The sequence below is a fragment of the Choristoneura fumiferana genome, chromosome 10 (assembly GCF_025370935.1).
Source record: "Choristoneura fumiferana chromosome 10, NRCan_CFum_1, whole genome shotgun sequence".
NCBI classification, from domain to species: domain Eukaryota; kingdom Metazoa; phylum Arthropoda; class Insecta; order Lepidoptera; family Tortricidae; genus Choristoneura; species Choristoneura fumiferana.
In genome coordinates, this window is record NC_133481.1 from 14,760,755 (window position 1) to 14,888,656 (window position 127,902).

Sequence of the window (127,902 nt, forward strand, 5' to 3'; positions counted from 1 at the left end):
ATAAAAAAGTTCGTAGAGGAATCCAACTTGATCCCTGTTGCCTTTATGGTAATGCCCGGATGCGTGTATTCGACTATTCAATTTATATTTTTTCCCTTTCGCCTTATTTCTTTCTCCGAAATTATCTATCCTTCGAATTTCGTTTCGCACTGTATTGTATACGGGATTCGATGTTTGCGAATAAGGTACGAGTTTGGTTGAAAATATCGGGGATAACCGAGGTGGATTGGCTTTGTTCCCGACTTCAAAGAAGTTTTGTTCACGGAAATATGTGTATGAAATCGTGGCTGAGGCGGGACCCACAAGACGCAGTTCAACTCGCAAACTTTGTTTTACTTACATTCTAAAAAAAACTTTTAAAACGGTTAAGTAGTTGTTGTCTTAACAGACCAAACAAATTAAACCACACACAGAACTACACATTACTTTTTTCGCAATGGTCACATTTTTATATCAATCTAAAAATCCAACTAATTATTATCCACTTTACTCCTACTTGTCGAACTAGGTATTTAAGTACAATAATCTACTGTACTTACCCTATTTTTAAGAAGTATATTTCTAAAGCTCTTAAGCTTTAGCAATTTTAAAGATTTTAAGCGCAAATTAACCGATAGAATCACTTGACGTTTAATAACAAAACGCGTTCAAATTTTACGTTGCCGCCTCATGAATAAATCATAAGAAGTAAGCGGGGTTCTGCGCCTTTATAATTCTACATAATACATTAAAACAACGTACAGATTGCTTCCTACTCGTTATATGAACTTAATGGGTATTAGCGAGAATACCGTCATGCCTTATTTATTACTATGCCTTTGTAGTACACACGTCACCTTCTTGGTAGATTTCATATATCTCGCGGTGACAGGTGAACGACGTGATTGTATAGGAAAAAAAACCCCGACACAAAAAAACGCCGCCAAAAAAGACAACTAAAAAGTAAAAAATAATTATGCACTACCTAGTTGTTGCCCGCGACTTCATCTGCGAAGAATTCGTTTATCCCTATCCCGCGGGGACTATGCTAATTTCCCGCAAAATTAGAAGTTAATTTAGTATAAGTACCTAGTAATATTTTTTTATCTAAGCGTCGTCGGTGTCGGGGGACCGCTAAGGTTAACAGGAAACTAAAGACATATGTTGTATTTTTTAAAGTATTTTTAGTTGTCTTTTTTGGCGGCGTTTTTTTGTGTCGGGGGTTTTTTAAATTTTTAATTTAAGTTTTTTTATATCATGATTTAAACTTTGGTATATTTTTTTTTAAAGTGTATTAGTGTGTTGGATATCCTGGCTGCAGCATCAGCTCATCGTGTTGCCACCATTGCATTGTATGTAGAATCAAATACTGATCAAAAGGAATCAAACACGACATAATATCTGCTCTTATTTCTTCAAGAGTATACTGGTGTGATGGATATCCTGGCTACAGCATCGTCGTGTTGCCACCACTGCATTGTATGTAGAATCAATTACTGATCAAAATGATTCCAAACACGATATATGTGCTATTATTTTTATAGAGTGTACTAGTGTGCAGGATATCCTGGCTGCAGCATCAGCTCATCCTGTTGCCAACATTGCATTGTATTTAGAATCAAATACTGATCGAAACGAATCCAAACACGATATATCTGCTATGGTTTTATCAAGAGTGTACCTACTAGTGTTCTGATTATCCTGGCTGCTGCATCAGGCCGAGAATTCCATAATCTTGCATAGTTATATAGCATACATGGGTGTATAAAATTTTAGGTCCCAAATATGTTTGAAAGTAAAGTAAATACCCATTATGCGTCTAAGATTCCTACCGCAGCGAACAAAAGAGCTGATGATCTTGAAACGGCTGAACCGATTTTGATAAACATGTCTAAGAACCATTGCTGGAAAACCTGCTTTCAAATAAAAAAAACCGCATCCAAATCGGTCCACCCGTTTAAGAGTTACGGTGCCACAGACAGACATACAGACACACATAGAGGTCAAACTTATAACACCCCTCTTTTTGCGTCGGGGGTTAAAAAAAACGTGTGCTCGAAGCAGAGTCTCAATACTCTCAATCAAATAAAGCGAGGTAATTGTTTTCACAGTGGTTCTCCATCTAAAAATTAATAGAAGTAGCAATAAAAACCAGGGCAGTTTTTTCCAAGAGATTACACTTACTTATTGTTGTTGTTAAGCCATATACATTATATAAAAAAAAATGAATTAAATCATTTATAATGTTTAAATCATAGATAATATATAATATAGAAAAAAAAGTAAACTGATTAGAACCTGAACAGACTCTTAAAACTTTCCTTCTTTTATAGGTTTAAATTTGACTATCACGGTAGTTCAACCATGTCATCGACATATACAGCAAATCCTTTATAAGTCCACGTATGGTAATGATTAAATTCACGGCAGCTGAAGGTGTAGTAATCCTAAGTAATGGCGACCATCCGTCTTCGCCTGCGAAGTCACCACTCGCCTATCGCTCACCGTCGGTGAAAACTTGCTCCTGCAGCCTTTGAAATTTTAGGAATAGAAGATTGGATTGTTTTTGATGGCTGACTTGTAGAAAACAAATGACGCAAAAAAGTCGTTTAAAATGTTTTTGCTGATAATTGCATTTTTAATACAAGCTTTTGACTGTACGAGTACTTGCTTTATCATCCAAACAGAAATGGGTGAACTCTGACTTGCATGAAGACAACTTAGATGCAAACACTGCGAATTAAACAAAAGCTAATAATAAAAACATAATAATATATATTTGCCGTAGGTTCGATGAAAGATGAGGCAAAAAGTTCTTGGTGTGGAGACCACGAAAGGGGTTCAGGAATGTGGGGAGGCAGTTAGCAAGATGGACAGACAATTTGGTGCGTGCGGCTGGGAAGGACTGGATGTGGAAAACTTAGGACCGCACAGAATGGTCTAAATTGGAAGAGACTTTTACTCAGCGTTGGGTAGATCAAGGTTGAAGAAGTACAAACCGAGGCTCGTACAAATTTGTAGCCAGTTATCTATGAATTATGAATATAATATATAGTAGCTCACTCCTAAGTAAGTAAAATGTACGCAGTGCGTGGTCATTTTACTTTATTAACTATTTACATACACAAACATAAAAAATATGCCTTTTCAGTCTTCCCTTATTAGATGTGCTGTAAGTGCCAGCTTGATATCAAATTCCAATTTTCTGGGACCACTGAAAGTGTCATAATGTATGTTTTGATTCCCCGGCACTTTCTATGGAAACGCTTGATAGCACGCGTTCCTGCGGTAAAAGGTCTTGATAGAAGGACGGAACTACAAAGTGGTCCTGTAAGGATTCTGTCTTTGTCAACAGAGGTACGAAAGTTTAAACCTAAGAACAGCCAGCGTAAAAAAAAAACCTGGCGTTCAAATCACGCAGCAGTTATTGTTTAATTTAACGCAAAGATACGGTGATGGCACACTTAATCGGTACTCCAAAGAAGTTATCATCAGCATCATTATATCAGCCGTATGACGTTCACTATCGGACATCAGGCCTCCCATATCTCCAGAGAACTAGGTACAATCAAAAATTATTTTAAGTTGCCAGTCTAAAAAACAGATTCAGAAATAATAGCATAGAGATAGAGTGAATTTTACACGGAGAGAATGCTCGTCTAGTGGTCTCGATCATTTCGCATGCAGGATTTAATAAAATATGTAGTTTCAGACTTGGTTCTTTAGTTAACTAAAAAGGCAAATGCAATCAAATGCAAATAAAAGCCAGCCAAGTCGACTGAAGACAGTCGCTGAGCTGCCATTAGTTGATGGTGCCGGTTTACTATCTAAACCTATTTATTTTAACTGTTAAATACTGTCACATAAAGCTCTGTTTTAAAAGATGAGCAGAATTTGAAGTAAATACTTACATAGTATTAAAAGTTTGAGTTCTTTATGTTGTCTAGTGTATAGACTACGGGGAGTTACGAATTATTCCGGAATATTTCAGCAAGATATTGAGTTAACATTTATGAACTTCACTGTAAATATTTTTTATTTGAATTTTTTGATGATATTTAACATTTGTAAAGACTATATTAACGAGAATGTAAGTGCTTTTATGATATTCCAAATTAACTTTAAGTATTTTGATACGCGTGTTTTGTGTTGTAGTACACCCCTACTTCTTAACATCTACTTTTTAAGTTGTTTTTTTTTTACTAACACGATATGGATTCTTGGAGTCTGAAATAAATGATTTTTATTATTTTTTAATTTTATTAAGTATTATAAGTACAAATTGATGTAACACAAGAAAATAAATTCATTTTTTACCCAACTGCCCTCAAGGTTATGTTTTACCCGACTGCCCGAAGGAGGGTTATGTTTTTCGAGAGTAGGAACTAAAAAAGAAAAAAGTCTAAAAATACTTAGTTTAGAAATTTGTTAAGTAGCTGAAGTTCAATAGTCGAAACATGTGCTTCAGTACTTAATGTTAAGTACTGAGAATTTCTGAGCCGATTATGATTATGAATGGGTCCAACTGTTGCACTTTGAGTTACCTTAACAAAGTTCTAACCGACTGTACTTATTTTTTACCCGACTGCCCGAAGGAGGGTTATTTTCCTTTTTAGTTTTTATTTAAAGTTTTTTTTCCGTTGGATTATTTAAACTAATTGCAACGATTCATTTTATTTTTAATTTTTCAAATATTTCATCCATAATATATAGCTTCGAATTTTCCAGTCTTTATTATTTTAAATCTCACACGTTTAAAGCCAAACATTCTGAATGGCTATAAATCGCCAATTCCATCTGCGAGACGGGCCTTTTAAATAAGTATATCGAGTGTTTCAGTGCAGCGATACAGCGGGTTGTTTACAGTGGGGGAGCCGCCCCCCACTGGGGAGAAGGGGTCAAGATGGCGGCGTAGTCAAGGCAACGCTGCAGCTCGCTTCCTTAATCGACCGGGAGGCTGCGTCCGACCGAAAAGCTTATGTACTGTATTGCACTTGTGAAACGACTTTTGTGTTTTATTATGCTCATGTTTAATACATGGTATAAACTGCGGGTTTGCTTACTTTGTACCGCCAGACAATGTTTTGTTTGTATAGTTATGAAATGCTGATTGGACTGAAAATTATACAACTTTTGTAAATAAGTAGTACACTTAAAACTTATCTTATAGACAAAATACCTATCCATACTCTCTGCAAGAGTTCGTGGAATAGTGAATAGGTAGGTACTCAACGATCCACATTAATATTGAATGGTAAATACTTAATATAATAAATACAAGATGTGTGAATGGTTTATTTATTTTAATTATAATGAACTATATTTATTGATTATTTATAAATTTATTTATAAATGTTCCAAAAAAAAATATGTGATACGCCTGTAAGTAAGTTAATACCTCGGGTATCATACATGTAGACGCTAGAACACTGGCAGATCTGCTACCATGGTTGCAATAAAACCAATTAATAAAACAATTCATTAATTAATTTATTCATTGCAACCAAAGCATTTTCAAGATTCTAGCCAGTACACATAATAAACTAATGGGTGCAATAGATATTGACATTTTTATATACATACTTGTTTGCCACAGCTATTAAATAAATATGAAAAATGCTAGTTACTCTGCTTGTTGTGAGTCTGCTGAGAGAGATGTCTAATTTTACTACGTAGGTAGGTATTGTCTTACATCTTATATAGGTGGGTGTACATAATTTTCAAATAAAATAGGACCTTTAAAAACGCTTTCACGGCTAATTAGGTGCATTCGACATATTTTCTACGGGATGTAGACCGTACTTACCTTTTATGAGCTTACGATACTTAAACGCAGCTTTCGCTTTCCGCCTTCCAAATTCATTGCAGCGTAATCAATCAAAAACATCAAACTAAATCGATTTTATGCACAAATCAATGAAACTAAAACCCTGAGCGCAGTCAACAAAAGAGCAACGCTCAAGTGTTTAGTCTCGCGATCAGTTAGGCCAGCCGTAATCCACTGGTCTGCAGCGGGCAATAAAAAAGAGTTATAGTTGGGAAGAAAAGGAAAGTCTTGCCGTTAGTTGAGGATCAAGGGCTCAGAGCTTGGTGGGCGATAATCATAATTTTTACTTACAACCGGAGTACGGCATTAGCCGGCCGCTCGCGACAAATCTTCCCTAACTGCGACCAACTTTGCGACTCGAACCAATGCCGCCGTATATTTTGCGGACAGCTTTCCACGGGCAACGGATATTGTGGTAGATTTTAAACGTACTGCACTTAATTGAAGTGGCTTTGGCGTACCTTGCGGTATTGTCGGGGGTTTCATTGGTTTAGTTACAGTTAGAAGTAAAGCTACGAATTAAAGAGTTTCCAGCAGTGACTGCCATATATCAGTACTTTGCAATAAACTGAATTCAATGTAAAAGTCACAATATCTTTATTCAATTTAGGCTAACAAGCACAAAAAACTCAACCAGATATATTTAAATACCAATTTTTTAAACAAATTTACAATATTATTAAATGATATCTATACATCACAAATATTTAACACAACTTCATTTTTAACACAGTAGATTCGCTATTTGAAGTAAGGGATCGCAAATTTTTGGAACATCATCGTAGTTTAAAATAAGTTTTGTAGTCTTTTATAAATATTAATGTTAAAAGATACTAGCGGTTCGGAATACTTATCTATACTATTACGGTTATTAATCTTTCATAATTAACTATTGGGTTGTATAAGTCACTAAAAAATATCACACTCGAATTACTTAGTACTTACCAGTGGCGGGGAATAAAAAAATTCGTTAGGCAACTTGGAGAGTGAGAGAAGCGTGAGTTAGGTTCGGATGTCTTCGGATACTCCTCGCTGTTACTTAGAACACAAAACCTATACACACTCACATCATGTAAAATTAGGCAACCCGGTAGGAATCGTGTTATTACGACGCCATGCGACATGCACTGGCAAATCGCAAAATGGATTGAAATATATCTCTATCTAAATTGATTTGAATGATATTCAGTCTAACGACCAGTAAGCTTGGTCAACATCCATATAAATTGGTTCATAATCATTTTACGTTCCCGGATTGCAGTAGTTTCCCGGACTACATATTTTACAAATAATTCCTATTAAGGAACTAAAACCTTGGTTTTAATTATCTCAGATCTGAATTAATAGAAGTGCATCCGTAATAGTAACTATTAAGTAGTTATGAAACCAAAATAATGTCATTATATCCAGGAGCAAATAATTAAAATATAGACTGAACGACATGATTTCAGCAACTTTTAAAAATAATTTCGTCTTTAAGATTTTCTGTTTTTCATACAATTATCAATGTACAGTCGAACCATTTGATTACTGACGACCAGATTTCCTAGTGGTTAGAGAACCTGACTACGAAGCTTGAGGTCCCGGGTTCGATTCACGTGTCGGGGCAGATATTTGTATGAAAAATACGAATGTTTGGTCTTGGGTGTTTAATATGTATTTAAGTATGTATCTATCTATATAATTATATTTATCCGTTGCTTAGTACCCATAACTCAAGCTTTGCTAAGCTTACTTTGGGACTAGGTCAATTGGTGTGAATTGTCCCGTGTTATTTATTTATATTTATTTATTTATTTACTGACCCACCGCCAACTCACCGCAGAACGTTCTCACAGTAAGTGTCATAATGAATTCCCTTGTCAAGCAATCAGATGTCATCCCAGCCTATATGCGTCCCACTGCTGGGCACAGGCCTCCTCTCAGAACAAGAGGGCTTGGGCCATAGTTCCCACGCGGGCCCAGTGCGGATTGGGAACTTCACACGCACCATTGAATCACTTCGCAGGGTTGTGCAGGTTTCCTCACGATGTTTTCCTTCACCGCAAAGCTCGTGGTAAATTTCAAATGCAATTCCGCACATGAATTTCGAAAACCTCAGAGGTGCGAGCCGGGGTGTGAACCCACGACCCTCTTCTTGAGAGGCGACAGGTCAAACCACCAGGCCACCACGGCTTATCAGATGGCACTATGACTTTTTCTAAGAAAAGGTTCCATGGTCTCTAAGAAGAGACCAATTAACGTCGCCTGTCGCGTTACAAACATTAAAACTGTTGCTTTACATTGCTTCTAAATAAACTTTACTGCGTAATGGAAAATAATATTAAAATAAAGCCGTGGTCGTGGTCGCCTAGTGGTTTGACCTAGATGGCCTCTCAAGCAAAGGATCGCGGTTTCAAACCCCGGCTCGCACCTCTGAGTTTTTGGAAATTCATGTGCGAAATTACATTTGAAATTTAACACGAGCTTTACGGTGAAGGAAAACATCTTGAGGAATCCTGCACAAACCCGCGAAGCAATTCAATGGTGTGTGTGAAGTTTCCAATCCGCACTGGGCCCGCGTGGGAACTACGGCCCAAGCCCGCTCATTGGAGGCCTGTGCCCAGCTGTGGGACGTATATAGGCTAGGATGACATCTGATTGCTTGACAAGGGAATTCATAATGACACTTACTGTGAGAACGTTCTGCGGTGAGTTGGCGGTGGGTCAGTAAATAAATAAATAAATATAAATAAATAACACGGGGCAATGATGATGATGAGGATGAATTAATTTTTAAAAGATGCTGAACTACTTAGGTATAATGTCTTATTCAGTCTATGTTTTAATTATTTGCTGCTGTTGAAGGGACCACCCGATACTTATGTATATTATCTTACTTATTTTTTTTATATAAGAGGGGGAAAACGAGCAGACGGGTCAACTGATGGCGAGCGATCACCGTCGACCATGGACACCCGCAACACGAGGGGAATCACAGGTGCGTTGCCGACCCTTTTAGGAATTGGTAGGCTCGTAGTATTGGTAGGTTATTAACCTAAGAGTGTTTTTTTAAATAAACACACACACACACACACACACAATGACAGAGAGAGAGAGAGAGAGAGAGAGAGAGAGAGAGAGAGAGAGAGAGACATGTCAAGATCCGTACGTTACGTACCTAATGCTAAAATAATGAAGTATACGAAAAAGAAAATAATAATACATACAGAAAATGGTCAGTCTACGTCACATTTCTAGCACCATATTAAGCCTCAGACAGGTCGCATTACTCGCAATGCTGGTAACACACATAAAGGTCGTTGCAGACCGTCCGCAGTCGCGTCACGCGTGTAAAGGAACGGCCACACGAGTGGACAGTGTGTTTAGGGTAGTTGTTATTCTCACGTTTCTCGAATAGAGAGGAATTTCGGGTAAGAACTAACCCTTGTAAAAAGTTAGCATTTATTTTTATACTTATTCGCTACGTATTAGGCCCAGGTTTGTCCTAATAAAAGACTTACTTTACTTTTAGATTAAGATTGCTTTGGAATGTTTTAAGGTTTTCGATCTCAGAAAAAGGGCATCCTTATTATACCGTTCCGATGTCTGTTTGTGCGTGCGTCTGTCAAAACTACTTTCTAAGCAAAATCAGGAAAAAAATAAGTTTCTAATTATACTTTTATCCGAATGCTGTATGGGTATCCAGTTTCTTTAATAGCATCATTTGTAAGGCGTTCATTTTAAGGCGATCTGTTGGAGCCATGAAATCAATTTTTATTTTACAGAGCAATTAGAGCAATTTATAACTTGAAGACGCCTTGCCGAATTCTTCTCAACATCCAGAGCTTTTTGCGAAGCGTTGATAGATTTTTTAAGTGCTAGAATTTAATTAAGATATTTGACTTTGACTTCAGGGTAGGTACTTTTTGTCGACACAATTTGGAATTTGACAGCCTTACAACACAACCCAAGTACCAGGTACCTAAAATTTTCGCTGACGGGGAAAATAACTTTGTTTACCGAAGTAGTAGTACTTTGTAGTTAACTATATTATAACTCAAAGCAGACGTAGAGCTACATAGAGTTAGCCTCACGATTGGTATAGTAGAGTTATCTCATCTTACGAATTGTTAAAAAATATTTGTACCTACTCTTCTCTTTCAAGGTAAGACGGCTGCATTTTGGGTCGCACAATCAGCTGCATTATTATCTGCCACAGCGGAGCATGTTAAAATATCTGACACATATCGGCTGTACAAATAGAGTCCTTTCAGATATTAATGCACGATTTATTGTGACAAATGTTAGTGCTGGTGACTGTATTATCTAAATAGTTGGCCTCGCGGTTGGTAAGTACCTAAAGTAGAGTTGTCTCATCTGACGGTTTTTTTACAAAATATATGTACTTACTTACCTTTCACTTAACATGTAAACTAAAATTTATTTCACAAATCTTCCAATTCAGCGGGCAGTTTGAGTCGTACAATCACCTGCATTAATATCGCGCCACAGCGGAACGTGCAAAAATATCTAAGACGTCCTACCGGTCCTAGAAATAGAGTCGTATCAGATATTTATGCACGCTTGTTGTGTCAGATGTTGGTGCTAGTGACTGTACCAACATATTTCACCGTTACACAAGCGCAAGGATCTTCCTTTTCTCAATTCCATTCCTTATTCTAAGACGGAACACCGTTACGAAACAAATTGATATCTCCACGTTTCCCAAGACACAATTAGGTTTACCACGGGCGTAATAAAATTAAGGAGAGTCGAGCGCGTAAGTCGATGTCTTCGGACGGCGCTCCGTAAAACAAATCCCGGCTGGCGCGGAGAAACCCAGGCCAAGTTGCTAGATGAATAAGTTTTTTGTTAAAAATAATAATTTATATTTGAATACACCTTTTTTACTCGTCCTATTATTATCATCATCATCGTATGAGCTGTAGGAGGTCTACTGTTAAACAAACGCCTCCTCTATAGACCCCCAGTTGCTTCGGTTGAACGCGGCCTGCATGCGCCGTGAACCCGCGGCTTTAACCAGAGGCAGAGACCTTTCTGACACTCGCGATCATAATCAAATGACAGTTTTCGCATACAAAAACTATTTCGCATAATAGAAATAAGTACTCAAACATGATCTGAGTTTTTCAAATTACTATTTTTTCGGTTTAATTAAATATTTGCTGCAGGTCCTGCTAGCAAAACACAATGGAATAGGGTAAATATTGAGCGTTTTTGCTGCGTTTTTTGTCATTAATATTTCGACAAGCATTATTAAAAGAGATGATGCTCAGGGTTAAATTTTATAAAAAATAATAAGTACTCAATTTAGCGTGATTACAATTCTTGCAACTCGTCCTTCCGGTGTGCTAATAAACGTGGTATGGTGACGTACGTTATATTTATACGTTTATAAATTTCATACGAAATTTCACGTGAGACGTTTTATTTCGTTTTTATTTTATTTATTTTTTCCCATGACGTCACGACCAAATATTTTCTTTCTTTCTTTAACTGACTGGTTAAAACGCTGGAATCGTACCAGTAAATTTACGGAACTTGACTGCTGCACTGCCGTGCTCGCCCGACCCGGGGTCTGCCCTCCACTCTCTAAATCTATTTTATTTGAGCTAGCGATTGGGTGCGGGTCTGCTCTGGTGATCCCCGAACAAACGTAAAGGTAAGAGGTAATATCATACGTGAAAGTAAATTTCTAAAAACTATATTCTTCTGGTAAACTTATTGACCGACTTATCTATGTAAAAATGTTTTCCATGCTACCACAAAAAACTTAGGCAATTGTTGAACATTTAGTCAACACACGTTTAAGTTTTTGTGGTGGACAACCGTTAGAGTGAAGTACTGAACACAAGTTACCTACAGGTCTGGGTGAATTGCAATTTTTTTTTACATAAGTAGTTAACCCTCATTTGGCAGTGTATGCATCAATAATATCTAGACTATCTTTTTTTTTTAATGTAGAATTTTTCGTTCTCTAAGGTAACGACGAGGTTTGAATCATGAACTTTTTTTAATTTTGTCAAATTTAAGCTAAAAAAACTTAACTGATTCCTTTGTGTTACGAAAGTTACCCATAACTTTCGTACCATAAAGGAATCAGTTAAATTGTTCTACTATGTACAAATTTTTTGCAATTCACCCATTTAGTGAAGAATGTTTTTCCATCGTATTTTGTCGGATAACTTCGTATTTATGTTGCTGTCTCAACTAGCTTTAGTAAACTTCAGTAAGCTAGTTGAGAAAGCAAGAAAAATACGAAGTTTTCCCACAAAATACGATGACAAAACATTATTCAATACATCTGTACCTATACTTACCAAACCAGCTATGTCGAACTCAACGTGATGACCATGTGATGACCGCAAAGCATAGTCTCAAAGAAGACAAAAGACTGAAAATACCAATACTAATAAATAAATACAATACTAATACTAATAATACTAATAAATAATATAATATATATATGAGCCCGTTTCGCGATTTCGCAAATACTGTCGTTAATATTTATTTTATAGTTGTTTTATTTTGTGTACTTACTTATAATATGTAATTTGCGAATTAGCGAATAAACGTTTCTATTTCTATTTCTATTTTTTTTTTCTAAAATATACGTCCCACTGCTGGGAACAGGCCACCTCTCAGAATGAGAGGGCTTGGGCCGTAGTTAGATAACGAACTACACACACCATTACAGGTTTAAGCTGGTTTCCTACTGATGTGTCACCATAAAGCAACTTTAACCCACAATCCTTTGCTTGAGAGGCCATAGATCAGTCCATTCCAGTCCATCTAGGGACCCTTTGAGGACAGTTTTAAATAAAAAAAAATACCGGCTAAGCGCGCGTCGGGTCAAGCGAAGGATATGGTTCCGTATTAGATAAATAATAAATAGGTATGTGGCAAATAGTTCTGATCGGCTTTTAGGTACCTAGGTAGGTACTAGACATGGGTAATCTCAACTCCGCGAAGTGTTCTGACTCACTAGATCCAGCTCCGGTGTCGGTACCGAATCCGCTTATTGAATCCGACTCCTTTATTGACTCCGGTTCTTTCGAGCGATTATTAATTTATCTATGGCCGATCCGCTCCGGCTCGGTTCGGTCGGTCGGTGTCGGTACGGTACTGCGGTGCCCCACCCGCTGACTGAACTGAAGTACAGATTCGTGAGAGAGAAAGATTTGTTCGTTAGTCCAAGTCCGAGTACCGAACCGAACCGACCAACCAAACATAGATAATAAGATCCAAGTCCAAGATCCGATCCGCAGGGCTACTACGACCGAACCGACCAACCAAACATAGATAATAAGATCCAAGTCCAAGATCCGATCCGCAGGGCTACTACGAAACTCCAAAATCGAAGTTTGTGTCGTGCGGTCCCTCTGACACTTATACTATTTAATACGAGAGCGAGAGGGACGGTACGATACGAACTTCGAGTTTCGTAGTAGCCCTGCCGATCCGATCCGAGCCGAGCGAGAGCGAAAGCAGGCGGACGGAGCGAGTCAGTGTGAGTGAGCGTGACGGCGATCACGAGCGAGGCGAGCCGCTCGATCCAGTCGGAGTTAGTAACTCCGGAGTCAATAAGATTTGAAAGGAGTCATTAAGGGATTCGGATCCGCTTGAGGATCTGACTCTTTTGAATCTTCAGATCCGGATTTACCCACCTCTAGTAGGTACTCGTTAACAAGTAAAGGTTATGAGCAGTGATCATTTTCCTTTTAAATTAATAACATAATATACCTACTACTATCGCGATTATTTTCAGATTCTTCAAGTCAACGGTTCACGGGTTACGGTCAGGCGCCGTCCGAAGGGGGGGGGAGGCACAGGGGACTGCCCCCCCCCCCAAATCGTACACGTCAAATTGAAAAAAAAATCAAAATAAAAAAAGTTTTTTGCCCCTAACCGCGATGTATTATTATAGTGACCCACTCCAAACTTTCAGGCTGCGACCACGCCTGGTTACGGTTTAGCTTATAAATGGGGATAATAGCTTCTAATAAAAAAATTGCACTTTAAAGTCTAATAGGTAGTTTGCAAATGGATCCCTAAATTGAAAAATAATTTAAGCAAATCTATAACGTTTTTGTTAAAAGAATTGTCCGACGGTATCCCAACCTATGCCTACACGAGATACATCGCGGGCGGACAGACATGGCGAAACTATAAGGGTTCTTTGTAGGATTATGGTTTCTAAAAATAAGTATCAGACCGCGAAACCGTCCTTAGGGGGCGGCCCACGTCTCCCACGCCTTACGCCACCTCTTTTCTTTAGCTTTCCATTAACTTTTCAAATTGGTAACATTGCAAAACGTCAAATGAGATTCTAGAATATGTATACCTACCTACTCTAGAGACTCGAGAAAAGGATTTCATTGGAAATTAGTAAGTTCCTAATTTAATTGAAATTCTATGTCCCTAAGTATTCTAGGTAATAAGAATTAGAAGGAATATTACTACCTGAAATTTCGAGAAGGTTTAATAAACGAATTTCAGCTTTAGATACACTTAACTACTGTGCAAGTGGAATATAAAGGTATTTACTGATCTAAAAGATCTTAATGGTAAAGAAATAAATTGTTATTTTATTAACTACCGTTAATTTGCACACTAATGTAATGAGAATAATTTAATCAAAACAAGTGGCTAATTTATAAAAATAAGCCTATAACTGCCACCTAGCGACGAGTAGCGAAACTAATTGGTGACAGTTTGTAGTTATACTGAAAATTTTGGAACAGATAGCGCTGGCAACGCCTCATTCGGGTGACACTATTTCCCGGTTCGTACAATACCGACATGGTAATACCGGCCTGATATTTCGTGTACACGCCTATAGAATCTCTTGTAAGTTTGACACCAAGCCCTGCCACTACGAAACTCGAAACTCGAAGTTCGTATCGTACCGTCCCTCTCGCTCTCGTATTAATTAGTATAAGTGTCAGAGAGACTGCACGACACGAACTTCGTTCGAGTTTCGTAGTAGCCCTGCAGCTTGTATGAGCGTGTACACGAAATATCAGGTCGGTATTTCCATGTCGGTATTATCTGTGCCGGTAAATAGTGTCACCCCCTCATTCTTATATTCCATGAAATATCGCCAATGATACCTGTAATGAGGGCTATCACGTATGAATTCGCCGCTAGAGGCGCTAGTGTAGCGTGAGGACTCCGAAATGTAAAATCTCATAGTTTTGGGTGAGCTACGTGGGTTTATTCATAATTAGAATTATTTTGTGAATATTTTGCATGCTGAAATTAATTATGGCAATTATGCGTTACGGGGCAATGAATGTCTGTGTTTTGAGACAGTTTTGTCTTACGGAAACTTTTGTCCTCCCTTTTTTTCCGAACAAAACGGCAGGGCTACTACGAAACCCGAAACTCGATTTTCGTGTCGTGCGGTCCCTCTGACACTTAAAACTATTTAATACGAGAGCGCGAGGGACGGTACGATACGAACTTCGAGTTTCGAGTTTCGGAGTAGGCCACTGTGGTTGCTCGATATTTTATGGTACCGTTTTAAGGTGTATTGAATATGATTTTAATATAAACTTTGTTTTCACGCCTGTAATAACAGACTTTGAAAGCCACACTTAAAAACCTCACGCAACAGTGGCGCCGTCTGGAAAGACAAAAAACGATAGCCCTCATTATAATAATCCTGCTCTTATTTGATTTCTTTTAATGAGGGGTATCGTTTTTTGTCTTTCTAGATGGCGCCACTGTTGCGTGAGGTTTTTAAGTGTGACTTTCAAAGTCTGTTATTACAGGAGTGAAAACAAAGTTGATTAAAATCATTATTTAATACACCTTAAAACCGTACCATAAAAATATCGAGCAACCACAGTGTTGCGTAGTCCCGTTTTGTTCGGAAAAAAAGTGAGGACAAAGGTTTCCGAAACATAAAACTGTCTCAAAACACAGACATTCATTGCCCCGTAACGCATAATTGCCATTATAAATTTCAGGTAATGCAAAATATTCCCAAAATTATTCTAATTATAAATAAACCCGCGTAGCTCACCCAAAAACTATGAGATTTAACATTTCAGAGACCTCACGCTACACTAGCGCCTCTAGTGGCGAATTCATACGCGATAGCCCTCATTAACGAATTACGTAATTATCAAGAATCTTTACCAAATGAGAGTCATATGAACGTAAAACGGGACGTTTTTTAATAAATGTTGCCTTATTAAAATAATTTCCCTTGTATTTATTTACCTATATTTTAACAAGTTTTAATAAATAGAAAATTTATTTATCACATAATATTTTTGACAAAAAGACTTCATTATACTTTATGTCGATTCATGCAGTGATTTAATTTAATCTTATTTATGTTTCCCCAATGTATTGTTAATTCTGTGGCAACACTTTCATTTGGTAAACAAAGTAAACAAACGTTTCGTTTTACTTCACTTACGTATGAACATATCGACGTTTCCTCGGCTTCTCGACTGATAGCGCCTCTGTAGTCTGTAGGCGCTATGAGATGTCAAATCAAGAATGACGACTGAATGAACAGTGACTTGCTTCGCTCGCCTGACATTTGTTTATCAATCAATACCGATACGCAATAACTTCCAAACAAAGTGAAATTGTTGGGTGTTTGTTAGTCTTTTCGCCGCGGACGAAGATTACGGACAAAACGTGATAAATTTCGTGAAGTAAAAATGACAAACGCGCTAGCGGTTTGTCTTCTCGTCACGCTCTTTAGTTGTTCAAGTAAGTTGAAGTTTTGCTTGTAATGTTTACCGTCCTTGTAATTTAATTATTTCTAGCCCATGATCCGATTGCTTATTAACCGTTTAATGCAATCAAATCGTTTTGCGATTTCGTTGCGAATATTGTGGGTAGGAGGTGTCAAACGATGTTAAAATAATTGTATACTGGAGGAAATCAGTTATTGTTCTTGAATTTTATATTTATTGTAAGAAATGGAGTATCAATTGTTAAAAATGACGAAATATTCAAATAATGTAATATACAAAGATTTATTAAGTGATGTGCAAAAACAATACTTACCTTCATTACTTATATTATTATCCGCATTTCGAGTGTGTTAATTTGGTTTGAATACTTTTCGTTGTTGCTAGAACAGTATGAGTAATCATTCATAGTTGTCATTGCTTTCAAAAACAATATGAGTAGAACAATACTCACAGCAGGCGCAGTGCTCTTTGTTATTTACCTGCATTCAAAACTTATTTGAATTTATTAAAGCATGTTTTATTTAACACTCTCCCTGCTTATAATACCTACATAAGGCTTTCTGAATTGAAGAGCAAAGAGGTTGCAGATGTATCCATAAATTATAAGTTTATTTCAAAATTAGGGCTGCTAGCAAACCCTGAAACTAGTGTGCATCCGAAACAAGTACTTGCAATGGAAAGATTTGTAATGAGAGAGTATGAAGACACATTTAGCAGGTTACAAAATATTGAGGGTTGCCATTGGATCCTGTAGCAGGGAGAAACATTTGATTATGTCATAGTATTTATTGCCTGAGCCTGCCTAATTCAATAAAAGTTCACATATTTTGAAATTGGTCTTTCAAAGCATGTGCTGAACATAAAAAAAACCAGTACTTATCAATTACACCATAGGTTATCAGCTGCGAAAGTAAACAAAGGATAAAAACTTCCTAACAACTAGATATCAATGGCACAGTTACTATTATTTGAATAATGAGGCCTAATTATGTATGCTTTTGCTTACTTATACAATTCTATAAGTATAATGAACTTTATTGTGGTCCAGGCATATCTAAAACAATACCTATGTAGATTTTTTTGTTACTTTTGCCAATTCATACCGTACTCTTGTCAACAGGATATCATAAAGAGTAATTTAAACCAGACACAATAATTCAGTAAGCATTTTCATATCAGTCTGCCGCAAAGCAGTGGCAGTAATGAGTGAATCATTTGCTATTGAATTACTCATGTGTTTGCTATTGCCTGGTTAGATCATATTGTGTGTAGGTAGGAGTTGTAAACCTAGGAATATAATTGCTGCTTCATTATTAGATTTTTTTTTGGGTTGAAAAGATCAATTCATTTTAAATGGCTGAATAATTGAAGTTAGCGGCTATCCCACTCATATTGTAAATCCAAAAATTTGTGAACTTTTGTGGTTTGACTTTTTTGTTAAGTAGAAAGAACTGAACATATTTTGATAAAGTTTGACACACTGATAGTTTATAATATATAATTCCTTAACACATTCAGTGCCAAGAACCGGCTAATCGAGTTCTCTTTTTGTAGGCAGTTTTAGCTACAAAGCGGAAAAATACGGCTACTGGTTACAAGCGTAGCGCGTAGTAATATGTGGTTGGGAATGTGTTAATATAATTAAGATGCTTTTTCTTTTTATCATGTTTCAAAAATTAACTAATTATTATATCCATTAACCAAAAAACTTAGTCATTACCATCATCTGTGATGTGGTGTGTGGTCACAGAATTGCAATTGCATTGACTAATTAATACTAATATTTAGTTTTAGTGGAATTGTATTATATTTTATTAACAAATGGGAAACGGGCGGTAGAGAAGTTTCAGAGTTCACCCATTTTATGTTGATGACTTTACACTTTTATTTAGTTACCAACTGTGACTTCATATAATATGAGTCATTTTTACAATTCCAATAATAATAATATATATCAATATAACTTCTATCTTATCACTATAATGTGACCTAATAAATACATTAATTTTCCTTTAAACAATTGAACAAAGGTACCAACAAAATAACTTTATTGTATGTAATAGAATTAATAAAAAAAATATAACTGTTGCAGGTATTATTTTGAAGAAACAATGTAGGTTCTTATCAAATTATTTGCCAGCCCTAGTTTACTCATCTCAAAATTCTGAGTGAACACAAATAATCACAAAAAAACTGAATATGTATAAAATTTTGTCAAACATTTCACATCCTTTTTTTCATTTCAATCTGTTGTTCATGAGTTCATGACCAAATGTAAGATTTAAGTAGATTGTTGCTACTGAAAATAGTTAAGGTTAAATGTTTTCTGAAACTTCACGGCTGTAATTAAATGTTTGTTTTCAGATTTGTCATCAGCAAGACAAATACCTAAAGAATGCGCTAAAGGACCGGGCTTGTGGTGTCAAAGTTTAAGGTAATTTTTTCAAAGTCAAGTAAATGAATCGCATACCAGGGTGAAACCCCTACATGATTAATCTCACAATGATTTCTTTAGCAGTTGTATGTGTATGTGCAGCAAAAAGTATCCTCTCCGGTGTGCAATTCAGTTCCTTCAACTGTACATGGTAATTCTTTAATTACTGTACAAATCTTGATTTATCTCTACAATGTATCATTCTCAATTTGGTTTTGGTCTTTAAAACTCGACAAATCTATGGGGTAAAATACAAAGTTCAAAGAGTAGGATAACATTAGTGTGAATGTAGTAGTAATTTACAACAACTGGGGTACACTGTATGTAGGTACTCAGTATGCTGCTACTTATTTACGTTTGTAGGTAAGTATGAGATTTATTTAAATTCAGTGCATGAACATTATCAATTCGCGACAGGAAGCTGTCCCCTCCCTTCGCGTTATTTATCCTTCAATCAAAGACAGTTGGCCATTCTTTGTCACCATTTTGTTTGTTACTCTTACAATTTGATAAGGATGATTTGACTAAATTTCCGGGTGGATACAATCTCGGGGTCTTCAAAGCTAGAGCGAGGCTGTTACTGAAGCCAGTGTGCACCTTTGGCCTCATCTGCATTTTTCATTAGATGAGATGGGGGTCAAACACAAGTCGAATTTATGTAAAAAAAAACTCTTCTAGATTGAACTGGCGATTTTTATATATAGGTACATATATTTCCTATTTTATCTGTAGATAGTTAAATGCGTGGATCTAATAAATATGTAAAAGGGTCTCTAGACTGTCAAAATTGCAAAAAAGGCGTAATGGAACACCAAGCATGCTTATTTATAAAGTATCTGCGCTCATTTTTAGAGTTCCGTACCTGGTGGCAGACGGCACTCTAATGTCGCTTCGCTGTCCGTTGGTCTGTCTGTCACAGGGCTGTATCTCGGTAACCATAATAGATAGCTGAATTTTACACTTAGAATTTTTTGAGATATTTTGAAATTAAAATGTCGGGGATTTTTTTACTTTTCTAGTTAGGTTATCTACCTACATACATATCAACGTTAATACTCTTGTCTGCGTGCGTTGTTATAGTTCTAAAGAGCATGGAGAATTTCCATAGAGCAGCAAAATAATATGTATTTATATCTACAGAACTTATAATAAAAATGTTATTGTTTACTAGTACCTTCTATGACCGATGCTGCTTTTTTGTACCCTCTTTAGACCGGAGAATAATGAGCTGGGAACTCGTATCAACTTTTATTTTTCTTTTACTTTTATTCTAAAATACTATCTCGAAAAGTGTCATAAAATGTCGTGTCCATATAAAATCTTTGAGTAAAATTTTGTAAAGGAACCGAGATATCGTTTTTCTTGACCAATTTTTTACCCTAAAAATCTTCGACACGAGATGTTTAGTACAGTTTTTAAACACCCGTTTAAATCAGTTTGCAGCTTGTTATCTTACATTCAGAGGTAGGTCGTTTCATGTTGTTTAAGCGACTGGATTAATTCTTTACACACTGAACCGGGAAATTGAATATACCTATGTAGTTTATAGCCTGGGCGGCTGGGGCTTTAAGCTCGGGTCATATTTGTAGTCTTCTTATTATTAGTTCCTTACAATAGTAGATTATTGTCGTGGTCTGGAAGTAGGCAATTGCTGGCTGAGTAGGTATGAGAATAAACTAATAATTAATACGAATTAACTAATACGAAGCCAGTAATTTCTATTCCAGCCGAGACTAATTATAAAGCTTTTCTCAAAAAATGGTGAAGGAAAAAACTAAATTAGAATAAACCTTTTCGCAACAAAATATATTATGACATTTAATTTTATTCCAATAAAATTTTTCATGCTTTCCCGCCTTTTTTTCATTAAAAAAAACAGCAGGTGTATTTTTCCACCGAAAACACCACAAGCTGTTTCAGATCCAATAAAAAAAGTCTGGAGTTCCAACAAAATAACTGATAGCAGCCATTTAAGTTGGCTGTATACGACTTAAGCCAACATTTCCATGGCCGTTTTCACTTTTTAAAAAGTTTGAGACTCGACAATAATAAATTATTGTCGAGCTAGCGCGCCTGCAATCTTTTTAACTTTTTAATTTCTCGCTGACCATAAACTATGCACTTAGTCTTCTGATATGTAAGAAATAATGTAGACTTATACGGACATTTTTGAGAAAACATATATTATCACACATATTGATTCAAATGTGCGACATCTGTTCATCTTTTAAGCGTCATTTGCGCTTAAAAACCTTTTGTCGCTGTAAATCTAGAACGCAGTGATAGCGGCAAAATATTTAAAATAAAAATGTAATATGGTTTTGTGAAACAGGCAAGCGGCAGAATGCGGCGCTGTGGGTCACTGCATCGCTACCGTGTGGGTCAACCAAGACCAGACGATCCGGAAAAATGACGTGTCCAATAAGTTCGTCACGCTCTTCAGCGAACTGAAGGACATCAATGATCTTATCAATGAGGTGAGACGACTCCAGTTTTACCGAGTCCTCTATTTAATAAAACCCACTAATATTATTAACGCGATAGTTTGTATGGATGTGTGTATGTATAGATGCTTGTTACTCTTTCACGCAAAAACTACGGAATTCATTTTAATGAAACTACAATGATATAGCTCATACGTCAGAATAACACAGGCTGTAATTTATAAAGAAGATGTTGTGTAAATTTGTCGTATAAAATCTCCCATCTCCGAGTCATTCTGGCGTGCACTGCAAAAACTGTAAGAGTTACAGGAATATAATGTATAATGGAAATGTATATCTTAAATAGGTTTAGAAAAAGTCTGCGACAGCATAATGGGCTAGTAGCTAATAATAAAAGGCAACAAGAAGGTGAATTATCCGTGACGTAGCCGTGGTCCAACTGCTTTTCGACGGAGCTCCGCCCTTTGTGGGTATTTTGCCCTTCGGGCAACTGAAGTTACCTAACTAACCTAACCTACCTATTTTTGTATTAAAATATAATATTTATATAAATAAATACTCGTATATCCGGAAATATTATATTTATATTTCCGGATTGGACAAATTACGTACTAAGTACGTCACTGAATTATCTAGTACTCTAGTAGTCATTGGTTGGGTTGCAAGTTGGTTGGGGTGGCAGGGAAAAAAACCGTTTATAGTTTCTATGCTTATTGAGGTAGTGAATATGAGTTGTTATGCATATATTTCCTGTTTGTTAAGCTATACATATAAATGAGGAATGATTCGTTACAACCACAAGCGAGGTTATAAAAATTACTTAGCTGTCTGGCTTCTGTTGATAATACTAAAACAATCTGTTTTTAGACAAATACAGGGTGGAACGTTACCTCACTGACCGATAGCAAATGCAGAGCCTGTTTAATGTCCATATTATATTACTTAATACGAGAGTGAGAGGGACGGTACGATACGAACTTCGATTTTCGAATTTTGTAGTAGCCCCCAGGGCCTTACCTCTACTCCTCAGTTTCCAACTGACTTTTCATAAACCTCGCAGGAGTACCTCGGTCTCCGAGTGAAGTCAGCTTGCCGCAGCACGCCCCAGGCTGCATACAAACTGTGCAAGCAGAACACTGCCGGCTTTGAGAAGTATCTGAGCCATGTGCTCGCTTCCAAGACTTCTGCTGAGACCATCTGCCGCATCGTCGGCATGTGTAACAATGAGAAGTTGGAGCAGGCTTTGGAGGTAAGACATTTCATGTTCCTTTGTAAATCATAGTTTTGACGACCGGCTAGAGAACATGATTGTAAAGCTTGAGATCCCGGATTTAAGCCCCCGTTTCTTTCTTTTTCGGCTTTCCCTGTTTATTCGGACAAAACAAACGCAGACATCACAGATACCTGTCACATAAAATTAAAGATGAGTGGTGAAACAGGTCCTTTCCTTAACGTCTTAATAATTTCCTTGTCGGACTTCGCGATGTCCGTACGATGTTTTCTGTGTAAAGGTTCCACAGTGAATCACGATCTAGTGGGTTCGATAGTACCTACCATAGTATTCATTCAAATCATGATAAAGAAATTTAAAAGTATAGCTATTACAGCCTTTAAAAGTTAGCGAGTAATGGTAGATCAAAACTTAGTGCTGGATATTTTCGCATATTAGTACGGAACCCAGCACGCACTTAGTTGGTTTTTATCATAAGTGCTCGTTGACGGATAATTCTTTAAAAAAAATGAGTTTTATAAATGTTGGCTCGCCGCCACCATTTTATTAATAACTAAGCTTGTAAAAGTATTACAACAACAAAACAGCAATTGGCACTATTCGTGTAAACATATTTGCAATACGTAATAACCAAGTTAATAGCTCGCAGTTTTACACAACTTCATCTGTACAGAATTATACATCGATCTTCAGTTTGAAGTATTTATTTACGGTATGAAAAATGTCCTATGAAGGCTACCTATCTGCCTAATTTGATGCAAATTCGTCCAACCCTTAATGCGCGATTGAATGACTAAGATCTTCACATGTTTTCACTTTTGGCCTATTTAGATCGGTCAGTATGGGAAAGTCTGAAACTATAAGACATATGAAGACCTGTTCTTAGGAACCCTGTCATCGATATTAATAACAAGAAAAACTGCATTCATACATTTAAAAAAAAATGTACTCCGCTCGGAAATCGAACCGTACTGAGATAATTTTTTTTTTATATATGAATGCAGTTTTTCTTGTTATTAAAATCGATGTTATGATTTCTAAGAACAGATCATCGTATGTCTTATAGTTTCAGACTTTCCCATACTGACCGATCTAAATGGGCCACCCTGTATAATTGCATATCGCCTCACTCCGCTTCGCACGGGCAGGCGAGTATTCTTAAATCAAATGTGTATGTTTTTACATATTTCCGCACAACTATTTGTATTTTTAAGAGCCACCACTCACCACTCATTGAAAAATTAATACGTGATAATGTAATGCCGTCTTTATTTATTCCGACAACACAAACAGAGACGGTATCACAATTAATCGCAAACATCTGGCTTATAAAATGTATCAATGAGTAGTGAAACAGGCCCTCGATCTTCTATTTAGCACCTAAAAGCGAAAAAAAATCCTGTGTGCCGCAGTTGCCGGATAAGTCAAAAAACTTTTTTACTTTTATAAATCGAACAATATGGTTCAACAAAATTGTTTTGCTTTTAAAACAGGAAAAAATAAAGGGATAAGTTCGCCTTTGTACATATATCCCAATGTTTATCAATTGTGTTTGTTTACTTATTTTGTACAATACCTAAAGAGTTTACATACATACATACGGAAATATAATTCATTAAATAAATAAAATAAATAAATATCACGGGACATTAGTTATCATTTTATTATTGTGTCGGAAATCTTTAAATTAATTTCAATAATAATCATTCTTCTTCTTTGTCGGTATCACTCTTGACAGAGTGGTCAATAATAATTATAATCATCATAATATAAGTATTTTTTTTTTCTTTACAGAAGAAGACAGAGCCAAAGAAGCACAAGGGTAAGTTTGCGTGCGCGATTGTTATTGTTTGAACAACTGATAAATTCCTTATGATTCGCATCGATAACATTTGCGATTACGTCACTCACTGCCGAAATCGACCGAGCCATACAATACAGCAAGAAATTATAACGGCACTAAATGTATTATTTAGTTATGCGTCGGATGAGGTCAGTCTTTGAAAAGAATTTCAATAGTTTTCGTATATTTCACGTGAATATAAATTTGGGTAGTTCTACAAGCGTTTCAATCGCAAGACCTAATTATTGCACAACTGAGCTCATCCTCTACACACTCATCAACTAGATAATAATAAATAATATCTATCTACGAGTTTCCTGTCGCATATATCGTAGAAATGAGAGAACGTAAGCAAGAAATTTTAATGAATTGTTATTGTACCGCATGCTCACCATATCCTTTATAAAATTCCACTTGACTCATTTCTTCAGTATAAGCGGCAGGAAACTGATAGCGGTTGAAACGCTTGTAGAACCACGCCAGTTAAGACATTATTGTTAGTAGTTCATGTAAATTTCGAGATATACCTGCTCTGCCTGGGAGTGGTGGATGACTATTTTTACAATGTTTTGGGTATATTCGAGGGATTTGACAGCTCGGTTAAACTTCATTACTATCCCACTTTATTACCAAGAGAACCCGCTATAATTTTGATCACGCTAGATTTAACACCGGTATTGTCTTCAGTTTTCATGAAAACAACCCTGAGCGTCATCTATTTTAATAATACTGCCCGAAACGGTAAAGAAGAAAAAAAAACTGCAAAAACGCTGAATATTTACCCATTTAACTACAAGGCGCGTTTGAAATATAGCGCAAATTTAGAACTTGGATATAAAACCGCTGTTTGTTTCTGCGTATTGTTATATTATTAGAGGTTCATTATTTGAATGGATGATTTCCGGTGAACTTACCCTATCTAGTTCACTATATCAATATGTAACATGACAGACAGTAATTCTATTTTGTTTTGAGTACGATATTGCCGTCATAACCCGTGCTGATGTTTACAATTCCCATTCCGTTGCATTATCGTTTTGCGCTCCATTTTGTTACTATTTATGTAATTTTGCGCGAATTTGACATTGGTTTTAGTTTATTTATTCAATCAATTTATGTCATTCAAAATACACATAAAATCTCCCCCTTACGCATTAATACAGACGACAAAGTAGTTCATTATTACACAGTGTTTCAACCGCTTGATAAATATCATAATAGATAAAAATAAATAAGAAAATAAAAAAAAGAAGCTAGAAGTGAGAAGGAAAAGTTAGCCAAAAATTTTAATCAAAATCTTTAACAGATCTAAATTGCTTGATATTTTCTTTCTTTCCGCTTCTTTTTGTGTTTTTATTTTTGGTACATAAAATATTTTTTTTTTATGACAGAACAACTGTTGGGCACGGAACAATGCACATGGGGACCGTCTTATTGGTGCAGCAATTTCAGGTAAGCGTTTTTTTTGTAATTCGTCATTGAACTGTTTTTTTTAGCAAAATTGTGCTGCTGTACTAAGGGTTTTAAAAGAAATAATAATTGACACTAGCTAATAGCGCTAGGGGTCTATCGGGCTAAAAGGCCACAACATGAAATGAGGAAATGATGGTTGCCATGTACCAATTAATTTTCGCGGCTATTTTAGTAACGAACCGCCGCTCGAGTAAGTTGTTCAAAAATGAGATAGCGCAGCGATTGTACCCTAATTTCTTAACCGCTATGAAAACTCATTTTTTGCAAATGAATTAGATTCACCGCTATTGGCGTATGTTAGAGATTAAGATTTTCGGTTGGTAAATCCGACGCCTCGGTGGTCTAGTTAATAAGACACTTCTGGTGCGTAAAGCCACAGGAAGTGCGAATTCAAATCCCAATCTTCTATGCAAATATCTTCGTTTTAAAAAAAACTATGGGCGGTGGTGATCTCTTACAATCAGGAGACCCACTTGCTCGTTTGCCATCCAATCTAATAAAAAAAAACTAGGATAAAATCTCTATTCTTTTTATTATTAGTTTTACTTAAATGAAATGAGTTTATGAGCTATTACAGTAAAATGTCGCGTATAACTCCGCCAGTTGATCTGTGACTAATCTATACATACGCTAGCATGACAAAGAGTTCAAAGTTAAGAGGTCATATTCAACAGTTTTTATGCAAAACTTGCTAATAATTAGCCTCTTACGCACGACAATGCTCGAGTCTACAGCGGTCTCGGTAGTGTTGTGTCAGACACAAATTTCAACAACTATGTTATATAAACGCTCTTTCCGCCAAATCGCTGGAACACAATTGATTTGTTGCGCAAGTTCTAGATCATTGTTACACTGTTTAGCCTAAATTGAGTAGAATCCATACTAATATTATAAATGCGAAAGTTTGTGTGTTTGTATGTTTGTCCGTCTTTCACGTCGAAACGGAGCGACGGATCGACGTGATTTTTGGCATAGAGATAGTTTATGGGCCAGAGAGTAACATAGGCTACTTTTTAACCCCGAAAAACGCACATTTCCCGAGGGAACAGCGCGCGGTAGCCGAATTCCATGCGACCGAAGCCTCGGGCAAAAGCTAGTTTATTCATAACTTGTTATACCTAAAGAATACTTTTCGCAGTGATCATTTAGTGATTGATAAAAGCTCGTCATCGTTCATCCACCATTACCTCTCATATTTCGTTTTCTAATATATTTTTTTACAGAGCCATATAAAAAAAAACAACAACAACATGTAGTGATAAATTGCGTGCTAATTCATTTTATAGGAAAAAAGACGTGTTTGAAAAATAAGCGTTTTCCCAGAGATAAGATCAAGCTGGATCGACTTTTCATCCCCGAAAACCCCTACATTCCAAATTTCATCGAAATCGTTGGAGCCGTTTTCGAGATCCCCGAAATATATATACAAGAATTGCTCGTGGTTACATATATCAAAAATACACGCAGTACGTATATTTTGTTAAGTCTTTTAGAAGTCACCTTAATCGAAGTGTAACATGCACAGCACCGGCCGGCAATGCCGAGCCACGCACCACTGCGTCGAGCGCGTGTGGTCCCAGATGTCCTTCCCAGAGGACAAGGATGATATCTGCAAGATCTGTACCGACATGGTCACGCAAGCCAGAGACCAACTGCAAAGCAACGAGACACAGGTACATTAGATTTATCCTCGTGAGTCTTAGCGTATTTTATAAGGGACAAATATGCCGAATGTACTATATAAAGTACAAATTATTTACTTAATGAAGAAAGAACTTTAGATTTTTATTTTTTTTTTGTTTTTAAAGTTTTAACTAACCCTGTTAGGTTAATCTTAACTTTATTATTTATTACCTATAGTTCGATATTGTGTTTCTTGTCTGTATCTGTTTAAATTTGTGTTATGGTGAAAATAAAGTTTTAATCGATCAATCAACTTTAAATACGCTTCAATAATTACTCTTCAAAGAGTAATCGTGGTCGTCGGTAGAGGATCTTGAGAAAATAGTGTGGTGATTTCCAGTTGCCTTCCCGCTGCAGTGCTTCGCAGTTGCTGTCGCAGTGCTGGAGTCTTGATTCCTATTTGGCAATAAATAGCGCGCTACTCACTCACACTTCAGGTCCCTTAAGGTGATTTTCCACCGGCGAGGTGAGACGAGGCGGGGCGAGACGAGAATTGAAATTTGTATGGCGCCCGCGGCGGATTCTAAAACCGGGCTCGGCACAGGCAAATCCATCATGCTCTAAATGTACCAAGTCTTATATGCATTCAAGATACTGGCTAAAAGTTAGCAAAACCCTTGTATATCCTCTTGAGTCCTAACTTTTTTTTAAAAGACGTAGTACTTAAGACCTAGAAGACGTGGTTAACCAGCTTTGTTATTTTGAATATTATTTCAAAATTCTTAAAAATCTTTATTCAATGTACAATTTGTACTTTATTGAGTACAATCGGCTGTTATTCGTAGTGTTAATTGGTCCTTTATAAAGTACGCGAGGGCTTACGAGGATATGAAGGCACTGAATGAGTTAAAAAAGTGTTTTTAATAATGGGGTCGTTCGTTAATGCTAATACAGGTACACAAAGATACTTGGAGAGAGTGACTGCTAATTCAACGCGTACTGGGTACTAAAATAATGTGTCATTGTTTCCATTCCAACAAATGAAACCATTATATGTACCTAGTATCGTCCGATTAAGCCAATTACGTGCTTAATTAGTCACACAATGGTCCGAGCACGTATCTCTTATCGCAGCTTTGTACTCACGTAGCTCGATTTTAAGATATATTGGGAACACTTGATATTTACATACACTACTCAATCATCTATTATCTTATGTTTATATACTTATACCTATAAATGAGTAACGTGACTGTTTGACGGGCAATGCACAGCCTAAACTTAAACTAGAAACTTGACGGATGAAATATTGTATGAATACTCACATGATCTCAAAGAAGCGCATTGACCTTGTAAGGCCTAAGCACAACGCCCTAAATTTAGTACATATGTCAAAGGATTTTTCATCACACTTGCTCGTCAATGATGTTATTCCATGCCTGTATACTAAAGGGCAATGGCCTCAATTGTTCCCGCGGGAACTATGGATTTACGTATAGTTTTTCTCCCCAAGGGAATTTTACATTTTAAATTTATATCAAATTGTTTTGCAATAGTTTTAGTAAATATTTTTTTAGCATGGAACAATACGGTAGACTCGAAAAAAGTGACAATCGGGGGACTACTACGAAATTCGAAAATCGAAGTTCATATCGTTTTCCTGACGCTAATATTTTTTAATACGAGAGTGAGAGGTACGGTACGATACGAACTTCGATTTTCGAACTTTGTAGTAGTCCCCTGTATTGGCGGGCAGCCATTATTTTATTCAGTTGTTTTCTTAGCGCCTTTCTTTTACCGAGCTGTGAAGTAATAATAATAATAATTTTCACGGTGTAAGGAGCAAGCTTATTTTTATTCTTGTATGAGGGAAAGTTGACCCATCATAGAACCTTCTTGAAGTAGGTAAATGTCAATGATTTACCACCAACAAGGCAACCCTTGACGTCTTATGTTAGTCTTTTCGGAAATCATTCTGTAAATAATCTGAGCTAAGGCAGTGATTTATGTATCAACGAGACGCCCCATGGCCGCCTGATGTCGTACTTATTGCAAAATGGTTTGGACAACAATTAGAAGTAGAGCAGCGATGTTTAAGGTTAATGAAAGTGCTCGAAACAGACAGGACATTGTTCGGCGACAGAGTATATCAGATCTATTAGTTTGAACGAACCATTTTTGGCTGGTTTGTCAATGTAATTTTCATTGTAGTTATAGTATTTTCTCTGTATTAAGTATTGGGTCCACTATTCAGTTAGTTCGTAAAGCCACCAGCACCAATATCTGACACAATAAAGCGTAATATCACAATAAAGCATGAATATCTGATACGACTAGAGTCGTATCAGTCTCTGGGGCTGGTAGGTGTCAGATATTTTTGCACGCTCCGCTGTAGCAGATATTAAATCAGGTGACCGTACTCTTAAGCTGCGTGTCCACTGCATCGGAATCGGAGCGTACGCGTCGTACGAAGCGGACAGATTTGTTGCTTTTTATAGATTTGTATGGCGCAGAAATGCCGATCCAGTGCACGCAGTACCATAGAAATCTATACAAAGCAACAAATCCGCCCGCTCCGTACTCTCCGATTCCGATGCAGTGGACGCGCAGCTTTATAGGTACTTTATTGAGCATTTTTTGTTTCATAGCTAAAAAGATGTTGCCAACATCGCTAGTTACAGAATTGTGAGCAAATAGATATCCAATCATCCGCCCCCCATAGATAAACATTTAATAAACACTGAACCCTAAGTCGACGACACGTTAATTTCTTATTTCACCATATTATCACCAGGCAAACAAAGAGGTGAACTCTGCGTGCCTTAGCCCTGGGTCAATGGCCGATAGCGACTAATTATCACGGGACGGATAGCTTTGTTGGCTTACCCTAATTGTACACATTTATTTAGAAATCTCTACTAGACAGTAACTCTACTAAACATCTATAACAGGTGATCTCGAAATAACCCGACGATCATTATTGTACATTCGTTCGCGTGTTAAATCAATGTTATATTTTGCTTATTGAAATGAAGAAAAAACAAAGAATACATTTAATATTTTATAATATGTATGTATATCTCAATTTAGACATGTTTTACCGGTTTCAACATGGTAAACCAAGGCCAATATCCGCGTGATATTTTTGTTTGTATGACTATGTAGCTTGAGGTCCCCGGTCTAGGGTAAATATTTATATGAAAAATACGAATGTTTGCTCTCGAATCCTGAATGTAACAAACATACCGTCACTACTTTAAAAAAAACTCGTACCTCAAAACAGATAATTTTCTGAGTGAACTTTATAATAATAATTCATTTATTTATTCATACAACAAAGAGCTATACATTATTAGATATTTGCTTATAACTATGTTAGTATACATATTGGACGAGTGATAGTGTGGTATTAATTAAATTTTGCATTATAGAGCAATCATCTCTTACAGCTATCATCTTCAGGAGGCTGTTAGTGCTGCCACGTATTCTTGTCAGAAGCGATGCCTTTTTTTCCGTAGTATAGCATTAAAGCTATCTACTCGCGCTCCGGCAAACTTAGTGGACGCACTGCAGAACCGTGGCAGCCCTAACAGCGCTCTGAAGAATTTATGAACATTGTATCAAGGTTACAATTTGGTGACATATTGATTTTCGATAAGAGATTTTTTTAAAGTAGTGACGATACATTACCCATTGCCCGGTACCTAGTACAAGTTTTGTTTTTTTAGGACTAGGTTAATTGATGCCAATTGTCCCATGATATTTATTTACATTATCCTTGGTTAACTAGACTTAGTTAACGTAGACTTAACTTTTTACCTCAGGAAGTGTAAAGTTACCATTGGACACTGAAAAAGTTACAAGCAGCAACTAGTCTGAGATAATTGAAATATTAATCTCTTATCTTCACTTCAGGAGGAGCTCAAAGAAGTGTTCGAGGGCTCATGCGACCTCATCCCAATCAAGCTGGTCCGTAAAGAGTGCAAGAAAATGGCAGACGACTTCGTGCCCGAGCTGGTGGAGACTCTCGCTTCCCAGATGAACCCTCAGGCCGTGTGCTCCGTCGCTGGGTTGTGCAACAACGCCAAGATCGATCTGATGCTTGAGGATTATGTGAGTGCTTAGCCGGAATCAAATTTGTTTTTGTTAAAAAAACATTTTGAATATAAGCTTTTTTATAATTTACTGAATCAGCGTGTTGCAGATGTTAAGGGTGAATCAACTATTTCTTGTTGTTATTCTGTCTCCCGTCAGCTAGGGGACAACAATAGTACAGTTTAATAGAAGAAATGTTGTGTCACATTATACTAACATGATTATTAGATGACCAAGAAGGGGCTTAAAATTACCACAAAATTGCATGTTTGGCAAATTTTAATCCTATAAACTTACGGTTTAAAGAGTGACACAGGACACCGTAACTATAGCAACGAGTGACAAGAAAAAGTTGATCTACCCTAAACTGACATCTGGTAGCGTGGTGAACGGGTGTGTTGCTCTGAAGATGAGCTCTATATATATCTCTCCTGGCCAAATTTGAATAGTCAATTTTGTTAGAAAACTTGCGCAAACAGTGGCAGCACGCAAGGACACCGTCAACGTAGTGGTAAAAGATGGCTGTGGGTGGCTTAGCCAACTCGAATTCAGTCACTTTATCCCTCACAACGCGCCTCCATTCAGATTGGCGCCTTGCCTGCTCTTCCCAGCGAGAGGGATTAAGACCACACCTTTTCATGTGCCTTTTCTGAACGTCCTTATATCGTAGGAACTGGCCGCCTTGTTTCCGCTTGCCATTCTGGAGTTCAGGAAAGAAGATGAGCTCTAGTTGAGTTCGAAACGCGTCAGTGTAGTGTGGTGGTGGTGATAGATGGGTTTGTGTGATATGTGTGTGTTCTTACAGTGTGGAGGTGGAGGAACTGCATTAACACACATTTGTTGCATAAAAGTAGCTATCATAAGGTCGGGTGAGCAAAGTAATATTTTCAGTTCACTGAAAAGTTTTTTGCTGACTGTACCTACATTGTTATCTAAACTACTTTTCCGTACCTCAAGTCGATTGAGAACTTCCTCCCTGCGGAGACGATCCTGGCTGGAAGAACAGATAACCGTTGGGGCGAAAAGTTCTCGAGTGGCGACCGCGAACCGAAAATCGAAGCGTTGGCAGGACTAGATGACTGACGACATCGTGAGAATTGCGGGCAACCGGGGATGCAAGTGGCGAGTTGTCCTTCATTGTAGCGTTCTAAAGGAGAGGCCTTTGTTCAGCAGTAGACGTCTTCCGGCTGATGATGATGATGATGATGATGTTACGATATTGTTTATTCTTACAGAACAGCCAGCTGGCCCAAAGGATGAGCTGCACCAGCTGCCAGCAAACGGTGACCGTTGTTAGGAACAAGTTTGACGCCACCAGCTACGACGACTTCCTTGTTGGATTGCTGCGGGTAAGACTCAATAAGAAATAGAATTTAGTAAAAAAATAATTTTAAATACAGTCAACAGCAAAAGTAGATGAGCGGTTGTGGTGCTCTAAATAATCTACACACTCTTATTGCCTTGGCAGTAGAGTTGTGGGTAGATCATTTTGAGAACCGTAGCTGCTCATCCACTTCTGCTTTTTTTTCGACGCTTTTTAGATGGATACATGTCAGGTAATTATAAGAAATGCACAAAAGGATCGTCTACTACAAAAAAAAATAGAATTTAAAATGTCAAATTAGAGTAAAATTAAAGAATAATAATAATAATAATTAAAGGTAAAAACAAGAATATAAATCTATCTCAAATTTATGAAATACGTATATGTATATACAAACAATCAAACAAACAATAAAATAATTAAAATGTCATTTGTGTCTGGTAATTTCAATCAACCATACCGACTCAACGATAGCCATACACCATCCATACTTATTAGACGACCGGATGGCCAAGTGGTTAGAGAACCTGACTACGAAGCTTGGTCCCGGGTTCGATTCCCGATATTTGTATAAATAGTACGAATGTTTGTTCTCGGGTCTTGGATGTTTAATATAAATTTAAGTATGCATTTATCTATATAAGTATGTTTATCCGTTGCCTAGTATCCATAGTACAAGCTTTGCTTAGTTTGGGACTAGGTCAATCAGTGTCAAGTGTCCCATGATATTTATTTTATTTATTTATTATTATACTCATACCCGTACATTTTAATTAAGATATCAGAAAAATACTAAAACTTTTTCGCAGGTATGCCGGGACATGGGCTCCCTCTCAGACTCCTGTTCGATGCTGGTCTTTAAATACTACGAGAACATTCTCGCAGCCGTCAAAAAGGACCTGACGCCGGACAGTATGTGCCACCTCAGCGGGCAGTGCGACTTCCGGTTCCATACTCACGACCAATACACCTTCCCCGTCGCCAAGGAACTGAGTAATGTCGAGTGAGTATTTGTCGAGTTAGTCTATTTAAAAAAAACCGGGCAAGTGCGAGTCGGACTCGCGCACCAAGGGTTCCGTACACATTTATAGGTAGTAAGTAAACGGGAGTCGTGTCTTGAAGATATTTATAGCTTTTTCCGAGTGATTTAAAACATCCAGTGTATGCATCTTAAGCAAAATGTACCTACCCAGTGTGGGGTGAGGTTATATTGGTCATTGATATTTACAGACAGACATAAAAAATAAAGATTTTCAGTCTTTTCTAGTTGGTTGTGTTATAATAGCTACCTTCATACCAAATTTTAAGATTCTAAGTTCACGGAAAGTACCCTGTAGGTTATGATTCCCTTCCGAGTTTCGAAAATTTGCGGAAATTTGCAGCATAAACGGGTGCATCTTTTGATTGTGTTTTCACAGCTCCAAGGAACAGTAGACTTCAGTATTTGATATAAATTTCAGCTTGATACCTCCACGCGTTCCCGAGAAGAAGGGTCTTGACAGACAGACAGACAGACAGACGGACAAACGGACAACAAGTGATCCTATAAGGGTTCTGTTTTTCCTTTTGAGGTACGGAACCCTAAAAACGCCTAACTAGTGACTAGTATTGGCGGCGCGACAGCCGTTTTGTAATACATTGCGTGTATTACCAAGTGAAAACTGTGCGCTAAGTGACTCGAGCCTGCACTGCCGAACAGGGAATTCGCCGCGGTTTCGCTATCGGTTTTATACTCCAGTGGAAGCTGGTGTGCTACCTTTGTTAGAGCTTAACTATGTAGTAGTATACTCACGTCATTTAATGTGCGTTTTATTTTATTCCTCTAGGGACGTGCCTTGCGAATTCTGCGAGAAACTGGTCATCCATTTGCGTGACGTGCTGATTGCCAACACCACAGAAATTGAATTCAACAAGATCCTTACTGGTATGTCGTTTTATTTCACATTGTTATAATAACAATTGCATCTATCTAGCTCTATACCTTGACAAGCTTGTGCGTGACATTCGGTAAAATTCTGTCGTAGTCAGCGTTTGCCGTACTTATCAAAAAATCTTGATGTGCAGAGGCTCCCTGCGATGGGGGTCCACCGGGTGCCACATACGAACTTGTCAAGGTATAACTTGTCCGATCAAAAAATATTCAAATTTTAGGATAGACTATTACTTGTTCTTTAGGGTTGTTCCAAATGATAGATGTCTCGCAACTTGGCTCCATTTATTACTGATGGATACAGCTTAGGTCAGTATGCAGTCGCGGGCGAGAGACTAGAGAGAGAGAGAGAGAGATATTTATTTACACATATTCGGTACACAGAAAAAACACGTTAGGAAGAAATAATAATTTAAAAAAAACATCGAAAAAATTGGGGCCCACTCAGTATAATGTTGCGGCAAGCTATTTTTCAGTGGGACCCATTAAAAGAAAACACAAAATAAAAACATAATATACACACTAAAGCTACAAACTGTATAGCGAGCGCGTGTTAACCATATCGCAAGCTAAGCTATCCTGTGTCGCTACAAACCTAACACTAACCAGATATAAGGTAAAAAACTTAAGAAGATGACCTGTTGTGTGTAGTAGTAACGTGTCCGTATAGATAAGTCGACGTTCCATATTCGACAAATGGCATAAGTCCCATATCAATTCTGTGCACTACTACATACTCGTACAACAAGTCATCTTGTTAAGTTTTTTAATACTTCCCTTCTCCCACAGGCCTCTGCAAGCAAACCGGCGAATTCAAAGCCGAATGTCTTTCCCTGGTCGACCAGTACGCGGACCAAGTCTACAACTTCCTGGTGTCCGGGCTGAAAGCTTACGAGATCTGTTCCCTGATCGGCATCTGCGGGAAGAATGTTGACGTGCCTATTGCGCCGCTGCTGCCTAAAGAGCTGGCTGTCAAGGCTGTGACGCTGTCTTCGTCCAGGCTGATTGGAACTGATGAAGCTAACAGCTATGCTACTGAGAAGGTATTTAGGAGTATATTGTAAAATAGGAGATAAACAAGAGAGTATGCTCTATTCAAAGTTAGTAAGAGGTAGCTTTACTTATGTCGCGCCCAGCCCTTGAAAACAGCCGCACCGCAGTCCAAACATGTCAAATAAACCATTTACAACATCGGCGCCATCTCTCATCTCTGTTAAGCACCTCATCTTATGAGATACAGCCGTGTAGTGTGAAGACGGCACTTGGCTGAAAAGTGCTCGCATAATATTGGAAAATTAGTATGTATGCCAAAGCTAGGCCTTGTCTAAAATTTAAATAGTGAAGCAAACATTACGAAATGATGAGGGGCCGGGTTTGATTCTCGGACCCAGCTTATTTTTCTGGTTTGTTCTGTGTCCTAGTTCCGTAATTTGCATAGAATATGGTTACATAATATGAATATTGCACAATTTGATGTCCAGATTTATTTATCTCTATACTAGATGTTGCCCGAGACATCGTCTTCGAAAAATTTATAATATTACTAAGATTATTTCTCAAGCACCACGGTAGAATCCACAAAATCCATTCTCTGATCAGGAGTTGCTAGTTATGTGCATGCAAATGATGCCACCAAACTACCTTCTCTAAACTTCTATCCGACACCTTCCCCAGACACACCACGTCCCGATCGGCGACAAGCAAACCAACATCCGCACGCTGCCCGAGGCTGCGCCCGCGCTGCCTATCGAACGCATGTTCGTGCAGGTCCCGCAAGGCAAGGCCGCTTGCTCCTTCTGCCAATACTTCCTGCACTACCTGCAGGTCGAGCTCAGCGATACTAACAATGAGGTAACACTGTTCATATTTTTTCATAAGAAGTGCATAAAAGCATAAGCTCTTAAAACGTGTTGTTAGCGTCCCATATGCGCTGCGTGATTGTGTTGTTTATTTGATCATCACTATACCATTATGATTTTGTTTACATTAATATTTTTTATTGCTGGGTGAGATGGAAATGGATGGTTCGGAACTTCTTTTTCTCTTGTAAATTTACACGAACTTTGAAGTTTGAATCCATGCCACGTCCACGGACAGAGTACTTTTTCACACTTTTTTTGCTTTACTTATAATGCCACGTCAACAATTAATAATTGACAAAGGCAATTTTGATTTTGATTCTGATTTATGATCTATACAGACGTTGTGCATTTTTTTTTCTTTTTTGTGTCGTTAAGGTATATTTTTATGTTGTAAATTACTATGTTTGTGTATTGTGATAAATTTTTTTAGTTATAGAGTTCATTGTTGGCGTTTACTTTGAACTGATCAAAATGGTTACAAGGGAAGAACAGCGTCGGCCGCAGGGTTGACATCATGCTGAGTTGGGACCATTTCATGACAAAATTTGTCTCGATTTCCTTGTTTCTTTTTCTCTGCTTTGTAAATGTTTTTCTTTCTTACGGATAGGTTTTTTATTTCGGATATCCGATAGTTTCTATTACGGATACCTACGGAGCTCCATAAAATCCCTGCCTTTTTGTGTCCGTCGACCACGGCCGCATCGTTACAAAAGCGTAGGCGTTGAAAAAGTCTAAAGTCACAATTGTTTCCAGGACGCGATCAAGTCAGCGGTGGAGAAGGCGTGCGACAAGCTGCCGCAGTCGATCAACGGCGAGTGCCGGCAGTTCGTCACCGAGTACGGGCCCGCCGTCATCGCTCTGCTCGTGCAGGAAATAGACCCCGCCAGCGTGAGTACTGCCGCCGCCCTAAAGCTGGGGGGCTACTATGAAATTCGAAAATCGAAGTTCTTATTGTACCGTCCCTCTCACTCTCTTATTAAAGCGGGACGGCAAGATACGAAGTTCGAATTTTGCACTTCGTAGTATAGGGCATGTCCTTCCATATCCTTCGCTTCCCTTCGTTTGGGGTATCGATGATAGATATATAGATTTATTCATCTATCTTGGCGTTTACTTTTTTTATTAGAGTTCCGTTGGAATGATTATTTAATGATGTCAACCTTGCTACTCATCAGGTGTGCCCAGCGCTGGGCCTGTGCCCGCAGACAGCGGAAGTGAAGCGCGGCCCGATCAGCGTGGGCGCATCCAACTGCCCACTCTGCTTGTTCGCCATCGAACAACTTGAAACCGTCATTAAGAACAATCGTAGCGAGGTAACCACCATTTACTCTCTTTAAAATAAGATATTCGTAGGGTCATTATTATTTATTTATTATAGTGTTTTTAGGGTTCTGTAGAGGATGTTTCGCGTGTCTGACTGTCCGTCTATAACAGCCAATTTTCTCGGAAACGACTAAACTGATTGAGTTGTAAATTGGTACACGTGGCAGTGACCTAAAGACGAATACAATTAATTCGTCGTATATATATATATATATTTAAAAATAATTAATGAGGGTAAATAAGAAAATTTAAAAAATGCTAACTGTATCTATCAGGTGGGTCTGATTGGGATAGATAATAATAATAAATGGTGTTAAAAAATACTTGAAGTTTGTATCGTATTCGAAAACTTATCATCTTTTGCTATTCTTTTTCTCCGAAATTACTAGGCCTAATTTATAAAAAAATAGCTCTATTCTAGGAAAGTATGGATCCCCGTCTGGTGTTTTTTAAACAACTCAAAGGACAGAAATCGCGATAAAATCCTGTATAGAAAGTGGAAACCTCAGCTATGCCGTTCATTATTTTTAATTCAACCCTAAAATAATTAAACGTAAGCCAATAAAAACTCCGAACTTGCCCTCAGACCGCCATCCAAGCCGCTCTCGACGGCCTCTGCAACCACCTATCAGCCAAACTCCGCACGCAATGCGTCGATTTCGTCGACAAGTACAGCAAGCAACTAGTCGAAATGCTCGTCGCTAACTTGGACGCTCAAGAGATCTGCGTTTACCTCAAACTGTGCACGAACGATGTTCAAGACCCATTGAAGCTTGCCTCGCCGGCGATCGACAAATGGTTCGAAAAACCCCAACTTATGGCCGATAGGAACAATGTAAAGAAAGCTAAGAAGCCGCCGATGGACATCGCTGATATTGGTAAGATACGTAAGTGGAATTGACAGTTCATTATGTCTTCTGTTCTTCCTAATATCGACTGCCGCAACGTACATTCGTAAGCTAATTAAATGTATAAAACTTTAAATTGGCCTTATTGGTTTACGTTACCACAGTCAACATTTTTTTTTAGGGTAAGTATAGTCGCGGGGCCAATGACACTGTCCTTGCTTTTGTTTACTAGTTATTAGTTTTTAACCGACTTCAAAAAAGGAGGAGGTTCTATGTTCCAATGTTTGTATTTTTTTTATGTACACCGATTACTCAGTCAATTGTGGACCGATTTTCAAAATTATTTTTTTATTCGAAAGAGTACTCTTCTGAGGTGGTCCCTTTATCACCAAGTCAAGATCTGATGATGGGATCAAAATATTTTTCTAGGTACCTACTAGCTCGAAGTCGGTGACTCAGCAGTAGTCAGCACGACCCAGCAGGAGGGATTGAATAGTATGTAGGTGAGGTAGACGACTATTGTTCCACTCCTGCTGGCTAGTAGGTACCTAGAAAAATATTTCAAGGATTTTGTAGTCGGTTCCATTTTTTGTTTTTTTTTGGTCGGTATTACTTTTTTTTGTTTTTTTTTTTTGCTTTAAAGTTGGGGGCGTGCAGTGATGATGTTTAAATATGTTCTTTAACAGAGACTAACGAGATCCCAGATAACACGGTGAACGGTCGCCGCGTCAAGCAGCCGCAGCGAGCCAACACCGTTTGCGTCATGTGCGAATTCGTCATGAAAGAGATAGACGACGAAATCAAGGACAAACACAACGAGGTGCGTGCGATATAGAGTACATATGTAGTGAATAACTTTTTGGTATCGTATTTTGTCGGAAAAGTTCGTATTTATCTTGCTTTCTTAACACGCTTACTGAAGTTTACTGAAGCGGCCTAGGACGCTAAATAAATGAATAAATAAAGCCATTATATTACGGTCCATCAATTACGTCACACCAATTTTGAATTCAATTCAAAAGTGTTTGTGAAGTTCCCAACGGGCCTTTCTCTTAAAAGTTGTACCCCTAACTTTTTTCTGGGATTTTGAAATTTTTATGTTACATCTACTCAGAATCACGAGTAGGTACTATCGATTTTAATAGGTGAAAAAGTGTCCCAAAATTTTGTATTCCATTCCGTTACTTTTCCCATATACACTTATAATGAGAGTAACGGAACGGAAGTACAAAAAATATATGCAAATTTTGGGACACTTTTTTTCACCTATTAAAATCGATAGCACTAGTGATTCTGAGTAGATGTAACATAAAAATTTTAAAATCCCAGAAAAAAGTTAGGGGTACAACAAGTTCCCACGCGGGCCCAGTGCGGATTGGGATATATGTGCGATATATATCAAATGATTTTTTATGATATATATCAATACAAAAATGGTTTAAAAAATTGATATTATTAAGTATTTTTTGGCTAGTTTTTGGCCTTTGTTACTGCATTTCTAAATGTGGATGACGTTGTAGTAGTTAAAAGATTAATAGTAAGTTCTACAACACTTCTGCCGGCGTTAATGTCGTCAGTCGTGACAGAAAAAATTCGTTACGAAAGAGTAAGTTTTTGTTGTGTTTATTCTATTATTTTTTACAAAGAAAGTAATTGACAAAGTGCAGAAACGATTTTACTTAATTTATTTTACAAATAATAAAATGGATATATATCCTACTTTTGATATATCGGATATATATCATAAATATCGGATATTTTCGAACCCTGAATAATAGTCTTTAGAGTTCATGTTCCGATATTTTTGATCACCTTGGTCGCTCCGAAATATCGGCGACTATAACGGCGAATACAATATATGATGGCGACAGTACACTCAGAGAAACGCCTACTAGGGTGGAACCTTTGTGCTACTGATGTTATATTGACATTCCATACATCTGCCAGAGAAATCATAGCCAAATTAATTATGATAAGGTCCTACCCTGGTACGTGATCCAGTTTGCTCCACTGGACGCGTTTGTATTCAAGCCGTCCATATTTTTACTCACAAACGCACTATTCCCAGGACGAGATCAAGAAAGTAGTCCACGGCGTGTGCAAGCGCATGCCCAAGTCAGTGCGCGCCGATTGCGACCAATTCGTGGAGAAGTACGCTGACCTCGTGATCAGCCTGCTCGCCCAGGAGTTGGAGCCGGAAGAAGTCTGCAAGGAGCTCAAACTGTGCCCACAGGCCAAGCTTACCGCCTTCAGAGGTGAGTTTCATACACGTCTCACTGCTAGACGCAGGACTCTCAAAATTTAAGGACGTGTAGTTCCCTACGCGGAATCAGTGCGGATTGGAAACTCACAGCCTGGGATCCCGGGATAACCTTCCGGGATCTAACTCACGACTCTCTGCTTGAGACGTATGGGCATAGGCCAAGCCAATGGTCTACCGCAGCTCTTAAAGGTACTTAAGTTTAGTTCTCTCATTAGTATGCTCGCCCAAGAGTTGGAGCCGGAAGAAGTCTGCAAGGAGCGCAAACTGTGCCAACAGGCCAAGCTTGCTGCCTTCAGAGGTGAGTCATACACGACACACTGCTGGGCACAAGACTCTCAAAATGATAGGACGTTAGCTGTAGTTCCGCCCATTGCAGATTGGAAACTCATAGCCCGGGCTTGCGGGCTCGTACTCACGATCCGACCCTTCCCTCATTTCCTCATAATCGCCCTTCATACAGGATTTTTAAATCACTCATAATTTTTATCAGAATGTTTCAGCACATGGGTTATGTTCGTTTGATTGAACATCCATGTGAAGGTTATAATCAATGTTTTATTCATCGCGTGATGCGGTACTTTGAACATCAATTTATGTGTTATCCCTTCGACAGAGGACATCCTGAACTGCGCCGTGTGCGAAACCGTGGTGATGGCCGTGAAGAAAGTGCTCAGCAACGATAAGGTCGACCACGACATCGTGCACGTCATCGAGAAGTCGTGCGGACTGCTGCCTGCCAAGTACTCGCAGAGGGTAAGTGGCTCCCATCTTCATCAAATTTTACGACAATGTAATCTAATATAGCGATATTACGGCGGTAGTCAATAAGCGATGTCACTATGACAGGTCAAAAGTGCCACGAAAATTCCGTTCTCTTAATCATCATCATATCAGCCGCTTTTATTTACAATCCGTTCATGATGTTTAGTGTGCTATAGCCAAAATTCTTATTTAAAACCAACTTCAATTTATTAAAAATGCTTTTTCCTTTTACGCTCAAGTTTAATTTGGAAATATCTCGATAAATTTTATGAACGATTTTTAAACTACCGCTGATGGACAGGCTTGAACCCTGTAGGTTTTTAATAGAATTAATTATACATTAGGTAGAAACCAGCTAGAGTGCACTCTGTTTTTGAACTCGATACCTACTCTTTTGCTAATGTCAATCATCCGTGCCCGAAAGTCCCGGGGTATGTACATTAATCTGGTAGTGACATTCTGGTGGTCTAGCCAGGATCGTCTCCGTAGGACGGAATGCTTCAGCGGTTCATGGCATTGAGTTGAAATTTGGTACGAAAGTGTAATTTAGATGACAATGCAAGTACAGTCAACAAAATTTACAGTTAGCATAAAAAATTTGTATTAAATTTTTGCTGACATTAACATTGACATTGTGTGACATTGCAGTGTCACACTTTGATGGAGATCTACGGCGACAGCGTGATCCACCTGGTAGAAGAATATGGGACTAAGGCCGTCTGCCAGAAGATCGGCCTGTGCTCCTACGCAAACGCCGCGTTAGTGCACATGCACACACGTAAGCATTGAGGTATGTAATGATAAATTTTAAAAAGAACACTATGCTTTAAGTATGTTCGCAGACAGTTTATACAATCGGGGACTCTTAACTCATTCATTATTCTCATTGCAAATGCGGTCCTGTAATTATACTTACCGATGATAATAAAACGATAATGGAAATAACTAATATTATTTTGAGATTTCACTTAGATCCCGTGGGAATATGAATAAGAAAAAGTAACCTATGTGTTATTTCAGACGTCTAGCTATCTACATACAAAATTGCATACAGTTTCTAGACGATTTAGCGTGAATAAACACGCATGATAACGCGTGGTATGGATTTTTTTGTCTATCCATTACACTTATTTATTTATTTATTCATTTATTCATAATAAAGACTTACCGTGCTTTATTGCCATTAATAGTATCTGAATACCGCATCTAATAAGAGTATTTTTTATTCATTGCAGTAACGGCAGTAGCTACGAGGCGTGCACTACAGCAATCTCTTTATAATTAAGCCATGATTTTTTTTACCAAAATGTTTTTATATTAGTGTAATTTAAAACACAAGCTACTGAGACCTTTACGAGGGAGGAATAGGCCAAAGTAAAAGCTTTCCTATTTAATTTAGCGCTTGTTATATTTTTCTATAAAAGGTGTACTTATGAGTGATGCAATGGTCACAGTAGCTTTGTTTTAACCCAATGAGAAAAGTTATGCACTATCATGCTAACCTTTTATTAAGAAATGTTAACGCTTTAAAATAACAGTGTATGTCGTGTTTATTTCATTAGTAAGGGTATTTAGTTATTTTTTTAACGTACATCGAGACTTAATCGTGTAGAATCTAAAGGGTGTTTATGTTCACATCATATTTTTCGCAAACAGTAATTAGGTTCACTTTAGCCTGTGATAAGTGATTTATAACATGTTTCTACGAATAAAGTTGGGAAAATAATTAAATTGTTTTATTTTTCGACTATATTATTCGGCTCCGGCATCGTTCCGTTAAGCCCTTAAATCGCTCGACGCTCGTTTCCAGTGTCCAATCTAGTCACGTGACATATAGCGATAAAGCTGAAAATGTTGAGCTTTATCGTTGGATAAAAACACCTCTTCAATTTCGTCAAAAACACTTATTTTTTTTTATTCACTCCAATTTCTTTTATTTGCTCCACTGCCACGACTGCTACTAAATGAGATTAAGAAATCGGCTTCCAAGGCCAAGATCAATCCTGCAAGAAGCCATCTTGTCGCTGCTGTTCGACGCGGCGACTTGACGCTACTTTTGAGTCGCGGGAAATTCAAAATCTCCTTCAAATGGGGTCACGTGACGTGACCAGATTTATCGCTGCAATCGAGCGACGAGCAACTGCATGTGGGGCACATTTACGCTCAATTATCGCAGTCGCCTCTTTTACTGTTAGGAGTACGAAATCTGTTGACACCCATGCTTGTCACCGGCAAGATTTTGCATTGAACGTGTTCAGTTCATTTTTAGGAATAATTTGGTCGGATTTCGCGAATAACTGCTAAAGTTTAAAACAACACATTTATATTGGAAACCGAAATGTACAGGGAGTCTCGGATCATGTGGCTTTAAATCCAAGATACGATTCTACTTGCATAACTGAGGTACTTTTGTTTTGCAACTTTTTAAAAACATGATCACTGTTAATTTTTTTATACACATAAAATGTAATTTCAATGTATACCTACGATACAATATAAAATTGACAGCACATTGCTAACTGTTTACCTAAGAGATGTCAAATAAATGTCAAAAATTATTTAAAGGCCCCCGTACCAAGAGACAGCGATAATACCGCCATGCCCAATACACTGATTTAACGATTAAACTATGAGGATCAATAAATTATCTAAAATTCAAGTAATTTGACTATGTCGGTGACCCTTGTTCTTCTACGTATCTCCTCATTTCTGATTCGATCCCGTAGAGAAATCCCAAAGCCACTTCCAACCGAGGCAACTGGAGGTCGGTCTATGGGGGAGGCCTATGTCCAACAAGTGGACATCTGATGATGATGAATTAGAAAATTGTACAAAACAAAAGTATGTATGTAGCTTAGTTATGCGAGTAGAATCGACCCTTGAATTTACAGCTCATTAGAGCCACCCTCGATTCCGAGTAGGGGGGATGAAGGGGGGTGGCGGCGCGGTGGAGAGCGTCGCATCACAAGCATGCGAACAGCGAGTGGTCCGCGCGTGGCAACCTCGCGAATGAGGCGATCCGGTGACGCTACGATGTAGTGAGTGCATGCCCATACAAATCCATAATTATGAAGAATACTAACCGCTCGAGGCGAGGCGGTGCTGATCGGGTGCCGGGTGGCTGTAATGAGCTGTAACCTTAAAGCCTCATGGTCAAAGGCACACTGTATATGACACGTTATTTGAGATTCTCCTCGCTGGGGCGTGGCGTGCGGCAGCGCGCGTCCTCCGCGCGCGCGGTGGGCTGCGGCGCGACGGCGGGCTCGTTCGGGTTGTGGCGGCGCAGGCGCTCCGCCAGCCACAGCGCGGGCTCCGCCGGCCGCTCGTGCGCGAGCGCCGTCAGCGCCGGCGCCAGCGACGCCGCCAGGTGCTTCTGGATGTAGTCCTTCACTTGGCAGCGGCGGAGGAGCGGACCCACTACCACTGGAGAATAAGAAAGAAAGATAGATTAGATAGGTAAAGGTAGATAGATAGAAAAATAAAACTTTATTCACAAACATGCCATGAGGTAAGTCGGGGCAAGCGCGCCAGCGGGGGTAAGCGCTCCTACCATTAAAATATAGAAAAATATTGATATTGTACTACTAACGACATTTTACAGGTCTTAGGAGCGTGGTTGTAAGATGTCGTTATTAAGTGCTTATGATCTTCTTCTTCTTTGTCGTGTCGCTCTTGGCAGAGCGGTCGTGGTCACATTGAGGCGTCCGCGTCGGTGATAGAGGCGGACACAGCTCTCCATACGATCTCCCTTCAATGGAAAAACGAGTCTGATTTTGCGAGTTCGCTTCGTCACCTCACTGACGTGTTTCAGGGATTTTACTAAATCGCGGGCGCAGTCTCTCGTGCGCGAGCGCCACGACGCTAGGTGCTTCTGGATGTAGTCAAGTCACTCTTGGCAGTGACGGAGGAGCGGACTCGCTATCACTAGGGAAATAAAACTTCGGATTTCGGAATGCGATAGTTGACATCATTAAGATAAATTTGAGGGCCTCCGCTAACTCGCGTGGGAGCACGGTATGACGCTGGCACGGCGTCCAGCCAGTTTTATGTTATATATTAGAGCAGCTCGTCAACTGCTGAACAAAGGCCTCACCACGAGAACGCCATAACCATGAGCCTAGGAGGCCCGCAATTGCTTCGTCTTCCAGTTCGTGGTCGCTACTCGAGGACTTCTCTCCCCAGACGGTTATGTTCTTCGAGTGCCCGCCGGCCCGCCCATAGACACTTCAATTTACATATTTTTTGAGCTTATGTCGCTGCAAGTAGGTACTAACTGTTAGGAAAGAAGAAGTGTATCTCCCTGAGCGCTTCGGCGAGGTTCTCGCTGCCGTGCAGCGCGTTGAAATAGTCCCCGTACTTGGTGCGGCGGCCGTAGCACGCCCGCAGGCTGTCCGGCCAGTACGCCTGCGCCTCCGCTACCCTACGCATAGTATTTTATGTATCGTGCTATAACAGGGGTCAAAAATGACGAGTGGCGTGAGATACGATGTGAGCGTAGCGACTTTTTTTACTTAATTATGCAATGTCGCATTTAACTGTACTTTTTCTACGACTTGGTACTTATTAGATAAAAATGCAAATAGAAGGTAAACAACAATAAATGAGCGGGAAATATGAAAATGACAAAATTCGTCTATCGCAAACTTTTTTAATATACATACCTATTATTGTTCTATAAGTATAAGAACCATAACATGACTACCTACTTTGAAACAATATCTTATCTAAACGTATGTATTGAATTAATGTTCACAAAGTTCACTCAGAAAAATCATCGATTTTAAGGTGGGTACAGGCTTTTTTCAAAGAAGTAACCATATGAATTAAGTACCTACTTACCTAAGTGGCTGCACCTTAGCCTGTCCGAACGGATTAGTGTTCGTGATTAAGTAAACTAAATCACAGATAACAGTACCTATAGGAGTAGAAAAACAATACTAAACTATACGTTAAGTATTCAAATTTACCTTGCGGGTCCCATAAGGGTGCGCCACTTCTGTATGCAGTTGCGTGCAGCCAGCACCATCGCCACGATGGGGCCGCGGGACATGTGCGCCACGAGGTGCGGGAAGTGATGTCGGCCGTAGTGCCCCTTATACAGCTCGGCCGCTTGCTCCGGCGTCAGGTGAACAATGCGCTTCTGTTTCACAAAAATTACCAGTACCCTTAGTGTAAGTTTTCGGTTACAAAATACGTCTCGATCGCGTTCGCGTTAAAATCTCAATTGGTATGGAAACACGAAAATCGCAAACGTTCCGCTAGAGGCACTGTTCGACGCGAACGCGATGGAGGCGTATTTTGTAACCGAAAACTTACACTAAGGGTACAGGCCTTATGGTGAGTTTCCACCGGCGAGGCGAGACGAGACGAGGCGAGATGAGAATTGAAATTTGTAGGCGGGCGCCGCCATACAAATTTCAATTCTCGTCTCACCTCGTCTACGAAATGATTGTATTTTATCAATTAGTTCTCTAAACGGCCCAAAGAGGGCGCTGTTAAACTAGTATAATAGGATTGTCTCATAGAAATAAAAGCCCTTTTTTTCGCCATCACCGACTGCAACGGTCGGCACGAAACCTATTAATCTGTCTTTTTATTCTTCCCAGAATTCCCTAAATTAACGCCTCGTCTCGTCTCGCCTCGCCGGTGGAAAATCACCTTTATACTACGAAGTGCAAAATTCGAACTTCGTAGGTATCTTGCCATCCCGCTGACGCTTATGTTATTTAATACGAGAGTGAGAGGGACGGTACGATGCGACTTCGATTTAAGAAATTTCGTAGTAGCCCCCTACTTAAGCTTAGTTATTCCTACCTCGACAAGTTCGTTCGTGGCACCCGGTGGAACCCAGTCGCAGGGAGCCTCTGCTGTCCCTATCAAGATTTTTGTTGACAAGTACGGCAAATGCTGACTGCAACAAGGTTCTACCGGTTGGAACGCACAAGCAATACAATAACATTGTGTCTGAAATAACACGAGCTGCCATGCGCACTAACCCTCCAAACGTCAACAAGAATTTATAATTAGTTTTTTATGGTTTCTATAGATAAAAGAGCTAAGAGCAGGGGGTGCTCAATGATAGCAAGTAGTTGATTAAGGGTTGTCAAAAACAAATTTTAGAGCTTGCAGTTAATGAAATAGGTATAGTCACATCAAGGGAATTTTAAGTTACTTGCTATTGTTGAGAACTAAGTTGAATACTTAATAGGTAGGTACTTGTAGTGCAGACGTGACAAATATTGACGCTAATAAATCCTACTAGCATTTAACCCTTAATAAGGTAGAGGTGATTTAGCAACCACTTGCATTGAGTTGGAAACTGATCCTTATTAATGTCATGATACGTCACAATTTCCAATGTAATTATTGAAAAAAACGACTAGCTTAAAAAAAATTTATTGTCAGGTATGTATCCGATAGCTGCTTTTGATTCTGTGGTAGTATGCTCCAGTAAACGGGGCCTTATTAAGGGTTAAATTACGATTGGAACAATTTTTAGATCCATTAAATTTATAACCCGCTTGCTCGTTGGCTTCACTCTCCATCAATCCATGCATCCCAGATTATTTACGTTCCACTGCTGACCACAGGCCTCCTCTCAGAATGAGAGGGTTTGGGCCATATTTCCCACGGGGGCCCAGTGTGGATCGGGAACTTCACATGTGAATTACTTCACAGGTGTGTGCAGGTTTCCTTAAGACACTTAAGATGTTTTCCTTCACCGTAAAGCTCATGGTAAATTTCAAATATAATTTCAAAAAATAATTTCGAAAAAGTCATTACAAAAAAATATATGATGATTGTTTTGAATATCATTATTCACTTCTAAACAGTGCGGCAAGTAGGTACCTACAAATACAAGGCACATGCATGATGAAGTTTTATCTATTTTAAAAACATAAAAAAAATAGTTACATATATAAGTTAGGCAAGTATATTAATTAATTGAGTTTTTTTTTTGTATACGACAGGAAGGAAAACGAGCAAGTGGGTCTCCTGATGGTAAGAGATCACCACCGCCCATAAACATCTGCCACATCAGGGGTATTGCAGGGGTATCGTGGTCCAAATACTGTTAACAAGAAAAGAAACAATGGCATGCAATTTAAAAACTTCAATCAAAAGTCGTAGCTAGCAACCCTAAGGCTAAGGCTGCCAGTGACGTGGAATAATGAGCACGTCCCTCCCGGCCAATGCCCGCAACTTAGCATATCGCGACAGCCCCCAGAGACTGGCTGCACGCGCTATCTAGGGCTGTGCCTAATATATACTAAAACAACTAAGTATAGCCGGCCACACACGCTAGGTTATAGCCGATTATAATGCAGGAATAACCAAAAAATATTAATTTGCATATTTCAAATTTTGCTTGCTCAGGCAAGAAGTCATGTCATATACACTTTCAGTTATACCTGCACAAATGAACTGTGCAGGCATAACCATCGGTTATATTATAACCAGAGCCCGGAATTTTCACGGCATTTTTAATCTGTAATAGTGATTACTTGATTAGTGACTTCTCGCTTATCGACTTCCGATATTCAAATTCGATATATCGATACAAAAATTTGACCTTGGCGTAATTGTGTTATTATTATGATCCTTGGTATGGTTAGGTAGCAGTGACGTCCACAAGCGACACGACGACTTTTTATTATTTGATAGAGAGTACCAACCCTAGCTCTCGGACATTCGGACAGCGCCACCCTTCGGGATATTTTGGAAGGGGATACAATTTTCGAATGCAAATTTTATATTTTAAAAAGATATGGTACCTAATGCAACGATTAGCACGACGATATTTAGGGTTCCGTAGCCAAAATGGCAAAAACGAAACCCCGGAAAAAAACCCATAGAAGTAAATTGAGGCTGTTTTTTTTTCTCGTCTTGATAAAGTCTTCAGTGAAACAATTCGCATGCGAAGTATTCAACTTTAAAGTGAAAATTTTTGCCGTAGGCCTCATCGAGAAACTTTTTACGGCACTCCATCGGAACTAACCGCTCACCCGGACAAGAGATATCGTTATTAAGCAATCAAATTAAGATTGTTTTTATGGAATCTTTTTGTATTTTTTATTTCAATTCCAAATTTTTTTTGTTACTTTTACGGTCATCCTTTATAGGTTTTACGGGATGACCGTAATGTAACAAAAAAAATTGGAATTGAAATAAAAAATACAAAAAGATTCCAAAAAACAAACCTTCTACAAACATCAAGGGGTACGAACATATTTATTGAAATTCACAATCCGCGTCACGAGCGACAACATTTGTTCTTTATGGCTCAATATTACACGCTTAAGAATTACCATGAAACTTTGTATCCCTCCCTTATTGTTTTTTGTATAGAGTTGACATGAAATTTGTTGTCCATCGAGCATATCCCCAAATGACCGGATGACCAAGTGGTTAGAGAACCTGACTACGAAGCTTGAGGTCCCGGTTTCGATTCCCGGCCGGGGCAGCTATTTGTGTGAATACTTAATAAGAATAATTGTTCTCGGGTCTTGGATGTTTAATATGTATATAAGTATGTTTATCCGTTGCCTAGTGTCCATAGTAGGTAGTTTGGGACTAGGTCAATTGGTGCCAAGTGTCCCATGATATTTATTTATTGAAATGGTTCATCTCTTTTCGGATTATATACATACGTCCCACTACATGGCACAGGCCGAATTGGGAACTTCCCTCACATTATTAGATTTCTTCGCAAGTGAGTGCAAGGTCCTCGCAATTTTTTCCTTCACCATAAAGTTCGTGGTAAATTTCGAATGTGATTTCGCCGTATCCTTAGGGCCGAGGCTAGCTGACCCGGTTTGCACAGAACTGGTGGACGCCTATTGCAAAATAGTACTTACGAGCAGCGCTAACTGCGCGCGTCGCGTGCGACGGATTTTACCTGTACCCGCGCCCGCAGGCGTGCGCCCGCGCAGTGCACCCGCGCCAGCTAGGTACAGATAGTGCCACAAGTAGTTACATAAAGAACTGATTGCTTAAAAAATGAATGAATGAAATTAATTAGTAATACGGTATTTGACTATTTTGTATTAGTTTTATAAATTAAAACTACACAATGCCTGTTATCGAATAGAAAAACAATTTTTAAGCTATACCTTTACAAATAACAAAGTTATAAAGGTTTGAAATTCAAGATAAGACAGAGAAAGACATACTGGCATGTGACGTCACACGCCAGTACCGCCATACTTGCTGCATAGAGAAAAGCGTTTGAGAGAGAAACAGGTATATAGATTTTTCAAAAAATCAGTACAAATCCAATTTTCAACCGATTTAAATTTTCTCTTCGCTAAACACTATCTGTATATCTATATTTTCATAATAGTATTAAGATATGGCAAAATCAGGAGTTGTCAAATACCGTATTGTCAAAATTCCGCTGTCATTACATAACATGTTCTTGTGTCCGTGACCTCAACTACAGAGGCACTACCTTTAGTTGCAAAACACAGTAGGTAGGTATATCTACACGAACAAATCCATTGGCGTACCATCACTCGGCGAACCGTCTGCCAATCAATAATCTGCGTAAAAATTGACACCGAATCATTAGTACTTAACCATTTTATTGTACTAACAGCAAGAATCATGAACCCGTTGTTTCTGATATGGTTTTTGATGGCCTCGGCATCTTCGTACGCTTCTGGCTTGATCACGGCCAGTGTACGCTCGGAAAACGCGTGGAACTCGCCGCTTGTGTCCGAAGAGGCTATCGACATCGTATAAGTTTTAATTATAAATTAAATTTATTACTATAAATAAAGACAATGTTAGTTTCGTGACGTCTTAATTGTGACGCAGTCAAATTGATTGGGATTTGATTGGGATTGGCATTGACCTATAGTGACAAAAGAGCATTTATCACTACGTTTGGTTTCGACACCAAATATAAAAAAATTATCAAAAAATGGAACCGACTTCAAAAACCTTGAAAATAATTTTCTACTAACTAGTTTGAAGTCGGTGCCTCAGCACGAGCCAGCAGGAGTGGAACTATAGTCGTCTACCTCACCTACATATATATTGGGCTTCAATCACTCCTGCTGGCTCGTGCTGAGGCACCGACTTCAAACTAGTAGAAAATATTTTCAAGGTTTTTGAAGTCGGTTCCGTTTTTAGTGAGTTGTAGCCAAAGTGCATCTCACAACGATTCCATTAAGCTCAAACACAGCATTGTTATATAATTTTATAACAGAGTACCGGTACCTACGGTCTTCTTTATTAGGGTCCAGTTCTAATCGCTATAGGTGTGCTTTAAAAATTCGAGGGTTGCCCTCGATTTCTCTCAGATTCATCAGACTTGGTGTCAATGGGACCACCTCAAAATATGTCCTTTAGAATTAAAAAAGAATTTTGAAATTCGGCCCACAATTGGCGGAGTTATCGCGTAACAAACATACAAAAAAAACATACACTCGAACTGAGAACCTCCTCCTTTTTTGAAGTCGGTTAAAAATAATAACAATACATTTTGAACTACCAAGCATAATCACACTAATATTATAAATAGAAAGTTTGTTTGAGAGTTTTTATCCCGGAAAATTGCATAGTTCCCACGGGATAGCGATAAACGAATTGTACGCGGACGGAGTCGTGGGCAACAGCAAGTATATCCATATTTATGTTTTGGGTTAGGACTGTCCAGATGAGAATCTGTTTAGCTTATAATCTGTCCAAATGAGAATCTGTCCAGCTGCTCTGGAGGCCTGACTCTTTCACAAAAATCATTTGTAGGAATACCATTGTTGTATATAATAATATAGTTTATGATAACACATGGAAGCAAGCGTGTGTGCCGTAAATGCAGGGGTGAATCCATTGGCAGTGCTTGCCAAATATTTGTATTATATTTATTAATTTACGAGAATAAAGACACAAGCTTGTAATGGCAAATGGCAAGCCCTCTGCGCGTGGCTCGACGCGCGCTTGGCAAGCTTGTTATTTTTGTAAACTCACTGTATTTGTGGTGTTTAATAAAGAACACTTGTATTCTAGAACGTCGGAACAAGAGCGTCGCCAGCCGATGGCCCGGGGGGGGGGGGAGCAAGTTGATATGGAAAATGAGAAAAGTATGAATTGTAGGTATTTATTGGTTTTGGTTTCGACGTACAGGAATGATCGAAAAGCAAGTCAAGTCAAAGAAAAAGGCCAATTAACTTTTTTACCCACACTAATCTGTCCGCGCGCGCGCAATTGCAGATTTTTGTAAGTAAACATGTTTTTTCTGTAATTTAATAGATGGTGACATGAATCTATTAAACCGTGAAATATCTTGTTGGAAGTAGGATTTTTTGGTAACGCCAGAGACAATAATTTTGGTAACGCAGGAGACGCCCAAAGTGTCGGTAAAATAGTTGATTGGCCCAGAACTGGTATGGTTGCTTTAAATTTGGCAACTTTCTTAGAATATATAGGAGGGGGGGGGGGTAGGTGTCCCTCCTTGCTCCCCCCTGGCGATGCCCTTGCGTCGGAATGTTCATTTTTACATGCTTGTGAATACGCAGGTTGTAATTCCGACCCCCGTTCATTGTTTGCAAGGGTCTAGGTCAGCACCTGCCTACCTAGGTAGAGGTAGACGATGGGTAGCGTGGTGAGAGATACAAATATTCTTTATTGCACACCATAAAGCAGTAAAAAAACTTATAATATAAACACTTAGATTCACGGTAGACAATAGGCGGTCTTATCGCTTAAAAGCGATCTCTTCCAGACAACCATTTGGGATGTTACAAAAATAGGTGAAACAGAAACAGTAAAATAAATACAAATGAAACAACATACACAACACACGTTAACATACGTGGTACGTTATGATGATAACGTTTGTAATTTAAGTAAAGTAAATGTCTAAGTACAAATATTATTGAATCAAGAGATACTTTGCATCTGGTAGCATGGTGAACGGTTGTGTTGCTCTGAGGAAGAACTGTGGTTGCGTTCGAAACACGCATGATTTGTGTGTGTTCTTACAGTGTGGCACATTTGTTGCATGTAGCTGGTAGTTTTTAGATATCGTATCGTAAGGTCGCGCGGGTATCGTATACTTAGTTCAGTTTAATGAACAGACAGCGGAAGGGAATTTCCATGGCATTTTTTGACCTGTCATAGTGAATTCTCACTTAAATCGACTCTACCTGAATGATGTTGATATATTAGACCTTAAATTATATGTATTATTGTGTATTTGACTGTAAAAGAAGTAGTTTAAAACCGGAAAATATGAAAAAAAAAACCTATTTCTTTAAAGAGACATATTTGTTAACAATACAACAGAGAAGAGAAGAATTTCAACATTAAAATTGAAGAATAAAACTAAACTGATATTTCATTATTTCGCGTTCTAGAATTTTATTTACTGAAAACAACAGCAAAATACCCACGACATTGGCAAAATTCTCCACATCAAAAGCGTACAACTATCAATTTTTTTTATCCATTCATTGCTTAAGCATGTCTATTTCACATTTTCAACTGCTCGAATGTTAATTGGAAGAGATGGCGCGCACTTTAACTTATTGTCGCTTATTGTTTACCTCTACTTTTAATCTTCTTTAGTGCCTATGTTGTGTAGGTATCGATAATATGGTATATCGGAAGTCGATAAGTGCGACGTCACTATGACGGGTCAAAAATGCCTTGAAAATTCCACTCTCTGTTAATGAAGTACAGTCAGAAGTAGAAGTCTATGGGGGGTTTGTGGTGCTCAAACTGATCCATACCATAAACGACTCTACTGCGATGGTAATAAGAGGATGTGTTTATAATAAACATTATTATTTTAAGCTCCGCGATCGCGCATCCCCTCTTACTAATCACTGTAGACGCATACTTCCACATTTTTAAGTTTACTAGCTTTTGCCCGCGGCTTCGCCCGCGTGGAATTCGGTTATCGCGCGCTGTTCCCTCGGGAACTGTGCATTTTTGTGGCATAGGTAAATAGTAAGCTATGTCACTCTCTGGCCCATAAACTATTTCCATGCCAAAAATCACGTTGATCCGTCGCTCTGTTTCGACGTGAAGGATGTACAAACACACACTTCCGCATTTATAGTGTTAGTTTGGGTAACTTACACATTTTCTAAATAAAAAGCAAAATACCAATTTTTTTCGTAGATAAAGTGAAATTATCTTTACTTACTAATATTATAAATGCGAAAATGTGTTTATTTGTTATTTTGTTCCGCTTAACGCCTTGTTGCCATGAAATTTTGCATACATCATACGAGTATTGGAAAATAATATTAGATTAATAGGATAGGTATAAGAACCTTTTAAGAACATGTTATGTTTCCGCGAGCGCCCGATATTCGAATTCTTCGCAGATCGCAGACTATGAGCGATTAGGCCGCCTATTGCTCACCTTGTAATTTTTTCTCAGTGTACCTGTTTTCTGTATCGCTTACTATGTCTGGTGTACAATAAAGAGTCTTTGTATTGTATTGTATTGTATGAGCGTCTTCAGATTATCCGATCCGATATCGGTATCGGCCGCCAATACGATATCGGGGCAAGTAAAATAATCTGAAAACGCTCTAATTCGCAACAGCTAAATACTTCAAAATAATTGCTAATCAAAACACTAGACACACCAACATAACGTGTGTGAGTGTGTGTGTGTAATAACCACTATATGTAAATAAATAGAAATAAATATAAACTCTCCTTGCCTGTGATATAAAACTTTGACCAAAAGGTATATAAGGGTACCTAAGGTAGTGTTTGTTTACTATTGTATACAATGAAGAGTTTCCATACATACATATGTGTATACGATTTCATTTATTTTACAATACAATACAATACAATACAATACAAAGACTCTTTATTGTACACCAGACATAGTAAGCGATACAGAAAACAAATACACATATTTATAAACTATCTTCAATTGTCGAACTAAAACAATTACTTTGTTCACCCGCGACCTTTAATCGATTGTAATAGCATCATGACTCTACGCTATTACGTCTCATAACCCAAGCTATACAAATCAAGTACTATTTGTTTTATAACTTCATAGTAAATAATCATAATAAAAGTACAGACAAAGATAATATACGTCTCATCAGTCTGTATAACGGACAAGACGCTATCCCACCTCAAAATATTAACAACCAAACAATTAAACAATCAATCGATTGCTACAATCGTCAATTGCATTCGCAATAGGAAAACTGGCACGCATTTTCCTGCCACCCTCGCGGGGGCTGCGTGCGACGGCGTGGGGGCGGGGGGCGGCCCGGGCCCGGGGGGCAGGGGCCGCGCCGAGCCAGTGCCCCCCCGGAGCACACGGTGGCCTGACGCCTCCCTGCGACATGATCTGATCTCCCGCCACCCGTAACTCACCGCCGTATACATGGACAACTCCTGCCTCCTAGACCTGCTCATCAGGTGCTTCGCTATGACGGAACCTGAGGACCTCAACTTCACGGCGTTCACGGACCTCTGCCGGCTGTGCTCGCTCAAGAGTGGACCGCGGCTCCATATCTTCGACAAGGAATCTGAGCAGAGGCAGATCCTATTCAAATTGCGGACGTGTCTACCCACTATGGTGAGTTGAGTACATATTCGTTATCCCAACCACCCTATATGCGTCTCACTTACTTCTCTACACACCTAAGCAATTATTATCTATATTATTGTTGGAAAGAAGTTCTAATTTTACAAATAAAGTGTAAACATTGTGGGTAAAATGCAGCGACGTCGATGCTACGCGGCCTCCGTCGTAGCTGCGTAGCGCATGCGTGCTACGCGCTACGACCACAACAATGGTACACTGCTCACGATACCTGTTGAACCTTGAGATTTATTTTAAGAGGCTGTATTGACGTTTCCTTTATTGTCTTATTCAATTGATACCGCGAAACAATGTTTAAATAACGCTTTAACACCAAAAAAAGGAATCCACATTAGATTTACTAACATGAAATGACGATGATGTTGTAATGATAAAAAGCTATATTTTTTTTTTGATGTCAGTATCGCTCCTTCTCCCTCGAGAATTTTGTTACTCATTGAACAGGAAAGTTACGAAAGATACACTTGAAGGGGTTCACTTGTACTCCAAACATAAATTTAAAACTTATTCAGAAAATATTTTTTTAATTTCTTTATACTTTGTTTTGTGTGGATTTTCACTGTCGGTCATTCACCCCCGGACTATTTGAACTGGGTCAGTTTCGAGCGATATCTCGTACCGCGACACGTGACACTAATCCCCTAGTTTGTCTATAGATATCGTTTTGGGGTAAATGGACACGAAATTAATTTATATTATTAGGGACAATTGTTAGCAGCTGGTGTAGTCACCAAAAAGATTATTATCGAGGAATAGTTGTGTAATATGACAGTTAACGTGTTAGAATTATGTCACCGCAACTTTATTATTAAAATACAATATGGGTACGCTGGAAACGACAGGGTTATTGTTGCAAGTAAGTTACTTTATTAAAATTAAAGTCTACCTACTCCTAATTAAGTACTTTAATTGTTCTACCTATTACGTATGTTAATTCAAAGGTAATTTTTAATGTAGGTAATAACCACGTATTTACATAACTTTGGATGCACAAAATTATTAGACACATTTGTTTGAGAAATTTGGTAAAATTAACATATATCGGAATTGAAAATTTTACCCCTGTAACCTTGAATAATTTCCGTGCTATACCTATAAAGGTCAGTTTCTGTTAAAAATTTCTAGAAAGTCTGTCTTAAGGAGAATAGGAACCTATTTAGAATCACTTCGTTGTTCATCTGTCTGCTCAAAGATTAGCCCTTTTCCTCAGAAAAGCATAAATGTACTAGCCATTATATCTAAAATATCAAATATGTGCTTAGGTACTCATGTCTGCAATCCTTTGGTACTGTGAAAAACTTGAAAAAACTTATCATACAATAAACACACACATAATAAATAAATAAGTTATTGTTAATAATTAATTAATAATATAATATTTTTTGCTGACTGTACTTTTTGTTGACTGTACTTGCATTGCCATCTAAACTACATATTCGTACCAAATTTCAAGTCGGTACTATTAACTATTGAAGAGTTCCCCCCTGCGGAGGCAATCCTGGCAGGACCACCAAGATATCACTACCAGATTGTTGTATTGTCTGTCAGCAAATTTACTTAAGTATGCCAAATTTCAAGTCGATCGGATCACTAGAAGTGGGTCAAATTTAGCTTTCAAGATTTGACCCAAACAAACAAACAAATACTTAAATAAATAAAGACACAACAACAACAGGGCAAGCTAAAGAAAAGCTTGTAAAAATACGTAACTTAGGTGTGTGAATTTTTTAAAAGTAGGCTGCGCAGGATATTTTTATTTTACAAGCTTTTACTTATTTACATAAGTATTCGTCTACTAATTTCATTGGAGTTAATATTGTACTCGTGTAGCCTCTCGAGTAAATGGCAGTGAGCTACGAGCACTCATGAGTTAAAGCTACGAGCACCTCTGAATTTCCCGGAATTTATGTTCATATTTTTGTTAACGTTTGAATTTTACCATGACCATCACGCTGAATCTTGAGGAACTAAACGAACCTACGAAGAAATTCAAAATTGTGCATAAATCCAAATCCACATTATGCCCGCGTGGGAACTACGACCCAAGCCCGCTTATTCAGAGAGGTGGCCTGTGCCCTACAGTAGGACTTTTCCAGGCCGAAGTAATGATTAAGGCAGCTCCGTTAGTGATGACGACTGTACATTCAAAGAAACTGAATCGCGTATAGGTTGTTTCTACGGCAGGCATAAAAATGTACCTACAATGGCGAATACATTCAATGCACTTCTATACCATTTGCGCTTAGGTAACATATAAACCTGTTGTATCCTGTTATAAAATGACATTGAGAGAAAGATACACGCGAAAGGTTACGCCATAGTCCGTTTTTTCGCCTGCCGTAGAAACTAAGCACCTATACCAGAGTGGACCCTTTGTGCTACTGATGTCATATTGTCATTTCCATACAGCCAAAGAATCATAGGTAGCGAAATTGATGACTACAGGTTCCACCCTGGACGTGATTCAGTTTCCTTGACTGTAATATAATATCCTAATGACGTTTTATATCTCCAGCAGATATCTAAGGACGACTTCCTTCCAAAGAAGATCTGCGAGCGATGCGTGACGCGGCTGGAACAGCTGTACGACTGGCGGCAGAGCTGTCTCAGCACCGACAGCGTATTGCGGAACTACGCAGAGTCCATGCGCATTGTCACTTCCACCATCAACTTCCAGGTAAGAGACGACCAGTGTGGCATGAAGTGCTGTAGAGTGAATATTCTCGGTAGACATAACCTATGGTATGGAATGGTCAATATTTGTGTGACGTATTTTCTGGACGGCCCCTTGTCAGTTTTTAACCCCCGAAGCAAAAAGAGGGGTGACAATAATTCCTCTAGTTAGGTTATTCCTTTTCCAATGCTTTAACCCGCCAACAATAATGGTGTTGTTTCATTTACTTATCATTCAATTAGTTTTAAGCGAAACATATTAGGTATGATTTACGTGTTTCTCGCAACAATAGATGCGAAAATTAAACGAGAACAAAGCTGGGAGATTTGGCACTCAAGGACTCAAACACTCATTTGCGTATCCTTTGTATTTGGGCAATATAAATGGAGAGTTGCGGATGACTGAGCCTATTTAATTACCCTTGTCCTAGATATTAGGTATATTTGTATTAATGGGAGAAAATCCCAGAAAGAAGGTCAACCATTAGCAGAATTTTCGCAATAAGCAGGTATATGTATAAAGTACAATTCAATAGAATCTGTCAATTTTCTACATATTTAAGACACCCTATCGTGGGCACACTTGATTATATATGTCCCTATTGTTGCAATTATCATGTAAAAGGAATCAAAAAAGAATAATAGTCACATCACAAAGCCTTAGGCAGCCCGGTGTTTATATTAGTAGGCTGGAAGTGTCTACAGGATTGTCAGATTCTATTGAATTGGAGTTTAAGTTTCACTTCTCATGTTCGTCAAGTTCGTAGGTACTAAATTCACTCGTTCATAATTTTGTAAACCTCGTTTCACCCTCGACTTAACTATCAATAAAGTCACGGGTAAAATGGTGCGTTTTATACGCTTGTTGCACAATCTATCATTTTATTTGGTAGGACTTATTGACGAAGTTTTAGATTCTTACCTATGCTTAAAGATAATAAATACGTATATTTTAACTATTGCATAATGTGGGTAGGTACTTACTCGCTCGAGATGATGGCTAGCAATGCAAAGAACTAGGGTTCAGGTCCCCAAGCTCCGGTTTTATTTTTCTTTGATTTGTTATTTGTTCTCGTCAAGAAGTGAATTGATAAAAGTAACGGATTTGTAGACCCTCCCCCTTTCCCACACAATTTTGCACTTTTTCCTCCCTGAAACGTTCCTCTTAAGTCGTCGTCCTTATGGATGGCTCCGTGGAAACCAAACATAATATAAATAAGAAAAAATCGATTCTAATAATGATGATTTTAATCGATTACGAATTCCCCCGACAGTAAGTTCCTATGTCTAATCTAACATCATGCGATATAACAATTTATTTGATGATAATGTTTACGATTATCGCCATCGATCTAACGTATCTGTTCCAATAGCTTTGTAATCGATAGCACAAGGTTTTTACATCAAATCAAATAAACAATATAATAATCTTAGGTATATGATTGTATTTTCTATTAGTCTATATTCTTAAATAAATTTTATCCTTAATCAGTTATTGACTAACATATAATAATACATTTTTTATTTAAGTATAACTAAAAAAAAAAAGTTTCCCCTCCGCGGCATGGACCCAAAGATGCTAGCAGCATTTCCTCGCTGTATAGCAATATTGCTGATACGTTGTGCGAGGAAGCTGCCAGCTCTTCCGTCCCCTGTGAGAAAATTTATGATGAGACCGCCATTAATATGAATTTAATTCGCAACAAAGACTATTCATCAAATTATTTTAAAAGAGTATGACTGAATTTCGGGAGCGTTGGGCACGGGCCCCGTGTGCCCTTATAGGAAAGATCATCATCATCATCATCATATCAGCCGTAGGACGTCTACTGTTGGACATAGGCCCCAAGATAGGAAAGATGGTACACCATGGATACAAAAGTAGGTACGGCGTGCACTCCTCCTTTACGTTGCCCGTCAGTTGCTTTGAACTGCAAGCGTAGGTCATTCTGGATTGAAACATGTCATCCAATGTCACGCGTGCAGAATTCCTACCTCAGATCAAGCCCAATTAGGGTTACTTTAGTTCATTTGTCCTGATCTTTTCTAGGACTACGACCAGATTTTGTAAACCTCAGGTTTTTCAGGATTTTCAATAAAACGGAGTACATTTTTTAGATCTTTTTATTATAAAAGGTACGAAACAGTGTTTTTTTTCATAAAGACACTTATTTAAAAATCAAGCCGGCAAGCAACATGCCTGCGTCTGACACCCCAGAATCGAGCACAAAATTATTAATGTTTGTGAAAAAAATCTGCTATTGCGACAAGTTCTCAGGATTTCTTGAAGGTCATCAAGATTTTTCTTTAGGTTTTTAAATTTTCTACCTGGTAACCCTATGCTCAAACTCCTTGTCAGTTGCATTGAACTGCAAGCGCGGGTCATTGTTTTCGAATCTGCGGTGTCGAAGAGGCGAGGGTCGCTGTGAAGGCACGCGGTGCAGCCGGCAGGGTGGGGCGCTCTCCTCTATTGATCGGCGCGGCCCGGGCCATATCGACCCAACACCCACCTCCCACAACAACTACAACACAATCTCAACCCTATTCAAACACACAAAAGGCTCACAAGCAACTCAATTTCCATCTAAGCCAACGCCACTGAAGTTCAAACCCAATCCTGTTACATTACGTTCGAAAATTGTAGCAAAAACACTCGTTCTGTAAGGCAATGCATTATCCGCTTTAATGCGATAGTTATAAGACTGTCACCGGTGTTCGGTGCGCAGTAAAGCACTTGGAAATTTGGTTGTTGGCTACGCATGTCCGAGGCGTTTTGTTTTACTCGTATGGATCGACGCTGCATCTGTCTCGCCGCCGTTCGTCAATATCAACCATCAACTTTATTCATAAAACTACAGACGCCTTGAATTGTTTTAGCACTCCGCTTAAAGCCCCTAATTCGAAACCTCTACCCCACAACACATGGAACCCCCCTTCCGAGTCACGAGTGCAAGCCCCCCATTAAGGGTGCATTAACGCACAGGCCCAAGGTCGTCGGTGGAAGGTGGCACGAGCTGGGGGCACAGTTAACCCTGACCCAGCGGGTGAAGGATATTCCTACTACGCCCCCCGCCTACGAACTGAGTCCCCACTCATCACATACTGCTAAAAATAGAAGTGAAATGTTTGGGATTATCCGAATGCAGCTCTCGCTTTTTACCTATAGGATTTTCAGTCAATATATTTATGCACATGAATAAAAATTACTATAGGGCATTAGTTTATCACAACATGGAGTGACGCAGATTGAGGCATGTTCTATGCAGTGCGTCCGGCATTAAAAGTATACTGGTGTAATCGTAATGGATAACATCGATTATCCTAATACTCATAATATCCTATCCTACAAATTCGTTGGTTTTCTTTAAACAATGAATTTTTACATTCAAATAAAAATAGGTGTACTATACATTTTAAAGAATATTAAAATAAGATTTGCTGACAACTTCACTCGGTACTGTCAATTTTAGAATTGCCGGCAGTGTAAATGTGTAATTTTTTATGTATACGCATAACTTTTTACAGAGTAGTTCGATTTTGATGATTCTTTTTTTATTGGAAAGGGTATACCCCGAGAGTGGTCCCATTTCAATTTGGAAAAAATATTCCTACCCTAAGGGTAGGAAAACAGGGGATGATTGATTGTTCAGTCGCTGATTGTACTGTATGACCAGGCATAACTTTTTACAGAGTAGTCTGATTTTCATAATTCTTTTTTTATTAGATAGGGTATACCTTGAAGTTGGTATTATATACATTTAGGAAAAAAACACCCCAAGGGTGAGGAAAAAAGTATAAAAAAAAAAAAATAACAAAAAAATTGAACCGCCGAAAAACTGAAAAGCAAAAAATAATACCTTTTTTTGTTTGACCTTAATCTAGGTACCAGTTTGTAGTCGGTGCCTCAGCACGAGCCAGGAGGAGTGATAGAAGCCCATCAGGTAGACGACTATAGGTCCACTCCTCATTTTTTATTGGCTATACTTGTATTCACATCCGGCATACCTAATAGTATGATATGGCTAACAAATTCCAAGGCAATGCGATTACTGAAAGTGGGTTGAACTCGACTTCCAAGATTGAACACGGCAAGTTAAATAATAGCTTGTAAAAAAAAGAGAAAGATTGTGTCTGAAGTTCAGTACGTATAAAAAGGATGAAAGTTTACAATACATTCGTAATAAACTGGCAACATTTGACAGTGGCAGTTGGCAGTGTGTGGGACTTGAGCATGTCAATAAATAAATAAATAATAAATCAATCACTCGAACGTATACCCTGGATGTAATGTCGGTGGGAATGCAATAAGTTCGTATATGAATTCTGATGCTCCTGCCAAGCTCGTCCCCGTAATAACTTTTTTTTCACAAAAACTTGACTTACGTCACTATCATTCTTTTTACTGCTTTTACTTTTTATTAAAATCAATTAATCGCATGAACAATTTAACAGGTTCCCTGTCCACTTTCCATGAGGCATGTGCCTCATGAAAAGTGATGTAAATAATGCAGTAAACAATAATTTTTATAACGTATTTATTATTTATTATTTTTACTTACTATCTCATTCCGAGAGGAGGCCTGTGCCCAGCAGTGAGACGTATATAGGCTGGGATGAGTTGAGATTATATTACTGGCCGTTACCCGCTACTCCGTCCGTGTAGAATTCGGTTTTTACTATCCCTCAGGAACTATGCAATGTTCCGGGATAAAAACTATCCTATGTCCTTCCCGGGACGCAAACTATCTGTATACCGAATTTCATCTAAATCGGTTCAGTGGTTTAGACGTAATGAAGTAACAAACAAACAGACTTACAAGCTTTCGTATTTATAATATTAGTGGGATGGGATAATCATTTTTATTCTTGAACCACATCTAGATAACCAATTAAAATTACTTTATCATTACCTACTATGGGGACGTGTCAAAAGAACGCTGCACATTGCTGCGGGACAGGGAACCTGTTAATAGTATCAACCTAGAAACACTAATTTTGTTTCACGTTTAAACTTCACCTTGTATTACCTACCTACATGCTTCTCGCTAGTTCAACAACTTCGGCACCTAGGCCAATTAAGTATCTATAAGGTCTCTATGTAAGCGGCATACGAACAAGTTACTTCTTCGCATGTATCAGTACCTTTATATAAAGTTAGCGCCATCACTAGTGGACACCAAGATCCAGCAGGACTACTACGAAACTCCACTCGAAGTTCGTGTCGTGCGGTCCCTCTGACACTTATACTATTTAATACGAGAGCGAGAGGGACGCTGCGATACAAACTTCGAGTTTCGGGTTTCGTAGTAGCCCTGCAGGGATTGCAGATGCATTTCTGGTCTAGAGAGCAAACAACTCCTCACGTGCCGGCGTAATTTTACTATCTATTATCTGACTCTCCGCTTCGCTCGTGTCTCTTATGTTTTTTCTATTTCTACTTGAAGGGGTCCATGTCGACTCGCATAATTGTTGAAAGTCATAGGTACTAATGTAATGTTTGTCATAACTCTTTTTTCTCTGAATACATTAATTGTTCAGAATTAATTTAAAACTAACCTAACTTAACGTACCTTTAGAATTCCACATGATGGCCATTAAACATTTCTGAAAAATTTACGGTTTAGGCGGAAAAAAAATATGACTAACAAAAATTATGACAATCATTATTTTATGACTTTTAAAAATTATGCTACTAGATAGGTACGCACCCGCCACGAAGTTATTGCAAATTAATGGCAGACAGGACAGATTACTCACCAGGCTTTACTTATATCAAAGAACTCTTCTAAATGCTAGTAATCGGTTCGGTTCAGAAGCCTTGCTACCTACTAAAAACATAATGATTTCAAGGTGAAAAAGACACAAACTGCTGCTTATTTAACTCCTTGTTTAGTTTAGTTTAGCTTTTCACTTATTAATTTATCCAAGGGCAGTTTAGCCAATTTGACAGGGTATAGAGGAATAGGATTTCCTGATTGAGGTGTGCGTCTCGAAGGGGAAAGTCAATCGATGCACCGTCGACACCGAGTGCATAGGGCCGGCCGCGTCAAGACGTCTCGAGAACTCTTTGCAATTTCGCACCCCCTGGTACTTTCATTCTGTATGCGTGACGTAACAGCGCAAGTCGTGTACTGCTTGCTAAGTGTTTCTGACAACCTGGTAGCTTTGTCAATTAAGCGGTTAAATTAATTTGATAGTTAATTAATATGCAAACAATGGTTTTGTTGTTTGTGATATTGTTTTAGTTGTAATTAGTGCAGTGTATCTCGTATTATTTACATCATCATGATGCAAATCGATTCTTTCTTCGATATGTGGAATTACGGGGTAAGAAGCGACAATAAAGGGCAAAAATTAAACGTCAGCTTTATTTATTACCTTCGTAATTGTCAGTTTTTTTGACGTTAAATATGACAACTGCCAAGTTTCTTTTTGACGAGTTATTATTGACAATAGGTCTTTCCGAAAGTGTTGATAGATCTTATAATATATATAACTAGCTATATTAAAGCACTCTACCATATTTATTTATTACTTCACTGATCGCTCCTCTAACTTACTCACTATTTACTCGTATCCACGTTCGGTGCCATGCTCATGACTTCCACCGACTAATATCAAGTCCATATATTTATTTTTAAAAAATGCGTACAGTTATACAAAAGGGTTCTCAACTTTTGTCTTGATAACTTGAAACTGCAGTAAATATTCAATATTAAGTTTTGATCGACTAAAGCCTGCTTAATTCATTATCTATCTATATTATTATAAATCTTCTATATAAATAAAAATGAATCACCGAAATGTATGTAAGCGCATAACTTCCGAACGAACGCGACGGCACTAAATTCGATAATAACAACAATGTCAGGACTATATCAGGAATAATGTCAGGACATGGTTTGTGTGAAACAATAAAAAATAGGGGCGAAGCCGCGGGTAACAGCTAGTAGATTATAATTATTGCCTTACCTGTAATATACGTCATCTAAATGTATAAAAGAAGAAACTGACTGGCTGACTGACTTATAGATCAACGCACAGCCCAAACCGCTGGGCCTAGAAACTTGAAATTTGGAATACTTATATGTTCCTCAATTGTTACAGCTAAAAACAATTTGAAGTAACAGCTAAAAATAATTTTCATGTAACAGCTAAAATTTGCAAGTAACAGCTAAAAATAATTTTCATGATTTATCAAAACTCCCACGGGATAGGGAATAAATGGGATTTATATTTTCGCTTCAAAGTATAATCTCTGAAACTACCGAGCTGATTTAAATAATTATTTTACCAAATAGAAAGCTACACTATCCCTGATTGACATAGACTATTTTTTTACATCGAAAATTAAGAATATTAAAATAGATCATAACAGTAATTCAGGTCCCGCGGGAGCTTAACAATTTCTCGGGATATAATCCTATATCGTGTATGAAATCGCGGGAAATAGAAACGCGTAATACTTTAACTTTTTCAAAAATTCTAGCCCCGAATCAGCGAAACAGGGTTTCAAACTAGTTTTTTCTGTTCCGTGGTTTCAAAGTTGGTACGAATTATGACGTAGGTTTATTTTTGAATTTCAAAATTTGCACCATCTGTGCAAAACAACGTCTTTCTGTATTTGTATTTCCATGTAATCCTCCGAAAAATCAATCACGAAAAAAGGATCGCAGAAAGTAAAAGTATGTTACCCCAAATTTAACACGAGCGAAGCAGCGGGCAAAAGCTACTTAGCAATAAAGGAGATAGCAGTGTGTAATCGATTAAGTATTTCATCATGTCAAAAACAAGGACATTTACCAACGAATGTTTGTTCTCGGGTCTTGGGTGTTTAATATGTATTTAACTATGTATCTATCTATATAATTATATTTATCCGTTGCTTAGTAGGTACCCATAACACAAGCTTTGCTAAGCTTACTTTGGGACTAGGTCAATTGGTGTGAATTGTCCCGTGATATTTATTTATTTATTTATTTGAACAATTCTTATATTTTTTCTAAATCAATAACATGTGAATAAAAGTGAGAAATAAAGAAAATATTTAACAAAAAACTAAAACCGACTCAACCCATAGTATGTAGGTGAGGTAGACGACTATTGTTTCACTCCTGCTGGCTCGTGCTGAGTCACCGACTTCGAGCTAGTAACTAGGTACCTAGAAAAGGGTTTTGTAGTCGGTTCCGTATTTAGTTATTTTGTTATTTTTTTGGAGTCGGTTTTACTTTTTTGTTAACAAGTTGCCTATACCTTCCGGCTTCACCATCAGATCAGTTCGAAAGAATCATTAACTTAAAGCTTCTTCTTAGTCGCTTCTTTAGGTATATTAATCATGATCGTTTCGGTTCGCCTCATGACGAGCGAGCATTACTTAGCTTTGACGAGTTCCATTGGTCATCTACGGTCTTCTTCATCAGGTACAGTTTACTAAATGATACTTTCTGAATTTAAATGCTTATCTTAATGCTCAAAATGCCAAAATCATCATAGGTTTGCTTATAAAATTCGAGGTTTGCTCTCGATTTCCCTAGGATCCCATCATCAGAAGAGTACTCTTTCGAATAAAAAAAGAATTTTGAAAATCGGTCAACAATTGACTGAGTAATCGGTGAACATACATAAAAAAAATACAAACATTGGAACATAGAACCTCCTCCTTTTTTGAAGTCGGTTAAAAATATCATAACATGTCTTATTCCCGAGATGACAATGACTTTACTTGCGAGTAGTCAAATACAATGCACTCGCGTACTTTGCATAGGTACCCCTTACCCCAGCGCTGGGCCCTCAGGCTGGGCCCTTGAGTTTGCTTTTAATCAGTGCATGATAACGCTCCCTCCACCCTCGTTAGGGAACGTCCCTTATCTTTAGGGGACTAGGATATTCAAACAATGAACGGCGATACGGAATTTAGTTAAATTCGATACTTTTTGAGTTTTGCCGGCCTACCTGTATGGCATGCATAGAAGTTGACTTATTTAGAAGAATGAACATTCGCTTCGCACGTGTAAATCATTAAATTCCGCAGTTAAATTGAAATTCCGGGATTCTACTAAAAATTACCTCTACATCGTCTACAAAAGATTCCTCCGCAGTAGTTTGTAATTATTTTTTAATTTAGGGACATTTTAATAAAAACTCCTAGGCGTGTCGTTAAGCACACAACAGCTTTCCAAAATATAAACCACAAAAATGTGTTGAACGTGTAAAGGTACAAAAGCTCAATTTGAAAGTTTTTGAGATTGTTGACCCAAGACGAAAAATAATTGCACAACTGGCTGCATTTAAAAATTAACCAAATCAGGTTGTCCAGAAGCATCCCGCAGGTCATTGAACCCGTGTCGAATTTGGGCAATTAAGCAAGCATAGGGTGTAATGGAATGACAGCGAGGGCGGCACTGTCGCCGGGGTGAGCGTGCCACCCTCGGCAGACTTAGCGAATGTTTTGTAATGATTGGAAGAAAAATCTTTTTTGTTACGGTCATGGCTAGGTAAAAAGGGTAAGTAGTGGGTATCAGAGTGTTTTTTACACGCAGCCGATGCGATGTGAACGAGCCTCAAACAAGATTCAATCACTGTTGTATCACCTTTTTGAGGATTTGCGGCGCCGTGGATTCATGAAACGTGTCTCGCCTGCACTTTAAAAAATACGCCGTGTGACGCGGTAATTATTTTTTTGACTGAATAAGCCGCTGATACAACTATAGAAGTAATAAAAGAGTAATACTTAGATACGTTATTTTGTGTATTCTTTCCACAATCGATAGTTACTGTTTTCGCCTCTTCCACTGTCAATGAGCATATGTTTCTTCGTACCTACAAATAACTGTACTCGCCAATGAAACATTAATCATTTTTCAACACCATATCTGCAATAACCCATTATATTGACCTTTAGATTGAGCTTTTTTCCTGAAGTGTTATTTATTCCTCTTATTATTAGATCTGTGGGTTGAAAAAACTACAGAAGCTAGAGTGCTTTTATATTATCAGGAAGACTGCAAGAATCATAATAGAAAATGAAGATCAAAATTAAATTAAATTGATCACGATCCTCAGTCCATTTGCTGACAAATGAAAACTCAATCAACTTCTTAACTGGCATCATTTTATTCCTGTTCGCAGTCAGCCCCTTGTTTGGTGAAAGAAAAAATATCAATAGTAAATTGTACAACGAGAGCATAAAACGAGCCATTTTTCCGAAGACGTTCATATAGCCACCCGAGCCGGTACAGCGAGGGTGGATAGACACGTCGAGGGGAAAATGGGTTTAATGAAGTTTTACACTCTGCTTTCACTTCGATGGCGAGGAAATGAAATAGCAACATTGGAAAAAATTGTTCCCTTACTATGTACCTACCTTTTATTGTTCACGTATTACAATTATAATTATATTTTTATTGATCTATTTGATTGATTTGATTGATTTTTAGTTTGATATAAATATGTAGAAACTTCTTTGCTTGTGGCTGTTTACACCTGATTGCCTTGGTCTTAGACGAAGATTTTACTTTATGCACTAGAGCATAAAAAGTAATTTTATGTCGCCTAGATCCAGCATAAACATGAACTTTACGAGTATGAGAAGCTTATGAGAAGTAAAAATGATTTTTCCAACAGGACGGTACGGTAAACATGGATAAAATGACGGAAGCGCAGAAGACCGCGTATCTAGAAGCGCACGTGGCCGTGCAACAACACATGGCGCAAGCCGCGGCCGCTGCAAGACGGGAACAACAACAACAACAGCAGCAGCAACAACAGCAGCAACAACAGCAACAACAACAGCAGCAGCAACAACAGCAGCACAACAACAACAACAACAACAGCAGCAGCAGCAGCAACAACAACAACAACAACAACAGCAGCAACAACAACAACAAGTAAGAGCATAATATTTAATAAACTAAAAGTTATTGGTTTAAAATAATTCTTATTGATCAGTTGTTTAAGAAAGAAACTTCTTTGAAATTCATCTTTAGATTTGACTTCAACAAACATGCACCCATAAAAGCATTGCTGCACGGTAAATTCATTCAAATCAATCATCAGAACCAATCATCTTACTATGAGAGAAACAAACGAAGGCATTGGGAGACGACTATTAAAAGGTAGTAATAACTTCTTATGTTTTGTAAAAGGAAAAGTTTGAACTCATCAAACAACAACAGCAGCAACAGCAGCAGCAACAACAACAACAACAGCAACAGCAACAACAACAACAGCAGCAGCAACAACAACAGCAACATCAGCAACAACAAACTAACAATACAAATAATGCTTCACGTCATCATCAAGAAATGCAAGTGAGTGCTAGTAAAGTAAATCTCATCGAAACATAAATGGGAAACAGAGCCAAGTTCAACACACACACAAACATCACGCCTGTATTCCCAAATGGGGTAGGCAGAGCACACGAAACGTTACCACTTTGGAGCCACTTTTAGCAATTTTAGGTTTTAAGTTTGACAAAAAGTTCAATATTATTATATATGCCTTGATTGCTGAAGTTAACGACAAAAAAAAGTACGATCAATGGTCAGTCCTGAAATTATTTTAAGTATAACCACTTAAAATATAATTTCTTCTTATAACTTAGGATAATATATTAAAGCCTAAGGTCGGACTTAGCTAGTTCTCATATACGAATTCAGTCATGGAAGAGCCCTATTGTTCGATGGCTAGTTTCTACCAGCAAGCCAAATTTTTGGAAGAATGAAATACACAGCTTTAAAACTTGCGAAGTCTAATATAATTCGTTATAATACGTTATAAGTTGTTATAAAGCCTCGCACATCTCTGGTGGAAACAGCTGAGCGGAGCGAGGTGAAGTAAATGAAATGTTTCTATTGGTTAATGAAAAACACATTCTTTGCAACACATCCTCGCACATTATTGGTGGAAAAGCAGCTTTATTTGAGCCACCGTTTTCGTCTTACTTAGAAAATGTACATCCTGATTTTACCTTATTCAACCAATTACACGAAATCTTTTGTGTATCTCTATCTACACCTCCTTCGCCCTTATTTGCAAACAGCACCATACTTATTCATTTGTTTTTCTACCAACTGTTGGCCACCCAACAAGCTCAGAATAACGCCAGCGCGCACCAAGGTCACCCGTCCCCACCCACCGTCAGCTCGACCCAGCATCACTACGCCACCATCAACTCTCCCATCAAAGTGCCGCAAGTCAGTTCAAGCACTGGCGGACCCGATAGCACCTTCACGGTACCTGATGACGTCGGCATGGGCTTTGAAGGAGGCGTTCGAGTGCTGCAGAGCCTCGGAAATTGGTGAGATTTTTGACCATAAAGAAACGACTCAGTGCTCAGTATAATCTTGAGGATTTTTGATCCGATGAGCCGAGCGTTTATCCTAGTTAAGCTGAAACTCCTGCGTGATTTAAACGCAAATGCCTTTATTTTAAATGTGTGCTACAAATAAGGTATTATATACGCCATCAATCGCATTCTTTAAAACATAATTACAAAATACGATAAATATTCAGGTGTTTTTTTAAGTTCCAAGTAAAGTAACATCGTTAAAATATCGGTACCAGGTCGCCAGAAGTAACAAACAACATTCCCAGGCCGAATTTGATCCCATTCACGGAGCCGTATGCTGAAGGAGGGTCAATGCACCCTGGGACCAGACTGAAAGCTTTGCAAGGCTCATCTGTAAGAAAACACCCAGCTATCAAACCCACCAGTTCTACGAATGAAGGTATTGATAATAATATTTTTTACTCAGTTTCTAAAGTAGCCTCTGATTGTGAAGGGTTAGCTGTTTTTTTATCAAAAGTAGTTGTTTCAGGTAGCAAAGCGTTTGAATGCACCGTTTGCGGGAAAGGTCTAGCGCGTAAGGATAAATTGACGATCCACATGAGAATACATACTGGTAAGCGCACTTTTTATATATCTTTTTTGCCGAAAACTTTTAGTTTATATCAGTGATTATTTTAATGCCACTATCAACCGGAATTAGATGAACTTTGGTATGAGGAAAATTTGGGACCCTGAGAAGGACATAACATAGTTTTTATCCCGGAAATTTGCATAGTTCCCGCGGCATAGCGATAAAAGAATTCTTGGCAGACAAAGCTGCGGGCAAATGAACGGCAGTATGAACAAGTTTGTGAAAATAAAATGGAGCATTTACCCACATACACTTAATTTCTCCAATTGTAAAGATTTTTTTTCTATTAGATGTAAAATTACATACAATATAATTAGGTACATAACATTTTTGATTACTTTTTTTTCAGGAGAGAAACCATACGTTTGTGAGGTTTGCAACAAAGCGTTTGCACGACGGGATAAACTGGTGCTTCATATGAATAAGCTAAAACATATAACACCCTCGAATATAGCGCCTTTGGGAAAACGAACCATCTCCATACCACGTAAGCCACCCTACTTACGAAATCGATTAAAATACATGAATCTAGAAATAGAACTTCGCTAAGATTACAAATGTTTACTCAGTTGTTTATGAGCCACATTTAAATTCAAATTTAAATTCTGTTATTACTTTCAGCATTAAAACTCGACGACGTTAAACCACAACTAACAAAACAAGAGGACACAAAGCCGAGTCAGGCAGAAATAGCGGCTGCCGCTCAGCAGCAACAGCAACAACAGCAGCAACAACAACAACAACAGCAACAGCAGCAGCAACAACAACAGCAACAACAACAACACACGCACCAACAGTCAATTCAGGTGTGCCAAGTACCTGGGCACAATTTCACGGTAAATTTCACTGAATATTACAAAATCAAAAAAAAAAAACAAATCAAATGCATGGTTTTGGTGATCTTTGATTTGCATGCTTTTTATATAAATGTTTTACGTCATTTATGAAAAGTCTGAATGGCAAAAATTATGAAAACATGTTCGAGTGCTAATAATTTCGCACAAAAAATATCACTATAGCACTCGTTAACCTAAATACATAGCCTGCTTTATTTCTTTTACGATACGAATGGGTATCGGAGCTTGTTTCTGCTGATAAATGACAATAATTGATGATGATGAATTAGAGTTAAGTTCAATAAGATGATATATCTATCAGCTTGACAATGTCTATGAATTCTGGTCACTGAAAATATTTACTTATATCTAACATTGTCATCTCCAGAACACAAACCTGGTCCATACGAGTGCGACAGCAGCAGTGGCAGCGGCGACGGCTGGCATGGTGGTATCCTGGTCTTGTGAGCTTTGCGGCAGACTGTTTGCGACCAGGGAGGAGTGGAGCGCCCACGCCAAGTCCCACCTGCCAGATACCAAGTTGCTGCAAGATAAGATGCAGCAGGCGACGCATCAGGTCTGTGTTACGGTACGGATCGTGTTCTGTGTTCAGTGAAGAGTGAATGCTGATGTGGCAGTAACACAGAGAAATAGATACATTTCACTTTGTTATAGAATTCGCTTTACCTATCCCAGTGCTTTGCTGTCTTGAAAGAGTAAAAAACTGGATAGTTTTCTATTCCGTAGGAATTTGAGAAAATTTCTATATGAACCTCTATTATCCTGAAGGATAAAGTTGTAGGAGCTTGTGAAACATTCGACCAGATAGTTACCACCACCTTAATTGCTGATCCTATCGCCTAGTAACGGTACTAGCGCTGCTGTATTTTGACATGGGGAGTAAAAACTGCTAAATGCTAATAAATACATACTTAAATATATCTTAAATATCCAAGACTCGACCGTAAACATTCGTATTAATAGTCAGATCCTCTAACTACTTGACTATCCGGCCGTCCAGTAAGACAGCTGGTGAAATTACGGGCGCATGAGGTATTCTATCTTAGTCTTCTAGACTTCCAACCATGTGCAATGCTCTAGCATTGCTGGTATCCATGGGTGGCGCTGCTTAATTACTATTACTTGAAGATTGGTTTTTGGAGTCTTTTTGTATTTTTTTTTATTCCAACTCTAAACAACTTCCCAGCGCTGGTCTCTTTTTTTGGTTTTTCTGTGCATCTATGTTTCAGTTTGTATTTTCGATACTATTACTTGACCACTTCCTCGTTTGCCACCCAAAGAGAAATTGACTCCATCGTAGTTAACGTTCTCAAGGTCTATCTGAGCAGTGGCAAATTGTTCATACTAGACTGGAATGCCAGGTGTTTTTAACCCCTTGCGAAATATTATGTAAAATAGTTTGCGATTATTTCATCGAACTAACATCATAATTTTGCCATTACAGCAACAAGAAAAAGTCCACTTATCCAACCAAGAGAAGCTACAGCTGCTTCATCATCACAACCAGAACCAGCAGATACTGAACGGGCACGGCATCGCAACAGCCTCAGTATCCACCGCTACCGTGGTCAACGAAACCGCGAACGGTGGTGCTTACTTCACTCACGGACATACACACTACGCCCCAGAACGGCAACATACGCACGCACACCACTTGTGCTTGATGTGTAGACAAGAGTTCGCCGGCAAAGCGGAGTTTATGTTCCACGTCCGAGGACACTTCGAGGGGAAGGTCAGTGACATCGCGGCTGCTGATGTGTTGGCGCGATCTCTTGTAGATAACTCTGGTTTGTGTACATGAGCCCAGCCCGCGCCCAGCGCGTTCCCTAGCGACGGCTGCGGCAAGGGCGTGATACAGGATGATACCATCATGCTCAAATTCTGAGACATAAGTGATGACGAGTTCTCGTGCTTCGTGACAAGTGATGTGTTGAGGTAGCCCGAGCTCGTCATGGACATAGACTAAGTTCTTTGGCTGGACAAATTACAAGTTGGCTTATTAACATTAACTGCTGTGCTATGCTACGATTTGATACAAGGGATCATTTTGCAAAAACTTATGATCTACTCTTCCCTAAGATACATATGTTATGTGCGTTACTATGCACCTGTTTGCTATACACATTTTGCGATTAGCAAGTTTTATTGTTCAAAAATCTCACTTCTTTGTAAAAATATTCTTCAGTAAAAAGATATTTTGATTGTTTTGGATAGCAGTGAAGTAATACGCTGCATGTAGTCTTGTCATTGGCCAGTCTCCAATAAATATAAATTCATATGTAAAATATTAGTAATGCTAGAAAATGTACTTTTTTAAATGTGAATTCGACAATGTGAATACTAACGGTATATTAATGTATTACGGTATAAAAGTTCAAAACTTTTGAGTAAAAGTTAAAGCAACAAGTCTTCAAATTTAACGTAGAACATATTTCCGAAACTTCTTTCTAATACAACGGTGGTTTCTTGCATTAAAAACAAAACTAGATACTAAAAGATCTGTAAAAGAAAAATCGAGTTCATAAATATATGAGCATACCTACCCAAGGTTTCAATTCAATGTACATAAAAAGCACATATTATACAGATGTATAAACAGATATATCAATTGAAAATATGTGCACATATCAACTGTCATATTCTCATATTAATCTGACCAAGCCTAATAAAATATGTAAGCAACTGAAAACTGAGAAATGTATATACTTACTAATATTTTTCAAAATGAAATGCTCATAATATATTTATGAACTCAACAGTAAATTAAAGTGACATTGGAATTTGATATTTTAAGCACCTTTTATATCAAAACACAAATTTGAAATTGGTTATACATTTTAATTTATGTAAATATTAGATTTATGGTCGGGCCAATAATCAAGATTTGTACATAGCTGTACATAAAAATGTTTGATAGAATCCGACTGCGTCGCTTTATTTATAATTTCTAGTATTAAACTATCTAGTCTAGTCGCGGTTTTTTTAAAACCAAAGGATGAGTGCATCTAGTCATTGCGTATTCTATAGCTAGTTACTAAAAAATTGTAAAAAGTTATTTTTGTATTTAGATTTAGTTATTAGAGTATTAATTTGGTAGGGATTTTAATCTTAAAAATGTTCGGGGAGCTGGCAACCACATCATGACAACTGTCCAAAAGGAGCTTAAGAAAAAAAAGTATTAATTAGTTTATTTGTTTTTATTACTTATTACGTCAATGCTCATTTATGCAATATCTAGCCATCATAAAATTGCTGATATATTTGAATTTGATTTCTTCGTGTAAGTTCCCCGGACAATTGTTCTAGTGCTTCTAGTCTTAACAAATTAAGTATAGCTAATAAAACTGTAAAGGACGGTGAACAGATACAGTCTAGTGGCAGTAGCTTCTGAGAAGAGATAAGTATTTGGGACCCTGAAAGGTAGGTACTTAGTTCTAAATACTCGGGCGACTAACTAAACTAATGACTACTAAATGACTAATTAAACTAAATTTAGCGTGATCAAAATTCTTGCGACTAGTTTTTTCCGTTGTGCACGTGGAATACTAATGATGTTTAACAGAGTGACCAAAGTGCTCAAAGATTCGCTCTTTAGTCGTTTTTTAAACTTCAGCTTTCATACAGACATGACTACGGGCTCCGACCTTTAGTCGTCTGTAAAACTAACTAAAATCACATGTTTTTCTAATAATCATATTAAACAAACCACTCTCCTAATCAGCACTGATATAACGCTTAGCCTCGTCGGCTTAAAATATCGTAGTAGTTTAATCTCTAAAACAAATCCAATAAAGGCAGGTCCCCAACAAGGTGAACTGATAAGTTGTTTATAACTACGTCAATGTCCTAAGTCTAGAAATAACGTAATGAACGAACACAAAGACAATTAGCGTAGTTGAGTTTGAAATATGAGTAGGTAGAGTGATAAAAACACCTCTAATTATTTTGGTCAACTAGTCGAAAATTTTGTCAACGGTAATTTTATAGCTTATTTAGTAGGTATATTTTCAAGATGCGGTTACAAAAATCGGTCCCCTGTCCGGAAATTGTGTCATTCATAGTCATTAGTGACTCTTCTAGTCCATTTTACGTTTTTGTAGAAATACCTACTAAAATGGATAAAGTAATGATCACTGTGAAATCTGCTCACCGTACTTTTTCAACGGCATCTGATGCTTCATGAATCAAACCCATTTGTTGTTTGGGTCGTATTTTCGAAAGCAATGAAAGATAAACTATTCCTTCGATGTTACTACAGCTACGTTAATTTTCACATTGTTTTACTATTAACGATTTTTAAACTAGATCAGTTATTTTTGGTATACAAGCAAAGATAGCCCACATTGTACTTCCGATCAGTCATAATAGATAGGTACCTATCGCCCAAGCAACCATTAAATTTGGGTGGAAGCGTAGTACCTAACTATTAGGTACTTCTTAAACACGGATGCCAAAATAGTTGAGCACCCATAGATAGCCGAAATCACATCTACCTACTTATTTTACCGATTGTGGTTTACCTGAAAGTATTTTTTGAATTCTAAAGATTTTCTATCGGATAAAAGTACGTCAACACAGATTTAGATAAATGTACGCGCAATATCTCTTGGAGATAATAATTAGTGCAAACATTTATCGTGCTGTATCATAAATATTACATTCTGTTTCGCACAGGAACGTAATGCCTCCAGCGTAATATATCGGAAGATGACATCATGACTTCTCGACCAAGGATCGGAAAAACACCCATAAAAACTTAACCCTGTTCCGTATAATAGCAAAAACTTCCTTGCGATATTGCAATATGCTCCTGTGACATCTGTAGAATGAGAACAACTTCTTGGTTTTATGAATGAGTTCTAAATTATACTCGTACCTATCTATCTAATCTAAAACATTTAAACGAACAATTCTTGTATACCTAGTAGTAGATCTCGATACGGCTCTAACAATTTCGTTGAAAATTGCTATGTAGAGTTTTCGTAGGCGTCAATCGACCTACTTGGTCTTATCCCCGTGTTTTGGAGCGAATCTTGGTCAATCAGGTACTTTTTAAAACTCTTTCTTCCCATAATTACTACCACTCTCTGGACTAAGACTAAAACCTACATACTCTTCTAGTCTAGTCTGCTCGTTATCATCATTCGAGTTAATCACGGCCGCTACAATGTGGCCGAAACGGGCCATTTGTTTCAAGAGGCTGCATTGCTTTTCATTGTATCTGTATACCGGAGGGTGCGTATAGGTGTATGCATCCTTTTAATTATACATTATACTTAGGTTTCATTCTGTATACATATATCAGAGTCTGTTCTCTACTTTATTTTGTGCTTTTATTTAGTGCACTTTGCATTCCTTTCCCGGCGCCCACGTTGCAAAATATAGAGTGAATTTAGTAGTGTAGCCCCGAGAGTGGTAGTAAAATGATTATGATTCCTAAATTGCTATACACTTAGGAATGAGGTGAAATGACGGAGCCGCGGAGGTTTTTCCCGTCTTTGAATCTGTTTCTAAAGCCCAGTTTAGACCTGCAAGAAAAATCATGCAAGTTGCATTACATTGCGAGGCCGTCAAGCAACAAGATTGTAGTGGTCAATCGAGCATCGTATTGTACCTAATGCTACTTGCACGATTTTTCTTGCAGGTCTAAACTGGGCTTTATGTTTGACGAGCAATTTATGCATGTCCAGGTTCACAATAACTTTAAAATCTATTTCTCTTTTCTATGTAAAAGAATACCAAGGCTATATCACACTTAATATAGTAGAGCCGCATACGGTTATCTTTCGTATTCTCGGCCGATGGCTAGTTTGGTGTTTAGTTGATTTTAGTTTAGTCAAGAACATTGGATTTCTCTCCTCTCTGTCAGATAAACTGTTGTTTGTAGCATCGAATGAATATGTTGGTGTACGAGTAGTTGTAAGATGGTCCGATGCGACGTTCGTATGCAGTATGCAAAAAAACTGTTTATTATCTAATAGAATCGAGACAGATTTTTGTTCAGATCGACTTCGTGAACACTTGTCAAGTTAATTTTAACGTTTTTTTTCTTGCCAGACTCACAAAGTACTCCCTTTTTTACTGTTTTAACCAGATATTACTGTACTAGCGCAATAGTCTTGGGAAGGTAGCATTATTGAAACTTTTTCACTCACGATTATAAGTCAGGACTAGTCCGACTAGTTTCGATCTTTTCAGCATATCCTTTTCTTAGGTGGTTGATAATCGTGAGTTGGTCTAGTTTTTTTTCACTTAAAATAATCAATTTTAATCCCGAGCACTGGTTTTTATTATCGAATTTGCATAAACTGCACACGGACTGCGCTAGGAATGAATTTGAGCGAAATGCCAAATCAGAGCACGATGGAAGTTACAAATTTGAGTAGGCATAGGTTTGTAGGCGCACGCGTCGATAGGAGGGACATGTATGCAATACATTCAATAGATACATTAGAACACATTTACTTGATAAGCTAAACGCACACGTCAGACGAATGTTTAATAACATTAAGGAGATAGTGAATATAATTTGCATCGACAGTCAATAGCTTAGCTAATGCGGGATCTTTTAATTATATAGTTAGCCTGGTGTCCAATATAAGTATCTGTCTTTTGTTATGAATAAAAATATGTAAATGTTCAGTGTCGTTTCAGTGTCGTTTCTCATTTATATAATATCTCATTATTTGTCTAGAACGGCGTGCATTTGTTTCTGTACAACAGGGCCATCTATTGTAAACAAATTATAAAGCAAAACAGCTAGTATATAATAATAAGGTAGAAAGTTGACACCGACAGACATTACTATTACTGTAGTAAAAATAATAAAAAACTTTATTTTAGCCCATAAAACCGGATTAATTTTGAACTAACAAGTGTAAAATTAGTCAAGCAACCATTTTCTATATGACCAAGTTCTAGCTGCTAACTATACTGTATATTGGATGCCTTAGTAATTAAAATATTTGAGACTATTTTTATTTACCATGTAGGTATAAGTTAGCTATAATAGTTCGCTTTCAATATGATCTCAAAATCTAGTCGTAACGAGGTAAAAGCTTCAACATTGTGGACGGTGTGTGAATGCGATGAATCTAAGACGTCGTTTCTGACGGAAAAGATATTTAAACTTGACTGTATAACGCTACCAGCCGTGCCATGAAACTATTTACTTTTATGTAGAAGAAGAGACCAGCTGGTAATTTTAAGCAATGTTCTTTATATGCCTTTGTCGTGCATTCATTCGCTATATAAAATGACGTTCAGTCGTTTAAATATGATTTTTACAGTAAAAAAGGAGCTAAAATAGCCTTAAAGAATCTTCAAGTACCTTTTTTGTTAGATTTGACGTCAGCAACTGTATAACTACCTACATTAATTTATACATTTATTAATTAATTAATTTGCGCTGTTCTAAAGTCTGAAAACGAAACCTAATAGTAGGTACATTATTGCAGGGGCCGCGAAAAAGCAATTCGTGGATGGGTACCTAGAGTCTGACGGACGAAGCGTAGCGAATCCACGAATTGCCATTTCCGCTGAGGCATATAAATACGAGTATAGTGCTTTTCTCCAATAATGCGAGGAAATAAAGCAAAATTATTAAAATATTAACTAAATGCTTGGACACGGCTTCAAAATTTAAAGTTTATGCCCTCATACTTTCCCGCGATACTTGTTTTTTTTTTGACGTGCATGACAAGACTCATAATGCCATTTCATTAGAAATAATAATTTAATTTTAGAAATGTATTATATTTATATTAATAAAAAAATATAAAGTTAAATGCAATGAAGCTTTGTATAACTAAATTACAGTTCAAAGTGCTACTGATCGCTTTTTAGTTAATGCAGCCTTTTTCTTTTGTTACCATTTTTTAAAAACAAAAAAGGTAGAAGGACTTTGATCTTCAAGAATATTTGGCTGTTTAGATTTGGTTTAGATTGACTTATCGTAGCATTTTCACTTTAAATTTCGTCACTATTAAAAAAAACTAGTACCTCAAAATAGATAAATATTGAGAATAAACTTTATGAACATTACGTCAAGGTTCAATTTTGTTGACATCTTGGTTTTAGATAGGTACGACATTTTTTCAACGTAGTGACGATTTGATTAAATCGGCCATACTGATACTTGAATGCATATATAGACAACATTCTACATGTTTCTGTTTTTTTCTTAATGCTAATTGTGTGCAAAAGGTGAAGTATTCATTCAACTGTAGTATATAAACTGGAACTGCAAGTGAATATGAGAGTAGATGATTTTGCATTTTGGGCCAACGAGAAATAATCTTGGTCTACGATGGTAGAAATAGTGGAAGACGTGTAAATGAGCCATAATTTAATTATAACTAAGTGTAGAGGCATATTGCGACTGTAAATAAATTTAGAAATATTTAAACGTGGATTGTAATAGCAAGTTTGCTTCGGAGAATGGAATCCGTTAGTTAACAATAGACATACCAAAAATATTTATAACAAATGTACAAAATAATTTTAAGAAGAATTGATGTAAGTTAATAGTAATTTAAAAAGCATTCTCTATTGTTTCTGCAATTTCATTATGAAGTGAAATTGAAAATAAATAATTTCTTGTCTGACGAAATGAGATTGGAAATTTACCGATAGATGTTGTAATAAAAAAACTCGCCATAAAATGTTATTTTATGCGCAGAAACAACTGGTTTCCAAAATATAGGGCTAAGTAAGAATAATTAAAGCATTTGAAGGTAAAGAAATTGTTCGCTCAGGACCGAAATTCATATTAAATAATAGTTCTAGCATAATTATGGTATGTTTTATGCCAGACTAATTTTCACATATAACAGGGCTCAGTTAAGTATTTCAAATTTAATACATTGCTTTACGCAAATGAATCTGCACGGCCTTTGAAGACAAAGCCTGTGTTTGCAGACCATCTGCGGAAGATATTTTTTTGATAACAAACTTTTTTAGAACGATTTATGTAAACAATATACCCTTTGATGAATTATACCCATAGCTCAAATAACAAATATTCTGAGAATAAATGCCAGTAATTATCTTTTTTTTTTGCTGTCCAAATGTGCATTTTGTACTATTTAATACAATAATTGTATAGAATAGGTATTAAATAATTTATACACTGTTGGAAATATCTATGCTTTTCACTTCTCTTACAGTGTTATTTTTTATTTTCGTTAACTTTAAGGAATAATAATAAATAAATAATAAATATAAATAAATATCATGGGACACTTACACTTGACACCAATTGACCTAGTCCCAAACTAAGCAAAGCTTGTACTATGGGTACTAGGCAACGGATAAACATACTTATATAGAGAAATCTAGAGAAATACATACTTAAATACATATTAAACAACCAAGACCCGATAGCAAACATTCGTATTATTCATACAAATATCTGCCCCGGCCGGGGATCGAACCTCGGGACCTCAAGCTTTGTAGTCAGTTTCTCTAACCACTTAGCCATCTGGTAGTCAATCTGGAATCATTCAACAGAACAAATTACTGTTTCAAAGATGATCAAGAATTAAGATAACTAATAGATGCGCAGTAAAACAGTGTTAAACTTTTTTTTTAAGTTTGTAAATTAATTGTTTTAATTCGCACATAAAGAATGTTAAATAAACCAATAAATTTAAAAAATAAAAAACCCAACTGCCTTAAAAATACTAAAACGAAGAAAACAAGCCTATATAGTGGGCTAGAACTCTGTTTAGTAGCTAACTTAAAGTTCAACAGTCGGGACCCATTAGGTACTAAGAATTTTTGAGCTGGTCAAGATTTGAATGGGTCCCGACTGTTGAACTTTAAGTTAGCTACTAAACAGAAAACAAAATGGGTTCAGCCGTTGAGTAGTTACGAGAGGACATAGGAATAGAAATACATACATACTTACTTACGTACATACGAGGCAAACACATAACCCTCCTTCTTCGCAGTCGGGTAAAAATGAGTTTTTTTTGGCTCTCTTACGTCTCACGTCAATGTTACTCGTCAAGTTTGTGAATCTTACAATCTGACCTTTAATAATGATTGTGAAGTTATTATTATTATACCATAAAGTTAATTACCAGGTAGTTTCTATCGATGAACTGAGCCGTCTGCCGAAGTTACCGGAAATCAAGGAAAACACGGCGTATCATTTGCGTTGTTTGTTGACCCTCCGACGATATCAAATAAAAATACTACGAAATTCTAAAATCGAACTTCGTGTGGTTCCGCCCCTCTGACGCTTATACTATTTTATACGAGAGCGAGAGGGACGGTACGATGCAAATTTCGATTTTCTATTTTCGGAGTAGGCCCTCAGGTGCACAGATATTTCCGACTATTGTATAGCTATGGACTCGATGCTAGTTCGTAGCATAGGAGCAATAACTACTACGCATATCGTTTCTGTAAAATATTGACAAATATTGAAATTCATGGTGATGTAACTACGTGTAGTTAGTTTTGGGAATAAAAAAAAAGATTTTAGACGTTGTTTTATTTATGTTTTGAATTCAAAGCCTGATCTCTGCTTCGCTGTCGTTATTTTACTTCGGAAAAAATGCTCGTTGTGAAACTTATCAAAGCGCTGAAAGGATTCAAAAATATACTCTACATACAAAATAACCTATTTTTGCATACATTTTTGAGGGCCAGATTTTTTGCCGCTCGGTGTAATAAAAGAAACTTCTCTGTAATGGTTTTTACATTGTTTTTTTTATTAAGAATTAAGTCATACGATTTTTATAAGATAGATCGATAAAAAACTATTCGCAAACATGCCATGACAGTTGTACGAAAACAAAAAAAATATGAAGAGTGATCGTTATGATTTAAAATGGTATGAGAAACATTTTCGGACTTCCAATAATAGGACTTAAAAAGTTATGTGAAAAAATGCGCACCCCATTATTTCTTATTTCAATCCCACTAATATTATAAATGCGAAAGTTTGTAAGTTTGTTTATTTAATTTTGTTTGTTGGTTTGTTTGTTACTTCATCACGTCTAAACCGTTAAACCGATTTAGATGAAATTTGGTATACAGATAGTTTGAGTCCCGAGGAAGGACATAGGATAGTTTTTATTCCAGAAGATTGCATAGTCCCCACGGGATAGCGATAAACGAATTCTACGCAGAGACGGAGTCGCGGGTAACAGGCTAGTAATGTAGAGAAACCACATTTTTAGTGTTCCGTAGCCAACTAGGGACCCTTATAGATTCACCATGTCTGTTCGTCTGTCTGTCTGTCTGTCTGTCCGCGGCTATGCTCAGAGACCTTTAGTACTAGAAAGCTGTAATTTGGCATGAATATACATCAGTTACGCCGACAAATTGGTAAAATAAAAAACAATAAAAAAAATCTTTCTAGGGTACCTCCCAAAGACGTAAAGTGGGGGTGATTTTTTTTTCTCGACAACTGGGGTCCGTTAAGTAGTTACAAAACTAAAATTAAACATGTGACTAAATCAGCTGCTGCTATCTGCTGTTGTCTGTAATAAAAAATATTTTTATTTTTATTATTATTATTTATATCTACGTACCTTCAGTGGAAGTGTAGAATACTTCCACCGTTATAAATAAAAAAAATATTTAAAATAATAAATGTAACGATTACTAATGATTCACGACAACACATTCCTAGCAACGCATATCCTCTCACATCTCTGGTGGAAACTCAGCCTTACCTCAGAGAAACAGATAACAGAACGACAGAGACTTTAATGAGTATAATAAAACAAAAGCAGTATCGTATCGCTATTATCATTTCAATCAAAAGGGGATTACCTCTCCGTACGGCAAAGTCCCATATTGTTTACTGTGGAAAACCGAGTACTGCCTTTTCGCAACGTAACGTTTGGCAATCTGTTTCATTTCGCAAACTCTAAAACTGTAAATATTTCAGGATTTATTTCAGGGCCATCGTGTAGAACCCTTTAGGTTAGGTTAGGTTAGTTTTATAAAAATCCAGAAACATTTACAGTTTCAGAAATATTAAACAGTTGGGAAATGAAAAGTTGCGAAATGAAACAGGTTGCCAAACGTTATTCGCCGAAACATTAGTAAACCTGTGAAAACAATTGTAATTCTAATGGACCGTTTGAAAGGATACTGTAAAATACTTAGTGTAAAATAATGACATCATGGCAAACGCATGACTTATTTCAAACACGATGTAAAATTGCTTACTTTTCGCGCCACCCGCCACTGCGTGCACATCAGCTGGTTTGTGTGTGGTGCTCGTGCCGCGGCTGCTAATGCGGACCATCGCGAGTGCTGCCTTCTGGCCGAAAGACGTCGTGTTCCGAGCACCATGCCGCAGATGTATAAAACGACAGGGACGATGACTCAACGGGGTCACGCCGCTTTTTAAATATTGTGTTTTTATTGATTTACGCAATTACGCATAATAAGGTATTTATTGTATGGGCCGTGTTGCCCGAAATAAATGGTAGGTATATTATTAAAGTTTAGGGACTCTTAAGCACCGTTTCCACCGATAATGTGCGAGGATGTGTTGCGAGGAATATGTTTTTCGTTAACCAATAGAAACGCTTCATTTACACATCCTCGCACAGCACGTCTCTGGTGGAAACAGCTGAGCGGAGCGAGGAATTAATTATTAGAAATAATTAATTCCTCGCTCCGCTCTTAATTGTAATAATTAGGAGAAATTAATGTAAGCACTCCTCGCAACATCCTCGCACATTATTGGTGGAAACGCTGCTTTACATAGATATCAATAAATTATTTTGTTGAATATTAAAACGCGTCTTTATCAGGTTCATTACGGAAACAAAAACTTTTTGTTTGCATTACAATTTTTGTGGCCATGCATTGATAAAAAATAAGCTGACAAAATGTCTCGAATAACTTGACTACCTACAATGGATTGACAGCTGCTTTGTTTTACATTCTCGGTGTCAAAATTTTTGTATTTTCCAAATTATGTGTAACTAATAAAAATTTTCGTGAAATTTATAAAACAGGTGAGAAATTGCGATCTTTATGTTAAAAATATCGTACTAATTACGAGTACTAACCGCATAAGATGAAACAATACGTAAATCAAGGGAAACTTGATAATCAGACGTCCGCTTGACCCTACTAGTAGGGAATAATGGAAAATAAGTCCATATATTCCTACCAGGGGTGACGGTTAGTACAGATATATGGATATTTTTTCCACCTATCTCTACCAGTGAGTGGGGACAGGTGGGAAAAAATCCATGTATCCCTACCAGTGGAGATAGCCTGGTAGGGATAGGTGGAACAGGGGGATAATCTAACTTTACCTATGGAATGGTTATTAGTTAGGTACAGTCGAGCTCATAAACTTGTGAGCAAACATTTTATCAAAAATATCTAAACACGACTCTATTGTTAAAGGCGTAAAAGCGTATTCAGATATTTTTAATCAAATTTTTGCTCACAGTTTATGAACTCGACTGTACATAATTAAAGTAACTTAGAACCTTCTCATTTTGTGAATTCGGTCACAAACCATACAGAACAATATTATTACACAAAAGCCGTTAAAGATTTAAATATATTTAACTCATGGTCACGGCTGCAAACTCGGGTTAAAGAAATAATTTAAACAAATTCCCTAGACCGAAGTTCAGTCGAGTTCATTTACATATGCATACTTACGCTATCAAAAATATCTGAACACGACTCTATTGTTAGAGGCTTAGGGGCGTGTTCAGATAGTTTAGAATCTACAATTATCATTTGCCAAACAGTAGGGAGGCGCTAGTGTTTCAAAGCTATATTAGGTAGGTAAAAAGTAAACTTATTAGGAAAGACCTGTCTTGCATTGTTATACTCAGCGGCAAAACTTGGCCCACTCTACATACAAAATTACCTATCACTGCGTAGATTTGAGGGCCACATTTTTGAAGTTCAGTTTAATAGCGTAGGTATCCGTAAAGACAAGTTGATATTCTAATTTTTTTTTAAACAGCCAGTTGCATACCGACCGAGCCAGTACAATGTAGGGTTCCGTAGTAAAATGCGGCAAATATCCATCCAATATTAAGTTTTGATCTACTATTAATACTTGTGCGACACAATGTATTACAACACACACGCAGAGCCTTCGCCTCTTGCACATCAAATAACACACTGCCATCAAACAACATACATCTTCTTATTATTATTATATTTTTTAATTTAATTTAGTAATATTATTGTTAATATAAAATAAACTCCGTTATTATAAAAAAAAAATGTCAATCAATCTGTTACCTTGTGGTTAGAAATTATAAGAGACGTTGTGTTTCTCGATAATTTGTACTGTAATAAGTTTGTTATATTTTAACTTAAGTAAAATGCTATTTAAACGAGAGACTAGAAGCCGAGAAATTTAGTGCCAGGCAATTTTCTACGTTATTTTTCCGTCATCGTTTAAACCTCACAATGAGTTGTTGATGCCCGAAAACATAGGGGAACAATATTATGACTGAATACCTTCATAGTTTATTCAAGATACAGCAGATGTGTTCAAGTTATTCTTATTCATGTCTCAACCACGCGCTTGCCCTCAATTCGACGCTACAACCCGGGAGGCATTTTTGTTCTATTTTCTTTTATTTTATTTTTATTTTCAGATGGGTGATTTAATTTATTTTATTAATTACCGTACTTAACTAATATTCGATAATAATGGAAACAGCAAGTTTAAAAATTAAATTCACGCCTCTGATGAAAAAAGTTCATTTAGACAATTCGACGTGCTGCCTTGAAATTGTACCAGAAGTGTCCGCTTTAAAAAACTTCAATAAAATAAAGTGGAAAAAAGACAAGAACTTCTATGAATATCTTATTCCTATGACTTACAAAATTATACTCAAGAGACGAGAATATGACGATGAAGATAAAAAAGACTACATTGATAACCCCAATCTAATGTATCATTCGTGTGTTGACCTCTTGCACCCATCTGTTACAAGTTATTCCTTGGCCTCTGGAGATATCATCAAAACTATCAGTGATAATTTCATACTTAGCAAAGTATCATCTGATATAGACAGGTGCAATATAATTTTGTCACAACATAAAGAAATGTGTTGTGCCAAGAACGTAAACGCTAAAGTGGTGACAAGCGTGCAGACAATTGCTGCTTGGGACAAAGATAATGCTACGATATCTGGTACCTTGTTAGATGGACAACAACAAAAAGAAAATGGTAGGTAATTCTTGTGGCACATTTTAGTTTTCGGTAGTCATTTTGCTTATTTATTATTTTTATCACTTTTTTCACAGAAACTAACAAAATTGATGCTCAAGACGATTCCTTTAATAATGTAATTGAAAATGTTAAAGAATTACAAGAAAAAGGTACTCACATTAATCAAGAGGTTTTTGCTACTTTATGTATCACAAAAAATAATTCGTCGAATGATACTATTGACCGCATATTGGCTGAGAGGACTCAAATTGAATCTTTGAGAAAACTAAGCGTAACTCCTATTTGTTCCATCAACACTTATTCCAGCCCATTGTCTTCCCTACCGCATGAAAACAGTTTTTTTTCTAATTCCTTTTTTTCTCGAGATTTTGAGTCAAATAAAGAAATAGCTGTTTTAGATCATTTATCTCCTATACCAAAACAGACGTTTAGCGTTTATACGACATCGATTAATGTTGATAATTTGAAGCCAAAAAGTTTTGCAACGTTCAGAAAACATAGCCCTGAAGAAAGAATTGAACAATTCATGAACTTAATGGAACAGGAAATCAATCCTTTAAAACATATGTTAAATGATATAATCGCAAGATTTAGTGCTTTAGATAAAACACCAAATTTTTTTAACAATACTGTTGTAAGTGAAACAATACACGCAGACAACATAGAAGAACTAAAAGAAATTGAAGAAAGTAATGAACAATTACGATCTAACCGTGTTGTATTTAATATTGTATTTGATGGTTAAAATGATTTGTTCACTAAGATTTATCCTTAGTATTAAAATATTGATTTGTATTATTTATTGTTTTGTTTAATTTGTGTTCTAAAATGGAGACAAGCTAGTTAAATTATTACAAGCTTTTATTTCACGTTTGTTGTTGTTGGGTCAAATCTTATAAGTTCATTGTGACCCAGTTCCAGTAGGTTGACTTTAAATTTGGTGTACATTTATGTTAATTTCGATAACACCGTAAGTAAGTATAGTTAGCGAAAAATACAGTCGGCGAAAAAGCTTGTATTTAAAATATTTGACAGAAACTTATGTTACAGCAGGATATGATACAATGTAAAATTACTGACAAAAAATAAACACTCAACCTACATATACATTTTATTCCTTTACTTTTATGAAGCAGTTAAACTATATTCCCAAAGAATTTTAGACCTCTAGAACAATGGATGAAGACGAGCTAGTTCACGAACTAGTTAACAGCCTGGCGTTTGAAGTCGAAGCCTTACCTGCGGACAATATCATCAAATTCACCAGTACCAATGGCACACCGCTTAACGTTAAAGTGCGTGTTCGTAATAAAGACGAGCCTAGACTGGTCCAGCGAGGCATTGTATCTGTGCCAAAACTTGCGAAACACATTGCCAGTGTTGACAAAATTAGGCTTATAAGTAGCGACCAAACCATCCTATCTTTCAATGTTTATATGGAAACGGAATTGGATATACAAACTCCCCCAAAGAATCGCAAGCAAGGTTTTAAGTTTTTCAAACTTGGTAAGCAACAATGTTGATTTTAATATAACTTCAAGTATTTGTTTTTGAGTCATTTGAGTTACACTGAAATTTTCTTTTTAGCCTAGAAATGTCAGCCATCATGATCATGATGTTGAACAATGTTGATTTTAATATAACTTCAATTATTTGTTTTCGAATCATTTGCGTTTCATTGAAATTTTATTTTTAGACTAAAAATGACAGTACTTACAGTAAAATATCACAAAACTTTGCTTTTGCTCATAGTGTAAAATTGCTTTCAAAAATATAGGCGGTTGCCTTGGCACATCGTACGATGAAGACGAAGGACCCTACTTACCGGGTCCTTCAAGTAAAAAAGGTCTCAGAAGCAGAACCAGCAGCAAATCCGATAGCGACATCCATACTGAAAATACGGATGTTGCGGAAAAACTAAAACTGAGTCATGAAACTTCAAATACCCGAGACCAGAAAAAGCTGTTTGGTAAATGCAAACCTGGTAAGCTATAAATCAATACGTACATACTTGATCTACCAATCTATAATATTGAATACATTTTATATTACTACGTTACCTTCTAGGTGGTTGTCTAGATCCACCTTTCGGAGAAGATAAAGAACCTTACCGCCCACCGAGTCCACAAGCACATAAAAAGCCTGTTAGTAAAGTTAAGGACAGTAAGCAAGATCAAAAGATCAGTGCCTCTACTATTGAAGTTGAAAAATCATCAAAGACACCTACAAAATCATTTAAAAAAGAATCGAACAAGGATGTGATTGAACCTAAGCCACTGTTAGACATCTATGCACGACCGGTTTCATCAAAACTTTCATCTACATCAAATTATTCTAATGCCACTATACGACATCCTTCCAAAATGTCATCTAGCAAAATGCTAGATGCAGGAAAAAAGAACAGTAAAACTTATGATGATGATTCACTACGACAAAGTTTCCAATATCCAGAAACATATTTTATTCCGCCAAAAGACATGCTCCAACACAAGGAAGAAGAAAGGAGATATAGTAGAGAGCGATCAAATGATCAAATTAGACCTACTACAACGCGACGTGAAAATGCCCATCAAACAAGCAACATTCCTGATATAATTGATGAATCTAATAAAATGTATCCAGAATATGTAGATGCAAAATGTCCTCAAAGCACGAAGTTATCAAAACAAAAAGGAAAAGATAATACTGAAAGAATTAAACAGACCCTAACGGATTTAACATCTTATGAAATAGACAATGCGTCCAAAACTTCAGAAGATTATAGGGAAAATAGTAAAATTCCCTTGAATGTGCCTCTAGTCGCTCAAAAAGTCGATATAACTTCTAGTTATAAAGAAACACCATCAGCCAATGTAACTTACCACAAAAAATTAGATGACTTCGACATTCCTATAACATCAGATGATTTAGATCTAAGTATTATTTCTAAATGCGATCAGGATCAATCAAATAAGCCAGAAGAAACATATAGTAAAGAACACCATGAAAACGTTACACAAATAAAAAATAAGGAAACGACAGAAGTCAATCTTAGAGAAAAACCAATTACTGACAAATTATATGAACCAGAAAATAAATATCAGTCAAAGGATATGAGAAACAAAAATGTACTCAAAAGTGACGAACCATCGGAATCAGAAAAAATAATTACTGCAAAGCCGGAATTAGGGAAATTGGAAGATTTTAACATTATTTCAACCTCGATGATTGGTCAGAGGGAGGACAACATTTTGCAGTTGGTGCCATCATCGGATACACAGAAATCCCCAAAAACCGACCGTTTTACTTATGATTTACATGATCCTTTTGGGGATCAGTTGACTAAAACTAGTGATATAATGAAAGAAGCCACTGATTTGCAATTATCACCGAACATATCAAAAAATCAAACAAAGTTGTTAATGACGTTAGGATTGCAATCTTTGGAAAATGTTTTAGATGTTGACGTTACGAGTGAGAAAAATAATACCACGCCTGAAGCGCAGTTCAATTACTATGAAGAACATGAAATAAAAGACACAAGCTTATATCCAGACACAACGAAATACGGAGATGACATCCAAAATGTACCCAGTCGGGAAACATTTCAAGAACAAACAAATGAAAGTCAAGACTCAATAGATAAAAAACCGATTAATGAGGATCTCAACCCACTGGTTGGTGAAGTTGATGCTGACAAAATAAATAAATCAATTACAACAGGTGACATACGAAAACAACAAATGACGACTCCTGATGTGCTGGTTAGTAAAGCGAAGGATAACAAAATAAATAAAAATGTAAGAACGGAAATTATATCACAAAATCAAATAAATGGAAACAAAAACATCCAAGAAGAACAAATGCAAAATTCGCAAATGAATCATAAAATTGGGACCAATATAGTACAGAGCGATACTTTTAATGATGTTCCGGCAGTTAAGAATGATGAAAGAAAATCATTAGAAGATTTAGATTTCAAAATAATTCACAGTGAAAAAAATGATAATTTAGATGTTGAAGTACATGATAAAACTACTGAGGAAAAGTTAGGAGACCTGAAATTAAGAGATACACCAAGTAACCATGTCCAGGTCAAGAATGAATTACAAAGAGATACAGATTTAATTAGCAATCAAAACCAAATTCAAAACACGCCGTCATCTAAAACATTTCACCAGCATGTATTAGATGAACAATACAGAAAAACTAATAAAAACGAAGATATGTACATTGTGCCAAATGATATGGCAAAAACTGAGGTAGAAACATTTATTAACGTACCTAGTAAGATTAATAAGCACATTGAAAACATCCCCAATATGAAGAACGTAGTCCTTGATAATGAGGAAGATTTTAATACAGAAGAAATTAGAAAACCGAACAATAAAACTAATATATCGTCTGAAAATTTGGAAAAAAATGTTAAACAGGTACAAGACAAGACATACAAAAAGAACAACGAAACTGACAGTGAGATAACTAGTGTTGAAAATGCTTTCGATACAGATAGTAAAAAACAGCTTTTGACTTCCAGTCCAGTTGATAGCGATCACATAAAACGTCAACCAATCGACGCAAATATTATAAATTACAAGAAGTCCTTTAAACAAAATTCGTCTCACGACAATATTTTAGATACAGATACAGAATTTTCACCATCTTCCTCTAATAGTACTGAAACCAATGACTTAAATTATTACAATAACGAAAAAGCTCCCTTAAATCTAAATCGCACAGATAATGACGTCATAATTAAAAATACTACGCTGCATGATCGAAATAAAAACATTACCTTAGATACCCAGGATACAACACTAAGTGATATCTTACACAAACCACCATTGGTAAGAGCAGAAGACGCTGACCTTCGTAATGATGACATTAATGTAATCAAGCCGTTTAAACGGAACACATTTACTATTGTTGCATCAAGCACTTCATTAGAAAAGCAGGAAGAGACCATTTCGATTCAGCAAACGAACCATACTGCAAATGAACAACTTAATGCTAAAAAATATAAAAAAAACACTTCAAGCGACCAAACTACTGATGAATCAGAAAGTTTTACACAAAATAATCAACAAAATAATAATGACTTTATAGTGGACTCCGAACAAGAAACAATAAAAACAGAATCCTTTTTAAACACCAGTACACACAGTGGCACAAGATTACAAATAGATAGATCAAGAGAAAGCTACAGTGAAACGGCAAATCCAAATAAATATCCTGGACCATCTGAAAATCAAAAAGCTGACAGCATTAAGATTATGTCAAATACAGTATCTGACGATAAATTTAGGACCTATAATTATGACAAATCTAATCCAAATTATATCAACGTAGTTGATAATGAAATTCCAAGAAGTCAAGATCTGACTTATAATAAGAGTTATAACAAAGAAAAACTGATTTTAAAGAGTATACCAGATGATATGATAAAACACATTGCAGAGCTCCAGGACAAGTCACATAATGATTTTGAGCACTTACAAACAGAGCCAAGAAAGATATACAATAATGAAAAAATGGCTGGTAGTGTTTTAAATGAAAATTTTAGTGATACCGCAGCAGATAATGCAATAAAACAAATAGTTCATTCACAATCGCGAGAGTATACTGATGATTTGTCTAATGGCAAAATCTCAATTTTGAATATATCCGAGGTGAAAGCTGAAGGTGTTTCGTTGGCAGAGCATACAAGTGACATAGAAAAGAGAGCACATGAAGAGAAGGTGGCAATCGCGAGTGATGTGAAGTTAGATATAAATTACGCTCATAATGCAATGGAATATGAATCTAAATCAATAGAAATCTCTGAAGGTGAACATAGTCATGAACTAAGAGAGCTCAAAACTAACCCAGACAACAGTTCTCAGTCATTAGTAGGCGGTGAACCTATTGAATATATTTCTAAACCTCTTTCTGACGAAAGCTATAGAAAGATAGATTATGAAAATGCAAAATTAGATCCACAATCTATTCAGACCAAAGATCAGAGCGCTACTATAGTTCATTCGAATTATTCCAATTCAGTAGAAAACGTCAATAAAGTCGTTGATAAAAATTCAATTATGCCAGAATATTACAGACCCTATGTTAAAAATGAGACTAGTACTGGCAACTTAGAAAAAATATCAGATTCAGAGATGATGGGAAGCTTCAATAAAAGTATCGATAAAAATTCACTTGATTTGAAAGATGATACCAATTTTTACAGTGAATATGTACAAGATACAAAAACCGATGGAGATGGTGATTTGAAAAATGTGTTGGAATTATTTTCAGTTGAAAGTTTGAAGAAAAATATTGATACAACATCAATAGTATCAAAAGGTGGTACTAAATATTACAGTGAATTCAATAGTCCGATTAAAAATAGTGAGAATGGCGACTTGAGAAAAATGACAGAACAGGTTTCAGTTGGAAACATCAATAAAGCTATTGATGAAAAGCCTCTAATGGCAAAATATGATGTTGCTCATAATATTGAACATGATACAATTAGCAAAACTTATTTAGATGAGGCTTCTGATCAACAATTTGCAGATGCAATGGAAAATTTAAATAAAGCAATCGATGAAAAATTATTTGCATCGAAAGATGGTATTGGATACTCTAATGAATCTGCTCCTTTATCAAAAGCACCAATCCCTTTAGACTCAACAGTGATTGAACAAGAGCTTGGTGTTGAAAAAAAAGAAAGAGTCTACAATCAAAATGAAAATTCATTAAGTATAACCGATCTTAACGAAATAATTTCAAATCCAGTACACAAAACGAACTCTGAAGTATTATTATTGAATCTAACACTCCAAAGTTACGTTAATGATAATAATCATACAGTTGTACAGACTGTAAGCCCTCTCGTAGAACCAGTACGGTATACAGATGATAATATAACTGTTGTGCAATCGTTAATACGTCATGGGCACGAAATTAGAATACCAGTAGATGTAGAAAATGACTTGTCTCTAAAATTTACGACGAAAACTCATCAAATTCCTCAAAATTTCAATGCTGATCAAAATAGTCCCAAAAAAGGACGTATAACGAGAAATCGTAAGTTTAGTTTAATGAGGGCTATCGTTTTTTGTCTCACTAGATGGCGCACTGTTGCGTGAGGTTTTTAAGTATGGCTTTCAAAGTCTGTTATTACGGGCGTGAAAACAAAGTTTAGATTAAAATCATATTTAATACACCTTAAAACCGTACCATAAAAATATCGAGCATGCCACAGTGTTGCATAGTCCCCGTTTTGTTCGGAAAAAAGGGAGGACAAAGGTTTCCGAAAGACAAAACTGTCTCAAAACACAGACATTCATTGCCCCGGAACGCATATTTGCCATAATTAATTTCAGATATTGCAAAATATTCACAAAATTATTCTAATTATAAATAAACCTCGCGTAGCTCACCCAAAAACTATGAGATTTAACATTTCGGAGACCTCACGCTACACTAGCGCCTCTAGTGGCAAATTCATTCACGATAGCCCTCATTAAGTAGATCAATACGTTGGTTAATTTACAATACCATGAATTAACAGCGGTTACATAGTTAACATAATTTTATCAGTTTCAGAACATGCTCACCACCACCCAGAAAACATTAACAAAAGCTTGGCTTTTATTTACGAAAGGGAACTAATTCCTTTGCACAATGTTATTAAAAACCTAACCGAAGAGATTAACATTTTGACAACGCAACAGGAGCTCCTGAAAGACAAAGTGCGGGGCGCCAAAAGAACTAAATCACTGAGACTGGTTCCTGTTAACAAACGTTGCGGTTGCGGGAGAATGTAAAAACGGTAACAAACACATGTCTTTAGGAACCTTACTATGAAGCTTGAGGTCCTGGGTTCGATCCCCGTTCGGAGCAGATATTTGTACGAATAATACGGATGTTTGTTCTCGGATATTGGACGTTTAATATGTATCTAACAAGAAAAGGTACCCAACTGTCCTGATCCGATTTGTTTTATTTTACCTTTCCTTGTATGTATTATAGGTATGTTTATCCATTGCCTAGTACCCATACTACAAGCTTTGCTAAGTTTGGGACCTGGTAACAACTAGTGTCAATTTTGTCCCATGATATTTATTTATTTATTTTATTTTATGTACCTACTATATAAGTAACTAAATCGTGGTCCGCTATTGAATTGCTTCACGGAACAAATTATAGTAACATTGCCTGACAAGGCAAATGATTACAACACCTTATTGTAAAAACCGTCGACGTTAAACATCTGGGTTTTTTTGATGTGTCTCTTATGTGTCACCTCAATGTCACTTATCAAGTTTGTTTATAATACAATTTAACTATTAACAATGACTGTAAAGCAATTATATTTTTAATCGCGAAAAAAAAATTTTGTTTCATTATAACGAAAAAGTTAATTATCAGGTAGTTCATATCAATTAACTGAGCCTTCTGCCGAAGTTAATGGAAATAAATAAAAACACGGTGTATTATTTTTCTATGTCCTCACTATGGCGTATCTCTTAATCTGGACTAAATAGTATATTAGTAATTATCACATGTTTCTAAGCTCTCGATTAAATGAGAGCTATTGTGCTGATAAAACCGACGCCTTGTTTTAACCAGCGCTGTGATTACCTACTACCTTGCAGTCCTCCGTTATATCCGAACGTGCCGCGAATATATTTTAAATATTTTGTTTGCAATAAGTAGCCCAATGAAATAAAATTAAATACACTAATTATACGGCTGTTTTGTTTACAATGTTAATAACAGAGCGATAGTACAGCTACGAAAGTCATGCTAGTGTTTTAAAAATGGAAATTAATTTAAAAACTATTTCGAATAGTGTGGACAGTCGTGAAAAATATGCAGCAGATTTGGAACAAGCGCTCTCAGTGGCAGGTAAATAGCTCTGGCAATCGGATCATCCTGTTTATTATACAGGTGTCCAGATTGACCGCATTTTGCATGAGTACCACGCAATAAATTGATAACGCGATAAACGAACTTGTGCAATGTAAACATTATTGAATTTACATTTTTGAATGTTAAATTGCGTCAATTTACATAGAACTGGACTGATCATAGTAAGTACTTTATGTATTGTAGCGGAAACTGTCCTGACTTTTTTATAAATGAATTATTGAGTTAGGGTTAATGCAAATAATATAAGTCTGGAATACAAACCCATCCCAGTAGGAAATTCCATTTTGGGTATCACCTGTTGTATTATAATAAGATTATATTGCAGAAAATAAGTAAAAGAAAGCAGCTGAAGGTTTAGGCACTCTGCTGTGACATGAAATTACAGTTGATTTTCGCTAGCTGACCATTTGTGCACTTGTGCCTTGTCAAAAAGTTTCCCGAATGGCAGTTGAGGAAGTTGGCGGCTTTCGTTCACCATTTGTACAAATGTGTTTTACCAGGTGTGGGCTGGTACAACATCAAGTACTGCCTGGTACTGGCCCTGTTCCTGATCGCGGCGATCATCGAGGTGATGGGCTACGCGTACGTGCTGCCGGCTGCCCGGTGTGACCTGGACATGTCTGATGCCCAGCGAGGAGTCATTGCTTCCTTACCCTATATTGGTAAGTGGTCAAGTCAACATAAACCATTGACTTATATTCTACCGATAGACAAGACTTTTCATGTCAACAATATGTTCAAATACCGGATTGTCACAAGCGTCATCGCTACATAGATTATACACCGCAGAAGTGACATAGCCAATTATAATGCTCAGATGCAAAATAGATTTTTTCGAAAAAAAACAGAAACTTGTAACTGCAATTTTTAAACAATTATAAGAAAAGAACTTAATAAATAGACAGATAGTGAATGAGGTTTTGAAAAAAGATGAAACCGTAGTAATGTACCTAATTGAAACCCGTAATTCAGTAGTTCTCAAACCTTTATCGCAATGGAACCCCTTATTGGAAAATTAAAAATTTGCCGGAGCCCTAAAATAATCAAAACTGGTGTATTAATATTATATAATTTTTGTTTTTTTATTAGCAATGTATGCTTGCTCAACGTAATTTCAGATTTTTTAAAAGCGAAATGATTTTCGGAATGCTGGAAGGGATTTGAATCCGAGCCTCCTGCAGGGCTACTACGAAACTCGAAACTTGAAGTTCGTGTCGTGCGGTCCCTCTCGCTCTTGTATTAAACAGTATAAGTGTCAGAGGGACCGCACGACACGAACTTCGAGTTTCGAGTTTCGTAGTACCCCTGCTGTGTCTTTACGCGACAATCTTTTTCGCTTAAAAAAAAAAGGATATTATTTAGACTAAAAAGAAAGAACATAAAATAAATATTCAAAAATATCAAACTGGGTATAAAGCAATTAAACAAATTGTCATTCAAGTTCAGCAAGGAACGTCAGCATGTTTTAGTCTATGACTGTACGATGGCGTGACGTTTATTTTAAAAAAATGTTTTTATTGTGGTATTACAATATTATTAGCTTCTTAATTACTTGAACAACATGTAACTTTACCTACTTGAGTAGTGAATTGTTACTTACATGCAGGTTGACGCTTACATTCGGAGTCTCAATCAAAAATTAGTGCGTTCGCCGCTCATGAATGTCAAAGTCGCACTAAAGTCCGTTGCATCTTCAACGGGTCAAAGCAGTGGAACAGAATGAGTGTTCGGATCGCGATATCTAGTACGTTAGTACATATATATCGATGACATAAACATTATTGGATAAGCTTCTCCTGGCACCTCTACATTTGTATCATATCAGCGTATCATATTTCGTGTCGCTTGGCACCGACAAGTTCGTAGTTGGGTACCTTAAGTTTTCTAGGATGGTCCATATTATATTTTTTATCGATAGTAAACTTACAAAGCTCACTCCTGTAGATACGTTTTTTGTCACTTTCTGTTTTTTTGTTAAAAACTAATTGAAACCTTATTTCAGCAAACCACACGTTTCGTGAGATTAATAGGTTTTGGCCTTGGTCTGTTTGATTAAAAAAACTGGCCAAGAGCGTGTCGGAAACGCCCAAAATAGGGTTCCGTAGCCATTACGAAAAAAATAATTAATATTTTTTTAAGGATTTCTTATTTCGTTCGGAATATTCCATTTTTAGGTATAGGTGTATTTTATACCTGAGGCTGCTATTTACTCCTAAACTACTAATAATTCTCAAGAAAACAACCGCTATAGTTTTCGTTGTAAGTTCGATATACTTACTTACTACCATCCTGATTTTTTTCAAATTTTTCCACCCTTCGGTTTTGATTTTAGAGGGGGGGCGGGGGGGACGCTTGATTTTAATGACACTTTAAAGAAGAATTTGCACTTTAAAGTTGAATATTTTGCAAAAAGTAACTGAATCGAAAAATCGTTTTAGCAACCCCCTAATAGTTTTAAAAGACCTATCCAACGATACCCCACACTATAAGGTTGAATGAGAAAAAAAAACACCCCCACTACGTCTATGGGAGGTACACAAAAAAAAAATTATTATTTTTTGTACCATTTTGTTGGCATACTTTACATGTATATATATTCGCGCAAAATTACAGCTTTCTAGCATTGATAGTCCCTTAGCAAAGCCGCGGACGGACAGACATGGCGAAACTATAAAAGTTCCGTTTTTGCCATTTTGGCTACGGAACCCTAAAAAGAGGTCGTATTGACAGCTGTCAGTTGCCAAATGTCGCCGTACTACGGCACATACGTGCACACACCAAACACACACACGTACACACACGTACGTACGTACGGCGACATTTGACAACTGACACCTGTCAATCCGACCTCTTTTTTTATCAAACAGACCGAGGCACAAAATCTAGTAATCTCACGAAACGTGTGGTTTGCCGAAATAAAGTTTCAATTTATTTTAAAAAAACGGAACGTGAAAAATAATATCTACCTATCTACAGGAGTGAGCTACATTATAAGTCTACATCGATAAAAAATACTTATCTATAGTATGGACCATCCTAGAAAACTTAAGGTACCTACCTATCCAATTGTTGACATCGGTTACACGCTTATTCTAGTAGCAGTTCAGTCCATCATCGGTCAGAATCGTGACAGAATTAATAGATCATTCATTATCAGACATTATCATTTTGCTCAATAGTAACCTATTAATGATTTAGGATAAGCTGACACAAATACAGGTTATCGATAGCAGGTAATTATAACATCCAAACATGTCAGACTATCTGAAAAGTACATTTATGTATCTACCTTAGGTAACAATCGAGGAAACTAAATCACGTATGTAGGTACCAGGGTGTGAAACCTTTGCAATACTAAGTAATGTCATGTTTATAATAGTATAGTTTAGTTTATATTAGGATAAATGGTCAATTACTGGTAACCTTTCAATGACTGGCCACCTTATACTAAAAATTAATTCTATTTATAGGTGACTAGAATTAATTATAATACAAGGTGTATGATGGCCCGTTATTAAAGGGTGGCCAGTAATTGACACCTTATACTAAAAAATAACTCTGTCTATAGGTGTCTAGAATTCATTTTAGTGTTTAGTGGCCAGTAATTGACGATTTACCCTACAAGATTACAAAAACTATTAGCATTATGCAGTAAGTACCAAACAACCTGTATCTTGGAACTCACCCTGAACCCTGAAAAGGTTCCATCCACCCTGGTACGTGATTCAGTTTCCTCGACGACACTTTTGATTTTCATTGTTATTTCTTTAATCTCATAAATTCTGTAACCAGACGAAGGTCAAAAGTAACTTTTAGTGCCTTTTTAACACGCTTAATATTAGCTTCACCTGTAACTATATGAACTTATGTATGTAACTGAATCTTTGAACTTGATTTTCACCCACTTCCGATTGTGGTATTGATATGAATCTTGGCAATTATGCTTGTTTCTGATGACAATCCCACTAATATTATACATGCGAAAGTTTGTAAGTCTGTTTGTTTGTTTATTTGTTACCTCTTCACGTCTAAACCGCTCAACGGACCGATCTACATAGATAAAATTTGGTCAGATTGTTTGAGTCCCGGGGAAGGACATAGGATTGTTTTTATCCCGGTAAATTGCTAGTTCCCGCGGGATAGCGATTGTAATCAATCTCAATTCAGCAATTTTTTATAGCGGTCAGAGAGTCACCGACGGCGCTGGCTGAAAATCAGCAATTAACGTCTCAGCATTATGCTGAGCCAGTTTCCGAGTTACAACCGCAAATACCGCAATGACACATATCTTTCTACCTATCTATGCTCTCGCACTAAATAATATTGTTGTGTCTTGTCAAGTCTTGTGTATTGTTGTCTATTGCTGTGTTGTGAACAAATGTGTTTCATTCTTTCTTTTTTTATTTTTTTTGTCATTTATATTCGACTTCGATCAATATAAAAATATATATATATGAGCTCGAATCTTAACCTGTAGGTACACAGAACAGTACCACTACCATTAGTTTACAGTGACCGTACCTACTCGATAGCGAGCGTTAATTATTTGTATGGAGAATTGTACAGCGCCTCTACAAATAATTTACGCCATCGCTATCGAGTACGGTCACTGTAAACCACAGCTGTAAACTCATGGTAGTGGTACAGAAAACCGTGGCTATAACAAGCTACAATAGTTTAAATTTAAATGTGGCTACGTTTCCGACTATTTATATTTGTTTTACGGGTTGATGTGTAAGAGACGTGTAGGTATCATATCTAAGGTTGCTTTTATATATTTTTTGTTTTATTGTTCTAATCCGCTGCTATAAATTGTACCATCTGCTGAAATCTAGTCCTTATGGGTATAATCATTTCTGTTGAAAAAAAGGCTGCCCAGAAATGATCGCTATTCCCTCTGTGTACCTACCTGTCTTCTGTTTCGCTTAATATTGTGGTATTCAAGAAAGAGTGATTGTTGTACATTTTTTACCTTCGTAAGAGCTCGTTAAATTCAATTAAGATATTTCAATTTTGACTTTAGACCTAAAAGAAGCAAGTGCAAGTGTTACATTGTGGCGCTCGATCACTTCAAACTCATTCGCTTCACGCAAGGGTGGAACCACCGTTGTGGGCACAATGAGTATGCCCACAACCCTAATAGGCTTGTGACGACACACTTTCACGGTCTATCGAGATGCTTGGATGGCCAATGTCTTGATGCGCGGAAAAAGGGAAATGATCAAATTCAAAAGTTGTTCATGCTCCGACTTGCACTTGACCGATTTGCAGGTGGCTGTGACCACAACCTTTTTTGAGGCCTGGATCCGCGCCTGGCTTCACGGCCTCGCAGATACGACTAAGGCCACTTACTGGACCAGTGAGCGTGTTCTCTGTCTTTTGCGCGGCCATGGCACTCGCCGCAAATCTAATCGCTCCAATTCACGCCCTAAGGCTTAGCTTAGCACGCACTGTGGCTAAACGCGAGCGGTTCTAGCGTGCCGTCCCTTTTCAGAGTATAGCTTGAGAAAGAGATGATGTGCTAAAAGCCTAAAACTGCTCGAGTTTAATCGCAGTGCGTGTTAAGCTATACGACAGTCCAATCAATTTCCGGCTCATCAATACAAAGTTGGCGGCACATTGCACGCAAACCTAAGAACAATGCCTCAATACTTCAAAGTAAGTCACAACTAATCTGGTATCAATTAACGCTTATTAATAATCTCGTTTCCAGCTATAGTCGTGACTTCGTTCCCATGGGGCTACTTCGTGGACACGCGAGGTCGCAAGAAAGTGGTGGTGTATAGCTCAATTCTCAGCGGAGGGTTTGGTCTACTGTCTGCGTTCATGCCGGAACTCATCAGTTTTACTACCTGCAAGTTCCTGGCTTCGTTATGGTAACAGTATTTAATGATTTTCGGTTAATAACAACTTATCCTACTAATAGTAAAATACTAGCCGTTACCCGTGACTCCGTCCGCGTCCTTTATCGCTATCCCACGGGAACTATGCAATTTTCCGGGATAAATCTATCTGTATACCGAATTCCATCTAAATCGGGTCAATGTCATTAGACGTGATGAAGTAACAAAGAAAAAAACAGACTTACAAACTTTCGTAGTTATAATAAGTATTAGTCGGATTTATAATTATAATATTAGGTACCTAGTAGGATAGGATAATTGGAAAGATTGTGAAGATGTTTGTTAATGAATCACGCAGTAACAGCCTTGGATTGGGATCAATTTTGGCGTAGGTATATATACCTATGTAGACAAAGATCTGGATGGAGAGATATACGCTCCCTGCCCCAAAGTGGAAAATACGATCCAAATATCAATTTCGACACTTATACCAGTTCAGTTACTTAATCATTTTTGTTTCTTATTTAGTTTCATTTGTTTAAAGGTCTAAACTACCTTTTCAGTTATATATTTACCAGTTAGGTTTAAGTCGGGACTGTATGTTGCATAAAATGTCGAATCCAAGTGAAAGGTATCAGAATCAGAAACTTTTGACTAAAATTAAGAAAAAATGGCGACGAAATGTAAATATCCAACTTTTTTGAAGTCGGTTGAACTATTATTCCTAATCAGTTAGCCTTAACTGTTTGGTATGATTCTAGTAATTAATCTTGACCAACGATCCGCGGTCGATTGTTTACATCGTAGTCATGTAAACTAAGCGTTTATCTACTTCAAGGATGAAAAAAATATTGTTTAATTTGGCATTATCTTTTGTGTTTATGCTAAATAACTTATCTTTCATTTGTTACGGGCGTTATCAATAATTGCTACTATATATGGTGTAATAAATGTCCGATTAGGTAACAAAGTCCTTCATTATGACGCTAAAAACCTGCTATGTGAAAATTCGATGTCTTCAGCTCTCTCTCCGTATTGTTACTTAGGGCTCGTTCACACCGAGACGCGACACAACGCTGGATGTACCTATCATTGAAAAAATATATCAATTGAGTGCGGTATATAATAAACCTAAACTAGTAGGGCCTATTTATTTATTTGCAATCGAAAATAAACCTCAATTTGTATTTCAGTTTAACGGTGATTCTAGCGTGTATGTTTAAATTTGCTTTCATATTCGCTTTTGTTTTGTAAATAATATTTAACCCTTAAAAAGGTAGAGGTGATTTAGCGACCACATGCATTGACTTGGAAATTCAACCTTTTTGTATTAGTTATATTATAAGTAACAATATCCATTGTAATTATTGAAAATACTATACTAGCTTTAAAAATATCACTTGTCAGGTATGTATCTGATAGCCTGCTTTTGATTCTGTGGTAGTATGCTCCAATAAATGGGGCCTTATTAAGGGTTTAATATAAAATAGATACCTACTACTTTTTCAAGGCTAAAAAACTATCAATATCGAATAACCTCCTGGGGGGTTCAAAGTGACAATACTACTACATATTGTTAGCAATAGAACTAATATCTTTTGAAAAACTAATAAAGTGTCGTTTTCTCTGTATCATTCGAATTTACAAAAAAAAAAATTCAACTTTATCTATGAGAGATTAAGTTTTAAATTTCGATGTCATATTTTGTTGTATGGTGGGCCGCAGATAATAGCTTCTTTGGACCCAAATACATAATATGTATTTGGCTATTATTAGCAATGAATTTGGCGACAGTGATAGTTTTTTAGCTTTGAAAATGTAGTAAATTTTTATATTAGATATGGAATAACATAACAACGAGACCACAACCATTAGTTAGCAGATACACGAGTAGCTTCACCACTTTATAGCGCCAACTGCTCCCAAATGACGCACGAAAACGCACTGATCCAGATTCTGCCGAAACTTAAGCTAAACCGGAACTCCTTTACGCCAAAACTAGCCAAAATCGATACTGAATGTTTATTCGGATACTATACTCATTTGACTTTTTTTCCCGCGTCGAGTCGCGTCGAGCGTCGGTGTGAATTTAGCTTAATGTTTTTTTTTTTTCAATATATTTTCCAGCATGTCAGTAAAAACCGAAGCACTGATGTGAGACTAAGAATGTTGATTCTGTACAAAGAATAAACAATAGAAAGAAATGTATATGTATGAATGAATGCTTTAATTTCAGTATAGCGTGTCCCGCAGCAGTGCCGTACACCTTCATTGGGGAGATTCTGCCCCTGAAGCACAGAGACCTGGCCCTCTCCATCACCAATGCTATGCAGACTCTAGGCTCGGCTCTTGTCCCTTGTAAGTAAAGTACTAAGTTTGATCACGCCAGCTTTAACCAAATCTAACCTTTTTCGATAAATATCTATTTGCTCATCATAAACATAATATTTGAACGTTTTGCGCAGACGAAATCTCAGCCAAAGACTTACTTAATTGACACTACAATAAAAATCTAATCAAGTGAAGTCGCCGCTACTTTTTAAATCTTTCAGCCCTTTAAGGAAATATTGGGCGGAAGTTCGTTACCAGCAAAGTACGTTAAGTTAGAACTGCGATCTCACAAAAAAATAACTGATAGGTACCTACCACTAAAATAGGTTAGGTTAGGTTAGAACTGCGACGCCACAAAAAAATAACTGGCACCAGTAATGTTGGTGGTTAGGTTAGAACTGCGACCCCGCACAAAAACGAGCTGCTATCAGAAAAGAACTAAGTGTCACCAGCAATGTGCCACACATTGTCTCTTTTTTCTTGGTTTGCGTATAGTAGCAATATTTATTAAGTAATCTTTTTTATAAGCCGTGGTGGCCTAGTGGTTTGACCTATCGCCTCTCAAACAGAGGGTCGTGGGCTCAAACCCCGGCTCGCCCCTCTGAGTTTTTCGAAATTCATGTGCGGAATTACATTTGAAATTTACCACGGGCTTTGCGGTGAAGGAAAACATCGTGAGGAAACCTGCACAATCCTGCGAAGCAATTCAATGGTGCGTGTGAAGTTCCCAATCCGTTCATCAATCCGTGGGACGTATATAGAATATAGGCTGGGATGGAATCTTTTTTTAAATGTCGTAAATCAACCGACTCCAAAAAAATAAAAAAAATAACAAAAAATGGAACCCACTACAAAACACTTGAAAATATTTTTCTAGGTAGGTACCTACTAGCTCAAAGTCGGTGCCTCAGCACGAGCCAGCAGGAATGGAACAATAGTCGTCTTCCTCACCTACATACTAGGTTTCAATCGATCCTGCATGGTACATGAAAGGTTGCTTGTGAAATGAACTTTGGTGAAACAAGTTTCGGTGGAGCATTAACTTAGTGATCCCCTTTTGAGAGGCGCGGAAGCGATGCAGACAATCGCGATCTACCTTGATCAAGGGCTAGAGCCGGCGCAGAATACAATATTGATTGTTTAATCGATCGTCCTGGTATGAATTGGAAATTACTATTGTTTTAAGTAGTTACGATCAATCACGCAAACCCAAATCTAGTGCAACTTGTAATGGAAGATTCAATAATAATAAGCCATGAAACAGTAATTTATTTTCATGTTGCCTTAACATTTACTGGAGCATACCTACTACCACAGAATCAAAAACAGCTATCAAAAACATACCTGACAAAGAATATTTTTAAAGCTAGTCGTATTTTTAATAATTACAATGGAAATTGTGACGTATCACGAAATTAATAAGGTTCAGTTTCCAACTCAATTCAAGTGGTCGCTAAATCGCCTCTACCTTATTAAGGGTTAAAAATGACCACAGAGCATATCTAGTTACGTATGATATACTTAGAGTTCTAAGTACATTATATAAATAAATTAACCGTTAATGAGGTAGAGGTGATTCAGCGACCACGTGCATTTATTTGGAAATTCAACCTTATTTTTTTAGCAATAAGTTACAATATTAATTTGCGATGTTATTATTGAAAATACTCTAGCTTTAAAAATATCCTTTGCCAGGTATGTATTCAATAGCTGCTTTTGATTCTGTGGTAGTATGCCAATATTTGGCTGTAACTGTCACATGAAAGAAATTTGAAAAAATGATGGTACTTCCCCTAGTTACACATAAAGTGTGGATGTTTTTTTTTTCAGTGTAAATCCATAGTGTGGAATGTAGTTTATTCTGAAAGTGCGATATGTCGTATTTCAACGTTGTATTGTAGTAACTGAGTAGTGTTAGTACTAAAATTACTCTGCTAAGTAATACTTTTCAGTGCTAGCATGGGGCATCATCCCGCTGGACTTCAGAGCAGACTTCGGAGAGTACAATTTCCGTTCCTGGCGACTCCTGGTCATCGTCTACTCCTGCTTCTTCTTGGTTGCTGCCTTCCTCATGTCGTTCGGCCCCGAGAGCCCGAAGTACTTGGTCTCTCAGGGTCGGCATGAAGAGGCGCTTCTTGTTCTGGAGACCATGTACGTGGGAAATAAAAGAAAGTCAAGAGACGACTTCCCGGTAAGAGATTTTGTTTTTTGTTGTATACTAGATTTTGATCTGGGTGAGGTACTACCTACTACATACGTAGTAGTAGCTACATACGTAGGAAAAGCTTTTTTCTGGGATATTTTATGTCCTAAAAAACTAGGTCACATCATGAATAAACATTTCAGATCAAAGTGCTGAAAGTGCCTGCTGAAACAGAGAGAGAGAAAATCAGCTTCTTCACCAAACTAAAAGTGCAATCGGTGCCTTTAATGAAACCGCCTTATCTTAAATGGATGGCTCTCAACGGTTTCCTACTGTTCGGCGTATTTGCTACGTAAGTACATTACGTACTATCAATGCAACGAGAAAGAAATATTATTATTCTGATTACTACCAAATCATCGACATAAGAAATAAAAGCGGGGCATCAAACGGCTAAATCCTGAAAAGCTTGCTCGTTGCAGTGGCAATGGGCAGGTCATAAAGCACGGAGAACAGATGGTTGTTGGGGCTGAAAATGTCTCGAATGGAGACCGGTATTGGCAAGATTGCTGAGTTGGCTTGGCACGTCAAATTTAATTTCAAATTTCAAATAATTCATTCAGTATATAGGCCGCAATGGGCAATTTTACACGTCATTTTTTAAACTACCAGCGCTTTCGGAAATACCATCATTGCCAAGAAGAATGCGCCGCAAGAAACTTGGCAGAAAGTGATTTTTTCAAAATAAAATAATTACAAATATAACTCTTAAAGTATACGGTATACAATTAAAGTAAAAATTATAAAAAATAAATAACAATAATACAGGAATGTATGGGGTCCCTTACTTACAAAACTAAACACTAACTGTATCTACGTTCAGTAGAAGTGTACAATGCTTCCACCGTCATAAATTAAAAAAAAAAAAAAGAAATATACATCTCAGGTCAAGTAACCATTAAGCTTTTGGATTCCGAAGGCAAGCTCACGTCTGCCGCCTCCAAAGGAAGCTCACACGCACTCATGTTATGCTCTGAAAGCAGAGCGGTACCGAGGCCACGGTATTGCTTCCGTTCCCATAAGCTCTATGGGATCGTCTTGGGAACTTCGACGTCGCGAGCCTGGCTGGCTAGAAATTAAACTAAAAATATACAAGTTAAAAATCGTCAATCAACAAGATAGGCGAATGGCCTGGTGAATGCTGCGGGTTCACGGTGGATGAAAGCCGCTTCTGAAGGACCTGGAAGTCTATGGGGGAGGCTTGATGATGATAATGATTCCTGAAAAAATCTTAAATGTAGATTATTTATTACCGTCCACCTCAAGAAACGTTTTGAAATTACACCGTGGAGTTGTAAGGCCGGTGTTAGTTTAAAAAATAACTAAATGGGACAACTTTCGTCTCAAACAACTAATTTCCTTTAAGCAAAATGAAGCAACATTTGATTTTCTGCTGACCTGGAACTCGTTGATATTGAATTTTCTATCCATTTCAGTTTAAACGGGCTGTACATGTGGGTTCCAGATCTCCTCAACAGAGTCCTAAGTGGCGGCGGCAACGGCATCACCGCGTGCCAAGTCATTGCTCAAAGGCTCAACGAGGTATCATTTTCATTGATGATTTTTCTATTACGATCTGTCTTTCCATTAGGTTCAATTCAGACCGATCGCCACGCGGCACCGTTGCACACTTCATTAAAAAAATACATCAACAAGTTTTAATTCAATTAATTCTCCCAATGATACGTCGCGTCGTTTCGTGTCGTGTTTAGGCGTGGATTGAATCTAATTCCCGTGAGAGCGTCTGCAACAGTAGCTAGTTCTGATGGTTTTTTTTTTATTATGATAGGAACGCAACGAACAAGCGGGTGATCTGATGAGAAATTAAATGATCACGAAATGTTCTGATAATGGTCATGACACTTGAGCTGGAGGCTTGTTATGAGAGCTTTTTCGTTTCGGGTAGACGGCTTTTTTAAGGGATAGGCTATTTGAAACATACTTTTTATTCCCTATAGATTTTGTATGATGATTATATTGAACTTGGACGTGACTCATTTACTCCAATTGACTTCAGCCTGTTTATTTATTCCAGACCTACTATAAACAAAATCTTAACTTTATTATTAGGGTTCCGTACCAAAATACTACGTCAAAGAGCTCTATCTCGAGCACCGTTATTTAAGAACAAATAATAAAAATAGTACTAAAATTGGCCGATTTTCCGCCGAGTTGTGTAAAATATGCTATTGCAGGAACCATTGTAGCATTAACAACTTACAGTACGATTAATTCGAGTTAACACTTGACAGATGGGCGTGCCTTCAGTCAATTTTCAACTTTGACTTCATACAAATAAAGCCATTTTTAGATTATGTAAAAACTATTTTACTTGTATGACCTCAAAGTTGAAAATTGACTGAAGGCACGCCCATCTGTCAAGTGTTAACTCCAAGTAATCGTACTGTACGTCTTGTGATGTTGTGATTGGCATTACTTTTCTGCGTGTACATTAATAACATCTGTTTTCTCCTTTTCAGACATCAGTAACGGGCGTATGCGACGATTCGATAGATGTACTTACTTTCTTCGTAAATTCCATAGCCAGCATTTCATGCGCCATTATTGCCTTAGTGGCCAGCGGTACTCTAAAACTAATTGGCAAGAAAGCGCTTTTAATGCTAGTCTATTTTATTTTAGGCGCTTTCTGTATTGCTATCAACTATATTAAGACCAGTATGGTGTTCGCGGTTTTGCTGTCTGCGCTACAGATCGTGGCCGTTGCAATTGGACCCATCAATGCTTATGCTGTGGAGATATTCCCGACACACTTAAGGTAAGGAATTTCGAAAAGCCTCAAAGCTTTTGGTGTTCATAATAATATGCGCCTACTGTGTCAATCATGTGTGAATATTCCCTTGCGTCTTGCCTTAACGATATGTACTCTGGCCGGATGGATAGTATACAGTACATGGATGGTACAGTCGAGGAAACTGAATCACGTACCAGGGTGGAACCTTGGCATTACTAATTTAAAGAAAAAAGAAAAGAAATTGATTTCTTTGGCAAATGTCTTTGTGCTGCTTATGTCAACAAAGGTTCCACCCAGATACGCGTTTCAGTTTCCTTGACTGTACCTACTTCCTATCTTTTCCATAGCCTCCGGTTGCCCAAGTAAAATTAGGTATTTTTTTATAAACTTGAAACTTTTGTCACTTCTTAAAGAGTGCGATGTCACATTACAATAAGTTGAGTTCAATTCTATAAACATTGGATGGCAGGAGAATAGGTACTTAATAGTTTTTTACACTAATTTGAATTTATTTAACGCTTTCTAAAGTAATGCTTGCAGGTATGCTGACAGCTAAATATCTTATTAAATGATATTGTAACGGATCACTCACGTCTTAAACCGAGTTTAGCTCGACATGTTACTTTAACTCGGTTTAAGACGTGAGTGATCCGTTACAATATCATTTAATAGGAGTGAGTCTCACGGTAGTTTTATGTTCAAAAAGCTAAACGTTTTATTTGAACGGCTTTTCATCTGACGATCAAAAAGCTCTTGTGCGAATTGGGCCTAAATTTATCTCGTGGAAACGCGGTCGCCGAAGATACTACGTTATGTCTATTTGTCTGCAGGGGCATGGCAGTGAGCCTGGCACTGATGCTGGGCCGTCTCGGCTCCGTGCTCGGCACCAACGTCGCAGGGCTTCTCATCAACGCCTCTTGCGAAACCACATTCTACCTGTTTGGAGGGCTGCTCTTACGTAAGTGTGGGAGACACTGTTCAGTCGCTTGTCATATTGACATTTATTTTACCGGTTCATCATCCCAGCCTATATGCGTCCCATTGCTAAGCACAGGCCTCCTCTCAGAACAAGAGGGCTTGGGCCATAGTTCACGCGGGCCCAGTGCGGATTAGGAACTTCACACGCACCGTTGAATTAACGCATTTTACCGGTTGATTCAGCGTAAACTTTGCCAACAAACAAGCGGCGAAACTAGCAGTAGCGACTAGTGATGTACAGTCACCAGCACCAATATCTGACACAACAAAACGTGCGTAACTAATACGACTCTACTTCTAAGGCCGGTAGGACGTGCCTAATATTTTTGCACGCTCTGCTGTGGCAGATATTAATGCAGATGATTGTACGCTACGGTAGATTATAAAGATATGCATACACTTTTTTACCTTCATTTTTTGGCTTCACTGAAAATAAAGGATATAACCTATTATGGCTACTTGAAGTTAAGATTTACTAATTAGGAACCAAAATTATGCTAATATTGCAAACAATATTTTGTAAGACATCACCTAGCTGTTGGCTACTAGTAGGCCTTAGTTTTGTAGTCACTCAAGTTAACATACATACAAGTAACATTTTTTTTTGTTACTGTTAGCAAATCTTTTTTTCAGTGTTGGTATTGGCCTTAACTCAAAAAGTGTATGTCATTTAGTAGTGTGGCGCAGCCAAGCCACAAACGAAGTTTTATGTTTAAAAAATTGTTACTTCCCTATTTTTGGAAAAACAAGAATGTTCCATAACACATCAACGAATAGGTAGAGCAATTTTCATTAGACAAATACATTTTGCCAATTTCTTTGTTCACGTACCGTGAAAGTGTGATTACGTGAACTACGATTAGGTACCTAAGTATCCTTGTGATGATGACTGGTACTCGTATTGAGTTGATATTTTTTTACGTAAGTAGTTGTAAATAAAGTAACAAGAATCATCCTAAACTTACTACTCTATTATAACAAACAAACCAATACAAAGAAGGCTCTAGTTTAATTTAACATCTAGAAACTATCCGACAAACATTGGTTTGGAGACCTATAAGAGCAGTTAGTCAGTTATTTTTTCTTTTGTTTCAGTTTGCGGCCTCATGGCGATCCTGTTACCCAAAGCGAAAAGCAAAATATGTTGCTTTTAGTTAGAACAGTAATCTCACATTTCATGTCAATAGCCAAGCTTTCACGACAAACACATACTACACTCTTTCTGCCCTATGTGTTTTCAGTGGTATCTTTCACCCGCACGCGAACCTCGCATTAGTAAACTACCTAGTTCTATGTAGAAACAAATTTTTCAATTGCTATAATACTATTATGTTCATTTTTATACTAAGTCAAATCTTTATCCAATTTATTTAGGCCGTAGCAAGCATTTTTAACGTCGAAAAATCTACTGCCGGTTAAAGGTAACATTTGTAAACAATGAACTATTATAATATTTTTTAGCTTTTAAAAATGTTAGTAATATTTTTATTGTTGTTAATAAATGTTGAATAAGCACATACATATTTTATTTTATTTCTTTAGAAAATTGACACCGTTTTATGCACGCCTGACTAAATCAAATTTACATTGTGGATCTAAACTTATTCGTATCATACCTACTCATGATGATCACGCACTATACCATGTCTTACATTATTTTATTATTACCATATTTTAAAATACGTAAGCACGAGTACGCGAACGTATAAGGTGATCATTGATCCGTTATATAAGGAGATTCACTTCGGAATTAGAGATAAGCTGGAAACTCGTATACCTACAGCTATAGTATAGAATCTATGCTATAGATGTACTCTATGATCATTGCACAGGGCGAGAGCCGGAGGTGGCATTGCTCCTCGCTTTTATTTTATTGATTTAATTTATAAATTAAACTAGTGTATTTTTTGCCTGTGTGTCTGTCTGTCTGTACGTCCGTCCGTCCGCGGCTTTGCTCAGCTGTAAAGGGTTTATTACATACACGACTAAATTTATGATCCTAAATGATTTAGACTCCTAATTTAGGAAAATGTAAAAAAGGAAAATTGCCTTTATTGCTTTATTGCTTTTCAGATAGAATGGTATACGGTGATTCCTATACATTACAATACTCTTTGCGCCTCACGCTACACTAGCGCCTCTAGTGGCGAATTCATACGCGATAGCCCTCATTGACATTGACATAAGATTGACACGTAGTATCTCTTATTATGACATATACATCACAGAGTACTTTATTATAATATAGGGGAAGTACATACATATACATATTCCATTTTCTTCGTGTTTTTACTGTGTTTGTTTTATTAATAGCAGAATCACTAAAAAAGCTTGAGGAGCCGCCTTTTCCTAAATTTAAAGTGAATTGTATTTTGTATTTTTAAGCCATTTTGTTTTCATGTAAATATGTTACGCCGAAAGCAAATATCTGCTCTAATAAATCAGTGAATAATCATCTATATCATATATAGTATATCTAATTGGACTTTATATCTCTGTTATTATGCATAATTTGGATTCAGATAGTGAAGATGAGCTACCTCCAGGGTGGGAGGAGAAGTCCACTGAAGATGGGAATGTCTATTTTGTCAAGTAAGTTTAGAAACTAACAACAGTTAAACAGTCTTTATGTATCAAACCATACAACTGACTTTGACCGTTAGGGTGGTAAAGAACTCTTTTGACCAACTATACAATTATTATAAGTTCAAACTACCTATAATAATATTCCTAAAATTTTAAGGGCTTATGTAGTCACAACCATCTATAATAACATTGAACTTACAGCAATATTTGATTAATAAAGATGTTTAAATGTTATACCAGTGTTATTTTGGTGTATAAGATTGTTTTGGGACTTCTTTCTTGGTTTTTCGTATGATTTTGACTATATTAACATTTCAGTACCTGCACAACAAAGACTCAATGGACTCACCCTCGCACAGGATGTAAAAAAGTTATCCCAAAAGATCTACCATTTGGCTGGACTAAGCATATTGACGAACATGGGAAGACCCTGTATGTCCAGCAAGAAACAGGGAACAAAACTTATGTGGACCCAAGGCTGGCATTCGCTAAAGAGGAGAAAAAACATGTGTATGATTTCCGACAAAGGTTTGATGGAGCTTCTACAGCATTTCAAGTAAGCACCAAGTTAACAGCATATTTTAAAAGTAATTTTACCTGACTGCTAACCTTCCCCTTACTACAAATAAATTTTATGTATCCAAATGGAGTAGGTATATATAATTAAATCTTAGAAAAACCCTCTGCTTGAGCGGTGGTGCTAAGCGTTGAAACAAAAGACGGTTGCATTGCCAGCCAGCGGCCTGCAAGGTTGCATGAAATCTCTTTGCAGGCCGCTAGAGTGACTGCGCGCAGGCTGCCGAGTCACAGCGCCTGCAGCGCAATACTTCTCAACCTATTATTTGTAACACAACGTTAATATTTCATGTCATGTTTGAGAAAAGTTACATTGTAGTTTTTAAGTATTGTATTTGTAATTATTTATTTAAAAAAAAAAAATTTTTTTTGCCTTTCTGCTAAGTTTCTTGCGGCGCATTCTTCTTGGCAATAATGGTCTTTCCGAAAGTGCTGGTAGTTTAAAAAATGAGGTGTAAAAGCGGTGTAATAAGCGGTATGAGGTGTAATTGCGGTCTATTTACTGAATAAATGATTTTAATTTTGTTTTTTTTTGTTACTGGTCCACTTATGATAATTCGGCTATTGAAATGTACTGCATTACATACTAATAACATTTAAAATATTTTTCAGGTTCTACACGGTGTAGACTTATCAGGGAAGTATGCGCTGATCACTGGCTGCAACACTGGCATTGGGTATGAAACGGCTAAGTCTCTGGCAAGGCATGGGTGTAAGATACTGATGGCCAATCGTAACATGGAGGCCACACAAGCTGCTATAGAAAGTATTGTAAGAGAAACAAATGCTATGGAGGAGAATTTAAAAGCTATTCAGCTGGATTTGGCTTCATTACAAAGCGTTAAAAAGTGCGCGTTAGCTGTGAAGACCTTGTTCTCAGAGTGAGTATGATACGTCGAAAATAATGTCCCCCAAAAAGATAGACGGATGACCTTTGCTTAGGCCAGTTTCACGGTGGATGCAGGCTGCTTCTAACCGGATCAACTGGAGGTTTATCCAACAGTGGATGTCCTACAGCTGATATGATGATGATGAATGAATTGATGATGGTCATTTTAAACTGTACTTTGAGATGAGTTGGTTATTATTATTTCCAGTATTTGCTAGACTTTATCTGGCTGAAATTTCGGGATTTTAGTATAGTAGTACTCGTAAATGGTCGTAGGAATTTCCAAAAATTACTTTGTAGTTTTCATTGACGTCACGTAAAAGCACCTGTTGCAAATTTCATGCCTCTTATCCTAGCGGTTGAAATTTCAGGATTTTATTCCGATCTGGGAATATTGGGATAAAATGTAACCTATATTAAAAATAGTAAATTTCATCTAAACACTTCCAGCCATTTTTGCGTGAAGAAGAAATAAATAAATAAATTACTTTGTGGTTTTCATTGACGTTAACGGATTGCTGTCTTACTATAATAACAAAAACTTTTTTTACTTTACAGCCACTTAGACATGCTGATACTAAACGCAGGAGTGTTTGGCGTGCCCTATATAGAAACAGAAGATAACTATGAAACTACATTCCAAATAAACCATCTTAGCCACATGTACTTCGCCATATTGTTGGAACCTTTGCTCAAGAAGGGTTCTAGAGTTGTATTTTTATCTTCAGAATCCCATAGGTGAGTTGAGACTCTTGCTACCACGGAAGAATAAAAACAAGTGGAAGTGCTATGTAGGTGCAGCGTGCGTGCCACAAGTAAGCGGAGGTACGTTTACTCTATGCCAGTCGTGTTCAACATTGCGTAGAGTAGTTCACGTATAGTAGTTTCGCGACATTCCTTGTTTGTTTTACAGTAATTATGCTGTATTGCTCAATTCTGGAATGTAAAAATGATAGCAGGAAAAAAACTTTCTAATGGAGGATTACCTACGTCATCGAGTAAGCGTACCGCCCCGCTTACTTGTGGCACGCACGCTGCACTTACATAGCACTTCCACTTGTTCTTATTCTTCCGTGGTTGCTACACTAGGTTTTTTATTCCCGAACTCAAATAAAGGGTTAATAAAGTCGATGTGTATTGCTTCATTTTAAAATTGGTTGTATCGTTTTTGACTTTGAAAAGAACGTGCCGGGAATATTATTTGATTATTTAGCAAAATTTAGCTCAATTCGGAAAGAAGGATTTGTGACTTATGAAATGAATCTTATGATAATCACAATAGATGGCACCACGCGCCACTTGGGGTATGCAAGCGATTAATGTTTTCGGGTGTGTTGGTTGAGGATGATGTGATACAGACAGTTAGTATTCAGTATTCATTTATTTGGAAAAAACATAAAACATAAGACTTATAAATACTAGTACTTACAGAAATTATGCACCCTGGTAGGGTATGAAATTATAATCTAATTCTATTATATATTATATCTAGTAGCATACTCGACGCGTATAACTATGAGATGCGGGTTCGAATTCCGTCCAGCAGACCCAAAAACTTTTCGCTTTTTTCCAGTGTCAAGAGTGAACAGACAGAGTTATTTTTGCTTTTATAATATTAGTAAAGCTGGCCAACATTTATTCTTTTCCTATTTTCGACACTATGTAGAACCTCTCGTCTTCCACTTTACTGACACAGCAGTAATAAATAAGGCATGTGACCCTTACTCGTAATCAGGTTATTTTTCAGATATACCAAATTTTTATTTTTCAGGTTTGCAAATTTAAAAAATACTTTTCTGCAGCAAAATTTATCAATGAACAAGGATCAATACAGTGCCATGATGGCTTACAATAACTCCAAACTGTTTAACGTGATAACTGCGAAGGCAAGTATACCTACATAGTTTTATAGGTTTTGCACTTTATGCTCATTAACAAAATATGGATTTATTATTTATTTAAAACTGAGTGGTGCTAGATCTCTATCTCACCTGATGGTAAGTGCAGATGAGGCTGAGGAGCTCACTGGTTCTCTTACCGCCTATTCACCTTGAATAGCCTCAAGGCATGACTTGCCGCCAAAAAAAAATTCTTTAAATTTTTCGTTGATATGCAAACCCTATTTCAGTAAAATTAAAGAGTTAACTACGCAGAATGTTTATGTCTATTTTTATCTAATATCCGCGAAACGACAGTCTTTAATTATGTAGGTATTGCAAACAATGTTTGATAAATGATAATTTCACAAACTATTCATTTCACAACCACTTCATATCACAAAATGATCAATTGATAAATATACTTTTAACAAACTTGTCACTTTAAAAACACACCATATGATAAATCGTCACTTAAAAAATGTCCATTACCCAAACAATTCATTTTACAAAACATTAATTTATAAAAATAAAAAATGATAATTTGAGAAACTAGTTATAAAACAGGTTTAAATTGGTAGCATTTGGTTCTCTTTGCTCATTTTTGTTTAGGTCGCAGTTCTAACCTAACCAACTTTACTGGCAGAAGTTAGTTTTTCTTAGGGTCTCAGTTCTAAACGAATCTATTTCTTAACCAAGTTAACCTGGGCTACAGGCACTGGTTTTGCCAAATAAAAATAATAAATGAATAGTTGGCCAAATAATTATTTGTTATATTGATGGTTTGTCAAATAAAAAGTTTGTGAAATGATCAATTTGTGAAATCTGGTGTTATAAAACGATTAATTTGTCTTGTGAACCAAAGTTTGCGAAACGTTGTTTGGTAAACGAATATTTGTTGAAAATATTGTTGCCAAATGATTGGATATCATTACCCCTCTGTTAAATAATCTATGCTAACTGCGATTGTGTAACATGACAGTTAACCAGGGCTGACAATATTTATCGCTTTAATAATTTATTATATTTTTACGCATTATTTTGTAACACGTATTAAGATGAAGCAAAGTGCTTTGTGTCTATGACCAGAATATTAGCAATAAGGGTGGAGTCACTCCCCACGCGTGGTCGAGCTTATTTTAAGAATAAATTAGACATACTTATATCATATCTCAAATAATTTACAGATTCTCAGCGAAGAATGGAAAAGTAAAGGCATATGTGTCAACTCATTGCACCCTGGAAACATGGTGTACACAAATTTGAGCAAGTCGTGGTGGCTGTACAGACTCGCTTTTCTGTTTGTGCGTCCGTTTACTAAATCTTGGGTAAGAAAATCGCTAATATTTATGTTAATCATTATTTTCAGTAAATTAACAAAAAAATATTAATTTCATTATCAAGCTAAGACTCTCATACAGACCTAGGGGCAATTTTTAGCTTTCCGTGCACGAAGGGTCCAAATGAAGGCCAATTGCTGTCACGTGTCCGTGTGTCTGCTTGTTCGTCGTCTGTTATACAGATTTTACAGCCAATTGGTTAGAGTAGTCTTAGATAATTTAAGACAGTAAAGAATAAGCATCTTGTTGACCCAAAGCCATACACATCGTCTTTTTTTTAATGGGTTCCTATACTTACCCCATGGAGTGGGATATCTTTGTTCAGAGCTCGTTGAGTAGATCCAGAAACACTTACCTACTCTATTTCTTCTAAAAAAAAAGTTTGTAACTCTACTATCAAGCTTACCCAACCAACTGCGCAAATATTCTGTGATAACTTTAATGCTGCGTTTCTCTTGAACCAATAGAAAAGCTTCATTTGCCTATCTCGCTCCGCTCAGCTGTTTCTAGTAGAGCTGCGCTGAGCGAGCAAAGGTAAATAGAACGTGTAAATCTCTGGTAGCAACGCAGCCTTAAGCACCTAATGCTATTCTCTTCCAGCAACAAGCGGCAGCAACGACAGTGTATGTTGCAACAGCAGCTGAACTGGAAGGCGTGACGGGCTTGTATTTCAACAACTGCTTCTACTGCGAAGAATCTGCCCTGTGCAGAGACAAGGAAATCGCCAACGAAGTGTTTGCCATGTCACTGAAGATGATAGAACAGCGAGTCGGCCCCGATAATATCCAAAAATATTTGGAAAAATATAACGTTAAGCAAGTTAAATTGTGATAAATAGTGCTGTTTAGGGTTCCGTACCCAAAGGGTAAAAACGGGACCCTGTTACTAAGACTCCGTCCGTCTGTCACCAAGCTGTGTCTATCTGAACTGTGATAGCTAGACAGTTGAAATTTTCACAGATTATGTCTATCTGTTGCCGTTATAGCAACAAATATTAAAAACAAAATAAAATAAATATTTAAGGGGGGGCTCCCATACAACAAACGTAATTTTTTTGCCGTTTTTTGCTCGATAATAATAACGGCAACAGGTAAACGCTTGAAATATTCATAGAACATTTAGTCGTATATTCACTTTAAAAATATATATGTTGTTAAATTATTATAAAATAAATATTTAAGGGGGGCTCCCATACAACAACGTGTTATTTTTGCTAATGTCTAAATGTTGTATAGATAATGAACCCTTCGTGCGCGAGTCCGACTCGCACTTGGCCGGTTTTATATAATAATCATTGTAAAATCATGTATATTTTAATAAATTATGTACAGATGTAGTGAATAATGTTTTGCCATTGTATTTTGTCGGATAAGTTCGTATTTATCTTGTTTTCTCAACTAGCTTCAGTAAGCTCGTGCCATCGTATTTTGTCGGATAAGTTCGTATTTATCTTGTTTTCTCAACTAGCTTCAGTAAGCTCGTGCCGTCGTATTTTGTCGGATAAGTTCGTATTTATCTTGCTTTCTCAACTAGCTTCAGTAAGCTCGTGCCATCGTATTTTGTCGGATAAGTTCGTATTTATCTTGTTTTCTCAACTAGCTTCAGTAAGCTCGTGCCATCGTATTTTGTCGAATAAGTTCGTATTTATGTTGCTTTCTCAACTAGCTTCAGTAAGCTCGTGCCATCGTATTTTGTCGAATAAGTTCGTATTTGTCTTGCTTTCTCAACTAGCTTCAGTAAGCTCGTGCCATCGTATTTTGTCGGATAAGTTCGTATTTATCTTGTTTTCTCAACTAGCTTCAGTAAGCTCGTGCCGTCGTATTTTGTCGGATAAGTTCGTATTTATGTTGCTTTCTCAACTAGCTTCAGTAAGCTCGTGCCATCGTATTTTGTCGGATAAGTTCGTATTTATGTTGCTTTCTCAACTAGCTTCAGTAAGCTCGTGCCATCGTATTTTGTCGAATAAGTTCGTATTTATCTTGTTTTCTCAACTAGCTTCAGTAAGCTCGTGCCATCGTATTTTGTCGGATAAGTTCGTATTTGTCTTGCTTTCTCAACTAGCTTCAGTAAGCTCGTGCCATCGTATTTTGTCGAATAAGTTCGTATTTATGTTGCTTTCTCAACTAGCTTCAGTAAGCTCGTGCCATCGTATTTTGTCGGATAAGTTCGTATTTGTCTTGCTTTCTCAACTAGCTTCAGTAAGCTCGTGCCATCGTATTTTGTCGGATAAGTTCGTATTTATGTTGCTTTCTCAACTAGCTTCAGTAAGCTCGTGCCGTCGTATTTTGTCGGATAAGTTCGTATTTTTCTTGCTTTCTCAACTAGCTTACTGAAGTTTACTAAAGCTAGTTGAGACAGCAACATAAATACGAATTTATCCGACAAAATACGATGGAAAAACGTGATGAAATAGATGTAAGTCAGACCATGACGCTCTAAAATGGCTCGCAATAACGCCTAAAACTTCATTTAAATTACATAGTTTTGTTAATAAATAGCTTAAATTAGAATCATGAAATCATAACGTATTGCTTCTCTCATCCACTCAAAGGTTGACTGGTAGAGATACCTTAAAGGGATAAGTCCGCCTTTGTACAAGTATCTCAAAGTTTGTCAATTGTATCTTCTTAATTTTCTTATGTACAATAAAGAGTTTACATACATACATTATTTTACGTTATGGAGTAGGTATACTTAGGTCATCAAGTGCAACGTTTATCAGTGGTTATTGGTTGTGATGCGGTATGGGCCCATATGTTTTAATCTTAATTTAAACTAAAACTACAAACTTAGTGATTTTCACCTGTGAGCAAAAAAACGACTAAAGGGCTCACTACGAAATTCGAAAATCGAAGTTCGTATCACACCATCCCTCTCACTCTCGTAGTAAATAATATTAGCGACAGCGGGATAGTACGATACGAATTTCGATTTTCGAATTCGTAGTAGCCCCTCTGTTTAAGCTATGGGAGGAATGTAATCGGGAGGGAATTCAATTATATTTTAACCTATTTATATGTGTATTGGCAAAAAGGTGGGAAACGGTATTGGGATTCTTGTAATATATGTAAACATTTAAACAATTATAGGAAATTTATAAAATAAACTAGGTCGTTTTATTACCTACTAGCCTTACCTGCGACTCTGTCCGCGTAGAATTCATTTATCCCTATCCCGCGGGAACTATGTGATTTCCCGGTATAAAAACTGTCCTATGTCCTTCCCCGTAACTCCAAACTATCTGAGTATCGAATTTCATCTAAATTGTTTCAGCGGTTTTGATGTGATGGAGTAACAAGCAAACAGACTTACAAACTTTCGCATTTATAATATTAGTGGGATATGCTAAATATTAACTCAAATTTCAGAATCAGAGATCAGAAAGACGCTGAATCGCAGTTTGTGTTGATAATGTTAAGTTAATATTGTATTGACCCTGTATTTTGTTGTTTATTTTATAGTAGGTACCCTACACCGACATCATCATATGAAGTCCGTGGTACAGTCACCAGCAATATATCTGCAACAGCGGAGCGTGCAAAACTATCTGACACGTTCTTTCGGCCCTAGGAATAGAATCGTATCAGATATTTATGCACGCTTTTTGTGTCAGATATTGGTGCTGGTGACTGTACTCTCACCCCTGCTCCGATAATCCTCCACCGATACTGCGATATAGATAGATTTACTACGCCTGTGCCAGTGTTTGGGTTTGCTAGGGAAGGGTAATGGTAAAAATAGCAACACTAGTAAGTAACACATCAGTTTGGATCTACTTCTAATTTGGTAACACCCTGTAGCACCATAATCGTATCGCATCGATTTTTTTTTTCTTGAATCGCCTCTAAACTAGAGGTAGGAAACGGGCAAAAGAGGAACTGAAACTAATCATCACCGACCGTAGTAAATTGTTGCCATATTCAAGCGTATTATGCAAAAAAAAAATATTTGAATACAAAAAGAAAGACAAGCAATGTTTTATGTTAAGAAAGTGGCTGGCGCCCACCCCACTCCACATTTAATTTCTTTTCACTATCATAGCAGCTATATTATGAATGACCACATCATAATTATTAAATTATTCCAAAATTTGACTTGCAACTTCTAGCGGCTATAATCTCTGGGTGCAATCTGGACTGTTCGATTCATAATTTCTTTGCGATGTTAGTGTACATGAAAATTAATAATGTTCATTCTTATTCTAATTTAAAAAAAAATAGAAGAATGACAATGACTTGATGGTGGACGGAATAGTATAGTGGCAGCGGGTTCAGTTCAGAAGACCTTCAGTCAGGATTGAGATTTTAGAAGTAGTTTTGATACCTACCTGGCAACTCGGCATAAAACATGGCGGCTTTGACGTTTATGTGTGTCAAGGTAAATTGTCAAATAAAATATTTCTAATTTCTATTATTGAAAGTAAAATAATTTAAATCTGTTCTAAAAGGCTAAAATAGTGTAAATTGTTCAATATAAATTTTATAAACTACCCAACTGGTTTCTAAGTGCTCTGGAATAATGCTTGTACGGACTACTTGGGACTTGCGACTCCCCAACGGTCGTTAAGCATTTTATCCAAATTAGGACTCCTACACGATAGGCGCGTCGTTTAGAGAAATGCCAGGACGTGAAACTCGTGTGTGCTCATATTTAGTGTTTATTCGAGATGGGAGAGAAAATGGACAGAGAATATTTCCCTCCTGCTACTGCAACCTTCAACTATAATAATGTGGTGAGTAATACTATTGTTGCACTTTTACTTGGTTCCCTACATAATACGGTGGTTTCTCAGGCCAAGGAACCTATCTGGAATAAATATATGAGCTACTTGTCACTTGTAATTATTTTCTGATTAATTGTTCATCATCCTTTATTATTTAAAAAATAAATCCGTGTATTATTTGATTTTTGTTACAATACCCTTGAATATTTTCAATTGTAGATTATCTTCAAGTAAATAACAAAAGTTAGGTTGCTGTCATTAATTTGTTTGAGATAACTGTTAATCGTTGTGCAGTGTATTGGTGAGATTGTCAATGATTATGTACAGTCATCAGCACCAATATCTGACACAACAAGCGTGCTTAAATATCTGATAAGACTATTTCTAGGGCCGGAAGGACGTGTCAGATATTTTTGCACACTCCACTGTGGCAGATATTAATGCTGGTGACTGTACCATAAAGGAATTACTACTTAACTGAAGTGAAATTAAGCAAGAAATTGTAACAAAACTAAACCCTACTGTTTCCAGTATCATCACAATTTTTTCATACATATTATAGGTAAATTTAATTTGATTTTCACCCTTAATCAGTTCTTCGAGATAGCTTAACACATAGTAAGCAGTACCGAAAACACAGCTATATAGAAATTTTCCAAGGTAAGCAATAAGCGGCTTTATCGCTTGAGAGTGATCTCTTCCAGGCAACCTTTGCAATAGACAGAAGTAGGGAACTACTGTTATTGCATAAATTAAATGCATTTAGTAATTTGCAGTTCTCCCACACAGCTAGCTAATGTATTATTAAAGTACTGTCATCCATTATCATCAATAGCGCTGCCATTATCAGTTCTCATTGATGCAATACCAAAGATAACATTATGATGCAATTGCGAGACATTTGTTCATCTTAATTCCCCTTCAGAACACCAAAAAATTGGCCTGATAAATCATCATCATCATCATCATCATGTCAGCCGAAAGACGTCCACTGCTGGACATAGGCCTCCCCTAAGGCTCTCCACTCAGACCGGTCTTGTGCTTTCCGCATCCACCGCAATCCCGCCATCTTAACCAAGAATAAAATAATAAATGAATGATAAATGCCTGATAAATGTTATTTTTTAATCTAAATTAGTATAATACGGCACAGCCCCTATCAGATATAAGATATGTCAGAAAACTGGTTTGAATTATCCCCAAAAGTTTAACTAAAAAAATGAGACTAGCCAGTTTTGCTCTATGCCATAAAAACAGTGTTTACTTCTTATCTGTAATTCTGTATGGTCACCAACACCTATATCTGACACCACAGCACATGCATAAAATATCTGATACAACTCTATTTCTATATTTTTCTTGCTACACTGTGTCAGATATAAATGAAGCTGACTGAACTGTACAAATGTCTACACAGAGGTAAAATGCAGTTGATCAATTCCAGGGTCGGCAGCTGCTAGTGTGCACTTGTAGTAGTGCACCACCCCTGACAGATGCATGCCACAAACAGAGAGCAACTGAAATACTAAAAAAAGATAAAAAAAATCTTTCATTAATACACTATCCCAAATTTACATAGGCTACGGTTTATCCTGGGAAAGCGCGAAATACGGTATTTGTATATTTTTATAAATTAAAACTACACAATGCCTGTTATCAAACAGAAAAACAATTTTTAAGCTACCTTTACAAATAACAAAGTTAATATAAGTCAAAGTTATAAAGGTTTGAAATTCAAGATTAGACAGAGAAAGACATAGTGGCATGTGACGTCACACGCCAGTACTGCCATACTTGCTGCATAGAGAAAAGCGTTTGAGAAAGAGACAGGTTTATAGATTTTTCAAAAAATCACTATAAATCCAATTTTCAACCGATTTAAATTTTCTCCTCGCTAAACACTATCTGTATATCTATATTTTCATAATAATATTAAGATATGGCAAAATTAGGAGTTGTCAAATACCATATTCCCTCAGGATGCAGACAGTTGTAGGGCAACCAGTGGTTAATACAAAATGCAAAGAAATGGATTTATAATATCATACCTATTTGGCAATCTGAATTCACATTTCTATCCTTCATTATCTATTCCTGGTACAGATAGGAGAAATTGTCAACATTGCAACTTGCTTAGGACATGAGAAAACATAGTATTATGTACCAATCAGCACCTGAATGTAATGATAAGTTTGTTTTTCTTATGAACACTGATTCTTGCAAGTACTCCTTATCTTTCTATTAACTATAATCAAACAGCTGCCTATCAAGTTGCTTATTTCTAGCATCATAATCAGCTATCAAGTAAGAAAACAAATACAGTCAGTATTTTAGGAGCTCCTTGTGACTTAAATTAGGAGTGTCAAAGGAAGACGATGCCTTGCCCTCCAAGGCTATACTCAAGTCCAGAATTAGGCAAACCAACTTGACAGTTCACTTTATTACACACAAATGTTGCCACAGGTTCACCAGTACTGTAATATCCGTATTTAAAAAAACCTTAATACCGATATTAAAAAAAAAACTGGATACAAAATAATAATAAAATAATTGTATTATTTGAAAGATTTGGGAAAAAAATCTGTTGAACATTGGTAAGAATGCCATTCGTCTTTTTGTTTAGTTGACATTTCATATCATGACATCAATAGTTTAAAATTATTTCTTGGTTTTTATCTTGTCCTAGTAAGACATATTATGGATTTCGAAGGAGACCCATATAATTTTATAATGTATGGTATAGGCAAGTCTGTGTGTGCGAGAGTTATGACAATGAATACATGAAAGAATACAATTACTTAATCAGATTGGTGTTAGGTGTAGTCGCGCAATCAATAGGTTTGTCGTTTTTAGACCTAAAGCTATGGAAATAAAGCCCAAAAGTGACAAACATTTTCATTCCGCGTCTATACAAGGTTATATCGACATATTTGTATTGATATAGTATTCCTAGGCATATTGTTTTATGTCTGTTAACATTTTTAGCTGTCAATCTAGTTTGCCTAATTCTGGACTCGAGTACTGACGACATCGTCAAAGTGGCTGGCAACCGGTGGCGTTCTAAGGAGGAGGCCTTTGTTTAGCAGTGGACATCTTCCGGCTGATGAGGCGTCTCCCGTTTTTGACTCGCGTGACGTCTTATTATTAGTTCTCTGGGTGTTGCGGCTGTTTAACCCTTTTTCGGCCTTGCTAAAATTACAATATGGTATAAAATCAATTGGAGTCTTTAAAAATACAATATGCAGACAGTCAAACACAGAATCATCTCCTTTTAAGCCAATTAAGCCCTCATAAGGCCGGCTACACGCAGCTACTTGCATAGGTACGCAAACGGCTTGTGCAAAAATTGGCGCAAATGCTGTAAGTATGGCGTCCAAAAGCCATTTGTACGGTATACCGTTTTGCCGTCTTAACGCACATGTTTGCTTGTGCAAATTGGAATTTGCGCAATTATAATTGTGCGTGTAGCCGGACCCATAGTAGTGAACAATATAAAACTATGATTCATTTGGTAGTAGTGTATCTTAATTAGCGGGGTCTGTAAAAGGGTTGAGTGCATTTGTGTTCACTTACCATCAGACTCGTTTACTCGTATTTTCTCCGTTTCATAAAAAAGTTTACTTTATAAATGCGTTGCAAGTGGCGTACTGGGAGTGCCCTTTACGGAGACGCCGCAAGCATGTCATTGCCAGATATTCAAGTGTGTCGCCATTGAATCACACAGACTTGTCGAATAGCCACATTCATTTGCTAAACTGTTGCCAGCCCAGATTATACACACAGATATGCGTAAAATCCTTGACGAGTTTATGCTTAGCTAGCTCCCAAATGTTGGTCGTAAAATAGTATATTAAACACTAAAATACTAAGATATATTCAATACATAAACGTAGTTCTGGGCTTGGGCTTGGTATATATAAAGTATTCGTAAAAATCGTATTTTAAGATTTGATTGTGTGCTAATGCACACTTTGTGCTAACGAACTACGGACCTAATCAAATCTTATTTTTTTTTTATATCAGTAAAGTTTTAAAAATTAGAAAACCCACAAGAGATCGATTACCTATGAACACTGGCAACACGTAAGGATCAAGCTCGAGATATCCTGTAACCTTTTTATATCCTTGTTTGTAGGCTAGGCCCCATACTACGCTACTCATGGCTGAAAAAAGTTCATTCTGCAATTTAAAGAGTTTCAATATTCCTAACTTATTGTCTCTTCGTTGCGTTTGAACCTAGTGCTTTATGTACTTACTTACCTTACCATTAAAACATTATGTTCACGGAGAACATTCATGACCTGCATAAAATCCACACCATTAACGTATTCTAAACATTATCCACACTTAAATCAGCTTAAAATGTTTATTTTTAGTTCATCCGGCGTTTTTGCGTAACCGTACCAAGGAAACTGCTTATTACTGGTTTCAGTTACACTTAAACATCAAAATTATATGGCCGGTATGTTTGAGTGTTCATGTCCGTAAATATACTTGAATGCCGATTAAAACTGAACCAGAATCAAGATACAGAGTAAGTCAAAAATGACAGGAAGCAAACAAATATATCTTACAATATTTTCCTTCTACGTCACGAAATCTTGTGGTTTTGTAACTTCTCTTTCTGTCTGTTATTTTTTACAATTTGATTGATAAATTATTAGTGATTAGAACAGTATTCT

General features: G+C 37.2%; 5 protein-coding genes across 15 annotated transcripts; 4 read left to right on the top strand and 1 right to left on the bottom strand.

The window, feature by feature from the left end:
* The first annotated feature begins 16,276 nt into the window (after positions 1 to 16,276).
* Positions 16,277 to 43,716, top strand: Sap-r (prosaposin). 2 transcript variants are annotated; one of them, XM_074093618.1, is made up of 21 exons: positions 16,277 to 16,543; positions 18,895 to 18,964; positions 21,297 to 21,441; positions 22,469 to 22,657; positions 24,434 to 24,461; positions 25,874 to 25,934; positions 27,481 to 27,628; positions 31,494 to 31,691; positions 32,909 to 33,022; positions 33,807 to 34,000; positions 34,824 to 34,921; positions 35,717 to 35,970; positions 36,602 to 36,778; positions 37,543 to 37,677; positions 37,965 to 38,102; positions 38,699 to 38,999; positions 39,647 to 39,780; positions 41,029 to 41,215; positions 41,837 to 41,976; positions 42,634 to 42,775; positions 43,221 to 43,716. In XM_074093618.1, exons 1-20 carry the CDS (start codon positions 16,492 to 16,494, stop codon positions 42,772 to 42,774), a joined length of 2,904 nt encoding a protein of 967 aa, XP_073949719.1. In that variant the 5' UTR covers positions 16,277 to 16,491; the 3' UTR covers position 42,775; positions 43,221 to 43,716. The 2 variants fall into 2 exon arrangements, with proteins under 2 accessions (XP_073949719.1, XP_073949720.1); XM_074093619.1 differs by having other exon boundaries at positions 38,699 to 38,990.
* On the bottom strand, positions 43,518 to 56,441 carry LOC141432162 (nucleoside diphosphate kinase homolog 5-like). 4 transcript variants are annotated; one of them, XM_074093624.1, is made up of 5 exons: positions 56,350 to 56,441; positions 51,582 to 51,712; positions 46,953 to 47,125; positions 46,260 to 46,405; positions 43,518 to 45,408 (listed from the first exon to the last, which is right to left on the bottom strand). In XM_074093624.1, exons 2-5 carry the CDS (start codon positions 51,591 to 51,593, stop codon positions 45,164 to 45,166), a joined length of 576 nt encoding a protein of 191 aa, XP_073949725.1. In that variant the 5' UTR covers positions 51,594 to 51,712; positions 56,350 to 56,441; the 3' UTR covers positions 43,518 to 45,163. The 4 variants fall into 4 exon arrangements, with proteins under 4 accessions (XP_073949725.1, XP_073949722.1, XP_073949724.1 ...); XM_074093621.1 differs by lacking the exon at positions 56,350 to 56,441 and adding an exon at positions 55,272 to 55,421; XM_074093623.1 differs by lacking the exon at positions 51,582 to 51,712 and having other exon boundaries at positions 56,350 to 56,430.
* On the top strand, positions 56,360 to 79,263 carry LOC141432161 (uncharacterized). Its single transcript, XM_074093620.1, is given in 12 exon segments — positions 56,360 to 56,554; positions 59,097 to 59,258; positions 69,878 to 70,051; positions 70,054 to 70,140; positions 70,399 to 70,563; positions 71,350 to 71,552; positions 71,819 to 71,982; positions 72,073 to 72,156; positions 72,524 to 72,661; positions 72,796 to 73,010; positions 73,399 to 73,587; positions 74,476 to 79,263. Coding segments are annotated over 12 exon segments (2,133 nt in total). The 3' UTR covers positions 74,833 to 79,263.
* Positions 79,264 to 85,895: 6,632 nt separating this feature from the next.
* On the top strand, positions 85,896 to 112,748 carry LOC141432164 (putative transporter SVOPL). Of its 7 annotated transcripts, none has more exons than XM_074093632.1 (10): positions 95,930 to 96,019; positions 97,623 to 97,784; positions 102,836 to 102,998; positions 105,202 to 105,323; positions 107,249 to 107,487; positions 107,643 to 107,791; positions 108,936 to 109,041; positions 109,980 to 110,275; positions 111,082 to 111,209; positions 112,325 to 112,748. In XM_074093632.1, the coding sequence occupies exons 2-10, from the start codon at positions 97,694 to 97,696 to the stop codon at positions 112,381 to 112,383; spliced, it is 1,353 nt and encodes a 450-aa protein (XP_073949733.1). In that variant the 5' UTR covers positions 95,930 to 96,019; positions 97,623 to 97,693; the 3' UTR covers positions 112,384 to 112,748. The 7 variants fall into 7 exon arrangements, with proteins under 7 accessions (XP_073949729.1, XP_073949730.1, XP_073949728.1 ...); XM_074093631.1 differs by lacking the exon at positions 95,930 to 96,019 and adding an exon at positions 96,820 to 97,098; XM_074093633.1 differs by lacking the exons at positions 95,930 to 96,019; positions 97,623 to 97,784 and adding an exon at positions 98,744 to 98,866.
* Positions 112,749 to 113,426: 678 nt separating this feature from the next.
* On the top strand, positions 113,427 to 121,605 carry LOC141432163 (WW domain-containing oxidoreductase-like). The gene is made up of 7 exons (XM_074093626.1): positions 113,427 to 113,821; positions 114,134 to 114,371; positions 115,004 to 115,272; positions 115,839 to 116,018; positions 117,052 to 117,166; positions 118,345 to 118,485; positions 119,098 to 121,605. Exons 1-7 carry the CDS (start codon positions 113,733 to 113,735, stop codon positions 119,326 to 119,328), a joined length of 1,263 nt encoding a protein of 420 aa, XP_073949727.1. The 5' UTR covers positions 113,427 to 113,732; the 3' UTR covers positions 119,329 to 121,605.
* The last annotated feature ends 6,297 nt before the right edge of the window (positions 121,606 to 127,902 follow it).

Bases quoted from the DNA above. Each gene is read 5' to 3' on its own strand.
- Sap-r (XM_074093618.1), top strand. From the start codon at position 16,492: ATGACAAACGCGCTAGCGGTTTGTCTTCTCGTCACGCTCTTTAGTTGT. The intron at 18,965-21,296 runs GTAATTTTTTCA...TTTGTGAAACAG, and splicing joins TTGTGGTGTCAAAGTTTAAG to GCAAGCGGCAGAATGCGGCG. The intron at 37,678-37,964 runs GTGAGTACTGCC...GCTACTCATCAG, and splicing joins AGGAAATAGACCCCGCCAGC to GTGTGCCCAGCGCTGGGCCT.
- LOC141432162 (XM_074093621.1), bottom strand. The intron at 47,126-51,581 runs GTTAGTACAATA...TTTGTGAAACAG, and splicing joins ACGGGTTCATGATTCTTGCT to AAGCGCATTGTTCACCTGAC. The intron at 45,409-46,259 runs GTTAGTACCTAC...CTTATTCTCCAG, and splicing joins ACACTTCTTCTTTCCTAACA to TGGTAGTGGGTCCGCTCCTC.
- LOC141432164 (XM_074093628.1), top strand. From the start codon at position 89,403: ATGGATGAAGACGAGCTAGTTCACGAACTAGTTAACAGCCTGGCGTTT. The intron at 90,212-90,294 runs GTAAGCTATAAA...GTTACCTTCTAG, and splicing joins GTTTGGTAAATGCAAACCTG to GTGGTTGTCTAGATCCACCT. The intron at 95,272-95,787 runs GTAAGTTTAGTT...TAATTTTATCAG, and splicing joins AGGACGTATAACGAGAAATC to TTTCAGAACATGCTCACCAC.
- LOC141432163 (XM_074093626.1), top strand. From the start codon at position 113,733: ATGCATAATTTGGATTCAGATAGTGAAGATGAGCTACCTCCAGGGTGG. The intron at 113,822-114,133 runs GTAAGTTTAGAA...TTAACATTTCAG, and splicing joins GGGAATGTCTATTTTGTCAA to TACCTGCACAACAAAGACTC. The intron at 116,019-117,051 runs GTGAGTTGAGAC...TTTATTTTTCAG, and splicing joins TTATCTTCAGAATCCCATAG to GTTTGCAAATTTAAAAAATA.